We start from the raw sequence: 144,179 nt of genomic DNA on the forward strand, positions 1-144,179 counted from the left end.
TTTTTGTTTTCAAAAATTTTGAAAAAAATTCCTTGCTATAGCCTTACTTTTGATTTTTGATGATTTTAGTTTTTTGTCATTTTTTGTGCCTTACTGCTTTCTTAGCCCTGTGTAAGTATGTGCATTATATTTGCAGTAGATTCTAAGTTCTAATAATGGTCCAAACTCAATTTTTTTTTTTTTTTTTAATTTTTGAAAAAATATGCCTTGCTATAGCCTTACTTTTGATTTTGGGTGATTTTAGTTTTTTGTCATTTTTTGTGCCTTTCCACTTTCTTAGCCCTGTCTAAGTATGTGCATTATATTTGCAGTAGTTTCTAGGGTCCAATGATGGTCCTAACTCAATTTTTTTTTTTTCAAAATTTTTGAAAAAAAATGCCTTGCTATAGCCTTACTTTTGATTTTTGGTGATTTTAGTTTTTTGTCATTTTTTGTGCCTTTCCACTTTCTTAGCCCTGTCTAAGTATGTGCATTATATTTGCAGTAGTTTCTAGGGTCTAATGATGGTCCAAACTCAATTTTTTTTTTTTTTCAAATTTTTGAAAAAAATGCCTTGCTATAGCCTTACTTTTGATTTTGGGTAATTTTTGTTTTTTGTCATTTTTTGTGCATTACTGCTTTCTTTGCCCTGTATAAATTTGTGCATCATATTTGCAGTAGTTTTTAGGGTCTAATGATGGTCCTAACTCAATTTTTTTTTTTTTGAAATTTTTGAAAAAAATGCCTTGCTATAGCCTTACTTTTGATTTTGGGTGATTTTAGTTTTTTGTCATTTTTTGTGCTTTACTGCTTTCTTAGCCCTGTGTAAGTATGTGCATTATATTTGAAGTAGTTTCTAGGGTCTAATGATGGTCCTAACTAAAAAAAATTTTTTTCAAATTTTTGAAAAAAATGCTTTGCTATAGCCTTACTTTTGATTTTGGGTAATTTTTGTTTTTTGTCATTTTTTGTGCCTTCCTTTTTTCTTTGACCTGTATAAATTTGTGCATCATATTTGCAGTAGTTTTAGGGTCTAATGATGGTCCTAACTCAATTTTTTTTTTTTTTTCAAATTTTTGAAAAAAATGCCTTGCTATAGCCTTACTTTTGATTTTGGGTAATTTTAGTTTTTTGTCATTTTTTGTGCATTACTGCTTTCTTAGCCCTGTGTAAGTATGTGCATTATATTTGAAGTAGTTTCTAGGGTCTAATGATGGTCCTAACTAAAAAAATTTTTTTTCAAATTTTTGAAAAAAATGCTTTGCTATAGCCTTACTTTTGATTTTGGGTAATTTTTGTTTTTTGTCATTTTTTGTGCCTTCCTTTTTTTTTTGACCTGTATAAATTTGTGCATCATATTTGCAGTAGTTTTAGGGTCTAATGATGGTCCTAACTCAATTTTTTTTTTTTTTTCAAATTTTTGAAAAAAATGCTTTGCTATAGCCTTACTTTTGATTTTTGATGATTTTATTTTTTTGTAATTTTTTGTGCTTTACTGCTTTCTTAGCCCTGTGTAAGTATGTGCATTATATTTGCAGCAGTTTCTAGGGTCTAATGATGGTCCTAACTAATTTTTTTTTTTTTCAAATTTTTGAAAAAAATGCTTTGCTATAGCCTTACTTTTGATTTTGGGTGATTTTTGTTTTTTGTCATTTTTTGTGCCTTACTGCTTTCTTTGCCCTGTATAAATTTGTGCATCATATTTGCAGTAGTATTTAGGGTCTAATGATGGTCCTAACTCAATTTTTTTTTTTTCGAAATTTTTTGAAAAAAATGCCTTGCTTTTGAATTTTGATGATTTTATTTTTTTGTAATTTTTTGTGCTTTACTGCTTTCTTAGCCCTGTGTAAGTATGTGCATTGTATTTGCAGCAGTTTCTAGGGTCTAATGATGGTCCTAACTAAATTTTTTTTTTTTCAAATTTTTGAAAAAAATGCTTTGCTATAGCCTTACTTTGATTTTGGGTATTTTTTGTTTTTTGTCATTTTTTGTGCCTTACCGCTTTCTTTGCCGTGTATAAGTTTGTGCATCATATTTGCAGTAGTTTTTAGGGTCTTCTGATGGTCCTAACTCAATTTTTTTTTTTTTTTCAAATTTTTGAAAAAAATGCCTTGCTATAGCCTTACTTTTGATTTTTGATGATTTTAGTTTTTTGTCATTTTTTGTGCCTTTCCACTTTCTTAGCCCTGTCTAAGTATGTGCATTACATTTGCAGAAGTTTTTAGGGCCCAATGATGGTCCTAACTCAATTTTTTTTTTCGAAAATTTTTGAAAAAATATGCCTTGCTATTGCCTTTCTTTTGTTTTTTGATGATTTTAGTTTTTTGTAATTTTTTGTGCTTTACTGCTTTCTTAGCCCTGTTTAAGTATGTGCATTATATTTGAAGTAGTTTCTAGGGTCTAATGATGGTCCTAACTCAATTTTTTTTTTTTCAAATTTTTGAAAAAAATGCCTTGCTATAGCCTTACTTTTGATTTTTGATGATTTTAGTTTTTTGTCATTTTTTGTGCTTTACTGCTTTCTTTGCCCTGTATAAGTATGTGCATTATATTTGCAGCAGTTTCTAAGTTCTAATAATGGTCCACACTCAATTTTTTTTTTTTTCAAAATTTTTGAAATAATATGCCTTGCTATAGCCTTACTTTTGATTTTGGGTAATTTTTTTTTTTTTGTCATTTTTTGTGCATTACTGCGTTCTTTGCCCTATATAAATGTGTGCATCATATTTGCAGTAGTTCTTAGGGTCTAATGATGGTCCAAACTCAATTTTTTTTTTTTTTCGAAATTTTTGAAAAAAATGCCTTGCTATAGCCTTACTTTTGATTTTGGGTGATTTTTGTTTTTTGTCATTTTTTGTGCCTTACTGCTTTCTTTGCCCTGTATAAATTTGTGCATCATATTTGCAGTAGTTTTTAGGGTCTAATGATGGTCCTAACTCGATTTTTTTTTTTTCGAAATTTTTTGAAAAAAATGCCTTGCTATAGCCTTACTTGCGAATTTTGATGATTTTATTTTTTTGTAATTTTTTGTGCTTTTACTGCTTTCTTAGCCCTGTTTAAGTATGTGCATTATATTTGCAGTAGTTTTTAGGGTCTAATGATGGTCCTAACTAAATTTTTTTTTTTTGAAATTTTTGAAATTTGCTATAGCCTTACTTTTGATTTTGGGTGATACTTGTTTTTTGTCATTTTTTGTGCCTTACTGCTTTCTTTGCCCTGTTTAAGTATGTGCATTATATTTGCAGTAGTTTTTAGGGTCTAATGATGGTCCTAACTCAATTTTTTTTTTTTCGAAATTTTTTGAAAAAAATGCCTTGCTATAGCCTTACTTTTGAATTTTGATGATTTTATTTTTTTGTAATTTTTTGTGCTTTACTGCTTTCTTAGCCCTGTGTAAGTATGTGCATTATATTTGCAGCAGTTTCTAGGGTCTAATGATGGTCCTAACTCAATTTTTTTTTTTCAAAATTATTGAAAAAAATGCCTTGTTATAGCCTTACTTTTGATTTTGGGTGATTTTAGTTTTTTGTCATTTTTTGTGCTTTACTGCTTTCTTAGCCCTGTGTAAGTATGTGCATTATATTTGAAGTAGTTTTTAGGGTCTAATGATGGTCCTAACTTAATTTTTTTTTTTTTTTTAATTTTTGAAAAAATTGGCCTTGTTATAGCCTTACTTTTGATTTTGGGTGATTTTTGTTTTTTGTCAATTTTTGTGCCTTACTGCTTTCTTAGCCCTGTTTAAGTATGTGCATTATATTTGCAGTAGTTTTTAGGGTCTAATGATGGTCCAAACTCAATTTTTTTTTGTTTTCAAAAATTTTGAAAAAAATTCCTTGCTATAGCCTTACTTTTGATTTTTGATGATTTTAGTTTTTTGTCATTTTTTGTGCCTTACTGCTTTCTTAGCCCTGTGTAAGTATGTGCATTATATTTGCAGTAGATTCTAAGTTCTAATAATGGTCCAAACTCAATTTTTTTTTTTCTGAAATTTTTTAAAAAAAATATGCCTTGCTATAGCCTTACTTTTGATTTTGGGTGATTTTAGTTTTTTGTCATTTTTTGTGCCTTTCCACTTTCTTAGCCCTGTCTAAGTATGTGCATTATATTTGCAGTAGTTTCTAGGGTCCAATGATGGTCCTAACTCAATTTTTTTTTTTTTCGAAATTTTTGAAAAAAATGCCTTGCTATAGCCTTACTTTTGATTTTGGGTGATTTTAGTTTTTTGTCATTTTTTGTGCCTTTCCACTTTCTTAGCCCTGTCAAAGTATGTGCATTATATTTGCAGTAGTTTCTAGGGTCTAATGATGGTCCAAACTCAATTTTTTTTTTTTTTCAAAATTTTTGAAAAAATATGCCTTGCTATAGCCTTACTTTTGATTTTGGGTAATTTTTGTTTTTTGTCATTTTTTGTGCATTACTGCTTTCTTTGCCCTGTATAAATTTGTGCATCATATTTGCAGTAGTTTTTAGGGTCTAATGATGGTCCTAACTCAATTTTTTTTTTTTGAAATTTTTGAAAAAAATGCCTTGCTATAGCCTTACTTTTGATTTTGGGTGATTTTAGTTTTTTGTCATTTTTTGTGCTTTACTGCTTTCTTAGCCCTGTTTAAGTATGTGCATTATATTTGAAGTAGTTTTTATGGTCTAATGATGGTCCTAACTAAAAAAAATTTTTTTGAAATTTTTGAAAAAAATGCTTTGCTATAGCCTTACTTTTGATTTTGGGTAATTTTTGTTTTTTGTCATTTTTTGTGCCTTCCTTTTTTCTTTGACCTGTATAAATTTGTGCATCATATTTGCAGTAGTTTTAGGGTCTAATGATGGTCCTAACTCAATTTTTTTTTTTTTTTCAAATTTTTGAAAAAAATGCCTTGCTATAGCCTTACTTTTGATTTTGGGTAATTTTAGTTTTTTGTCATTTTTTGTGCATTACTGCTTTCTTAGCCCTGTGTAAGTATGTGCATTATATTTGAAGTAGTTTCTAGGGTCTAATGATGGTCCTAACTAAAAAAATTTTTTTTCAAATTTTTGAAAAAAATGCTTTGCTATAGCCTTACTTTTGATTTTGGGTAATTTTTGTTTTTTGTCATTTTTTGTGCCTTCCTTTTTTCTTTGACCTGTATAAATTTGTGCATCATATTTGCAGTAGTTTTAGGGTCTAATGATGGTCCTAACTCAGTTTTTTTTTTTTTTTCAAATTTTTGAAAAAAATGCTTTGCTATAGCCTTACTTTTGATTTTTGATGATTTTATTTTTTTGTAATTTTTTGTGCTTTACTGCTTTCTTAGCCCTGTGTAAGTATGTGCATTATATTTGCAGCAGTTTCTAGGGTCTAATGATGGTCCTAACTAATTTTTTTTTTTTTCAAATTTTTGAAAAAAATGCTTTGCTATAGCCTTACTTTTGATTTTGGGTGATTTTTGTTTTTTGTCATTTTTTGTGCCTTACTGCTTTCTTTGCCCTGTATAAATTTGTGCATCATATTTGCAGTAGTTTTTAGGGTCTAATGATGGTCCTAACTCAATTTTTTTTTTTTTCGAAATTTTTTGAAAAAAATGCCTTGCTTTTGAATTTTGATGATTTTATTTTTTTGTAATTTTTTGTGCTTTACTGCTTTCTTAGCCCTGTGTAAGTATGTGCATTGTATTTGCAGCAGTTTCTAGGGTCTAATGATGGTCCTAACTAAATTTTTTTTTTTTCAAATTTTTGAAAAAAATGCTTTGCTATAGCCTTACTTTTGATTTTGGGTATTTTTTGTTTTTTGTCATTTTTTGTGCCTTACCGCTTTCTTTGCCGTGTATAAGTTTGTGCATCATATTTGCAGTAGTTTTTAGGGTCTTCTGATGGTCCTAACTCAATTTTTTTTTTTTTTTCAAATTTTTGAAAAAAATGCCTTGCTATAGCCTTACTTTTGATTTTTGGTGATTTTAGTTTTTTGTCATTTTTTGTGCCTTTCCACTTTCTTAGCCCTGTCAAAGTATGTGCATTACATTTGCAGTAGTTTCTAGGGTCCAATGATGGTCCTAACTCAATTTTTTTTTTTTCAAAATTTTTGAAAAAATATGCCTTGCTATTGCCTTACTTTTGATTTTTGATGATTTTAGTTTTTTGTAATTTTTTGTGCTTTACTGCTTTCTTAGCCCTGTGTAAGTATGTGCATTATATTTGAAGTAGTTTCTAGGGTCTAATGATGGTCCTAACTCAATTTTTTTTTTTTCAAATTTTTGAAAAAAATGCCTTGCTATAGCCTTACTTTTGATTTTTGATGATTTTAGTTTTTTGTCATTTTTTGTGCTTTACTGCTTTCTTTGCCCTGTATAAGTATGTGCATTATATTTGCAGCAGTTTCTAAGTTCTAATAATGGTCCACACTCAATTTTTTTTTTTTTCAAAATTTTTGAAATAATATGCCTTGCTATAGCCTTACTTTTGATTTTGGGTAATTTTTTTTTTTTTGTCATTTTTTGTGCATTACTGCGTTCTTTGCCCTATATAAATGTGTGCATCATATTTGCAGTAGTTCTTAGGGTCTAATGATGGTCCAAACTCAATTTTTTTTTTTTTCGAAATTTTTGAAAAAAATGCCTTGCTATAGCCTTACTTTTGATTTTGGGTGATTTTTGTTTTTTGTCATTTTTTGTGCCTTACTGCTTTCTTTGCCCTGTATAAATTTGTGCATCATATTTGCAGTAGTTTTTAGGGTCTAATGATGGTCCTAACTCGATTTTTTTTTTTTCGAAATTTTTTGAAAAAAATGCCTTGCTATAGCCTTACTTGCGAATTTTGATGATTTTATTTTTTTGTAATTTTTTGTGCTTTACTGCTTTCTTAGCCCTGTGTAAGTATGTGCATTATATTTGCAGCAGTTTCTAGGGTCTAATGATGGTCCTAACTAAATTTTTTTTTTTTCAAATTTTTGAAAAAAATGCTTTGCTATAGCCTTACTTTTGATTTTGGGTGATTTTTGTTTTTTGTCATTTTTTGTGCCTTACTGCTTTCTTTGCCCTGTATAAATTTGTGCATCATATTTGCAGTAGTTTTTAGGGTCTAATGATGGTCCTAACTCAATTTTTTTTTTTTCGAAATTTTTTGAAAAAAATGCCTTGCTATAGCCTTACTTTTGAATTTTGATGATTTTATTTTTTTGTAATTTTTTGTGCTTTACTGCTTTCTTAGCCCTGTGTAAGTATGTGCATTATATTTGCAGCAGTTTCTAGGGTCTAATGATGGTCCTAACTCAATTTTTTTTTTTCAAAATTATTGAAAAAAATGCCTTGTTATAGCCTTACTTTTGATTTTGGGTGATTTTAGTTTTTTGTCATTTTTTGTGCTTTACTGCTTTCTTAGCCCTGTGTAAGTATGTGCATTATATTTGAAGTAGTTTTTAGGGTCTAATGATGGTCCAAACTCAATTTTTTTTTGTTTTCAAAAATTTTGAAAAAAATTCCTTGCTATAGCCTTACTTTTGATTTTTGATGATTTTAGTTTTTTGTAATTTTTTGTGCTTTACTGCTTTCTTAGCCCTGTGTAAGTATGTGCATTATATTTGAAGTAGTTTCTAGGGTCTAATGATGGTCCTAACTCAATTTTTTTTTTTTTTTTAATTTTTGAAAAAAATGCCTTGCTATAGCCTTACTTTTGATTTTTGAGGATTTTCGTTTTTTGTCATTTTTTGTGCCTTACTGCTTTCTTAACCCTGTGTAAGTATGTGCATTATATTTGCAGTAGTTTCTAAGTTCTAATAATGGTCCAAACTCAATTTTTTTTTTTTTTTTTAAATTTTTGAAAAAATATGCCTTGCTATAGCCTTACTTTTGATTTTGGGTAATTTTTTTTTTTTGTCATTTTTTGTGCATTACTGCGTTCTTTGCCCTATATAAATGTGTGCATCATATTTGCAGCAGTTTTTAGGGTCTAATGATGGTCCTAACTTAATTTTTTTTTTTTTTTTTAAATTCATGAAAAAATTGGCCTTGCTATAGCCTTACTTTTGATTTTGGGTGATTTTTGTTTTTTGTCATTTTTTGTGCCTTACTGCTTTCTTTGCCCTGTATAAATTTGTGCATCATATTTGCAGTAGTTTTTAGGGTCTAATGATGGTCCTAACTCAATTTTTTTTTTTTTGAAATTTTTGAAAAAAAAGCCTTGCTATAGCCTTACTTTTTATTTTGGGTGATTTTAGTCTTTTGTCATTTTTTGTGCTTTACTGCTTTCTTAGCCCTGTGTAAGTATGTGCATTATATTTGCAGTAGTTTTTAGGGAATAAATGATAGTCTTAACTCTTTTTTTGTTTTGTTTTTTTAATTTTGAAAAAAAAATCATTACAAAAGCCTTACCTCCGATTTTTATTGATTTATTGCAAAGTCAAATATGAGAAGTCAATTACAACAGCATGTGTAAGAAGGTGAGGATGAGATGTAAATAACTAAAGGAATGTATCGTCTCCTTGTTTTTCAGAACAAGGACAGCAGCAGGTCTGACAGAAACACTCTTGGTTCTCGATCCAGATCTTCCTCCAGAGAACAGGTCCATAAACGCAGCAGGTCTCCACTTCAACACAGGAGAGACAGAGACCAGAGCCGCTCCCCTCAGAGGACCAGGGACAGGGACAGGGACAGGAGGAGGCACAGATGAGGGTGGGCCTGGACCACCACCTTTATTTAGCTCATTTTAGGATCACCAGGTGCAGAAACAATCTAATAAAAGACATCATCATCAATGGTTTCTTCCTAAAATGTTTGAAAACTGGCATTTCGAAGATTTGTTTTTTATAATAAAATGTCACACTCAACCTGTGTTGTAGAGTTTCTTATCAGGCAAATTATCAATAATTAATTTATAGTTTATGTAGTTCAGTTTTTTTTGTTAGATCCTCATTGTGTAAAAGGTTCCATCTTTACTAACATTGTGTAAACAAAGTTTAATCTGTACTTAAAGTGGACACTGTATGTTGTAAAAAGTATAATTGCTATATATAACATATATATGAATATATATATATATATATATAGTAGAATCTGTGTCTTGTACAAAGTGGAAGTCGATGTAAAAAAAAGTTGCGACGCCACAAAAACATCCAGAATATTTTTTTATTTTTACAAATGATTCTTTCATTTCATTCACAGGAAACATTCTTCAGTTACATTTCTGTCTTGAAATATAGTAAAGCATAAAAACGAGAAAAAAAAACTTCAAAAATTTCAAAAAGAAGAAAAAATGAGTAGAACCTAAAAACCACTGCAATATTAATGCACATACTTAAAATGGGAGAAAAATGCAGTAAAGCACAAAAATTTACAAAATTCAAAATTCAATTAAAATCCAAGGTAAGGCTTTAGCAAGGCATATTTTTTCAAAAATTCCAAAAAAAAAAAAAATTGAGTTAAGACCATCATTAGACCCTAAAAACTATTGCAAATATAATGCACATACTTAAACAGTGCTCAGAAAGCAGTAAGGCACAAAAATGGACAAAAAACTAAAATCACCCAAAATCAAAAGTAAGGATATAACAAGGCCAATTTTTTCATGAATTTAAAAAAAAAAAAAAAAAAATTAAGTTAGGACCATCATTAGACCCTAAAAACTACTGCAAATATAATGCACATACTTAAACAGGGCTAAGAAAGCATTAAGGCACAAAAAATGACAAAAAACTAAAATCACCCAAAATCAAAAGTAAGGTTATAGCAAGGCATATTTTTTTTTTAAAAAAAATTTAAAAAAAAAAAAAATTGAGTTAGGACCATCATTAGACCCTAAAAACTACTGCAAATATAATGCACATACTTAAACAGGGCTAAGAAAGCATTAAGGCACAAAAAATGACAAAAAACAAAAATCACCCAAAATCAAAAGTAAGGCTATAACAAGGCATATTTTTTCAAAAATTTAAAAAAAAAAAAAAAATTGAGTTAGGACCATCATTAGACCCTAAAAACTACTGCAAATATAATACACATACTTAAAGAGGGCTAAGAAAGCAGTAAGGCACAAAAATGACAAAAAACTAAAATCACCCAAAATCAAAAGTAAGGCTATAACAAGGCATATTTTTTTTAAAAAAAAATTTTAAAAAAAAAAAGAAAAATTCATTTAGGACCATCATTAGACCCTAAAAACTACTGCAAATATAATGCACATAATTAAACAGGGCTAAAAAAGCAGTAAGGCACAAAAAATGACAAAAAACTAAAATCACCCAAAATCAAAAGTAAGGCATATTTTTTCAAAAATTTCAAAAAAAAAAAAAATTGAGTTAGGACCATCATTAGACCCTAAAAACTACTGCAAATATAATGCACATACTTAAACAGGGCTAAAAAAGCAGTAAGGCACAAAAAATGACAAAAAACTAAAATCACCCAAAATCAAAAGTAAGGCTATAGCAAGGCATATATTTTTCAAAAATTAAAAAAAAAAAAAAAAAAAAAAAAAAAAAAAAAAAAAAAAAATTGAGTTAGGACCATCATTAGACCCTAAAAACTACTGCAAATATAATGCACATACTTAAACAGGGCTAAGAAAGCAGTAAGGCACAAAAAATGACAAAAAACTAAAATCACCCAAAATCAAAAGTAAGGCTATATACAAGGCATATTTTTTCAAAAATTTCAAAAAAAAAAAAAATTGAGTTAGGACCATCATTAGACCCTAAAAACTACTGCAAATATAATGCACATACTTAAACAGGGCTAAAAAAGCAGTAAGGCACAAAAATTGACAAAAAACAAAAATCACCCAAAATCAAAAGTAAGGCTATAGCATGGCCAATTTTTTCAAAAATTAAAAAAAATAAATAAATAAATAAAATAAATTGAGTTAGGACCATCATTAGACCCTAAAAACTACTGCAAATATAATGCACATACTTAAACTGGGCTAAAAAAGCAGTAAGGCACAAAAAATGACAAAAAACTAAAATCACCCAAAATCAAAAGTAAGGCATATTTTTTCAAAAATTTAAAAAAAAAAAAAAAAAAAATTGAGTTAGGACCATCATTAGACCCTAAAAACTACTGCAAATATAATGCACATACTTAAACACGGCTAAGAAAGCTGTAAGGCACCAAAAATGACAAAAAACTAAAATCACCCAAAATCAAAAGTAAGGCTATAGCATGGCCAATTTTTTCAAAAATTAAAAAAAAAAAAAAAAAAAAAAATTGAGTTAGGACCATCATTAGAGCCTAAAAACTACTGCAAATATAATGCACATACTTAAACAGGGCTAAAAAAAACAGTAAGGCACAAAAATTGACAAAAAACGAAAATCACCCAAAATCAAAAGTAAGGCTATAACAAGGCCAATTTTTTCAAAAAATTAAAAAAAAAAAAAATTGAGTTAGGACCATCATTAGACCCTAAAAACGATTGCAAATATAATGCACATACTTAAACAGGGCTAAGAAAGCAGTAAGGCACAAAAATTGACAAAAAACTAAAATCACCCAAAATCAAAAGTAAGGCTATAACAAGGCATATTTTTTCAAAAATTAAAAAAAAAAAAAAATTGAGTTAGGACCATCATTAGACCCTAAAAACTACTGCAAATATAATGCACATACTTAAACAGGGCTAAAAAAGCAGTAAGGCACAAAAATTGACAAAAAACTAAAATCACCCAAAATCAAAAGTAAGGCTATAGCATGGCCAATTTTTTCAATAATTAAAAAAAATAAATAAATAAATAAAATAAATTGAGTTAGGACCATCATTAGACCCTAAAAACTACTGCAAATATAATGCACATACTTAAACTGGGCTAAAAAAGCAGTAAGGCACAAAAAATGACAAAAAACTAAAATCACCCAAAATCAAAAGTAAGGCATATTTTTTCAAAAATTTAAAAAAAAAAAAAAAAAAATTGAGTTAGGACCATCATTAGACCCTAAAAACTACTGCAAATATAATGCACATACTTAAACAGGGCTAAGAAAGCAATAAGGCACCAAAAATGACAAAAAACTAAAATCACCCAAAATCAAAAGTAAGGCTATAGCAAGGCATATTTTTTTTAAAAAAAAAAAAAAAAAAAAAAAAAAAAAATTGAGTTAGGACCATCATTAGAGCCTAAAAACTACTGCAAATATAATGCACATACTTAAACAGGGCTAAAAAAAGCAGAAAGGCACAAAAAATGACAAAAAACTAAAATCACCCAAAATCAAAAGTAAGGCATATTTTTTCAAAAATTTAAAAAAAAAAAAAAAAAAAATTGAGTTAGGACCATCATTAGACCCTAAAAACTACTGCAAATATAATGCACATACTTAAACACGGCTAAGAAAGCAGTAAGGCACCAAAAATGACAAAAAACTAAAATCACCCAAAATCAAAAGTAAGGCTATAGCATGGCCAATTTTTTCAAAAATTAAAAAAAAAAAATTGAGTTAGGACCATCATTAGAGCCTAAAAACTACTGCAAATATAATGCACATACTTAAACAGGGCTAAAAAAAACAGTAAGGCACAAAAATTGACAAAAAACGAAAATCACCCAAAATCAAAAGTAAGGCTATAGCAAGGCATATTTTTTCAAAAATTTCAAAAAAAAAAAAATTGAGTTAGGACCATCATTAGACCCTAAAAACTACTGCAAATATAATGCACATACTTAAACAGGGCTAAGAAAGCATTAAGGCACAAAAACTGACAAAAAACTAAAATCACCCAAAATAAAAAGTAAGGCTATAACAAGGCATATTTTTTCAAAAATTTAAAAAAAAAAAAAATTGAGTTAGGACCATCATTAGACCCTAAAAACTACTGCAAATATAATGCACATACTTAAACAGGGCTAAGAAAGCAGTAAGGCACCAAAAATGACAAAAAACTAAAATCACCCAAAATCAAAAGTAAGGCATATTTACAAGGCATATACAAGGCATATTTTTTCAAAAATTTCAAAAAAAAAAAAAATTGAGTTAGGACCATCATTAGACCCTAAAAACTACTGCAAATATAATGCACATACTTAAACAGGGCTAAAAAAGCAGTAAGGCACAAAAATTGACAAAAAACAAATCACCCAAAATAAAAAGTAAGGCTATAGCATGGCAAATTTTTTCAAAAATTAAAAAAAAAAATAAATTGAGTTAGGACCATCATTAGACCCTAAAAACTACTGCAAATATAATGCACATACTTAAACTGGGCTAAAAAAGCAGTAAGGCACAAAAAATGACAAAAAACTAAAATCACCCAAAATCAAAAGTAAGGCATATTTTTTCAAAAATTTAAAAAAAAAAAAAAAAAAAAATTGAGTTAGGACCATCATTAGACCCTAAAAACTACTGCAAATATAATGCACATACTTAAACACGGCTAAGAAAGCTGTAAGGCACCAAAAATGACAAAAAACTAAAATCACCCAAAATCAAAAGTAAGGCTATAGCAAGGCATATTTTTTCAAAAATTAAAAAAAAAAAAAAAAAAAAAAAATTGAGTTAGGACCATCATTAGAGCCTAAAAACTACTGCAAATATAATGCACATACTTAAACAGGGCTAAAAAAAAACAGTAAGGCACAAAAATTGACAAAAAACGAAAATCACCCAAAATCAAAAGTAAGGCTATAACAAGGCATATTTTTTCAAAAAATTAAAAAAAAAAAAAATTGAGTTAGGACCATCATTAGACCCTAAAAACGATTGCAAATATAATGCACATACTTAAACAGGGCTAAGAAAGCAGTAAGGCACAAAAATTGACAAAAAACTAAAATCACCCAAAATCAAAAGTAAGGCTATAACAAGGCATATTTTTTCAAAAATTAAAAAAAAAAAAAATTGAGTTAGGACCATCATTAGACCCTAAAAACTACTGCAAATATAATGCACATACTTAAACAGGGCTAAAAAAGCAGTAAGGCACAAAAATTGACAAAAAACTAAAATCACCCAAAATCAAAAGTAAGGCTATAGCATGGCCAATTTTTTCAATAATTAAAAAAAATAAATAAATAAATAAAATAAATTGAGTTAGGACCATCATTAGACCCTAAAAACTACTGCAAATATAATGCACATACTTAAACTGGGCTAAAAAAGCAGTAAGGCACAAAAAATGACAAAAAACTAAAATCACCCAAAATCAAAAGTAAGGCATATTTTTTCAAAAATTTAAAAAAAAAAAAAAAAAAAATTGAGTTAGGACCATCATTAGACCCTAAAAACTACTGCAAATATAATGCACATACTTAAACACGGCTAAGAAAGCTGTAAGGCACCAAAAATGACAAAAAACTAAAATCACCCAAAATCAAAAGTAAGGCTATAGCATGGCCAATTTTTTCAAAAATTAAAAAAAAAAAAAAAAAAAAAAAAAAAAATTGAGTTAGGACCATCATTAGAGCCTAAAAACTACTGCAAATATAATGCACATACTTAAACAGGGCTAAAAAAAACAGTAAGGCACAAAAAATGACAAAAAACTAAAATCACCCAAAATCAAAAGTAAGGCATATTTTTTCAAAAATTTAAAAAAAAAAAAAAAAAAAATTGAGTTAGGACCATCATTAGACCCTAAAAACTACTGCAAATATAATGCACATACTTAAACACGGCTAAGAAAGCTGTAAGGCACCAAAAATGACAAAAAACTAAAATCACCCAAAATCAAAAGTAAGGCTATAGCAAGGCAAATTTTTTCAAAAATTAAAAAAAAAAAATTGAGTTAGGACCATCATTAGACCCTAAAAACTACTGCAAATATAATGCACATACTTAAACAGGGCTAAAAAAAACAGTAAGGCACAAAAAATGACAAAAAACGAAAATCACCCAAAATCAAAAGTAAGGCTATAGCAAGGCATATTTTTTCAAAAATTTCAAAAAAAAAAAAATTGAGTTAGGACCATCATTAGACCCTAAAAACTACTGCAAATATAATGCACATACTTAAACAGGGCTAAGAAAGCATTAAGGCACAAAAAATGACAAAAAACTAAAATCACCCAAAATAAAAAGTAAGGCTATAACAAGGCATATTTTTTCAAAAATTTAAAAAAAAAAAAAATTGAGTTAGGACCATCATTAGACCCTAAAAACTACTGCAAATATAATGCACATACTTAAACAGGGCTAAGAAAGCAGTAAGGCACAAAAAATGACAAAAAACAAAAATCACCCAAAATCAAAAGTAAGGCTACAGCAAGGCCAATTTTTTCATGAATTTAAAAAAAAAAAAAAAAATTAAGTTAGGACCATCATTAGACCCTAAAAACTACTGCAAATATAATACACATACCTAAACTGGGCTAAGAAAGCAGTAAGGCACAAAAATTGACAAAAAACTAAAATCACCCAAAATTAAAAGTAAGGCTATAACAAGGCATATTTTTTCAAAAATTTCAAAAAAAAAAAAATTGAGTTAGGACCATCATTAGACCCTAAAAACTACTGCAAATATAATGCACATACTTAAACAGGGCTAAGAAAGCAGTAAGGCACAAAAACTGACAAAAAACAAAAATCACCCAAAATCAAAAGTAAGGCTATAACAAGGCCAATTTTTTCAAAAAAAAAAAAAAAAAAAAAAAATTGAGTTAGGACCATCATTAGACCCTAAAAACTACTGCAAATATAATGCACATACTTAAACAGGGCTAAAAAAACAGTAAGGCACAAAAATTGACAAAAAACAAAAATCACCCAAAATCAAAAGTAAGGCTATAGCAAGGCATATTTTTTCAAAAATTTCAAAAAAAAAAAAAATTGAGTTAGGACCATCATTAGACCCTAAAAACTACTGCAAATATAATACACATACTTAAACAGGGCTAAGAAAGCAGTAAGGCACAAAAAATGACAAAAAACAAAAATCACCCAAAATCAAAAGTAAGGCTATAACAAGGCCAATTTTTTCAAAAAAAAAAAAAAAAAAAAAAATTGAGTTAGGACCATCATTAGACCCTAAAAACTACTGCAAATATAATGCACATACTTAAACAGGGCTAAAAAAACAGTAAGGCACAAAAATTGACAAAAAACGAAAATCACCCAAAATCAAAAGTAAGGCTATAGCAAGGCCAATTTTTTCAAAAATTAAAAAAAAAAAAAAAAATTAAGTTAGGACCATCATTAGACCCTAAAAACTACTGCAAATATATTACACATACCTAAACTGGGCTAAGAAAGCAGTAAGGCACAAAAATTGACAAAAAACTAAAATCACCCAAAATCAAAAGTAAGGCTATAGCATGGCCAAATTTTCAAAAATTAAAAAATTTCAAAAAAAAAAAAAATTGAGTTAGGACCATCATTAGACCCTAAAAACTACTGCAAATATAATGCACATACTTAAACAGGGCTAAAAAAAAACAGTAAGGCACAAAAATTGACAAAAAACGAAAATCACCCAAAATCAAAAGTAAGGCTATAGCAAGGCATATTTTTTCAAAAATTTCAAAAAAAAAAAAATTGAGTTAGGACCATCATTAGACCCTAAAAACTACTGCAAATATAATGCACATACTTAAACAGGGCTAAGAAAGCATTAAGGCACAAAAACTGACAAAAAACTAAAATCACCCAAAATAAAAAGTAAGGCTATAACAAGGCATATTTTTTCAAAAATTTAAAAAAAAAAAAAAATTGAGTTAGGACCATCATTAGACCCTAAAAACTACTGCAAATATAATGCACATACTTAAACAGGGCTAAGAAAGCAGTAAGGCACAAAAAATGACAAAAAACAAAAATCACCCAAAATCAAAAGTAAGGCTATAGCAAGGCCAATTTTTTCATAAATTTAAAAAAAAAAAAAAAAAAAAAATTGAGTTAGGACCATCATTAGACCCTAAAAACTACTGCAAATATAATACACATACCTAAACTGGGCTAAGAAAGCAGTAAGGCACAAAAATTGACAAAAAACTAAAATCACCCAAAATCAAAAGTAAGGCTATAACAAGGCATATTTTTTCAAAAATTTCAAAAAAAAAAAAATTGAGTTAGGACCATCATTAGACCCTAAAAACTACTGCAAATATAATGCACATACTTAAACAGGGCTAAGAAAGCAGTAAGGCACAAAAATTGACAAAAAACAAAAATCACCCAAAATCAAAAGTAAGGCTATAACAAGGCCAATTTTTTCAAAAATTAAAAAAAAAAAAAAAAATTAAGTTAGGACCATCATTAGACCCTAAAAACTACTGCAAATATAATACACATACCTAAACTGGGCTAAGAAAGCAGTAAGGCACAAAAATTGACAAAAAACTAAAATCACCCAAAATTAAAAGTAAGGCTATAACAAGGCATATTTTTTCAAAAATTTCAAAAAAAAAAAAATTGAGTTAGGACCATCATTAGACCCTAAAAACTACTGCAAATATAATGCACATACTTAAACAGGGCTAAAAAAGCAGTAAGGCACAAAAAATGACAAAAAACTAAAATCACCCAAAATCAAAAGTAAGGCTATAGCATGGCCAAATTTTTCAAAAATTAAAAAATTTCAAAAAAAAAAAAAAATTGAGTTAGGACCATCATTAGACCCTAAAAACTACTGCAAATATAATACACATACTTAAACAGGGCTAAGAAAGCATTAAGGCACAAAAACTGACAAAAAACAAAAATCACCCAAAATCAAAAGTAAGGCTATAACAAGGCCAATTTTTTCAAAAATTAAAAAAAAAAAAAAAAATTGAGTTAGGACCATCATTAGACCCTAAAAACTACTGCAAATATAATGCACATACTTAAACATGGCTAAGAAAGCAGTAAGGCACAAAAATTGAGAAAAAAACTAAAATCACCCAAAATCAAAAGTAAGGCTATAACAAGGCATATTTTTTCAAAAATTTCAAAAAAAAAAAAATTGAGTTAGGACCATCATTAGACCCTAAAAACTACTGCAAATATAATGCACATACTTAAATAGGGCTAAGAAAACAGTAAGGCACAAAAATTGACAAAAAACTAAAATCACCCAAAATCAAAAGTAAGGCATATTTTTTCAAAAATTAAAAAAAAAAAAAAATTGAGTTAGGACCATCATTAGACCCAAAAACACTACTGCAAATTGAATGCACATACTTAAAATGGGCTAAAAATGCAGTAAGGCACAAACATTTACAAAATTCAAAAATCAATAAAAATTCGAGGTAAGGCTTTAGTAAGGCATGTTTTTCGAAAATTAAAAAAAAAAAAATAATAATTGACTTAAGACCATCATTAGACCCTAAAAACTACTGCAAATATAATACACATACTTAAACAGGGCTAAAGAAGCAGTATGGCACAAAAAATGACAAATTTCGAAAAATCACCCAAAATTGGAGGTAAGGCTTCAGTAAGGCATATTTTTTCCGAACTTCAAAAAAAAAGAAAAAATTAGTTAAGACCAACATTAGACCCTAAAAACTACTGCAAATATAATGCACATACTTAAACATGGCTAAGAAAGCAGTAAGGCACAAAAATTGAGAAAAAAACTAAAATCACCCAAAATCAAAAGTAAGGCTATAACAAGGCATATTTTTTCAAAAATTTCAACAAAAAAAAAAATTGAGTTAGGACCATCATTAGACCCTAAAAACTACTGCAAATATAATGCACATACTTAAATAGGGCTAAGAAAACAGTAAGGCACAAAAATTGACAAAAAACTAAAATCACCCAAAATCAAAAGTAAGGCATATTTTTTCAAAAATTAAAAAAAAAAAAAAATTGAGTTAGGACCATCATTAGACCCAAAAACACTACTGCAAATTGAATGCACATACTTAAAATGGGCTAAAAATGCAGTAAGGCACAAACATTTACAAAATTCAAAAATCAATAAAAATTCGAGGTAAGGCTTTAGTAAGGCATGTTTTTCGAAAATTAAAAAAAAAAAATAATAATTGACTTAAGACCATCATTAGACCCTAAAAACTACTGCAAATATAATGCACATACTTAAACAGGGCTAAAGAAGCAGTATGGCACAAAAAATGACAAATTTCGAAAAATCACCCAAAATTGGAGGTAAGGCTTCAGTAAGGCATATTTTTTCCGAACTTCAAAAAAAAAGAAAAAATTAGTTAAGACCAACATTAGACCCTAAAAACCACTGCAAATATAATGCACATACTTAAAATGGGCAAAAAATGCAGTAAGGCACAAAATATTACAAACTAAAAAAATCAATAAAAATCGGGCTTTAGTATGGCTTTTTTTTTTTTATTTAAAAAAAAAAAAAAATTAGATAAGACCATCATTAGACACTAAAAACTACACAAAAAATGACAAGTTTCGAAAAAATCACCAAAATCAGAGGTAAGGCTTTCGTAAGGCATATTTTTCAAAAAAAAAAAAAAATTAAAACCATCATTGGACGCTAAAAACTACTGCAAATATAATGCACAGACTTAAAAGTAAAAAATTCATATGGCAAAAACGAAGGTAAGGCTATAATATTAATACTAAATACTAAATAATAATTTATGATCAAAAATTTGCCTTACCATAGCCTTACCTCTGATTTTGGGTGATTTTTATTTTTTATTTTTGGTGCCATACTTCTTTCTTTGCCCATTTTAAGTATGTGATTTATATTTCAGTAGTTTTTAGGCTCTAATGATAGCATTATCTCATTTTTATGCCTTAACTTTACCTCCGTTTTTCAGCGTTTGAAATCTTTTTGCCCTATTGGTTATAAATAAACTGGACTGGAGGAGGAACACTGACTCCCTCTACAGGAAGGACCAAAGATAAGGTCCTTCAACATCTGTAGAAAAATGCTGAGGATGTTTAATGAGTCACTGGTGGAACACTGGGGGAACAGACTGAGGGTCACAGACACCTACAGACTCTACAGACTCATCCACAAGGTCAGTGACATTGTGGGGATTAAACTGGACTCTCAGAGAGGAGGAGCCTGTTCAAGGTGAAGGCCATCTTGGACAATGAGTCCCACCCACTTCATGATGTGCTGGTCAGTCACAGAAGAACCTTCAGCACGTTTAGAACCTTCAGCACCTTTAGAACATTTAGAACCTTCAGCACCAGGCTGATCCAACCACGGTGCTCCACAGAACGTCACAGGAAATCATTCCTGCCTGTGAAGATCAAACTGTATAATTCATCTCTGTAAACTCACAGCTTGATTGTTAATAACTATACATATCTAAATCATATTGGTATATATTTGTAAATATCTATCACATTTGTATATAATTTGTATTATTATCTATCTTACTTTATTTTTTACTACTGTAGTGTATCTGATCCTTATTTTTAACAGTCTTTTACTTATACACTTATTTAACATCTTTCTTTTTTTTTTGTCATGTTCAACATTTTGTTCTTTTATTTGTGATTTTTTCTTAAGTGGCTGTAACAAAAAAAAAAATTCCCCCTGGAATTAATAAAGGAATTCTGATTCTAGGAAGACAAAAAAGCAAAAATAATGTAATTATAATCCACAGATGAGGGTGGGCCTGGACCACCACCTTTATTTAGCTCATTTTAGGATCATCAGGTGCAGAAACAATCTAATAAAAGACATCATCATCAATGGTTTGAAAACTGGCATTTCAAAGATTTGTGTTTTATAATAAAATGTTACACTCAACCTGTGTTGTAGAGTTTCTTATCAGGCAATTTATCAATAATTAATTTATAGTTTATGTATTTACCTTTTTGTTAGATCCTCATTGTGTAAAAGGTTCCATATATCTTATATGTAGTAATAACTGCGTTTCATACCAGGTGGAAGTAGATGTAAAAAGAATTGCGTTGTTGTGACGCCACAAAAACATCCAGAATATTTTTTATTTTTACAAATAACTTATCTGTTACAAAGATATTCGTCCCATCTAAAAACCAGAAAGACTTCAGAGATCCAAATGATTTGTTTCCACTTAATAAAACACGATGTAACTGCCTCTTCACACCGAGATAAAAACTGTTCCTTTGGGTTTTTTTTAACAGAAACATTTCACAAAAAGTGCCTCAGAGGTTTATAATGGGTTTAAACAATACTAACGTTCTTTAAATGGCACTTACATACAACAAAAGTAAGGATATCATTAGAAATCTAAGGCACAAATGTGGAAAGAAAAGAACAAAAAAAGGTAACTAGTCAATGATTAAGGTAACTTAATAAGTAAACTTTAGAAACACCCTCTTCAATAAAAGCTGTGGAGGATGAGCAGAGCCAAATAAAAACAGGAGTATACAAAGAAGGCCACCATGTGCTTTGCTTCCAACACAGACACATTCAAACATTTGTATAAAAAGGCACGACAGCCACAAATATTTCTACAGAATAGAAACACTTCAAAGATGAGGCTACGGTGGGCGTGTCCCTGTGGCAGATGGGCGGCGCCCATAACGAGACAGGAAGTGTTTGAGCTCAGAGGAAAACTCCAGTTCCCAAGATTCATTTGTTCAAGCTTTGACTGAGTGTTTAAATCATTTAACGTTGTACAAAACAAGAACTCTGTAGAAAAAACACCATAAAGAACTAGTCCTAGAAAGCTTCAGTCCTGCACGACTGTCGCCCCAGGACTGACCTTTGACCCCCCCCCCCCCCCCACCACTGCAGAGATGGAATCAGAGAACGTTCCAGAAGAGCTTCAGACATTCATCAACCACAGGCTTTGATCAGATTAGATTTAAAATATTGTACCTTTGAACAGAAAAGATGTATTTTGGTACCTTTAAATCAGTGGTTCTCAACCTTTTTAGCCCACGACCCCCAAAATAAAGGTCCCAGAGAGCGGGGACCCCCACTGTAGCTGAACATGAACATTGAAGAACAGTCATGTGGAGACAGGACCATCTATAAGGGGGAATAAAGGGGAGATTTTTGGGGTCCATCCATAAAGTCAGTAAAATGATGGTCCATTGTTCTATGAATCTGTGATAACCACATTTATTTATTCATCTGAATAATATCCACTGTTGTCCAGGAACGTTTATTGTTATTATTATAGTCATCTTAAAGATGGAAATCATGGTTTTAATCACTAATAAAATGGTTCAAAGTGACCAAAAATGGTGGAAAAGGAGGTGAAATGAGATTTTAAAAACCACAGAAATTGGTTAAAAGTTGTAAATTAGTGGATAAAAACAGACAGAAAAAGTGGTAAAATACGGTTTCAAAGTGTCAATATTCAAGGTTCCTACAATTTCTCACAATGATTTTTAAAACCTTTTAATATTTTACCAAATTTCCACGACTTAGTTCTGAAGCGTTAAGATCTTTTTAATCATACACCAGCTTTAGTATGCAGCATGTTCACTGTGAGATAACATTAACATTTCCATATTTTAAACATTAAAATAAAATAGGCTATTTTTCCAAAACAATTAAAATATTCCATTAATTTTCAAGACTGAATTTTTATTTTTTTTCAAATTCCATAACTTTAAAAATTGAATAACCGTGGGGGCCCTGTTTATAGGAACAATGAGTTTAAACTGGTAAATAAAACATATTTATTTTAAAGCTAATCATGAAATCTGGTGAAAAGATGTTAAAAGAGACAATAATGGGTCAACATGTGACATTAGGTGTAAAAGTGGTAGAAAAGGTTTATAAGTGCTGAACATGTCTGGAAAGTAGAAAAAATGTGTAGAAAAGTCATTAAAATGTGATGTAGAAGTGTCAGAAATGGGAGAAATGTAGAAAAAATACATTAAAAGGAGCAAAAATATGGCAAAAAAAAGTGATGAAAATATGTTAAAATATGGTGAGTTTGGTGGAGCTGCAGAAAAAGGGTAAAAATAAGCAAAAATGGGCTGAAATTGTTAAAAAAATATATATTTTTTTAGTTTCTTGAAGGCATCTGGTGGTGACCCCCTCCCAGTGTCTTGCACCTCAAATGGGGTCCTGGCCCTAAGGTTGAGAACCCCTGTATTAGAGAACCCTAAGACAAGCGTGTCCTTCTGGAGCTCCTCAAACGTTAAAGCTTGATTCCAGTTGTCAGATTAGACGACAGTGAGTCAGCAGAATTTTTCTTTCTTCCCACAATGTCCCGAAAATAAATGGAACCCTGAGAGAGAACCTCCATCATCTCCATGTGGTACTAAGGACACGTAGAAACACAACAAGGCTGAGTGTAGCTCTCAGAGCTGAGACCTCCAGGTCCATGAAGCTCCAGGAAGTGACATCATCAGAGTGAGGGAAAGCTTCTAAAGTTATGTAGAGTGAAAAGCTCAAAGCATGCAACATGTTTCAGGTGTTTTTTCCTGCGATGCCGAGGTTGAAAAACATCCTTTAAAGTTCAGAACACGTCCATGAGTTCACCTCTAGGTGGAGCACACGGGCAGGAATTAACCACCAACGAAGAAGAGACAACATCTTTGTATGGAAGATCACCTCTGACCCCTGCCTCTGTGAGGTATGAGGGGGCGGAGCCTTCAGTGGACAGCATGACCACGCCCTGCTGAGACAAACACTAGAGCTTCTTCTTCTTCTTCTGTGTTCCACAGAGTCAGAGCTGGAGGCTCAGAAGTGTCGTGGGAACTCACACTGTTCACAGCGGTTGAGGGCGGGGTGGTTGAGGAACGTACACGCTGTACAGTTCCACTCTGAGCCCTCGTCTTCCTCCTGATCTGGACTCGCACGCACAGCCTTAGAACCAGGGTCTGAGGACCACACACACACATCATGATCATGATTAAAATCCCATTAGTTGTGCAGCCATATTCTCACTTTTTTTCACAATGATTTTTCAAAAGTTTTTCAAAATATTTTACTAAATTTCCATGACTTAGTTCTGAAGCGCTAGCATCTTTTTTTGCGTATACATTTCCTGGTTTTTAGCGTATGTTAGCTGAAGTGATCGTAGTCATAACTAGTGTGAATTTGTGAGAACTTGTGATTCCAGCTCAACGATGCTGTCGATATGAATCACTTTCACTTTGAGATAATGCTGAACATCTTTGGGGTTTAACATGTGTTAAACATTAATATATAATAAGCTATATTTCCAAAACTGTTCAAATATTCCATGACTTTTTAAGAAATCGGGTTTTTCAAATTCCATAACTTTTCCAGGACTTTCATGACCGTGGGGTCCCTGTATAACATCAGTAATGTTTCAGTTTCACAAAAATATATTCAAACATAAATCACAATTTAAAAATATATAACAAGACTGAAACAGGCAGAAGAAAAAATGATTATAAACATAAATAATTACATTCAAGTTCTCAAACAATAATAATAATAATACACACAGAAGAAATGCAAGCATTCAACAAAATACATTTGAGTTGCCTTTTTTCAAATAATGCATATCTACGCACACACGCGCACACACGCACACACAATATTTAACAATGAACACTTTATACTCTTACAAACATTTCTACTGCTTCACATAACTCTAAAATATATTGTGACAATTTCTTTTTGAAAACAGTGTGTCACTCATTTTTATTTCTTTATCAACATTATTCCCTAATTGAATCCTTAGAACAGACAGACTAACCCTTTGTTTGACTTCTAATCCTGCTTTTGGTAGGTGACTGGTTTGGTTTGTTGGTCTTCTTTAGCAGAATGGATGTAACAGACGTCTTTTTGTTTAGTCTAATTCAGTTTATTAAAAGTGTACCTGTAGTATGAATGTATATAACAAAAAATGTGTTTATTTTATTACCAAAAAACATAATATGTGCACCTTTTTATAAAAAACACAAAATAAAAGGACCTTTTAGACCAAATTTATACCTTGAAGCAAAAACTATAAAGAGTCACCAATTTGAACAGGATATGACACACATTGATTGATCGTCATGGCCTGTGGCTTCAAATAACTGGTGCATTGTGGGAGGTAGAGGCGTAACAGGAAGTGTAATTTTTCACAATTAACCTAAAGGACAGAGCTGTTGTTAGCAGCAGAAACGAGCCATGGCTGAGTAGTTAGGTGTTAGAAGTGCACAAATATGGTTAGAAACTGTGAAGAAAACTGCGTGAAAGGATATAATAATAATAATAATGTATCAATTTTATAAAGCGCTTTTTTGGACACTCAAAGTCGCCTTACAGAATTAAGGCATTATTCTTTCACTCCACACTTAGTGGTGGTAAGCTACTATTGTAGCCACAGCTGCCCTGGGGCAGACTGACAGAAGCGAGGCTGCCAAAGTCACCATAAACCCCTCCCTCACACACTACATTTATACTAGGCAATGTGGGTAAAGTGCCTTGCCCAAGGACACTGACGGATACCACTGAGGTGACTGTCTCCCACTGTGGCACCTGGAATTCTCAGTGGTCTCCATCATCTACTAAGACCTGCTTATCTTCAGAGATCTAACGGGATCAGGCAATGACAGGCTGGTATGGTCACGTGTTCATTGATTGGATGCTCCACTACCTCTGAGGATCAGCACCTGACATGTGTCATATTCTGTCTAAAATGGCGACTCCCCATAGTTTATGTTCCAAGGTATAAAATTGTTCTAAAAAAAAGTCATTTTAATATGTTTTTTATATAAAATGATGCACATATTTTATTTATTAGTAATACATTAAACACGTCTTTTGTTACATACATTTCCACTACAGGTACACTTTAAGTTTGACTCACAGAATGCATTAAAAGCTTAAAAAACCAAAGGAATAAGGATGAAAAAGTCGGTTAGTGGAGAAACCGTACCTTTGGGTTTGGGGGGAACAGGACCCAGGAATCCAATGTTGTCGTAGAAGTTGTGGATGGCACTGGGATTAAAGTGTGGTCCTGCACACAGAGTCACAGCATGAGGAAGCACTTATAACCCAATCATTACTAAATCATTTCACACAGCGACAGATCCTACCTCTGGTTTGAAGGAGATCTATTTCTTTACTGAGACAGTCGATGTCGATCTGCAGTGACCTGTTTTTGCATCGTAACTGCTTCATTTCATCAATCTGACAGAAGAAAAAAACACGCTGCTTTTCACCAATGACAAAGAAAAGATCCTTGTGTTACAGCTAGTTATTAGTAAATAAACATCTTTAGATTATTAACATAACCCCACTTCTGTGAGTAATATGTCTCACTATATATTCCCATCTACAGCCTTCAGAAACATTTTTCACAATCTGCCAATCCTGTTTGGCTGGTGAAATGTGTCCGCCCACCAGGGACACTCCCACCTCCTATAAGAGGAGGCGGCGGACGGGCACACATAATTCAAAATAAGCCCCTCTTCTCACTTGTTTAAGCAAGATGGGACATCTCACTCATTACTCATAGAACCGGGGTTATGTAAATAACCAAAAGTTCTATTTCATAACATATCGTGGGATGTCTCACTATGGGATATCGTAGCTCCCGCATTGTAGACATGATTATCGAGCAAAGGCCAGCCTGCAGGGCAAAAGTCTGTACATAATAGGACAGCAAAACCGCCTGTGCCATCCAGCATGAAAAAGCAGACAAACGTGAGAGGTGAGGTCCAACTCACCGCCTCACATATGTCCTGAACAGACACTCTCTGAACAAAGCCCAGGATGTGGCGAGACCAAGAGTGGAGTGTGTACACAGACCCTGACTCGCATAAACCAAAGCAATGGCCTCCACAACCCAGTGTGTCAGGCGTTGCTTAGTGACAGGCTTCCCCTTACGGGGATTAGCCCAGGAAACGAACAACTGATCGCTACTCCTGAGCAGTGTTTGTTTTTCAGTAACGGTGTAATCTAACTAATTACTTTTTATGCCGTTACAACGTTGTTGTCGTTACTGAACGTTAAATGTGGTGTATTCCATGCATTGATTGAATAAACTGTTACCCGAAAGCATCCCCGGCTTCTTACACAGTTGTAGTGAGGAGGTGGGTTAAAAACAAGGTGAGCAATTATGATTGGCTAACGCGGCATCATATTCCATGGTAGCCAATCAGAGCTAGTGTTTTTACTCACGTGCCAACGCGCGAGCTGCGCATGCACCATAGAGTAATTCAGTTACTAACTCAGTTACTTTTTGGAACAAGTAGTGAGTAACTATAACTAATGACTTTTTTAAAGTAACGTTCCCAACACTGTTCCTGAGGCTCCTCGTCATGTCCATGTGTGCGTACCACACGAACCGGACACAGCACATGAAGCTGCTTCCCACCTTGTGAGGCAGAAAAGGCCAACAGGTCAATGAGAGAACTTGAGTCCACCATCGCCACAAAGGCCGAAGGTGGTGGACTTCAAAATCATCCTCACATCGCCCGGGAAGAGCTGTAACAAAACAGCCTTCAGAGAGGAAAACTTCAGGCTCGCCTCCTCCAGCGGTTGAAAAAGAGGACGTTTAAGTCCCTCCAGAACCACAGCCAAATCCCACGGTGGTACAAGTGGTCTGGACACAGGGAGGAGCCTGTGCGCTCCCTTCATAAACCGGAAAATCAGTGGATGCTGGCTCACCACAAAATAAACATTGACAGTGGAAAAGGTTTTGTGCTTGATAATCAGGTCCTGCAGGAATCACTCCCACTGGGCACTGAAAAGGAACGAGACTCCTCTAGAAAAACTGTGTGCTGATGCAGGCAGGGAGAACAGGTGGATAGCTCAATGTTGTGACGGCTAGCAGGTGTACTAGCCGGAATGCGGGCCAACGTGTGCCAAAGCGGCGAAGGACGTCGAAGACAGCGTTGGACTCGAATACCGTGGTGTGGTGTCGAGTGTGGACACCGGCCATCCACTGGAGTGTGAACGTCCGCGAGGAGGACCAACATGCAACATACCGCCGGTGGCGTCAAGGGCAGCGCTGGGCTCGAGACGACAGCTGGAGTGCTGGCGTCAGGAAGCTCTTGATCGTGGTATGGTGTCAAGCATGGAGCTGGGCAGTCCACTGGAGTGTGAGCACCCACGAGGTGGGCCAACGTGCGCCGGACCGTCAGGAACGTTGGGGACAGCGTTGGAGCCGAGTCGTCGGCTGGTGTGCTAACGCACGGAGGTTCGAGACCGTCGAGTGGTGTCGAATGGGGACAGTGCCGAACTAGAGGAGGCAAGATAAGCGCTGGCTTCGTCTTGACCTGGTGTGGTCCACAAAGCAAGTGCGTCCGTTCTATCAGCGACGAGGCTAGAAGAAGATCCGTCTGTGGACAGTTAAGCTGGTAGAAGATGCAGGATATGCTTGAAAGTGAGAAGAGGTGTTTGACTGATGTGTGCCTGTCCGTCGTCCCCTATAATAGGAAGTGGAGGTGTTCCTGGCAGACGGACAAGTTTCACCAGCCAATCAGGATAGGCAGATTAAGAAATGCTTTGAGGGCTGCAGATGGGAGTGAATAGTGAGACATCTTATGAAATACTATGAAATACAGTGTTACAGCTTGTTTTTAGTTAATAAAGTATAAATGTCTTACAGAAGGAATCTGTGAGGCTGAGTTGGATCTGTCCCGACGTCTCCTGGCCAGGTCGTTCTCCATCTCATTCACTTCTTCTTTTAGTTTCTCCAGCTTTTTTTTCTTCATCTCCAACTCGTGCCACAGCCTCTCCATACGGGCCTTCTGATGCTCCAGCAACGCTGCAACACACACGCGAAAGTGAAAGTCTACACTACAGTTGTTAGAGAATATAAGTGGTGTTTTAATTTGAAAAACAATTATAATTATTTAAGCTCTATAAGCTTGCTGCCCTTTCCTGTACTCCATATCTATTTCTGTGATATAATTGGCATTATTGTTTTGTATATTTATATATATTCCATATTATATTACTGGTGTTTTTCTGTTTTTATTAGTTTTTTTCTATTCTATTTCTTTTACACTATTATTCTTTAAGTGCTTAATGGGGAACGTTATTTATTATGCAGATTAAGACAAATAAATATCCTTGTTTTATGTTTTGTTTTCTTGTTTAAGTTTGCAAAATAGTAAAACAAAAAAAGAAAGAAAGAAAATAGAAAATTTAAATTTAATCAGTAGTTTTATATTTTATTATTCAAGACATTTCAGGCAACCCTGACTCTACTGTAAGCACAACTAATCACTCATCAGAGAATCCACAGGAAGAAGAACTTTAAATACTTTTCTCCTCATCAAATGCTCCTGTGCATGAACTTTAGTTCTAAAATAGTTACAGGTAAAACTACATTGGTGCCAAAGTCTATTTAAATAAATAAATGTCTGATTTAATGTCATTCAGTTAGTTAATATTAGTACATAATGTGTTTGTTGTTTATCTTTGGCTGTCAGTAGAATGTGAATAATTGAGATTATCCATCAACCCTTTTCATTAAACTGTACATGCTTTTAGTAAATGAAACCATCATTATAATCTTCATCATCATAATTTATTTAAAAAATAAGCAAATTTGATAAAAAAACATTGATGATTGTTTAAAAAGAAAAAGAAGAAACCATCCAAAATGATAGTTTTCACACTAAGGGGCAGATTCACTAAAGGTTTAGGGGTATTAAAACGTGTGCAAATGTCACTCCACGCACTAATAAGGGGTACACACCCCAGGGAATCAGGACTACACGTCTTCAGCGCGTCACAATGCGCCCACAATCCATACAGTGCGTTTCCCTCTGATGAATATGTAAAGTAGGCGGATCTCACAAAGGGCGCAAAAAAAATGGGAGGAGGAAATGCAAATAAATTAATACAGTTGGCGCGATGCAATTCATAAATTCTGGAACTGTTTGCGGTGATTGTTTCAGCACCGGAAAATAGTACGACTGACAAGCAGGTGCAAACACACACACAGAGATCAGCTGCAGTAAATGTTGACACAAAACACAGCGGAGATGGAACAAAAAGGCTCCAGTTAAGCTTTGTAGTATAAGAAAATAGTCAATATTTAACAGCCACTGAATGAGAAAATAAAGTGTGAGTAAAGTGTGTGAGAGAGAGAGAAAGAGCTGGATGCTGAAACGATTCCTCAAGTTATTCGAGTAATTCCATTACTAAAAAGCGTTGAGGAAAAATTCTCTGACTTGATGTTTTGTTTAAGCCATTTCCCGCGCACAGCACTAATTGTAAAATGGAGACAGAAACCAACCGAGGCGAGCGACAGGGAGAGCAAAGAAAACAACGTAGACTGTTGAAAGTGTGGGACCATTATAAACTAAATCGGATGAAAAAAAAACAGTACAAAGCATGTACTGCAAAACAGAATTAGCTTTCCATAACAGGACTTCTTCAATGCTACCGCACCGGAGCCGAAAGCATCTGCTGTAAGCGTCGAGCCTGCCAAGCCGACACAACAGGTAGGTCCAATGTTAATGTCACATTCACAAAAGTATTTCATTTAGATGAGTGATTGCTAGTGTAGACATAAAGAACATACACGTAGCTGAATAATGGCTGATTAACAGGGGAAATAGTTGTAGCGGCTACATGGTGAGGCATTATGTGAAAAAGTGTATTAGTGAAGTGTTGTTACAGTTACTTTACGCTTCATTCACATTATTATGATTGTGCCGCACGCACAAAAATATACCAAATGAGTCTAATAAAACAAAAAACGAAACAATATTTATACAAAAAATACACAAAACAACAACAAAAGCAGAAAAATATACAAAATGGGTTCAAAAACACACAATATGACTCCAAAAAACATACATTATAGAAAAATACACCAAACGACAACAAAAATATGAAAATGAGTTAAAAAAAAAACACAAAACAAAATATTTAAACAAAAAATACACAAAACGACAACAGAAATGCACTAAACTACACCAATAACATACAAAAATACACAAAATGACTCCAGAATCACTACAATGGCAACAAAAAACAAATTATACAAAAAAATGCACAAAAAGACAACAGAAAGATACAAAAATACACATAATGACTGCAAAAAACTTTACAGAAAAATACACAACAAATCAACAAAAATATTCGAATTAGTAAAAACAACAAACAAACTAAACAATATTTATTAAAAAATGCTAAATAAATGCTAAATATGGACAAATATGTGTGTCCGCTGCAGTGCAGAGGGTCGCTGTGCGTGGACCTCCATGGATATGACCATGGATCGATGTTGCTTCAGACACATAGCTCCAGTGAGCTCGTGTTTTTCTCTCCTTGTTTTGACCGTCAAACTCTTGTATTGCAATATCAGGCCAGAATCAGCTGATCAGATGCGCAATTTACGCAGTGATGGAACAATGTTCACATCGGAGTGTGCGTGCAGACTATTCAGGAGCTCAGACTTGCTGGATGATGTTTTAAGAGCAAAATTACAGACCTGATGGAGCACACACATTAAATTTGGGGGAAAAACAACACCACCGGTTATTTATCGATGAATTATTAATAGCAACTTTTTCCTTTGTTCTGTGCTTTATATCTTCTCTTAACTTCAGCTGCTGCTCTCCAACTTTTCCCCACAGCATTCACTCTGACTGATTATATTCAAGGTATCTGAGTGTTAAAAATATATTTAATATTGGTCAAAGCAAAGACAGAACACCTAGCTTGTCCATGTGTAGTCTCATTATAGTGCAGGACAGGCACACTCAGAGCAGACCTGAGAAGTGATCAACCGATTCATCGGCCGGCCGATTTAATCGGACGATTTTTGCGTGTTTTACATGCATCGGCCGATGCACACTGCTGCGTTCACCGATTCACTTTATATACAGCACGGCTGCTCCGTGTTGCTGGAGACAGAGGCTGCAAGAGTACAGAGTCCCTCCCCCAACTAACAGAGCATAAGGAAGCTCTTCAACCCCAATGGCAAGTTTTAAACTTTCAGAGCATATTTTAACTGTTTAACTTAGCGTTGTTCCACGTGTTGTCGTAGCAGTGGTATTTAACGAGCAGCTGGCTGGAGGTTTGGTGTGTGTGTATTTCTTTCCCTCACTCTCTGCTTCTCACTCAACGCTGAAATGAAACTTTGAGAATCAGTTTACTACTTGTTTGAAAACTTATTCCTGTTAATGTTGATGCAATTTAGGACAGAAACAGTTTCTTAATGCGCATCTGACATCACACTATTTTCCTCTGCAAATATATGTTCTGGGATTGTGTTGGAATGGACTATTATTCATGGTTTCTTTTTGTGTTTAATACTATAATTATATATCTTTATACTCAATAAACCTGTTAATAAAATATATCTTCAGTCAGACCAACTTTTGTCAAAGCTATTTTCAGGACAAGGACAAACAGTTCTCTTTCATAATATTTCACTATTTTTTACTTGTTCAACATCCCCTTTTTTGATCATTTGTTAAATATTTTTTACTTGGTGTCGTTATACCTTACCTTTGTTCATTTCAATAAATGTTCATTTTTTTTTTTTTAAATTGAGACTTGTACCATTTATCATCATCATTGTGTCATTTTTATGATTCAAATGTAGTATCGGCTCCAAATATCAGCTCAAGAAAATCAACAGTTCGTATCTGTCATTGGCTAAGGCTGATGGAAAAAAAAATCGGTATCTGCCCTAAAAAACCCATATCGGTCGATCCCTAGACCTGAGCAACATATATCGCATTTTATATTTTTACAATATAGAAAATTACAATATCGCCAATATCGATATGTTTTCATTTTATAGCTTATTTTATATTATAATACTCGTTTTAAGAGTCACTGCATTCACTAATTCTTAGAACATTAAAGCTCAGTTAAATGATCACTGGGTGCATCCTAACCCAGACCTTCATCTCAACATCCACACTACAGAATGTTTACAGAATAGCTGTTTGTTATTACACAAAAGGACAACAAATATACACCAAATGACTCATAAAACAATGTATACAGATAAATACACAAAAGGACAACAAAAATACAAAAAAAGGCAAGAAAAACACAAATTTTGGCAATATAGAAAACAACAGTTTCGCTTATATCAATACTGTTCTAAAGCAGTTCTCAACCTTGGGGTCAGGACCCCATTTGAAGTCGCAAGACACCAAGAGCGTCGCCAGATGCTTTTAAGAAACTAACAATATTTTTTTGAACAACTTGAGCCAATTTTTGCTTATTTTTACTCTTTTTCTGCAACTACACCAAACTAGCCATATTTTAATCTATTTTCATCACTGATTTGGTCCCATTGACTCCCATTACAACCACATATTTTGGATAAAATGTTATCCTGACATCAGAGTGATTTTCCCATAAATACCTAATAAATCTAAGCCTCTACCTTCAAAATACAAAATGCACTTTATTTTTGGATGAAAAAATTGTGCATAACTTTTTATAACAAAAATTTTTTTTAAAAAATATAATGAAAAACTAAGTTTACGGTTAGGTCTAAAGTTGTTGAAAAGGTCTGATGTGGAAAAAGCTCATAGCTCAAAATATTGTGTGTTTGGTGTTGTTGTGAGGCACATTGAGTTGTCTTGTACATGAAAAATGTTGTATAAATAAAGTTGACTTGACAATATGCTCTAAAACTCAGATCTTAATATTTTTTCTCAAAATGGTGATATAAGATATAAATCTCAATAATTTCAATTTGAAGTCTTACAAGAAAGACAATTCAGGTTAAAATTGCTGATACAAAATGCCACACAGACACATTTATTAAGAAACTGCTGCACAATATGCGCCACGTGTTTTTTCTCCTTTAAAGTAACAGCACTTGTCAGTGAGTAGTGGAAAATCTAGGGTAGAACGCACTCAGTAATCCATCTAACTGTGCTTTTCATGTTGTTCTGAGAAGTAGAAAGAAACGACTCCTAAAACAGGTATTTAGATTTTCTATATGGCCAAATTAGAAAACTCGATATATCGCCCTGCACTAGTTCCCATCAATTATTGACCAAATCAAGGCTGTAATAACTTTATACCAACTGTTCCACTTTGCGCCTTACTATTTTTTTTTTTTTAAATGCATATTTTGTGTTTTTCTTATTGAAAAAAATATGATATTTTTATAACAGAAAGGGCATAAAAACATTAAAATAATGAAAACTTTATATCTATGGTTAGGTCTGAAGTTGTTGAAAAGATCTGATGTGAACCAAGTTCAGATGAACTAAAGCCAGGCCCGTGGAACGTCTCCGCGCAAAATAGCAGGTGCCACGTTCCCGAGAATTCAGTCAAATGACTCAGTTCCACAGAGTGAAAAAAGGTCTAAGGTCTCCGAGAGGCTCTAGACATCCGCTCATAGAATATTCATGTCAAATTACAGCTCGATTCAACGAGCATTAACGGAGGGGTAGTCATTTGAAAAATGGGGCCCCAGACATGCGGGGTCCGTGGCACATGTGGGGTAATGGGCCCTATTCATATATTGGTGTGTGTCGATGGTTCGGTACCATCAACTGTCGCAATATTTGACTCACAAATAAATGAGAAAACGACTTTAATGGAAATTGCCAAAAAAAAAGGGGGTGGGCCCCTGGGCACCTAATGGAATTGTGGGAGGCATAATCGGAATCTACGTTGAATTACCTTTGAAACAATGTGTTTCCATAAACATAACAGGGTAATGGACCCCATTTATATATTGGTATGTCAATGATCTGGTACCACCAACCGTCACAATATTTGACTCAGAAAGTAAATGAGAAATAGAATCATTTTTTTTCTTCTTTTAATCGGGCTACGAGCGTCGATGCGTACACATCCATAGAACATAGCCACCAAATTTCAGTCCGATCCATTCAGTAGTGATTAGTGATTTTAACTTGTGTAGCCCGGCCTAAAAATAGGGAGAAAAAATGATATATGACAGTAAGGATACTGTTTTGGTGCCTAAGCTCAAAGTGTAGGTTTTTTTTTTAATTATTCTTTTTATTTTTTTTTTAAAGGTGCTTCAAGGGTTTAACATTTCTTCATGTGTTTGTCAGAGGTTAGCATTAGCATTAGCATCACTCACCTTGGGTATACGCTGCGTCATCAGAGCCCATGCTGAGTCTGCGGGGCTCACTCGTCCTCTCCTTCTGCGCTGACAGGGGGTCCGACAGGTGAACCGGTTCTGGTTCCACAAAGTGATGGTCAGGGGGGAGAGTCAGGAGATTGTTGGGCTCAAAGGTGGGAGACACCACCCCGGGGGACACCGCTGGGGGTTTGTTGGGAGAGACTGTGATTTTAAAGGTGTATTTGGTGTTGGGCTGGGTCACCACCACACGGGGAGAGGACGCCGTACCCCCTCCGACAGGAGCCCGACACTTGGGTGGATGATGGTGGATGTAGGCGGGGCCCATGCTCACTTGACCCCCCATGTTTCTGGTCACTGAGGAGGCCTGTAGTGGAGGGTTTGCTGAGATGTAGACGGTGGGGGGGTTCCTACCCCCACCCTCGTCACTGGAGGCATTGGCAGAAATGTAAAACTTGGACCGGGAGCCGGCCGGGGCCCCCATGGCCTCCTCAGGCAGAGCAGCAGCAGCAGAGGGGGGGCTGGCAGAGATGTAAACCGTGGGTTGACTGCGGCTTAAACCTGGTCCCCCGATGGACAATGGGGTGGTGGGGGCCGTGGACACCCCCGTTAATGTGGAGGACGCTGGGCAGGAGGAGGACGTGGAGGCAGAGCGGGGGCCACTGGTGGTCCTCAGTAAAGCTGTGCTAGAATTACTCCTCTGAGGAGATTCAAGCTTGATTTCAATCTGGTTCTTGCGGGGACCCGTGGAGATGTTCTGGATGTTGTACTGACTGATGGTGGACAGAGCCCCGGGGAGGATCGAGGGGGAGGAGGAGGGGCATGAGGGCGACGCTTGGCTACCCGTAGGAGGAAGAGAAGGGGCCTGGGGGTTGGTGGGGGAGCTGATAGGCATGTAGACGTGGGACGTCTGGTGCTGTGAGGTATGTGAGGAGTGCTGAGGACTGGACCAGGACCCAGGGTGTGAGATCTGATAGATCTGCTGCTGAGGCTGGTTGGTGGGGCTGTACTGGGCCCGGCCCCCCTGCTGCTGGTTCTGTCGGGGGGAGGACTGGCTAAGGTAGGGTCTGATGTAGATGGAGTTACCCTGTGGACTACTGAGGCCTGACTGGGGGCCCCCATGTATGTGCAGTGATGTGGGCGTGTTGCGGCCCGTCTGGATGTTGGGGGCCAACGTCACAGTGATGGGGTTGAAGCGGGGGGTCTGCTGGCCCCCCACACTGGTTCCTTTCACACACAGAGGGTACAGTCCAAGGTGCTGGGGGGGCTGTGGTTTACCTGTGGGCTCCATCACACCAAATACATTAAACGTGGGGGGCACCTGTACTGGGGCGGAGTGCGGCTCCTGCTGAAAGAACCCACTGCTGGGGGCCACGGCCGTCTGTAGGGGCCCGTCGCTCAGGCTGTGGGCCAGGATTCGGCTGCCATTCATTCTCAGGCCATCCCGAACAGGGGCCACGTGCACGTTCTGGGTCTGCAGGCCGAGGGTCAGCTGGGTCATGTGATTACGGAGCCTGGTGAGGCTGGGGTCATCAGAGAAACTAGGGGTCCCTTCTTCACTGTACAGATAGCCTGGACTGACCTGGGACAAGTACTCACAGCACGCGTCTAGATTGTTGTTGTTCTGGAGATTAAAAACAAATAAAAATGTAAAGATAAGGTCCTTAAAGGACCCTCCACTCTTTTTACAAGTTTGGCCTAAAACAATGTTTCCCAACCTTTTCCAGGTCGTGACCCCATTTATATATCACATTTCTGGTGACCCCAGAGATTCTTCTTTCTCTAAAATTAGTTATTTTATCATATTTAATATACTGTGTTACAAATACAGAGTAGTAAGGATTAGTGCACAAAGTGACAATATCCACCAGCTCATATATGTTTATTCTGCATTTTATTTGGTCTATAGCTCTTTGAGCTTTCTGCCTATTTTAGATCATTTAGTAGCTTTTTCAGTCAAAATGACAACTTGTGCTGATTTTGGTTGCTCTAAATAATCAGGAAAAGTTAAAGAAGTTGATGTAAACCTCTTGTTTACAGAAAGAGAATAAAAACAGTTGTGATCTGAAAATAAATCTGTGACGGCAGGGGAGGACTGTTCCCACTCTGTGGTTTGTTAGTAGACAACGAAGCAGAGAAGAAGAGCTCTCCTAAGGGACATTTACTCTCCCTTAAACAGTGTGCTGACACGCTCTGGTGGCTGAAGTTAGAGATTAATCACGGACAAATGATCTAAAAAGCTACTAAATGATGTAAAAAGCTGCTAAATTATCTAAACAAAAAGGCTGAATGCTTCACTCCAATAGAAAACAATGGCAGCGGGGTCATGTGACATCAATCACTTGATTTCAAGATGGAGGAACACAGGCTCTCACACTGTAAAGTAGTCCTAATATGGTGAATAATAATGTGTTTTGTTAGACAGATCTACTAATAAGTACAAATTAAATATTTTAGATTAAACTTGTAAAAATAGTGGAGGACCCCTTCAAGCTGAAGAAATCCCTAAACTCTTGCTCCTACATCATCCAGATGTTTCTGTACGTGAGGAGTTTTCTCACCTGCAGAACACACTGAGAGACCACACCCTCTGGGACTTCAGGGAACTTCTGGCGCAGGTCATGCAAAACCTGTGTGTCAATCTGGTGGCTTCCCTGGGCCATTCGTAAGACGCCAAGTCAGGACTGCGGGTTTTGTTCCAAACAGTAGGACATCAGTGGTTGCAGCAAACCACCTTCATGTTCAACATCCTCTGAAATCAAAAAGGAAAACATGACTTTAAAAAAGCTTGCACACTTTTCCATCAGTCTAGGGCAGACGACCTGACATTTTATGACAAGCACGCACCATGTGACCCTTTGGTTCCTCTATAAGAGAAGATAAACAAATAAAAATATGTCAGATATTACAAGGTGAATGCTTTTATTTTGAAAGAAGCTGCTGCATCAGAGAAAGTGTTTCCTGATGTCACTGTGTTAACTAACCGACTCTAAAAATGTCATCCCAGGTCAAAAAGGAAAGACTGAAGCATGACCACAAGCTTTATTAGTCAATACTATTGGATATTAATTGATCACTTAAAAAAGAACAGAAACAGGTTATAAAAGTAGCTGTAAATTCTGAAGGTCTACCACACACATGGTTCTTTTTTTAGGCTTCTAAGACTTTTTATTGCCATTTGAAATTAAATTTAGCACCAACTTCACAGTAAACACAATTTGGGGGAAAAAAAAACGGCACATCAATTACATAAGGTTAGAGTACATTTTTTCTAGTGTCTAGTGCAGAAGTGCAACTGGCGACCCCCCAAAGTAAACACAAAAATACACAAAATTACAATAAAATACACAAAAAAAGCCAGACTAAAATAATCAAAATCATTCCAAAAACACACAAGATGACTACAAAAATAAGTAGAAATCTATAAAACAACAACAAAAATACAAAAGCCATTAAGAAAAATCTTCATTGGGCAGGCAATGTTCGTTAAATTTACATTTCCCCGTGTTGTTGAAAGTTGCTACAAATGCTCATCTGCACAGAGATCCTCTGCAACCACGTTAGGGCTGGGCGATATATCAAGATTTAAGATATGAGTTTTCCATTTTGATGATATAGAAAATTATGACATCGCCTATATCAATGTAGCTTGTTTTGATTTAAAATACCCGTTTTAGGAGTTGCTGATTTTGCTATTTCTCAGAACAACATGAAAAGCACAGTCTGATGGATTGTTGTGCGTCCTAATCCAGACCTTCATCTATAAAAGCCACACTACAGAACTCACTCACATGTGCTGTCCCTTAGAGAAAAAGCAAATATTGCCACATATTGTGCAACTGTTTGTTAATAAATGTGCATCTGTGGTATTTTGCATCAGCAAATTTAACCCAGAATTGTTCTTTGGTCAGACTTTATTTTAAATAAAATTATCAAGATTTATATCGCAAATTGATTTTTTGAGAAAAATATAGAGATGAGTTTTGGTCCATATCGCCCAGCCCTAAACCACATCACTGTTTTGTAGTTGGTTCTGTTACAATAAATTATTATTATTGTTTTTTTTTAAACAAGTAACTACTTATTATGAAACGTGAGACTAATTACAATCACAACATCATGCATATGTGTTAATATTTAAGACTTTGAAACATTGATTTAAGACATTAAAACAACAATTAAGGCCTTATTTTTAGATTCATGAATTTCATGCCTTTTAAGACTTTTTAAGGATCCGTGGGAACCCGTGAAACAGGTGAACTCCTCACTTCACACACGTTTCTCCATAAATGACAGCAGAGATGGTTAAACGTCCACTGGGGGCTACCAGCCTGGGTCTGCTGAGGTCGGCTCAAAGTGGAGCTTTTCATCTCCAGCCACATTCAGCCTCGGTGTTTCGTGCTGCAGAGCACGCATCGCCCCGCAGCTCCACAGCCCCCAGAACCAGAACCATAAGCAGACATTATCCGTTCCCTGGTGCTCCAGAACCCACCGATCCTTGGTTTAGAGCCACAGACATCCAGCAGAGAGGAGAGGACCTCTGTGGAGGACTGATCTACGGTGCTACTGGGTTAGTTAGCATCGTTAGCTCCCACTACTCAAAGTTTTCCATCTCTAAGTTTTCCAGCTAAACGGTGGAGCAGAGCGTAGGGAGGCGGACCGGGACCAGCTCTTTTCCTCATTCTGAACCTGCCATTAACGAGCTTTTTTTTTCACTAACTCAAGCCATGTTTGTGTAAAGAAGCCTACCTTCTATTCTCCGCTGCCGCCGCCTCACCCCGGGCCGCCTTGAACACCCGAGACCACCGCCGGAGCTCCGCAGGGTCGCGGGGCAGGAGGAGAGACGCCGGAAGGCTGTGGCTAACGCGGGTAGGCCCACCAATAGACACCGAGGTCCGGGGCCTGGCGGGTCCCGGGACACCGTCAGTAATGAGTGCAGGGCCTGGGCCCTGGGCCGATGACAGTGGCTAGGGGAAACGTAGTGACAGCTCCTGGTCGGGCCCCCACCCCTCAGCGGCCCCTCGCTATGCTAGCGTCGCTCACTACCAGCAGATACGGATCAAAATACCATAGCAAACACAACATGGCGGCTGCACTGGGGCCAACTATCGCGAGAACAGAGAGTTCCTGCGATACGAGAAAACACGCACACATGCTAGAGGTAGATTTGTGTCTTTATTATTCAATAAAAACAAAAACAAAAAACAAACACGATTCAATAGAAAGAAAATTCCATTAAAAAAAAAAAAAAAAAAAAAATTATGTATATATATATATATATATATATATATATATATGATTGAAACGTTTTATTTTTTTTTATTGAATAATAGACACAAATGTACAACTCATAATAAGGCCCAAATACAAAAAAGATGACATCAATAAAAAAAACAACAAAAAACTTTTCCAATTAAAAAAAAAACAATTATTTGAGTCTCAAATATTTTTTTTTTTTGCATTTTATCGTTACATTTTGGCAAATGTACCCATAAAATTAGGAAAAGAAAAAAAATCGTCAACTACTATTTTTTTAATGACTGACCCCAAGGATAATAGGAGGGTTAAATGATGACTTGCCATGTCTACAGTAGATTGGACGCCCTACATGTAGAGCTGCAGTTATCCCATTCAGGGATGTTTGGCATGTTTTTTTGTCATTTGTTGCACACACATCATTTGTTCCAACATGCAGTGAACTGTGAGTAGCTGAACATCAACAACACTGATAGTAACCTAAGTGTATCTTAGAGCACACACTACACTACACACATCCTACATTCCTCTGCAGCGTTAGCAGTGACAGCCGAGCTGATCTGCTGATCCAGCAGATCTGTCACAAGTCCTGAGGCTGCTTCCATGTTTCAGCTTGTTTTCTTCTGTCTCTATTTATCACACCAGCAGCTCTTCATCAGGCTGACACATTTGGTTAAAGCTAGTGTCTCTCTTTGTTTTTGGTTGACACTTGGTGTCGGGTTCTGTTTGGTTCCAGTTGTCATCAGTCCTTGTGGTTCTCTCTTTATTTATTCTGTGTAGTTTCTATTCTAGTTCATGTTTCATGTCTTAACTCTGGTCTTCCTGCTGTTGTCTCTTCCTGCCAGTGATGTCAGGATGTTTAGGTTGTGAGTGATTAGCTCCCTCATATAGAAAACTCCAAACACCCACTGGCCGATTTTTTTGCCGGTTTTGTCGTTGCGCATCACATATACAGAATCTGTGGCCGGGGGCCCCTGTGTGTGGTAGTGGTTCAGGCCTGCCTGCGTCATGGGTCCTGGGTGGACCTTTGGCCTCCAATAGCGGCTTGTGTGAAAGTCCTTAACAGATCTAGAACTGAACCACTAGCTCTCCTGCCATTTAGGTACTGGTGGAGAGCCAGTTTGGCAACTGAAGTCCCATCAATGGCTCATGCACCTTCTACCAGGTCCTCACCTCCGTAGAGAGAACGTGTACGATGATGACTGCTTCCACAGCTGTGTGTAGCTCCTCCCTCAGTGATAAAGGTTGTATGTTAGGAGATAATTAAATATCACCTTTCTCACCAACTTCCTGCTTCCACTCAGCGTCACAATGGACAGCGCTGTTGTTAGCAGCAGAAACGAGCCATGGCTGAGTAGTTAGATATTGGAAGTACAAAAATATGGTGAGAAACTGTGATGAAAACTGTGTGAAAGGATACGTGTTCATTGATTGGATGATGATCAGCACCTGAACCAACAGGTAAGTTCTCCTGACAGAGTTAATCATTTAGACACAAGGAAATAAGAGGGAACAATGTGATGGGGGTGTGGTTAGTGCCATGACACCCCCATAGTATCCCCTGTAAGTAGAAACCTAGTAGTGGTGAACACGTACGTTTACGAGATGCATTTAACCACTTTCTGTGAAGGAATTCTGTCCATTAGCTTAGCTTATTAGCTTAGCCCACAGATCCCTCTCATACCACCCAATGTGGTGTGAATGTAAACGTTTTCAGTGTGTATCCCGTACAGATGTTATGGAGCGTCTGGATAACTCTGACTTAGTGTCGTTATTTGGCTCAGAGACGATAAATGTTTTTGTTGTTGTTATAGCAACCATTGGCTTTGCAGTCCACCATTGTTCAGAAACTGTAGACCAACAATGGAACACTGTTGCCGAGCAACAGCTAATAGGAATCAACCAAAGTGTGTCATATCCTGTTCAAAATAGCATCTCTCCATAGTTTATGACCCAATGTATAAAGTCCTTATAAAAAGTTCCTTTAATGTCTTTGTTTTATAATAATGTGCACATATTTTGTTTATTGGTAACACATTAAACACATTTTGTGTTATATACATTTTCACTACAGGTTCCTTTAACTTTTCGTCTCTTCTGTGAGAACCTCATGTTCCATCAACCCAAACCCTCAGAACTCATCCAGTAAAGTGACTCCTGGTGTGTCATGTATTACAGGCCACATGAAACATTTTGATTTCATTTGAGATGTTTATTGCTCTTAAGCTTGAATAAAGACGAGTGAAGGTACTCCATTACTCCACCTTATTCCACTTAAAATATGAACTCATGTCCACACAGTGTCCACAGAGTTTACAGGAGAAATATTAGAGAAGGTTCATTAAAGTATAAATGCTCTGACTATGTGACCATCTTTAGTATTAATGTTGCTTATACATGACATTTAAAAACAAAAATAAATAGCATTTTATAAGCAAGATGTAAATAAGCATCTACTAAAATGTAAAGTCTTAATTTAACCAACGATTGTTTCATTTTCAACCCATCGCTCACAGAGCTGAGCTGAAGACCAGACTGTTTCATCTTTAGAATCTGTGTGTGTGTGTGTGTGTGTGTGTGTGTGTGTGTGTGTGTGTGTGTGTGTGACGTCACTATAAAATAAATACCTTTGTATTTAGAGACTTTACAGAGTTTAAAGAGTTTACAGTGAAACACATCAGAGACACAAGAGGAGATAGAATTAAACCTTTTAGATTGATTCAGTGCACAAGTAAAAAAAAAAAAGATCAGCAACATGCATTAAAACACACACGCACGCACAAACTCTCGCACAAACTCTCGCACACACACACAATGGTGCGTGGTTTCTGTGGGCTAATATTAGCTGCTAATGTTAGCTGCTAATGTTTGCTGCTAACTCGATACACACTTGTCGCTACACGCTCTTCTAATTGTCAGCTTTACAAAGAGTTTGTGTAAAAAGGTGAAGAAGTGACGGAGCGTTCTGATTGGCTCACAGGTAGGAAACGTCCCAGCATGCACTGGGCTCAGTTAGTGATTCTGTAGAACAAGCTGCACTGATGATGTTTCTTTCTCTTCCTTGTGGAACATGTTCATGACAAAAAAAATCAATGCAACTGCACAACTACTTCCTGTGCTGATGTTCTACTTCCTGTGGTGATGTTTCTACTTCCTGTGGAGATGTTTCTACTTCCTGTGGTGATGTTCTACTTCCTGTGGTGATGTTCTACTTCCTGTAGTGACGTTCTATTCCTGCTCCGTCTGTTTGGAATGACTGGATGGAGGAGGAGCCTCAGTAACGGTGGGTTTGGTGGGAGTACTGGGAGCTCTGGGAGGAGGAGGAGTATCCCATGGAGCTTTGGGGCTGGGTGGAGCCTTGGACGTTGCTATGGTAACCGAGGCGGGAGCTGGAGTGCTGAAGGAGAGAAGAAAACATTTAGAAGATCACCTCATCTCTGCTTCATGGATTCATTTATGTTCTCTGCCCTTTTAGTTGAATGTATTACCAATAAACAACATATGTGCACCTTTATTTATTTATATATATATTTAAAAAAAAAAACACATTAAAAATACTTTTTAGAACGATTTTATACTTTGAAGCACAAACTATGAAGAGAATATGACGCACATTGGATGATTGTCACGGCCTGTGGCTTTAAATAACTGGTGCATTGTGGGAGGTAGAGGCATAACAGGAAGTGTAGTTTTTCAGCAGCCGTGTGTAACTCCTCCCTCAGTGATAAAGGATGTATGTTAGGTGAGGATTAAATATCACCTTTCTCACCAACTTTCTGCTAACAATAGAGCTGTTGTTAGCAGCAGAAACGAGCCATGGCTGAGTAGTTAGATGTTGGAAGTGCACAAATATGGTTAGAAACTGTGATGAAAGGACATGTGTTCATTGATTGGATGATGATCAGCACCTGAACCAACAGGTACGTTCTCCTGACAGAGTTCATCATTTAGACACAAGGAAATAAGAGGGAACAATGTGGTGGGGGTGTGGTTAGTGCCATGACACCCCCATAGTATCCTCTGTAAGTAGAAACGTAGTAGTGATCTGAACACGTACGTTTACAAGCTGCATTCTGTTTATTAGCCCATTAGCTTAGCCCACAGGTCCCTCTCATACCACACAATGTGGTGTGAACGTAAACGTTTTCAGTGTGTATCCCGTACAGATGTTATGGAGCCAACGTCTGGCTCAGAGATGCTAAACAAATGTTTCTGTTGTTGTTATAGCAACCACTGGCTTTACACTGTTGCCTAGCAACAGCTGACATGAATCAACAAAAGTGTGTCATATCCATTCCAAAATGGCGTTTCTCCATAGTTTATGTCCCAAGGTATAAAATCATTGTAAAGAGTCCTTTTAATGTGTTGTTTTATTTAAAAAACTGCATATATTTTGTTCATTAGTAATACATTAAACACATTTTTTGTTATATACATTTGCACTACAGGTACACTTTAAATACATGTGTTTGTGGTGTTTTTAAGCAAAAAAAGAAGTTGTTTCTTTTAATTTCTATTTTAAATGTGGTTAAAACTATGATTCTGACACCGTTCAAAGGAGAACGTGAACATTATCCCAGAGGAACATTTCAAAGGAAAGACAAAGTAACTCTTCATAAATGATGAATGTTTTACTTCAGGGATCCTCAGTAGATGAGTCAGTGAACTCTGTGTTGTTGTATTACTGTGTACCACAGGGTGGCGCTGTGCATCCCTTCATCTGATCCACTGACTGGTAGAAAGTTAAAGAACAGGTGATTTTCTCTGTGTGTGTGTGTGTGTGTGTGATGAACATGTCTCATTTAAGACACAATAATAACTTTATAAAACAATGATAGAAAGGATATTAAAAGCCGAACCAGGAGCGGCGGTGGAGGAGAGCTTTAATCAGGCCACAAATAGACCCGACCCAGCCTGAGCCCAACAGAACACGAGCCAATGTCTCTTTAATGAGCAAAAAAACTAAGTTCTTAGAAAGCACTGTGAGCTTTTCACACAACAAGATGTGGCTTCAGCTTTTTTATCCACCAGTGGAACATGAACATTTAAGGTTCCATAACATGTTTTTTTTCTTCAAACATCTCCAAAAACAGTTTTCCAGAGTTTTAGCCTCTGAAAAGTCACTTTCTGACCAATTCTACACAAACTTATGCATATTCATGAGTGGGCGTGTCTATAGACAGTACACTGACTTCCCTGAATGTATCGCTCTGTTACGAGGGGGATCAGTAATAATAATAATAATAATAATAATGCATTTTATTTCTACACAAATCTCAGAGTGCTAAAGTAATCACCAAAGTAAATTTATTTTTGCTATCCACACACAGTTGTGATTGTTTTCTGCCAAAAAACTGCACATTACAGTAAAACACATGGCTATTTAAGCTGCTATTGAGTGTGAGGTGACGCACGGTGACGTAGGTAAATCGAGGAAGTGTACAGCCCTCCTGCTGCAGCTGTGTCACTGTAGCTGGAGGGAGGGGCTGCTGACTCGGCTCTACAGACAGTGAGTTGTTAACTATGGGCGAGGGTTAGGACCTCACAGACCTCTTGATGTCACATCATTTACATTGATTTTGAATGTAATCTAGTCACTTCAGTCACGTTCGGTGTGAACGCACCTTCAGTGTGTGCCACCCCGCAGAAGAGAGGGGCGGGGAAGGGGGAGGTCTGCGCAACTCCAGGGACACACCCCCCAAAATGGAGCGCTCTGAAACAGCTGTTTTATACAGGGTCATAAACCTTTTCTGTTGCTTGATTCATGTTATGTTTTGACCAAACCCCAGCACAGATATGTCATTTAGACCACAGGGAACTGTTTTAAAAGGTGAAAAATGGGTGTAATATGTTCCCTGTAAGTACAGTAACAAAGTATTAGTACTTTGTCACCTCTGCCAACCACGTTCATCCCAACATGAACAACTGGACGCCCTTCATCGACTGGTTTTATTAGCGACATTAATAACCTTAGAGAGCTTTAAATGGACCGGTGCTACCTGGTACTCTGACTGTAGTACTCCTGGTCCTGAAGAGGCCCCAGAGGGTCCAAGGCGAGGTTTCTTATTGGGGGGCACTTGGTCCTGACCGTGTTGCAGCCCCCCACCAGTGGTGGCCCCTGTGGCGATGGCATTTCCGTTGGTTTGAGCTGCGTTCTGCTGGGATGGGGCCTGCTGGGCCCCCGTCTGCTGCTGGTTCTGGGTCTGCGCTGCTGTTTGTTGGTGTTGCTGCATCTGATTCTGCAAAGGAACACAAGCTGTCATAAATAAAGCATGTCTGAGAGGCTTTAGTTGTTTGTAATTGTTCACAGGGTCTCAGTCTCTTTGTTTTCAGCCCCCTATTGTCCACGTTTAGAAACATTTCAGTTCCTAGCTCATGTTTTGTTAGATCTACATTGTGTAGAATCCAGACATAAAGTGATATTCTGATTGATCAAAGCAAATCACACACTTTTCTCTTTTTAAACAGGAGAATTCACTACATATCCCCCCTTCGACACACCCACATTCTACCATTAATGGTCAAAGGAGCTCATGAATGGTTTTTGCCTCTAAACAAACTGCTGACCAATGGGATTGTATAACGGAGGATACAATATCATACACTCGTCACTGCAGGAAAGACAAGGAAAAATAATTTCAGAATAAGCAACGATTCAAAGATCTTTAATGTTGCTCATGTACAGGATGAAATGATGAACCCGAGTCATCTGTGAAGGCCTTTTATAAATATTAGTACCGTCAAGCTCTGTAATTAATTCATCTAATCTCTAAAAATTTGCTGAGAAAAGCCCTCAATTTGAGGAATTTTTATTTAAATTAATAACATTATTAAAATATTGATATATAACAAAGTGTCTTTATAAAGTCATTTATTCTTTTTAACATTTCTATTCCTCTGTATGTGAGACCATAAAGGGCTTTAACACCTTTAGTTTAGACCATCAGAGGAAATATTCATGTGTACTATAAATAATAGAAATCATAAATGAAATAAAACATCAGGTCCATATGTAGTGATATAAGTTAGCACATTATAAACAGTAAGAACACTTTACTGACAAATACAGATACATTATTGAACAGATACATTAATACAATTTATAAAGTAGCATAAATATTACATACAAGATTGGTAATACACTATAGGTGATATAGTGTATTACCTTATTTCTGAATCCTAGTCCCCCCTTTGTCCAATTACAACATTTGGCTTAGAAAACTATTTAAAAATCTATAGATCATAATAATGAAATGAATGAGTGATAACACACATTTTAAATAATCTCATTTTATAAAATAAGTGAAATAAACAGTATTTGACCCCAAAGACATTATTTTTTTACTCAAATTAGTTTTTCATCATGTTTGAACTGAGATATTTTTTCTACAGCATTTTAGTTTAACTAGATTTATATTTCACAAAGTGAAATTATCGAAATACAGTTCTTTTTAAGTTTGTATTGTTTTAACTAAAAAAATAAAATAAAATAATTAAAACATAATATTATATATATATATATATACATATATAATATAATTCGTAAATCTATTTTAAATTTTCCGAAATTTCAGTCGACCCCAAATGGGGTCCTGACCCCAAGGTTGAAAAATACTTTATTTATATATTTTTTGTCATCTCATGCCTGGGGTGGGACCAACACTTTATTTGTTAATTTTCCTCTCTCTCTAGTACCCCCTGTAGTGCCATCGCGTACCCTTAGGGGTACACATACCCCCATTTGAGAAACACTGATATAAAACATATGACAGTATAGTACCGTAATACACATACCATAACCAATGTGGTGAAATGCATAAATAAAGAAACAAAATGATTATAAACAACTGTTCATAGAATTATTAGTATTATTATTATTATTAATAAAAATAAGCAGCTTATTTTTACAGAGGGTTTTTAGATTTCCATTAATGTTTGTTTTTCTTCTTTCTGTGGCTGAGGTGTTTTGTGTGGAGAAACCTTTACTGTATTAGTTGTAGATTTGTAATTTTTGACATTGAGTAAATGCAAATGAATCGACTAAATTAAGGCGTTAGTTTTGACAGCATTAAAAATGATACATTTGAATGTGTTCTTTATCACTATTGTCTGATCCCGACTCTGTTACTGGAGCACAGCGTGGAGACGTTTCTGTGGGAGTGGATTTTACCTTCTCTGGTTTCTCCTCTGGTTCGTCTTCATTAAGAAACTCTCTCTTCGGGTACGGAATCTGACATCCAGCAAACACACTGCAGAAGATCAGGGAAAAAAACACACTTTACAGCAGGGGTGTCTAACATACGGCTCGTGGGCCGGAACTGCCCCACCAGACTGTCCAATCTGGCCCATGTGAGAAACTATCTCATTAGGTTTAATGTCCAGCTTTAGTCACAACTTCTGAAACAATATTTGGAAAAAGCTGCAGCAACATCAGGCGTTTTAGTTCGTAACAATCACAGAAAGTGTTAGTGAAATTCTAAAGGTGCTGAGAAAAAGGAAAAGGTCATGTTACCAATTTATTTATAGAAAACATTTTTATATATAATACAATATAAAAGGAATAGAAATTTTCCATTAATTCCATGTAACTTTAGAGAATAAATACAACATCAGGATATAAATCTACCTATATTATGATATAAAATCTTCTCCTTATCACACAGCACTAATTGATTAACATACCACCTTCCTTTGGCTGTTCTCACACTATATTATTGGTTTGGGTCAATAAACTAGAAGCTGGAGTACAACACATGGCTACTGTAGCATCTATTCTGATGATGAGATAAAGGAAATGAGAAAAACGAAAATACAACTAAAGCTTGGCTCCTAAAAATGAAAGAAATGTATTAATTATGGATGTGAATCAAGCATTAAAATGGTTAAACTTTTGTTACTGCCCCCTGCTGGCTGCTCAGGAGGTGTAAAACATTTCTCTATGATATTTTAACACCCCTGGTTGACCTGTTCCTGGTTTTTTTTCACGGTGCGTCACACGTCTGATACTCACTCAGTGGTCGGTAACGGCTCTTCCAGGAAGTACGGGTCCTGCAGCGCCTGCTCTGATGTGATTCTTTTGTTGGGGTCCATCGTCAGTAACCTCTGAAGCTACAAGTACAAACCAACTCTGAGATGTTCAGTGCATTTACATTTTTCAGTAGAACATGGTATACTATACATTACAAAAATGGAGTATTAAAGTAGTACATAGATATATCGTGTTAGATGGCTAAGCTGGTACCTCCTTAAAGGTAAATGCACAAACAAATTTCAAAAAATCCCAAGTCACACCATTAAACTAACCAAAAATGAATCATTGTATATTAACAATATACAGTCATTCTGATCAAAGTGTTTTGAATAGGAATCAAATAAACACGTTGACGCCTGCAGACGGCGCTCTAAGTTTAGTGTGAATGTCTACGTACCAAGAGGAACACCTTGCTGTCAGGCTTCACTTTATGCTTCTCCATGTACTTGATTAAGCTGCTGTTTGCGTACCTGTAGAATAAACAGAAAACGTCTTCACCTGTGGTTATTTGACTACATTGTGACAGCAGGTACTCACGTGGTCCTCCTGAAGTCCTTCTGTAACGTGGGGTACTCTGGCATCTTCCTAATGTCCTCCCAGTCTTTATCTGACGTTTACAAACAGATAAATGTTGTTTTACAGGAAGAGATGAAGATGTTTTATTCAGTCAATTATTGTTACAATTACTCAACATCAAAGCAATCTAAAAAAGTGCTTCTCAAAGTGTGGGGTGCGCCCCCTGGTGGGGAATGGAGGTATGACAGGTGGGGCTTGACAAACAGGAGGACATCTTAAATGCATTAACATTAAACTAAACTCCGACACACAATAAATGATTAGACTGCATTAGATGTGAAATGGGAACTAAATGTAATGATTTATGTCAGCATTTACTTCACATGGAGCGGAACAATAAATAAAAAAGAGTTGACTTAAAAAATGTATTTCCTTTTTTGTTTTCTTAATCTTTTTGGCACTGCTTCCATCACCACCATGGTGTTCTGAACCCCATACAAAATCTATGACTACTGTCTAGATCAGTTATTCTCAACTGGTGGGTCGGGACCCAAAAGTGGGTCGCGGACCTGTACTGGGTGGGTCGGAAACAGCTGGTCAAAATAAATAAATACTTAATGTCTCTCATAATGGACTTGTCTTTTATTTTGAAACACACTTTTCTTTTGACAGGCACATGTTGCACAGGAAAATATATGGATTTATGTTTAAAAAAAACTTTATATACAGTATAAGCTAGTTTTTAGATGCTAGCTTTGGTTGGTCAAATTCTAAAAAAAAAAAAAAAGGTGGGTCACGAATGAATGACCGTGGCAAAATGTGGGTCCCAGGGTGAGACCAGTTGAGAACCCCTGGTCTAGATGAAGGTGAGAGACACCAGACCCAACAATGCAGATGACCTGAAGGCTTCTATCAAAGCAACCTGGGCTTCCATTAGGCCTGAGCAGTACCACAGGTTGATCACCACCAGGCCACGCCCCATTGATGCAGTTATTCATGCTAAAGGAGGTCCAACCAAATACTGAGATCATAGACATTAACAGACTTTTCAGAAACCTTACATTTTTGTTTGAAATAGAATTTATTATTGATTTATTTAAATCATTTCTGAGACACTGAATGTTGGGTTTTCATTATCTGTAAGACATAATCATTAAAGTTTCACGAAATAAAGACTTAAAATATTTCACTCATATATTGTTTGACTTTCTGAAATGAGATGAACCTGTATATGAAACATAGTAATATTTATTAACTACGTATGTGTAAAATATAGAACTGTAACATGGTAATTAATTATCTATTACGTGATTACAATAATAATTGATACTAACCCTGTTAGTTCATTTCATACGTGCACTGAATTTCTTTTTCTGTTTTCTTAATCTTTTTGTCACAGATTGTAAACAATGTTTCTTTATTTCCTGTATTTTTGACCACTGCAGTTTTATTAGTTTAACTTTTGATTCATCATGAAATATGATGTTACTTGTTCCCTGTTGCAATGAGCACAGGTGGGGCTTGAAAGTTCACCTTCGTTCAAAGTGAGAAACGCCCAAAAATGTTTGAGAAAAACTGCTCTAAATGAAAGTTCTCCATCCCAGCAGCAGGGGGCAGTAGACAGCACTAAAGAGCTGTTATGAGTGACACAGGCTGGAAGATCATTAGATATGTATTGCTTCATATGAAACAGGTGAGTACACACAGAGTACACACACTGAGTACACACCTGCAGGGAAACCCATGACGCTGAATATCCGGTCTAGCTGGTCGTGGTGGAAGGGGTTACTGGTTTTGATGTCCTCCTGACGACAGTGGAAGATGGGCTCTGATGTCAGTAGCTCAGCAAAGATGCAGCCAATCGCCCAAATATCTGATGTGTGTACACACACACACACACACGCACACACACAAACACACACCACTAATAAACGTGTCACTGTCACTGAACGAGGCTCTGAAATGTGAACCTTTGCGTTGCTTTGAATGTCCTTATGACTCCTTTATGGGCGTGGCCAATGCTCAGATAGAACATTGTGATAACACACATTTTAAAGACTCTAATTTAGTAAATAAGTAGAATTAAACAGTATTTAGTTCCTCCTGAATAGATGTATTTCTAAAGTTTCTCTCATGTCTGCTCGTCTCCTGCCTGGTGTGGAACCAACACTGACTCTTGTATTTTCAGTTCATGTTCTAATTAAGATCAGTTTTGTGTATTTTGTTATCATTTGTCTGGTTTTTTTTATTTTTCAGTATATTTTGTGCGTTTTTGTGTGTTGTTGGTATTATTTAAATGAATCTCTTTGTGTGTGTGTGTGTGTGTGTGTGTGTGTGTATTTTGTAGTGATCTTGTGTGTTTTTCTCTCATTTAATGTGTCTTTGTTGTCATATTGTGTGTTGCTGGTAATGGTAAATATTTTTTCTCTCTTAGTGTGAGTGTTTTTGGTATCATTTTGTTGTTGTTTGACTGTTGTTTTTATTATTTTGTATATTTTTCTCTATATTATATATATTTTGTGGCTGTGTGGGGATGGGGGGTGGTACATGGCTGGTGTCTGATTGGATGAAGCAGTTAGCAGCTAGCCAGGTTTAATCCTGACCGTTGATCAACGTCTGATTCTCTTTAAGCCTCCGTCATGTTCAAAGCTGATTGTGTTAGGCCAGTTCAGTCAAAGCATCACCCATTCATTCATTCATTAGTCAGTCACTGGTCAGACCTGTTCTTATGTCATGTTCACATGTATCCAGTGACTCGTTGTATCCTGAGGTGATCAAAGCACTGAGAACTGTTGCTCAGTCACTGCTGATTGGATACAACAATAAAAGAAACACAGTCTGAATGTAGAGAGTGTGTTTTAGCAGAGATAAATAACGTGTCTGTGCTGTGTCTGTCACACAGACATATAGCACAGACACAGCACCATCAGAGATAAAATAATCACTAGACGGTTTAGCAGATCGTCGTCATGTTTTAATCTTTCACTATCTAATATCGTCAGATGTCACCCCCCCTATAGGGTCTGGGGGGTACGTACATTTATAGAGTTTAAAGAATGATATTAAAACATGGCAGTCAGCGTTAGGGCTGGGTGATATGCCTGAAATATGTATCACGATAACTGTTTCATATCAGTCGATATCAATAATTGTTGATTTTTTTAATCTATTTAAAATAAGGGCCAGAAGAAAAAAAGCCAAACTTAAATACTTTTATATTAAATGTAATCTTTAACATTTAAAAGAGGTCAACAAAACTATAGAAATAAACTAAAAAACCTCAATTGAAAAAATAAACTGTTAAATGTACAAATATAGACATTAAATAAATGCTTAATCAATCAAAATGTGCAACACATTTGATAAATAATCAGTGTACACCTGAGGTAGAACTAATATCACTGACCAACAGCAGGATATGTATTAATATACAGTATAACTGTGTTTTTACTGTTTAATATAAACCACTGCTGCTGAATCTACTTTGTTTTATATCTGATAATGAGTTACATAAAGTTATAGCTGATAAATATCTCTGATTACCTATAATTAAACCAAATCACACTTTATGATTTAATCATTAGTAACTGAGATCAGAACTAACAGGATATTGTGGTGTAATAATCACAATAGTTACATTAGAGTCTAATGGGACCATCTTTGTCTGTGAACACATGAAATATAATGATTTCACAGGATGTAAATCTGACCATCAGTAAATCAGAGGCTCTTTGTGGTTTGATGACAGTAAGACGTGTATTTTTTACTTGGTCTCTCCGGTGGTTAGCGTTAGCTCTTAGCCCAGTCTGATGTGTCAGTGGGTTAGCTTAGCTTAGCATGCTATAGTGGAGTGTATCTCACTCTGTGTGTTTGTGTGAACGCTGAGTGGATCAGGAGGAGGATCTTAAACTTTGTTGGGTGTGTCTGGTCTTTAACCAAACCCCGGTACGTCCACGTGAAACATGAAACTACTAATGCACACGTACACGGCTACTTTGGAGCAGTTCAAGCTGTTCCTCTGCCTACATCCCCCAGAATGCCTTGCGGTTCTGAGTTGCCGGTTGTTTCCGGGTTGACGGAGTTCAGTGAAATTATCCATCGCACGTATTTTCTATATTTTCATCTCTATCGCGATATATCGTTATCGATTTATCGCCCAGGCTCAACCAGCGTGGTGGGTCTTGAACACAGAACCCACAGTCAGCGTCAGGGACGGAGCTTTTCTTTCCGCTGTGACTCAGACTCACCGATAGCTTTGGTGTAATGTCGGGCGCCGAGCAGCAGCTCTGGGGCCCTGTACCAGAAGGTGACAACCACAGGGTCCAGGTCTGCCAGTGGTTTCAGGGGAGAGTTGAAGAGTCGAGCAAAACCCATGTCAGCTAAAAGAAGTATGAAAAGATGTTAATTATAACCCAACAACACATATCCTCAATCAATCTTTATTTCAATCAATCTTTATTTGTATAGCGCCAAATCATAACCAATGGTATCTCAAGGCACTTTACAGTAGAGCAGTCTTAAGGACGGACTCTTCATTTTATGGATACACACATATGCATATATATACGTATATACACATACATATGTATCCCACATCCACATGAATTCATCATGGCGGCAAGGAAAACCTTCTGTTAAGCAGCAGGAACCTTGTGTGGATCCCATTCCTATGATGAACAGCCATCCACGTTATGCTGTGTTGGGTGTGTGCAGAGGAAAGGGTGGAGACATCCTAGTGCTTACTGTTTATGTTTAGCACTACAGATGCCTTTGAGTAAGCATCTGATACACAACTGATCAGGGTTGGGATCAATAGTAATTATAATTGTAATTGGATAAAAACCTGTTGCTGTTGCAATCATAATTGAATTGTAATTCACAATGTAATTAAAGGTAAACCTGGTGAACCATGTTACAGTTCTACGTCTGACAAATACCTGTCACTTCTCTTCAGGATCATTTTAACATTAAAAAAACATTTAAATCTATGGATTTAGTGACAATAAAAAGGCTCAGACGCCCACAACAACAATATTAATACCAATATAATCATTGATTAGGAAGTCTAACAAGGTAATCAATAGATAAACTAATTACATCATAGATAATATTTATTAGTGTATTTTACAGCTGATTTAAGACATGGGTCAAAGTGACCCGTTAGCTTTCTGTTAGCATCTCTAATGCTAACGCAAGAGGAAGGAGGAGCTTATTAATTAAAGGCTCAGCAATTGTGATTAAATTAATTTAAACTTTAGAAAGTAATTGACTTTCAGGGGAAAACTATAATGCCAGTCACTGTAATTATAATTGAGTTGTAATTGAACATGGATAATTGAAGACGTAATTGTAATTGAAAAACGTAAGGCAAGACAAATGTATTTGTATAGAACATTTCATACACAAGACAACTTATTGTGCTTTACATGATCAATAAGAACATTTAAATCATCAGCAAAAACATTTAAAAACATCAACTGTGGTAAAGTTTATCTAAGTGTTGTATGTGGGTATATATGTTGATATATAAAACTATTTACACTTTTATTTTCCTTATTATATTACTGTTGAAACCTTCATGTAAAAGTCATTGATTGAACCTCAGATAAATATTTTCTGTTTTTCCAGGTTTACTTAATTTAATTTAACTGTTTTTTTTATTTCTCTCTGAGTTTTGTTTGAAGAAAAAAGACTTTTAAAGATCACAAGAAACTATTTACATTATGATTTTATCTGTAATTTGTTGTATGCCACCCTTTGTAAACTTTGTGTGTTCAAACAAAAATACAGAAAAATAAAGAATTAAAGTCAGTATAAAACAAATTCAGACATTTTCTTCTAAACACATTAAATATGTCATGAATGTTTTCTTTAAAACACGTAAAAAGCCATTTAACCATTTATAATGTAATTGTAGAGCTAGGTTTCACAACCTGTGTTTCATATGTCTGTGTTCAGGATTTAATGGGCGGGTCACGTTATGTAACGTAGCCATCGTTAGCATCATTAACCCGACCCTGCTGCTGAAGCACACCAAACTTCTGCGGCCTCCAGTGGGCGCAATTCGGCCTCTAGCCAAAAACAAACCACATATTGAGACTCAGGGAAATAAAACGCGTCAACTGATGCCACATTTACCATGAATAAGCACTTTTTTTTGCGCTACGATTGTGTGTTTCGCCCGTTCTGACTCTACCCGGGAGGGATGCACATGTTGGGACTCGGGCGGAGCAGACCTTTCTGCTGACACCTCGTTTGGCACTTTTGGAAAACCAATGGGAGAAGCTGCTTTCACACTGCTCTCTCCCATAGACACAGTACAAGGAGGCGGTGCCCTTCCCGCGCATGGGCGTGGTTCCAGCGCCTCTAACTGACACGCTCCATGATTTTGAAACTTAATTTCATATACATAGCCATTTTTTTTTCATCTTTCAAATGTGTCTCAGTGGTTAATAACACGTGTTTCTGTGGCGTGACAAACTCATAACACACATTTATTTCTGCTTTACACAAACTTTAAAAAACAACTGGGTCCGTCTCAACTTTATTCAAAGTCAAACTTCTCTTAAAGTAAAAAATAATGTCTAGCCTTTCAGCATCAGATACGAGTGTAACGTGTTTTTAACAAACAGCCCTGGAGCATTAAATAGCGTTGACACTAAAGTCAGTCCTGGAATAACATCCCAGAGCTATAACTGGAGCTCTGGGTTTAAAATAGACTGCAGCGCTGTAGCTGTGGGTGTTATGTAACAGTGCTGATCACAGAGCATCATTCACGTCATGGGTCCTATCATCAGTCTTACCTATTTTGACTCGTCCTCGCTCGGGTCCTTCACCCATTACCAGGATGTTGGCTGGTTTCTGTGGTAACAGAGAGATACACTCAATATGTCTGATGATGATCCATGTCTATGTGTCTCATAGACTGTGTAAAAGTACTAGTGTTCAGTACTCAGGTAAAAGTATAGATACATAAATAATAAATAAAGTATTGAAGTTGCTCCTTTACTTGAGTAAAAGTAAAAAAGTACATGATACTAAATGTACTTAAGTAAGAAAATTAAAAAATGCCCCTACAATAATAAGACAGGGTTTATAAACCAGAAAATTACATATTTTTTATTTTATTAATAACTTGTAGAAAACTGGTGCATGGAAATAAATGAAACATGTTACCTTTGAACATCTGGAGAATTTAACACTCATAATAAATAACATTTGTAAATGAAATGTTTTATGAAAAAAAAAAATATGCAAATGCTCATTTAAACCCAGAATAGCTTCTAGTTTAATATTTTTGTTGGTTTGCGTAACGTTTTACGTTATGACGTCATCTCTGAAGGTCTTAAATTATATATATATATATATATATATAACACGGTTATTAGCAGGGTTGGGGTCAATTACATTTTTAAATTACAAGTACATCTTCAATTATCCATGTTCAATTACAACTCAATTATGATTACGTTGAGCAGCATTTTTTTTCCCCCAATTACAATTATTATTTTTCCCCTAGTAATCACATTCTTAATTACTAAAGTTTAATTACAATTAATTACCAGTTCTGAGCCTTTAAAAACACACTTAAAAATATGATCTAATTAGTTTTTAGACTGTTGGTTGACTTGTTAGGTATGAATGTAGATTTTCATCTTTATTATTCATTAAAAAAAAAGAAAAAAGTTTTGATCAAAAGAAAAATCAATTCCATAAAAAAAAGTTCAATTAATCAAGGATTAATAATTTCAATCAATGAGAAAATATTCATCTTTTTTGTAATTGGGCCATATTATGGGTAGTACAGTTGTGTCTTTATTATTCAATCAAACAAATAAAACATTAAAATAAAAGAAAAAAAATGTTTTGTGTATTTTGTCTTTGATTGAAAAGTTGTTTTTTTTTATTGAATTGACTTTTCTTTTTACTTATACTTGAGTATTTTATGTACGACTTACTTGTACTTCTACTTGAGTACATATATCAGTACTCTTTACACCTCTGCACACACACACACACACACACACACACACACACACACACACACACACACACACACACACACACACACACACACACACACACACACACACACACACACACACACACACACACACACACACACACACACACACACACACACACACACACACACACGTTTCTGTTTGAAGCCCAATATTTGTGTCCGTTTAAGGAGGTTGGTGGACACAGAAGGGGCCGTGTGTGCACTGCTCATGTGAACAAATCTTTTCTTTATATTTAATCAAAATACAGGAAAATACAGTATATATCCATGATTCTTACCAGGGGGCAAAAGAAAAAAAAAAAGAAAAAGAAATATATAGACTGTCTCAAGATTCGCGCCAACCACAATATGTGTAACATATACAATAATGCAAAAATGATTAGTAATATAATTAATAATGTTGACTACAAAAAATGTGGGTCAACGAGTCGTTAAACTTTAATCTTTCTGCTTGATTTTTTGCTGCAGTACCATATATGAACTGCTGGGGGCAGTGTCGCTGCACCAGTTATATTGTGAAGAAAAAGTGCGTAACAAAAGAAAAACCAACCTAGAGTCTCAAAAGTTTGGGACCACTTCACTGAAAACGTACACTCCACATGTGATATAAAACGAACATCTGTGACATGAAACTAACAATAATATGTTTGAATCAAAGAGGCAGAAAACCATTTAATATTTTTTCAAAATAATTTGTGAAAACTGTATTGAAAACTTTTGGCCACTTTTGGTGCAAACTCTGCGTATGCCATGACCATGAATCATTATATGAACAGCAGACCAGAACTACACAAAAACCAACACTAAAATGCAATTTTTAACGTTAAGATGGCCATAATATTGTAAAACATCTGGTAGATGCACTATTTAAGATGCGTTCTTGCATTTAGCATCAACATGACTATAGAGTGAAACATTAGGATCCTCCTATATCAGGGTCTTGACATAATGTAAAAAATATTCAATTCCATGGATGATAAAATATGTCATTATTTGTAGTGGAGGTAATAAAACCAGCTGAGTCAGCAGAGCTCATAAGTCAACACTGCCATAGAATGTTATGTAACCCACGAGGGAGGCCTGCAGAGCTCCATTAGCGTGGTGGGGGGTGGGGAGGTGGGGGTGGGGCACCATGCAGTGCTGCAATGCTGAGCACATGCCTGTTCCTACAGCGACTTATGTAATGTGTAAGTGAGACCCTGATGACTACTCCCCGTGTATAGAGGCAAACAACCAGCAGCTATTCAGTCTGTCATCTATCCATCATCACATCATATACAGTACAGTATGTCTGGGCAACAACCCTTTAGTTTCAGGGTATTTATATCCAAATAAGGTCAATGTATAAGCCACACCTGAAATATATCCAAAAAACTGAAAAACAAGAGAAAATATCTCAACAAAATGATATCTATCGATCCATCTACCCATCTATCTATATATATAGATCTATTTATCATCTATCTATAATCTATCCATCTACCCATCTATCTATATAGATCTATTTATCATCTATCTATAATTTATCTATATATCTATCCATCTATTTATCCGTCTAAATATCTATCTATCTAATCTATCCATCTATCATTCTATCTATCTGTCTATGTATCTATCGATCTATGTTGCTGTCATAATATGTCATTAGCATTAATAAGTGTTTCAGAAAGGTTTTGTAAAACCTGAGGTTAAACATTAGAGCAAAGCTGGAGATCATCTCAGTTCATAAAGTCACATATTAATTGTTGAGTTACTGTAATTTGTGAACATCTTTAAAGTGAACCTGTAGAAAAATGTAAATAACAAAAATGTGTTTAATGTGTTACCAATAAACAAAATATGTGAAACTTTTTATTAAAAAAACAAAACAAAATAAAACAACACATTAAAATAACTTTTTAGAACAATTTTATATCTTGGTCATAAACTATGAAGAGTTTCCATTTTGAACAGGATGTGACACACTTTGGTTTGTTCCTGTTAGCTGTTGCTAACAACGACACCAAGTCGTTATTTGGAGCCAACATTATCCAGACGTTAACTCCATAACATCTGTACGGGATACACACTGAAAACGTTTACGTTCACATCACATTGAGTGGTACGTGAGGGACCTGTGGGCTAAGCTAATGGGCTAAGCTAATGAACAGAATGCAGCTTGTAAAACTATTTGTTCAGATCACTACTACGTTTCTACTTACAGAGGATACTATGGGGGTGTCATGGCATTAACCACACCCCCACCACATTGTTCCCTCTTATTTCCTTGTGTCTAAATGATGAACTCTGTCAGGAGAACTTACCGTCCAATCAATGAACACATGTCCTTTCATCACAGTTTCTAGCCATATTTGTGCACTTCCAACACCTAACTACTCAGCCATGACTCGTTTTTCAGCTGCTAACAACAGCGCTGTGCGTTAGGCTAATTCTGATGCTGAGTGGGTGCAGAGAGCCGCACAGGAAGTAGGACGTTGGTGAGAAAGGTGATATTTAATCCTCTCCTAACATACAACCTTTATCACTGAGGGAGGAGTTACACACGGCTGCTGAAAAACTACACTTCCTGTTACGCCTCTACCTCCCACAATGCACCACACAGATCAACGAAAGTATGTCATAACCTGTCCAAAATGGCGGCTCTCCATAGTTTATGCCTGAAGGTATAAAATATTTCTAAAAAGTTATTTTATTTAGTTTTTTAAAGGTGCACATATTTTGTTTATTGGTAATACAATAAACACATTTTTTGTTATATACATTTTCATTCATTTCAGGTTCCTTTTAGAGTATTTCACCATAGGAACTTTTATTGAAACGAAAGTTGTTTTTATCTTGATATTCAAAATGAATATTCTCCTGAACAACAAACACCTGAAAGGTTAAAACACAAACATATAATCTGCAGTACATCGTAGAATGGGCTCAGCTGGTGGTGCACTCACTGCTGTGTTTAAATTACTCATGTCACATCTACATCCTGCAGCTTTAAATCATGTGATTCCTGCCTTTGGTCATTGAGGACTGTTAGAGATTAGAGACGAGCACATAATCCATGAAGAGATCTCTGGCTTCAATCAGCTGTTCAGCTGTGTAATCTTAGTCATTCATCCTTTACAATGGACCCCATATGGAACATTTCAACCAATGAGGGGGTGAACGTGATGAATGACATCTACCAGGAAAAAAAAAAAAACACAAAACAAACCTTTTCTTTTCAGCTACAACAAAGAAGACCACATAATTGTATTGTAGTTTTGCTATAACATACTGTTTCACTTTGGTCAGCTGAGCAGGAGATAGAAGACGTACTTTGGCCAATCAGAGCCAGCGGTTAATGTTCTACCTCCATCTAGTTACGTCATTAGTGAAGCTCTGTGTCCTGGTGCAGGGCTCCATGAAGCCTGTGTACTTTGATGATGTCCGTGTGTGTAATATGTCCGTATGTGTGTACCAATGACGTCACCAGCGCGTCATCACTACAGGATGAGCATGCTCAGAACGACAAGATCGAGGAATTATTCCATTATTATTCCATTGGATTTGTGAAAAAAATAAACATTATTTATAAGTACTCTAATGCTAATGAGTGATGAAGTGTTCTAAACCAAAGAGAATGAGTTCACACTAGGGACAGACCAATAGGGATTTTTTAGGGCCGATACCAATGTTTTACTCATCAGTCTTAACCGATTGACCGATACGGACTGCTGATTTTCTTGAGCCGATACTGTATTTGGAGCTGATTCTACTTTTGCTCCCTCAATTTACACCATAAAAATGACACAATGATGATAACAAATGGTATGAATCTCAATTTTTTTAAAAAAGGAACATTTATTGAAATGAACAAAGGTGAGGTATAACAACACTGTAAATAATATGGATCGGCGAACGCAGCAGCCCGCATCGGCCGATGCCGAGGAGGAGGAAGAAGAAGACGGAGACAGAGGACTAAATTACTGTTTGGTTCCACAGATGTACACAGAGGCATGTGCACAGGTCTTGCAGTAAACAGTCACAACCCAGCAGTAAAAACCTCATTTTTTTCTAAAAAAATGACAAAATATTTACGTTTGTTTTAGTGACAAGCACCGATTTTATTAACAAACAACTGTTAATGTCAACATCAGAGTAAAACACGGCTAACAAGCGAATGTCAAACACAAATATCTATTTATATGATCCATGTATCAAAGAAAAGAATAATCCATGTTATTGTTTCAACTGCTGCTGCAGCGCTGATCTCAGAAAAAGAAGAACGCTGCGCGCAAAGATCCCTATGACTGAACCCGACCACCTCTAGTCACAGCATCAGCTGATGCACGCTTGGCTGATGATGACTGCAGTTACTCAGACAGCCGTCAGGTCACTATGGAGTCTGAGTTCTAGATCCTACTCTATGCTTCTTCAAGTTTAATTCAGAACAGTCATTTTCATTTAGAATGAGGTGTTTACGGGGTGATTTTTAATCTTTTTAAAGAGGATTTAATTTCTTATTCTGAATTAAAGGAGAATTAAAGCTGTCATGTAAACGTAGCTGAGGTGTGGTGAACAAGGACCTACAAACTTCAGAGAGATTCCACTGACGACAGCCTGTGGCGGTGGATAAACAAAGGCACACGCCTCTGACCATGACCTTGACTAAATAATGGCAAATTGGAAATGAGTAAGAGAGAAAGTGACATGTGAGCCAACCAGACAGTCACGAGAACCCAGCTCACTGAGAACTCAACTACTGCCAGATTATTGAAGACGAGTGTAAAAAGTAGAAGATGTTGCTAAATCATCTCCACTCTAAACCAAAGTGTCCTCAGAAAGCAGACAGGAAACTGGAGGCGCAAAACTAAACTGGAATTCACCAGTTTGGAAATTAAATGAAACCCAACATAACACAGAAAACAACAGCAAAAGTACACACAATGATAACAAAGACACACCAAACAGCCACTTAAACATAAAATGACTATAAAAACAACAACATATACAAAATGACTTCAAAAATACACAAAGTGTCAACAATAACACAAGAAATATAACAAAGCACAGATAATAACTAAAAAAAAGAACAAAAAGGCGACAAAAATTTGCCATATTGACAAGAAAACAGACAAAAGAAATTCAAAAACACACAAAATGTCTAAAAACTCTAAAAACACAAAGAGAACTCACACAAAAACAAAACTAGGGTTGGGCTCAATTACAATTACGTTTTCAATTAACTGTGTTCAATTACAATTCAGTTACGATTACAGTGACCAAATTATTATTATTTTTCTAAAAGTCAATTACAATTACATTTTCAATTACTAAAGTTAAATTCCAATTAATCACAATTACTGAGTATGAAATAAACTGCCAAGCGTAAGCTTCATCTTGTGTTAGCTTACCGTTAGCATCTCTTATGATAACGGGTCAGTTTTGACCCGTGTCTTAAATCAAAATAAATCTAATTTGTTTTTTTATCCCAAGTTTTCTGTTAAATTAAATTATAATTGACATATCTTAGTTAATTTTCATTCCAATTCCAATTACAAAATCAATTATCTAAACTCAATTACAATTCAATTATAATTACAACACCAACAGATTCTTAAAATCATAATTACACCATAAATGTAGTTAATTATCAGTCGTGATTGTACAATTATAATTGACCCCAACCTGGACAAACCCTTTGTTCTTTCCTGTATTAATGCTCAGATTGGTCATTATTCTAAATGCTAACATGAATGTTGATAATGTGGCCCTTGGATCTGATTCAGTCACATGTTTGTGGCCCCGCTGTGATAGAGTTGCCCATCCCTGTCATCAAGGTTTACATGATTTCTGAACTTTAATATGTTTTATTTAGTATGTTTAGTTCATGTTTGTTGACGCTCTTAAATACGTTTAATGCAGATTAAAGCATTGATGATTGAACCACTGACAGCGTCAGACTGTGAGATTAAAGATGAATAAATCACTCACCAAATCTCTGTGTAACACCCAGTTAGCATGAAGGTAATGGATCCCGTCCAGGATCTGGTAGAGCAGAGACTTCACCATTCCTCGAGGCAGCTGCATCGGCTTCTTATTGGCTTTGGACGCTCGATGGAATTTAATGATGTGCTAGAAAATATCAATGTTTAGTTACAGTTACAGTTACCTTTTAGTGACTGCAGAGTGGAGCTGCATGGTTATGGCCAAAATGATAATCACAATTTTTTTTATCAATATTGTAATCACAATTATTAATCACAATCCTTTTTTTTTTATCATATTTTGTTAAAAAAAAAAAAAAACTGTTTTTATTACACTACTTTTAAACAAACAACAAGTGTACAGTTTACAGTGGAAAATGAAACTTTAAAAAATAATTACAATGAAAAATAAATATTAAAAAAATTAACCCAATGCACCAAAGGCTAAGCTTTAAATAAGAATTACAATAAAACAAATTAAACGAGTTCTTTGTCTTACATTCATCCATCTCTCTTTTTATTACCGCTGTCGACACTAATCTGGTGAGAACTACCACCCAGTAGAGACAGCGTTCAGTTTAGAGAGGCAGAGGAATATTCTTATTTATTTATCTTATAATACAGGATATTTACATGAAAATACTAATACGGGAAGATGACGAGAAAGAGAGGTAAAATACATTAGTTTCCCGACCAAAACGAGAGACTTGACAGGTTTGGTATAGACGGAGACTCACCCAAAGGTCATGTTCAGCGTAGTCAAAGAGGAGCCAAACTTTTCTGTCACTGTGGGAGAGGAAAACTTTCTGCAGAGCGATCACGTTTGGGTGTTTCAGCTCTCGCAACAACTGCAAAACAAATAAAAATATAGAAGTTTGGTGTAAAATGCAATCAATAATCAATACAGTTTAAGCACAAAAAAAACCACACAAAAACCCCCTGAAGCGTTTCCTGGAGGAGTTTGTTTAATAACATGGATCAATATGTAAAAGTTTTAGTTTCTTATGTTTCCTCGTCCTTTATTCCTTTCCTCAGATGCTCTAAACCAGTGTTTTTCAACCTTGGCATCGGGACCACGTGTGGGGTAGCCTGAAATGTCTAGTAATTGATAAAAATGAAAATAATCACTGATTAAAAATGACGTTTTTATGTTTTAATGGTCAAACATGAATTTATTCATTATTTAAAATGATTTTGCACAGTTAAAAAAACAAATACATAATTCAAAGAATTTTTATTTGTCATCATGTGAGTGAACATGTACTAGAGCTGGGCAATATATTGGGTTTTCTATTTTGGCAATATAGAAAATTACAATATCGCCTTTTGATATATATATATATATATATATATATATATATATATATATATATATATATATATATATATATATATATATATATATATATATATATATATATATAAAGTGTCACATATTGTGCAGCTATTTGTCAATAAATGTGTCTGTGTAGCATTTAGCATCACCAAATTTAACCCTGAATTGTTTTTCTGGTCAGACTTTATTTGAATTCAAAATATTGAAATTTATATCGTATATCGCCATTTTGAGGAAAAATATTGAGATATGAGTTTTGTTCCATATCGCCCAGCCCTAACATGTACATAACAAAATAATGTCCTTGAGTTCCCGTTAAGGACTTAAGAAATAAATAGAGTAAAAAGATAATTGTATAAAAGTAAATAAAAATAAATAGAATAGCATAAACAAAATACAAATATACAAAACAATAGTTACAATAATATCACAGATACAGATACAAAATATGTAATAAACCGACAATGTCCAAGCAATAAGTGACAAATATCAGTCCCAACAGGATCTACACTTTACATTTCTTTGATTTTGTGACCAATTTCTACTTTATTAGGGAAATATTATGTCATAATTTGAAAAAGAATTGCAGGGTTTTGTAAAAATGATGAGTTTTTCAACAGTTTAACATTAAAAATGATGTGATATAAGCATCGGGAGTGCTGAGTGTCATTTACACAATGATTTATGTTTTCTCTGTAATTAATACTTTCTCCTTCAGGCTGAATTGGATGCTCCAAAGGGCCGGATTTGGCCCCCGGGCCATGAGTTTGACACGTGACTGTGTGTAACTTTCTACGCAACAAAAATCTAATCTTGTGCAACATAAGTTACAGTTTAAATGTGAAATGATGAATAACTGTTGGATTCCTGGGATGATTGATTCTACGTTCTGCAGGATGAACCTCAGACCAGAACGTGATGTGTTTCTAGTTTTATTGGACCAGTGAAGAGCAGGTCACCTCCAACGGGCCACAGACAGAGGCTTTATCCAGTCTCTACCACTGTATTAAACTCCATTCCTGTCTCAGGTCTAAATTGGTCTGTGTTATGTAATCGCCACAGGCCGTTAGCTTGTATGGTCATAAACAGCAGTACATTTCAAACAACTCCCATAGTAACGTCAAGCATCAAGAAAGAAAGAAAACACTACTCGTCAAAGCTGTCAAACCGTGTCATGAGCTCAGTTGTTCTGTAACTTTTATCAGTTCACACATAACTACGTTTTCCTGTGTCCTCATTGGTTCCCTGCAGTCCTGCATGAAAAGTGTCTCTGCATTATTTGTTGCATTTTTTAAAACAAGTTCTGATGAACTACGGCCAGACTCGCAGAACGTCTCCGCACTGAATAGCACGTACCATGTTCCCATGAATTCAGTCAAAGGACTCGGTTCCACCGAGTAAAACAAATCAAATTGTGCAACATAAAATAGTAATCTCCGTTGAATTGCCTTTGAAACGATATATCGCACGACTATGTTCCGATAGATTTAGAAATGACCGGAAAAGGGGGTGGACCCCCCTCCTTTCAAAAAGGTCTCTTGACATCCGCTCATAGAATATTCATGTCAAATTACAGCCTGATTCCACCAGCATTAACGGAGGAGTAGTCATTTGAAAAATGGCTCCCCCTGGTGCCCGTGACACATACAAAGTAATGAGCCCCATTCATATCATGGTATGTGTCAATGATTCAGTATCACCAACTGTTGTAATATTTGACTCACAAATAAATGAGAAAACGACTTTAAATGGAAATTGCCAAAAAAAAATGAGGGTGGGCTCCTCGAGGCATAATCACAATGTACGTTGAATTACCTTTGAAATGATATATCACACGACTATGTTCCCATAAATGTGGAAATTACCGGAAATGGGCCTCAAATCGAAAAATGGGGCCCCGAGCGTCGATGGGTACACATCCATAGATTATAGCTACCATATTTCAGCTCGATCCATTCACCAATAACAGAGGAGTAGTGATTTTAACTAGTGTACACAAGAAGAAGAAGAACAAAGTGAGGGCGTTTTGAGTCCGGTAGCCCCGCCTAAAAAACTTTATTGGTTTATTTTGAAAAAGCATCAGTAACGTTTTTAAATGTTCATCCATCTAAAACATGAACTAATACTGTATGACCACAACCACATAAGGTGAAAAATGAGAAGTCATAGTGTGAGGAACAGGGATGGACCCAATTATTTATAATCGCGTAATTGATAGTTAATTACATTTATGATGTAATTCTAATTGAAAAAAATGCTACTGTTGTAATTGAAATGTAATTGAGTTACAAGAATTGACTTTGTTATTGTAACTGTCATGGAATGACGTGCTCATTTGATCCATAAAACTCACATTAACACATTTTCAGAGAACCTCCATTGGTCTACTGACTACACTTCCTGTTCACTTCAAAATAAGAGCCCTATTTACAAAATAGCTGAAAAACTAATGGAAGATTAATTAATTTTAAAATAAAAGATGCTTGATTTTTTAACTTGAAGCCGTTCCCGGGACCATTTTACATTCAGCTCCCAATGCATCATGGGACGTTTGAGTATGACAAGCGTGTTCACCATGCATACTTAAAAATGTCCCCATATAGTATACATCCTGGTATTTCTCACATACTCAATATTTACTATCTAATGTGAACACACTACATACTCATTTAGACGTCACACTTAGTATGAGTAGTATGTTAGTATGAGTAGTACGTTAGTATGAGTGGTACGCTAGTATGAGTGGTACGTTAGTATGAGTAGTATGTTAGTATGAGTAGTACGTTAGTATGAGTGGTACGCTAGTATGAGTGGTACGTTAGTATGAGTGGTACGTTAGTATGAGTAGTACGTTAGTATGAGTAGTACGTTAGTATGAGTGGTACGTTAGTATGAGTAGTACGCTAGTATGAGTGGTACGCTAGTATGAGTGGTACGTTAGTATGAGTGGTACGTTAGTATGAGTGGTACGTTAGTATGAGTGGTACGTTAGTATGAGTAGTACGCTAGTATGAGTGGTACGCTAGTATGAGTGGTACGTTAGTATGAGTGGTACGTTAGTATGAGTGGTACGTTAGTATGAGTGGTACGTTAGTATGAGTGGTACGTTAGTATGAGTGGTACGTTAGTATGAGTGGTACGTTAGTATGAGTGGTACGTTAGTATGAGTAGTACGCTAGTATGAGTGGTACGCTAGTATGAGTGGTACGTTAGTATGAGTAGTACGCTAGTATGAGTGGTACGCTAGTATGAGTGGTACGATAGTATGAGTGGTACGTTAGTATGAGTGGGACGTTAGTATGAGTGGGACGTTAGTATGAGTGGTACGTTAGTATGAGTGGGACGTTAGTATGAGTGGTACGTTAGTATGAGTGGGACGTTAGTATGAGTGGGACGTTAGTATGAGTGGGACGAGTAATATTTTAGTATGAGTAGTACGTTAGTGTTAGTAGTACGTTAGTACGACATTTACAACACAGATAAAATGACCATAAAAATACACAAGGACAGAAAATTACACAAAATGAATCGAAAAATAATTCTAAGGACACTCATAAAAACAAAAGAAATAGATAAAAATATGAAGAAATAACACATAACCACTACAAAAGTACACAAGGACAGAAAAATACAAATAACTCTAAATATCAACATGAGCTCATTTGATCCATAAAACTCACGTAGACACATTTCACACATTTTCAGAGACCCTCCATAGGTCTACTTCCTGTTAACTTCAAAATAAGAGCCCTATTTACAAAAAAGTTAAAAACTAATAAAAGACTTCCCACAGTGAGGGTGCTTAGCACATTCTCTCAGCCACATCAGCATAACGATGTTCTTATAGTAGGTTTAACGTGTTAATTCTATGAAGACAAATATATACTGTATATATATAATGCGAGTATCCCAACTGGACATTCCTACAATGATGAGGAAATGTTTTTTGTGAAAGACTGTTTTTACACTTATTATGAGAAGAAATATTGATATGAAAGAGTTAATTGTGTGTCCTCAAAGGAACTCACAGCGATTTCCCTGCAGGCGGACATGGAGATTCCAGTGCCTTCGATTTGTTTCAGTGCGTACTCCTTCTCATCTTTCCTGTGGAAATAGAAAAAAAGATAAATATTGTATGACTACATTGTAAAATACATCCAGTAACAAAGTTGGTAGATCTTCTAGAATCTGCACTGAGACGTGCTATAATGTATGATTGATTAATGCTCCAATAGCTTTGACCTTCAGAGAAACAGATCTCATTGAACTGAATGGAAGTGTAAATATGTCTGAATTATGAGAAGTTTATAAATAAAACATTTAAAAACCCATCATAGTCATTTTAGAATGGACTCTTTTCAATACCATTGAACATCATACAAGTATCATTGTTTGCATTTTGAGTATTATCGCATTGTCATTTTTATTTTTATTTTCAGGTAAACGCCTCATTTTTAGGAGCATTAGGGAATTTTGTGCAAAAATATAAAGAAAATTGCAGTGTTTTGGAAAAATTGAGAGTTCTTTCAACACATAAAGTGATATGAGTGGTTAGCACGTCTGTGTCATTGTGACTTTCTCCTGCGGGCCACATTAAAGGGCCAGATTTGGTCCCTGTGCCTTAACTTTGACACCAGGACATGAACTGACATCAGTGACCTTTTCTTATCTGTAGTTCTTAATACACCAGGGGCTCTCAACCTTGGGGTCAAGACCCCATTTGGGGTCACGAGACACTAGTGAGGCAGTCGCCAGATGTCTTAAAAAAAACTAAGAATATTTTCTGAACAATTTGAGCCCATTTTTGCTTATTTTTACCCTTTTTCTGCAACTACACCAAACACCATATTTTCACCAATTTTAATCACTTTTGCTTCTTTAAATGTATTTTTGCTACATTTCTCCCATTTCTGACACATCTACATCACATTTCAATGTCTTTTCTGCACATTTTTCTACTTTCAGACATGTTCAACACTTATAAACCTTTTCTACCACTTTTACACATAATATCACATATATTGACCCATTATTGTCACTTTTAACCTCTTTTCACTAGATTTTTGTCAATTTAACCACATTCACCATTGGTCATGCCCATTACTTGCCAGTTTAAACTAATTGTTCCAATATTGACACTTTAAACCATTTTTTTTTTTACCACTTTTTCTGTCTGTTTTTGTCCACTGTAATTTGCAACTTTAAACCAATTTCTGTGGTTTTTAAAATCTCATTTCACCTCCTTTTCCACTATTTTTGGTCACTTTGAACCATTTTATTAGTGATTAAAACCATGATTTCCATCTTTAAGATGACTATAATAATAATAATAATAATAATAAACGTTCCTGGATAACAGTGGATATTATTCAGATGAATAAATAAATGTGGTTATCACAGATTCATAGAACAATGGACCATCATTTTACTGACTTTATGGATGGACCCCAAAAATCTCCCCTTTATTCCCCCTTATAGATGGTCCTGTCTCCACATGACTGTTCTTCAGTGTTCATGTTCAGCTACAGTGGGGGTCCCCGCTCTCTGGAACCTTATTTTGGGGGTCGCAGAGAGACCCCCCCCTCCACCCGCACCCCTTACTGCTGCATCCACACGTGTCACATGATCACTAAAGGGTCAACGGTGTGTCTAAAAATAAGTTTGAGCTTTGGCCGATGGTAACACACACTAGTGTGTGTGTGTGTGTGTGTGTGTGTGTGTGTGTGTGTGTGTGTGTGTGAGGGGGCGTCAGTGAGCGTGTGTGAGAGCGTTAGATGAAAACACAAACATTGAGGCATGGCTGCTGCTGTTGTTACGGCTGTTACCGTGTCTGTAGCACAGCGGGGGGAGGCTCAGTCACTAACAGAACAGCGTGTCCGAGCGGCTCTTACCCGTCCTTGCGCGTGGCTTTATAAACGTGTCCGTAGGTGCCTCGACCCACTTTACAACCTTCGTATTCGAACAGATCTTCTACTCTCTCTCTCTCGGCCGCCAGCTTTGTTTTGAAGTCGTAATCCATTCTACGCCATGTGCGCGTCCTCATTAATAGCAGAACTACATATTAATTATTACATGCATTAATTTAATCATCTGCTTGGTTTTATTCCCCCACCATTTCCTTGTTTGGGATTTTGGTCTGCTCCGCTTAATGTTCACTGGCTCGTTGACGTTTCTAATTGACGCGCAGGGGCTGCTGGGACACGTAGTTTTTTAGGAAGTGTCCGCTCTCCTGATTGGACGGAGAGCAGAGCTCGAGGAAACTACAGCCCGCGTTTCTCAATGCGGTTCGTTGCACTTCGTGGATTTTTTTTAACGCACTCAAAAATAGAAGTTTAAATTTCCATTTAGTGAGTAAAAACACGTGCTGAAGATACTAATATCAATACTAGTTGGAGTATTACTATTCCTTATGGCCAAATGATTTTTACTTTGACATAGTTAGATACACATCTCTTTATAAGACAATGTTACAATATATATGTTCATATCCATCCTTTATTATTATTATTATTATTATTATTATTATTATTATTATTATTATTATTATTATTGTCCTAAAGTCTGATCGTGATCTGTTTCACACAAATCACGTGACAAAACCCCGCCTGTGCCGAGTTATAATTGACGGGTGTCTTGACTAATCACAATGGTCCAAACTACAGCCGTGTAATCTGATTGGCACAAAGGCATAGTGACGTACACACCGTAGCCATATAAAAACACTTGTCGCCGTTCATTCGGTGCTCTACACAGTATGGCCGGCGATATTAGCTAGCACTCGCTAACAGTATTCTCTGCTAAAGGGAAGACGGTAACTCAAGAAAACTAACACTTGGATTGCTTAAAGGACTGTACCTGAATAAATAATAACCACAAGAAGAAAGGATTAATTCAGCCGTGAACGTTCTTAGTGACGTTTGCTATTTTTTGTTGTTGGTTGTCTGTCGTCTCATGATGGAAGATCACGGTGCACACTTCTTCGAGGGTACCGAGAAGCTGCTGGAGGTGTGGTTCTCTCGGCAGGATGAGACCAAAGGTACCGGGGACCTCCGGACCATCCCAAGGTGTGTGTCATCGTGTCCGTTGCCCTCCGTGAAGCCTCCGGCCTCGTGTTTGTGGATGTCCCCCCGCGGTCTTTCACAATCACAACTTTATGTGGTTTAGATATGTACGGATATATTAGACTTTGTCAATTCGGGATTTGTTTTTAGCGAAGCAGGAATGACATTAGGATCGATGTTTGAGCTGCTGTTAAAGTCAACCCCGTCATTCAAAAATGGCCACCTCCCCCTTTAACACAGCGACTTTCTACGCTGAGTCATTCATTCTTAATTACTCTCATAACCCACCACTAACGGCTGCTCCGTGTCTTTGCTAAACTACTGACTTTAGATTCGTTTTTCACGACGTATTTGGGCTGCATGTGTGTTAGACCGGTTGAACTTTTCACCCGTTTTTTAATCAGTTGGCTAATGAAGCTAGCCTGTAGCCTGACATGCGCGGAGATAGCCGTGTCTCCACCAACGTCTGTGTCATCAAATGTACATTTACAGCTTATCCGTGATTAACGTGCACATCTGGACGTGCACACGCCAACACTAGGACAAAATAAATACCATGATTTGTCTGGTGATCTTTGTGAAGCGTGTAAATAAAATAAAGAAGAGGAAGGTTCAGTTCCGGTGGAGTGTTTTTAGGTGTGAAGTGTATAAATGTGGTCTGGTTTTCAATCTGCGTCACTTAGTCAAAGGCCTTGTGGTTGTGTCGGGAGCATGGGGGTGCGTGTGGGCACCGCGTGCTGTGACACGCGCTCCCGGACACGGTTCCTTCCATTGGTTAGCATTAGCCATTAGCTCTATATGTGGGTACATGGGGATCACTGAGCCCTAAACAAACTGGAAAGAAGACAAAACTTCTCTGTGTGTGTACGTGTGTCCGTCCTTCAGTCTCATGTTTCCATACATGCTGTCACTCTTGACTACACCAGTAGTGAGTAGTTTCTCAAATGGTGGTACGTGTACGCGATGGCACTACAGTGGGTACTTGAGAGAGAGAGGGGAAAATTAAAAATATGGGCGTTTGTTTATTTTTGGTTAAAAATTGTAATCATACGAAAAATGACCAGCAACACACAAAACATCAGACACACTAAATATGAGAAAAATTCACAAGATCACTACAAAATACACAAGAATAAAAGAGAAACTTACAAAGCGACACCAAAAAACAGAGAATTCTAATAATACCACGAAAACACAAAATGACAATGGAAACACGCACAAAATATACTAAATAATAACAAAACGCACAAAATGAGAAAAATTCTTTATTAGAACAAACTGAAAATAGAAAAGTCAATCTTGGTCTGACATCAGGAGAAAGATTAACTGAAATTATTAAAAAACTATAAAAGATAATTTATTCAGGAGGCACTAAATACTGTTTCATTCACTTATTTACAAAATGAGTTTAAAATGTGTTATCCTTCATTCCATCATTATGATCTATAGTTGTTTTTTCACAAAATGTTGTAGTTGGACATTTGGAGGGAATTAGATTCAAAAGTTAGAGAAAGTGGGAACTTTAGCTTTGAGCAGTTTGAGAACCACTGCTCTAATCAATATCATTTTTTTAGTAATTGTGTTTTTGGTGTCATTTTGTGTTGTCTGGTTTTTTATTATTATATTTTTCTCTTATTTTGTGTGTTGGTATTATTGTGTGTTTGGTTATTTGGAGGATGGCATTTTCAAACCATGCTTTTATCACATGACTGCATTCATTTTAAATCTCAAATTGTTCAAAGAACTCAATTGTCCTGAAATTATTTATTTTAATTTTCCAAAATTAAATAAAAATGATTCACAAAAAGAGAAAATCCTGCAGGGACTTATATCTGTCACTGATTGTTAAAATCTTCTTGTTTTCCAACCTAAAATCCGTGGCCCACTTCAGATCAAACTACTTTATTTTTGGCCCCTGATCTAAAAGGAGTTTGACACCAATGGTGGCTTTGCTTCATTCACAAGTGATTAATATCCTTATAATGGTATGATCAGGTTTTCCTCTCCCTCCCTATCCACTATATCAGGGTTTTCAACCATGGGGTCACCTGCAGAAAAGAAATGGGTCGACTAAAATATCTACTAATAATAGGGTGACCATAATTTGATTTCTAAAAAAACACTTGGTCGACCTCTGCTTACTCAAAGTACTCAACGTGTTCCTGAATCTACTTTGTAACGGCAAAAATACAATAGAGCAAAGATTTAAAATCAATGGTGACTGAACTTAATCATCTTTATTATACATTAGAACAATCTGTCCTTGGAAAAATCTCATAAACCTTCTTAAAATCTCTCAATCATTGAAACAATGAGAAACATCTCCTAGAAACTATAACAAAAGACCTGAAGGCTAACAACATTAAATATACACTTCAATAAATAACTGACCATAACTTTTTATAGGATAAGTTTCTCTGTGTCTCCATGGAGGCTTTTTTTAATCATCAGGAGGATTTTTCCTCTGACAGTTTATTTTTATTTTTTAAATCCACTGGTATTTGGTCTTTTTAAAACTTCTTTCTGCTGCATGTCTGACGATATTGTGACGATTCCGTCACTTGAGTAAGATTAATGACATGATTAAGGGGGGGGGGGGGGGGGGGGGGTGAAATGATTTGACGACGAGCACAATTTTCTGGGTGCTGATTTTAATATTCAATTCTGCTTCGCAGTATTGATCATTTATTTTTTATTGTGTTTTTCACATTTTGGACGGCGACCACTGGGAAATGTACAAACACGAGGAAGAGTTGCAGCAGCTGGAATTTTAGCAAACAAACCAACAACCGTGATTAAACCTGCACGATTTAAATCTGAAGTATGGACATACTTTTGATCGACTTCATGGCAGACAGATTTAACACATGACCAAAGCTGTATTAAACTCTGCTCCGGACAAGTAACAAACGTTACTGCTCATCTGGTCCATCACCGTCCGGACATAAGGCTAGAGCAAGAGAAGACATCTAGCAGCAGACCAACGGACCCTCGATGGATATTGCATAAACTCATCCCGGTAATGAAGCCAGTCATGGTGTCTACGTGTGTTATGTCATATGAGGCGGATCCAACCCTGTCTATCACAGCTACGCTACACACACCTCCTCCAAGCTACACATGCACGCCAAAAGATTGACCATCAGCATTTCTAAAAGTTCAAATTTACCGGTTTTTGACGAGACAAAATGCACGGTGTGCACGTCAGCTACAGCTTGTGAAATGAAACGCTGACAGACGTCAGAATGACGTCTACACTGGTTCAACTATTTTACCACCGTGTCCAACGTAAAGCCACAATTTGATCCACTACAGAGTTTAAATAAGTGAAATATTGATGATTATTTATGACTAATGTGCACTGATCATTTCTGAATGTAAGATAATAAAATCAGGCTTTCCACACAAACGTTTTGTTGTTAATATGAGGGGGAAAAAGAGAGATTTCAACTGTGGCTCAGACAGAAAAGAGGCTGATGTTCACACTTTAATACATTATGACCATACCAGCCTGTCATTGGCCGATCCCGTTAGATCTGGTCCTGGTTAGTAGATGGATGGGAGACCACTGAGCATTCCAGGTGCCACAGTGGGGGACAGTCACTGCTGTGGTATCTGTCATTGTGTCCTTGGGCAAGGCACTTCACCCACATTGTCTAGTATGACTGTAGTGCATGAGTGGGAGGTGGGAGGGGCCGATGGCGCACTTTGGCAGCCTCGCCTCCGTCAGGCTGTGGCGTTTATAGTAGTTTACCACCACTAAATGTGGAGTGAAAGAATAATTCTGTAAAGCAACTTTGTGTCCAAAAAAGCGCTATATAAAATTGATGCATTATTATTGTGACTTATTTTTAGGAGCAGTTTACTACATATATAATGTGTACCAGCATGTTGACCAGTTCCTACACTAAAACACACTCCAAAGCTCTAGCTTGATGAACACTAAAAGTTTCAGTTAACTAACGTCAAAAAAATTATGAACAAGTTATTTTTTTGTACGTTTACCTTTTTTCTGATGATTTTATTTATTTCAGTATATATAATAAATCACTGAATGAATAATGATTAATCAGTGAATGACTGAATGTGATGTACATTGTTTTATGGAACTGTGACATATTTCTAGAAGTTTAGGCATGAAGGGACAGAAAGCTCAAATAGCTTTAATCATTTTTATCTTTCAAATTAAAACACCACATACATTCTAATTGTATTCTAAACTTTCACTTTATCCAATATAAATCTATTGTCACTTTGTATTTGTAATACAGTATAACAAACGTGATAGACTCTCATTCTAAAAAAAGTCTAACGTCACCAGAAATGTGTGATTATTGAAAATGAGATCACGACAAGAAAAAGATTGGAAGCCACTGCACTGTTGTATGTGATGAGCCTACACACACACACAGTAAATACAATGTTTTATACGCTTCAATATTTGGGTTACAAAGAAGATCAGAAGTCAAATCTACGGAAGCTGACGAGGGCCAATTCACAATATACATACAGGTGCTGGTCATATAATTAGAATATCATGAAAAAGTTGATTTATTTCAGTAATTCTATTCAAGAAGTGAAACTTGTATATTATATTCATTCATTACACAAACACTGGTTTATTTATTTTAATGTTGATTATAACTGACAACTAGTAAAAATCCCAAATTCAGTGTCTCAGAAAATTAGAATATTACTTAAAACAGATTTGTAGAATGGTACATGGACTTAATTTTATATAGAGCTTTATCACCATTGAAACAGTCTCAAAGCACTTTACATATCAGCTCATTCACCCAATCACTCTCACATTCACACACCAGTGGGACAGGACTGACATGCAAGGCACTAGTCGACCACTGGGAGCAACTCCGTGTTCAGTGTCTTGCCCAAGGACACTTCGACACATAGTCAGGTACTGGGATCGAACCCCCAACCTCTCGATCAGAAGACGACCCACTACCACCTGAGCCACGGTCGCCCATTGGTAGAAATGTTGTCCAACTGAAAAGCATGAAGATGAAAAGTATGATCATGTACTCAATACTTAGTTGGTTTTGTCTGAATTACTGCAGCAGTGGGCGTGGCATGGAGTGGATCAGTCTGTGGTACTGATCAGGTGCTATGAGAGCCCAGGTTGATCTGATAGTGACCTTCAGCTCTTCTGCATTGTTGGGTCTGGTCTCTCACATCTTCTTCTTCACAATACCTCATAGATGTTCTATGTGGTGAAGGTCAGGCCAGTTTGATGACCAATCAAGAACAGGGATACCATGGTCCTTAAACCATGTACTGGTAGCTTTAGCACTGTGTGCAGGTGTTAGGTCCTGTTAGAAAATGAAATGTGCATCTCCATAAAGTTGGTCAGCAGCAGGAAGCATGAAGTGCTCTAAAACTTCCTGGTAGACGTCTGCGTTGACCTTGGACCTAAGGAAACACAGTGGACCAACACCAGCACATGACATGGCACCTCAAACCATCGCTGACTGTGGAAACTTTACACTCCACCTCAAGCAACGTGGATTCTGTTTCTCTCCTCTGTTCCTCCAGACTCTGGGACCTTGATCTCCAAAGGACATATTAAATTTCTTTTAAATTTGATAATTATAACTGACAACTCATGAAAACCCCAAGTTGAGTATCTCAGAAAATTAGAATCCCATTCAAAAATGTGGGTCAGCTGGAGTCAGAGCTTCAAGAACCACCACGTACAGACGTATGTGAGACATGGTTTCAGCTGTCACGTTGCTTGTGTCAAGACACTCTTGAACCAGAGACAGCGTCAGAAGCGTCTCGTCTGGGCTAAAGACAAAAAGGACTGGACTGCTGCTGAGTGGTCCAAAGTGATGTTCTCTGATCAAAGGACATTTAGCATGTCATTAATTCATATTGCCATGCTTCCTCTGCTCTCAATAAAGAAATAAGTGCATCTGTTGTCCAAGAAATTTTTTTTTTTTTTTTTTTTTAAACAAAAAAAAACAGAAAAATTATTCAGACAAACTTGAATTTTTGAATTCTGTAAAGTGAATGCAGTATGCTTCCATTCTAATCGGCTTCCTTAAGGGGTGGTGGAACAAAATCAACTATCGTGATCAAATTGACTATATGAATCAATTTTTCAATATCCAAAGATTAACAACATTTTTCAAATGGAAAAACAAAACCAGGGGACTCATTAATATGGATATTTTAATGACAGTCAACAGAATAAAAGATGCTGTGAGGTGTTCCTTATGAGTAGCAGTTGATTGGTGTCAAATTTAAGGTCAATAATCATTGAGAATGGGTTTGTAATGGAATGGAGACTTGAATAATGTAGTGATTAAGTAGCTCAACTAGTCATTCTTCAATGTTAGGATGAACCTTCTACATGTTTCTGCTTTATAAAGTCTCCAACACTGTGTTTCATTACCCATGGAAATGTGAAATATCTCAATAAAAACACTTGATTATGAAACGTTGCAAAAGATCAATGGAAACACTTTTTACACAAATACACGTCACAGAACGTGACGTACCTGGTCACATGACCACTTCTCTGAGAAAACATGACGTGGTACGTTTGGACAGAATGAGATCCATATATTTATTAGTATTAGACTTAATGATAATTAGTGCCACATTAGACGTGAAACAACCTTTGAATACAGAATGTTCTAATGAGGTGTGGCGCGTCCATCTTCCTACAGAAAAGTCTCACAGGATGAGATTTCAGAGTCACCAGGCTCCGCCCCCCAAAACAACCTTCAGTGGAAAAGCATTCTAAGACACATTATGCTTTGTTGACATTTAGAAATATTGCTTTTATTTTGTGTAAATCTGTAATGGAACCCCAGCTAGTGAAGCAGAGTATCAGTGTGTAGCAGGATGGAGAGGTAATCAGTGCCAGAAGATAAAGCCCAGTGGACCTGGGCCAAGTCCCAAATTAGCCCCTGATACAGAGGGACATTAGTCCCTGAAGGCCTGGAGGATCCACTTTTCTCCAGTTCTGTAATGTTCAAAAGCAGCGTTTGGTGTTTTTCAAAGCTTGTTTATCTCTTAAAATGTAGTTTTTCCTGCTCCAAGCCTGTAACATCTGCTGTAAAGTGTCATGGTGGTGAGTGTGGACTGTGTCTTTCTGAAGAATATCATCACATGCTGAGCGTCCAGGAATAGACTGAACATGTCGCTGAAATAGGAGCTGATTCTGGTTGTCTCTCCCTTTGCTCCATAGAGCCTCAACAACTCTAATATAATCAATTATACAACAGTTAGTGATTTGATTGGACGACAGACATGAATCAGGACTCCTTACGGATCATATCACTCCACTGTACAGCTGATCTAAATACCGTTAATTACCGTTACCACCACAGAACACTTACTACGTTCACAGTAAAGAAAATTATAGGGCTGCATGATTATGGCCAAAATGATATGATAATATTGTACTAATTATTTATCATGTTTGGGAAAAAATCTGTTTCTTTTGCACTACTTAAAAAAACAAACTATATATAAACAGTTTACAGTGCAAAATTAAACTTTAAATAAAAATTACACCAAAAAAAAGAAATTAACTCAATAATTAAAAATGTACCAAGAGTTAAATGAATAAATACACTATTTCATCACATGCAACTCACTGACCAATGGTTAACAAGTGTTTGATTAGATATGCAGCTGAACACACATTTAAATGTAAATATTGCTAACGATCAGGTTGGTTTAATGGTGGAAACCAAAATCATGATCACTATTAAAATGTGATTAATTGTGCAACCCTATGTCAAAAATAAGTGTACTTTAAAACGTTGTGTAAGGTCCAATCATCTGTGTGCGTGAAATAAGCTCATGTATTTATAATAAATCTAACGACCTTGGCTTTTGTCTTGTGACAGGTTTGAGTGGGACAAACTCTTGGAGAATGTGCACTGTTTGATCATCAGTGTGACAAAGACTGACAAGCAGGAAGCTTATATACTCAGGTGTGTGTGTGTGTGTGTGTGTGTGTGTGTGTGTGTGTGTGTGTGTGTGACACCAGCCCTACGCTAAAGAACAAATAGTGATATATTAAAAATAAATGTGTGTGTTGTCTGTCCTCAGTGAGAGTAGCATGTTTGTCTCCAAGAGACGTTTCATTTTGAAGACATGTGGAACCACCCTCTTACTGCAAGCACTGGTGCCTCTGCTGGAACTTGCCAGGGAGTACTGCGGCTTTGATGCTATTGAAGTAAGACGCCCCCGCCTCAAATTAACAATGTTCTGGATCTGTCGGTTTTAAACTCATACCAATTTATCACTTCCTGCAGAACTTCTTCTACTCCCGCAAAAACTTTATGAAGCCAACCCATCAAGAGTTCCCTCATCGAAACTTCCAAGAGGAAGTGGACTTTCTCAGCCAGATTTTCCCAAGTACGTATGATGAATATTTGATGGTATCTGGTGCGTCAGCGCTCCCTGTGGAAATGCTTTTTATAGCCGTGAGACACCCGCAGGATCCCAGTGCATTCCATGCTTCACGTTGTGTGTTTTGTGTCCATCATGTGATTCTGCAGATTTGTGTAACGTAAATAAACGTGCCTTTTTGTTTCAGATGGTGCAGCCTACTGTATGGGACGTTTGAACTCTGACTGCTGGTGAGTGTGAGAAAAACTCCAGGAAACATTCAAATGTATGAATCCCACATTTCCTTTTAACACCTCAACGTGCACAGGCCTCCTCCCTGTCCACGCCCACATTTAAATATGCAAATTATTTTAACATGAGACAACACCAGGATTCTCCTCAGAAGGGTCAACGACAGCCTTTATTACATTATATTATATTTATTCATCAGGCGCAAAGAAAGGATGAGACCTATAGCAGCATGAAGGACAGACATGATCAGAGTGTTGTTGTTTTGAATTAACATGTTATTTTAAATTAACATGTTATTTTGAATTAACATGACTCAAGTAAAAGTAAAAAATTCTTCTCCAAGTATTCAGTTCAAACTTCTGGTGTTTATAACAGTTCCAATATTACTGCAGGTCCTACAAAATCCCTCATTGAAATTTGAAAAGCACGTCTTAGAATCAGTTTGAATAAAATGTTATTTCTCGTCTCTACAGTGTTTGTATTTATTAATGGAGGATTTATACCAAGCATGAGTATCTCTAACCATCACTAGTTCAACAAATAACTTTAGGCTTTAACGTAAGGCTGGAAAAAAAAAAAGAACTCCAGCATGACTTAACAAAATTTGGTTGTCAGAGTACGTTTATAAATGATAAACGTACTCACGTTCCCCCTGAGAACCCTGTATGTTCTATACGTGAACAGCTGCAGAATGGTACATGTGTGCGTACTCCACCTCTGATGGTGTCATGGAGCTCCACACAGTTCATTAAATGAACAGAACATGTTTTTGGCTTAGACAATATGAGCCTCATGGACAGTGTTTCTCATATGGGGGTACGATGGCACTACAGGGGGTACGAGTGGAAAATTAACAAATAATGTCAGTCTAAATGATTAAAAACTATCACTAAATCAGTGTTTTTTAACTTTGGGGTCATGAACCCATGTGGGGTCACCTGGAGTTAAACACATTTTCACCTTGTTGAATATAAATAGTTCAACTAAAATACAGTTTAAAAAGAATTTATCTGAGCTCAAACTGGATCAATTTAATGAAATAAATTCTTGATTTAAAAAAAAAAGATCTAAAAAAGTTGTGAACCACTACATACTGTTTATTATCACTAATTTATTCCATTATTATGATCTATAGATGTTTTAAAATAGTTTTCTAAGCAAAGTGTTGTCGTCGGACAGAGGTGAGGGGCCTAGGTTGAGAAATAAGAGAAGTTTGAGAAGCACTGTTCTAAGCTGTAGCACCATGTGACAGGTACCTGTTTACCCTGGACCTACCAGAGTACTGGGAGAACAAGCAGGCTGATCAGACACTGGAAGTTCTGATGAGTGACCTCGATCCAGCCATAATGGACCAGTTCTACATTAAAGACGGTGTTTCTGCAAGTGATGTCACTCGTGTAAGACGTTAAACGTATTGATTGGTTCCTGATAGTAATCGTTAATGTTCTAAGTACGTCAGCTTACATCTGAACCATGTGACCACCGTGTTCTCAGATGAGTGGAATTTGTGACCTGATACCAGGTTCTGTGATTGATGCCACGATGTTCAACCCGTGTGGATACTCCATGAACGGGATGAAGACTGATGTGAGTGTCACTCTGGGGTGTGGGGGTTCTCCACACCAGGGCTTTGATGGTGCTTGTGCTGGTTGTGCTGCAGGGAACCTACTGGACCATTCACATCACCCCAGAGCCAGAGTTCTCCTATGTCAGTTTTGAAACCAACCTCTCCCAGACGTCCTATGATGACCTTGTTAGAAAGATAGTGGACGTGTTCAAGCCAGGGAAGTTTGTGACCACTCTGTTTGTCAACCAGGTAAACACAAGTTAGTTTGTTTTTATACTTTACTGTATTTTTCATTAAACAAAGACATCTGTCATCAAAAGTACACTTTTATTTTTTATAACACAAAACACTGAATAAAAAGAGACATACATAAAAGAAAAAGTTCCTTTTTGTCACATCTTTTGATGAAATTATGTATTTGTGTATTCAATTATCCATATTTAATTACATTAACTGAAATTATAATTATTATTTTTCCCCTGACAGTAAATTACAATTACTTTCTAAATTACTAAAGTTAATTTACAATTAATCACAATTACTGAGCCTTTAATAAATAACCCTTATTAAATGTAACCTTTCTCTTGTGTTAGCTTTCTGTTAGCATCTCTAATGCTAATGGGTCAGTTTGAGTAGCTGAATTAAATGGTACTCAAAGTTACTTTAGTTTATTGTTGGTAATAAATCTTGGTACGGGTCCCTTACATACAGTAAACATCTGGTGTTGAAACTTAAAAAGGAAGAAAACAAATCTTATTTATTTTCCACAGTCGTCTGTATAAAATAAAAGCTTTGTCAAAATGTACAATTACTTTGAATATAAAATACCAATGAATTCAGTTCAAAATAAATAATCAGGCTTTCAGTGTAGATACATTTATTAAATATATATAATAACTATTGTGTGTTTTTGCAGAGATCCAAATGTCGCAGCGTGTTTTCCTCGGCTCAGAAACTGGAGGGCTACAAACGCGTGGACCGTCAACTCGCTCAGTTCAACGACTACAACTTTGTTTTTACAAGTTACTCCAGGATGTGTCAGCAGAACCAGCCCAGCTGAGGGCGGAGCATGGTGGGCGGGGCTCCTCGCTTGCATCGTAGCTGTGATTTCCATCTCTTGCATGCAAAGCTCTTCTTCTGTCTCCATATTTCTCGCTGCCTCTTGCTGTGACCTTGAAATGCATGTAGAGGAATTAAAACACGCCCCCACAGCCAGTGTCTTCCCTCCAGGCTCCGCCCACACCCGACCAGGGCCCTGACATGCTCAGTCCGCCTCCCTCCTTAGATCTGCTGTGTGCTAGCATGCTAACATGTTAGCATTCTGAATGTATAAGAAACCAAACCTTTGATGTTTATATCTTGCACTATTTGGATTGGAGACCACACTGCTGTAGCACTGGAGGGAAGGGAAGGAGGCGTGGCTATGCTGGGCAGGGTTGGGCTCAATTATATTTTCAATTATCCATGTGTAATTACGATTACAGTGACCAGCATTTTTTCTAATTACAATTATTTTTTTTACCCTCAGAAAGACAATTACATTCTCAATTACTATTAATCACAATTAACAGCTCATAAATCATCTGTAAAATACACTGAAAAATAATGTCTATCATCTCATTTCTATTGGTTACTGTGAAAATATTAGTATTAATATCAGTGTACCCCTTGATTTATTTATGTTTTTAAACGGTAAAATGAAGCTTGATATGAAACATACTTTAATAATAATACTTATACTGTATATAGAAGTATAGCATTGTTCCACAGTTTAGCGTTAAATTCTAATTGACTTTATGGAATTCTCATGTCATTGACAATTACAAAGTCAATTATCTCAACTCAATTACAATTTAATTACGATTTCCACAGCAACAGTTAAAATTATAATTACGCCATAATTGCAATTACAATAATTCCATGTAATAATTGACCCCAACCCTGATGCTGGGCTTTAAAACTATTGATCATTGACAATCAATGGCCTGTTCTTTATCCAATCATTTAGAATCAGGTGTAGACGCTACACACACACTAACCCTAACACTACAGTGGGCTCTATCTACACATTTATTTTAAAATTACTGTTTATAAACAAAATATTAAATCAAACTTAGCTCAACACTTGGTTTTAGATGATTTCAGTGTGAATGTAATGATATTAAATCACAATAAATAACCATTAGCTCAGCCGTGATTGGTTAAAGATGAGGTGAGTTTGAACGTATGAATGAAATAGAGCGTTTTCATAGTTGCTCAGCATAGCAGTTTCCTTTAGACCCCCCCCCCCCCCCCCCCAATACAGGAACAATAGGGGGCGTGTGAGCATGTCAGCTGACCCTGGATCATTCTACACAGAACCACAACGTTAGCTGCTATCTTATTAAATTTACCCACAAATTACACTCACCAGCAGTTTGGTTTTGTTAAGCTTAACGTCATTGGTCTTTTAGGGGGGGGGGGGGGGGGGACACATAATGGTGCATGTGACTCCTAGTGCAGTGTAGCTCTGTGTTTCACACTTAAATAAATTAAACCATTTCAAACAGAATTAAATTCACCAACATGAGCTGGTTTCACTAAAGTGGGATTAGTAAATCCAGGGTAACAGGATGAAGTTTAGCCAAATTCAAGCTCATGTTTTATTGCAACCTGATTTATATTTTATATTTAGGATAAATGTGTCCATGAAGTAGATCACTTAATTTATTGATCAGAAACATGAGTTAAAATGGTGTTTCTCAAATGGGGGTACGTGTACCCCTACAGGGGGCACTGGAGAAAGTGGGAAATAAACTGACTGAAATGATAAAAACTATAGAAATAAATCTATTCCACTAAATCAGGTGTTTTTCAACATTGGGATCAAATTTCTGAAAAATATAGATTTTTAAAAATTTGTAATCTTTATTTTATTAAAACAATCTTTACTGTATTTCTATACTCTATTTAAATTAAAATGCAGTGAAAATAAATATCAGCTCAAATATGATGGAAAACTTATACTAGAAAAAAATGTCTTTGGGGTCGTTAGAAATACTTAATATTAAAAATCAAGGTTAAAATTATATTTACACGTTTCTTTTTAACCTCGGGGTCATGGGTCACATCTAATGTTTAACTGAATAAATTAAATACTGATTAAAAATGTATTTATAATGTTTTGATTGTTTTTCAAATTAAAACGACACATAAATCTAGTTTAAATGTGTTGACGTTGTGCATTAATCCTGTCTATTCTGTAACACATTACAAACAAACATAATTAAAAACTATAATTATAGACAAAACTAATGATCGATATCAAGATGAACCAAAGTTTGAAACCACTGCATTAAAAAATAGTGTTTCATATTTATGAGTAGTTACTGTTACATCATAACTACATCATTACTTTGAGCTGAAATTATTACATTTGTAAACTAAAGATTCTAAGATAATAAGTGATCTTTAGTTACAACCAATTTATCATAGAATTTTCATTTTCAAGTACATTATCTAAAAATTACAATTTAATTACGATTACGACAGCAACAGATTTTTAAAATTATGAATTATAATTACTTGATTACAGTTATAATTGAGCTTGACTCTGGGATGAGTGGAAAATGTTCTTTATTTTGCTGAAGGTGATTTATTTGATTGTTTTTAGTAATATCACGTGACTAGTGGTTAGAGTCTGTCCTCTGGACCAATCAGAGTGAGTTTATTCAAATAAACACCAGCTCTGAGCATAAAAACATCTTTGGAACACAACGTGATGTTACGCTCGTTTCCTCTACTTTTCCTTTGTTCCTTTGATGTTTCATCTTTTTTTTCCCAGGCTGTTAATCCAACATTTGACCTTTCACCTCAGAGACCACGTGAATCTAACCTCATCCCTGATTGGTGGAATCGGTCGTGTTACATCTCTGAGCAGCCTGCTCATTGGCTTACTGCTGACTCATTAGCATGCTAACCGTTAGCGCCTGCTAACTGATGCTATTCTACTTTGATGAAACCGCTGCTTCCGTTATATCCAGGATAAAATAATCCTGACTCAATCCCCTTATCCAGGTTTTTGTGAAATAGCCCTGGTTGTCCTTTATTATTACTATTTTTATTTTATTTTTTACCAGAGCCAATGTGAGCTATTCATGGTTAGATACATCTGAACTCTTTGATTTTTCTACAGTAACGTCAGAAAACAGTTTTGCAGTCGAATGGTTACATTTGATACGAAACTGATCTTTTGTATTTCTGCTGCCGACCAATCGTTTTCCCACAGCTTCCACATGTTTGCTTTGTTGTAATAATAATAATTCTAATAATAATAAAATGACTGACTTTTTCTGAGGTGCTCAATGTTCCAACATTTCATTTCTCCACTTTTAGTTTGTCAGAAGTGAAAGATGTCAGAGAATGTACTGAAGGAAACACTTTGCTTCTCTAATTCTTTCTTTAAACGGTCAACATGTGCTGAGTATACGTGTGCTTTGATCTTAATGCATCAATAAAACTATTATACCTGTGAAACTCTCTCACCTTTTATTCAAACATGTTTATCACAGCAGGGCCACAAACATGTGATGCTTTTTTCCTTGTTTTGATCAAAGTCATTCACAAACAGCTGCTAAAATAACAACTGTTAGGACACGTCTCAAACCTATGGTGCAGGGTCCAAATCCGGCCCTTTAGAGCAGATATAGGCAACTGGTGGACTGGGGGCCACATGCGGCAGTCAGTCTAATTTTATGTGGCCTCCAAAGTAAACGTACAAAATGAGAGAAAAATACACAAACAAAAGCAAGAATACATTAAAAAAAATACAAAGAATTATAACTTTGCAGAAAAATACAGTAAAAGGCGAGAAAAACACAGAAAATACTACAAAAATGAACAAAACGACAACAGTAATGCTCAAAATTACTCAGAAAAATAAACAAAATTACAGAAAATGACTCAGAAAAGCCACAGTACTAACAAACAAGCAAAACAACAACACAAATACACAAAAATAACTGAAAAAATAAATACATTCTATAGGAAAAACTACAGAAATGCACAAAATGCTTCACAACAAGCAAAACAACAACAATATGTGGGAGAATCACCAAACAACCAGTAAATCAGCTTCTTCCACGCTCGACAAACTGTAAATATTAATTAGAACCATAAATTCTGGAATTGTTCAAAAATAAGTGATTACTGGAAAAAACATAAATACAGAAATAATAACAATGTTGGGATATAACATACAGTTTAATGTCAATTTACTGTAATTTTCCAGTGGAACATGTACTCATGGTTGTGGTCAACAATAACTGTAATCATGTAATTGATAATTACAATTATGGTGTAATTATAATTTTAAAAATCTGTTGCTGTTGTAATCCTAATTAAAATGTAATTGAGTTCAGATAATTGACTTTGCAATTGTAATTACCATGACAATTCTATAAAAATTGTCAATTTTAATTTAACACACAACTGTTGAACCATGTTACAGTTTTATGTTCAGTTCTACACATATGTAATTAATTATTAAAATATGTTTCATATCAAGCTTTCACACATTTTAACAATCACATTTTTTAACCTTAACCTACACTGACACAAAAGAGGCTCAGACGCCCACACCAAAAATAATAGAACCAATATTTTCATTGTTGTGATAAAGCGCTATATAAAATAAATTGTTTGAAGCTCCTGAAATGACATTAATTTGTCATCCTTGTAAAGGTCAGACACTTTCGCTGCTCCCTCATCAGCCCAAAATTTAAATCCAGGATCTGTCCTGCCTGGTCATGACTATAAAGTGGTGTAAAATAAGAGCAAGAACACCGTACCAGACCAATATGGTGTTCCTCAGGAAGGGGTTCCTCGTTTGTTTGATCAGCTTTTTCCATCTGCAGAGACATTATAAAGGTTTAAAGGAATTGTAATTGACTGGGATTCCATAATAACCCACGATGGGGGTTCGTTCGTAACAAAATAGAACATGTCGGCTCTAATCTGAGCTGCCCATATACAGTAGTACCACATCAGATTTGGTAATAGCAGTCCACCTCTATCATAAGGCAAATACAACAAGGAAAGCTTAAGTCTTGGACGTTTGCTGTTCCAAATTAAATTGAAAAGGTTTTTTTTAACATTTGAAAAAAGGAGGGTTGAGGAGAGAGAAGTAACAGGTACAGAAAGTTAGGCAAAACTGTCATTTTTAAAATGTTTATGAAGTGATTCATTAAATGGTGATAGAAACATAACAAAAAAACAAGACAACACTGACTACAGATGAGAATACACAAAAAAGGACGGTTCAGAACAACTCAAGAATGTTTGACCAGAGAGACATGTAAACCCATGTAAATTTGCGATGGTAAAACAGGGGACGGGACCCAGATAAGCAAACTGCTTCTCTCGTCTCAAAAAAAAAAAAAAATGTAAAAAAAAAAAGTGAATGTAGCCATGTCGGAAATAAACTGAATAAATAAAATAAATAAAATAAATAAAATAAATATTGATTTGGGATGATTTTGAGATAAAATGTAAGACTGGGTGCTATGCAAAGATTTATAATAAAGTAAAAAAAATAAATAAAAAATATCCATTTCGAAACAACAAAACATTTATTTGTGAAATATTTACAATTATGGAACTCTATGTTTTGTTGTTTTCTAATAATAAAAATTCTGGTCATTTCAAAATGTTCAATTCAGCATCTTCCTTAAAAATAAACATCAATTTTTGATTCATAATTTAATTATAATAAAATATTATATACACAAATGTAGATATGCTAAATGTACCCTTCATGGTCTGCTTTAAAATTGGAATTTTTATTGTTTCAGAGATTTATTCAGAGATTACATTTATTGAATTTTTTTTTAAAAATACCCCTTGTACAATGTTTTTATTTTATTTCATATTTTCATTTTGTTGGCTTTTTCAACCTGGACACGACAAAAAAAACAAAAAAAAAAGTTGAAGATGACGTCACTACGCGGCGCCATTTTGCTTGGGTCTTTACTCAGTTAGGTAGAAATAAATTATTAAAGTGATCATAAATCACTGATTTGTTAAAATATATTAACGTCAGTGGTTCTGTACTCTCTGTAGTCCACAAACTCCAGTGTTTTTTTGTCACTGTAATCTAATGATGGTTGAACTGGACATCAGTATCCATGGAGACTAAACATGACCAATGTGTTTCTGCTCCACATTCATGAGAGAAATGAATAAAAAATATCAAAAACAGTTTATGGATCTGTTCTCTTACTTCTGTTATTTGGAGAACATTGACCTGGTTAATGTATGTAAGCTGACAGTACATGTTTTTATTGCACCAACAATAAATAAAGACTACAGTGTATAAACTACTGAGAGGTTTGATGTGATTAAATAATAGAATTATTCCCACTGATTCTACCAAAATGATGGACAAACTAAAGGTTTGGACCTAAAACCAAAAGTGAAGGTGAAGTCATTAGACAGGAGGAGAAACTGGTCAAAATGATTCTTCATCAAACTGAAAACAACAGAACATAAAGTCAACTGATGGTGATGACTCTCTGATAGTAAACGCCCCCTATATAGACTCTGAGCTACTGATTAGAGTCAGCTGATGGAGAACATCACAGATGTAGCCAATAACTCCTGATTGGTCCTCAGAAAACCTTTACCAATCTGTTCACAACAATGTGTGGAATTAAACCTGATCCTCTAGACATTCTGTAGTGTACACACCACTAGTGTCTGGTTTTTTACTAATAATAACTTCTTGTAATAATAATAATAACACATTTTATTTCTCAGGCACCAGACGCATGTTGGGCTTAGAGGGGAGATGTTGGATGTCTACTACGTAGCAGTGGAAGTTGAGTCCATGTTTCCTGAAAATATTGCCTTGTGGGAGTAGATAGATGGTGAAGAGAAGGGGCCCCAGGACAGAACCCTGGGGCCCCAGAACTCACTCAAAAAGTTACTTAAAAAGGTTTGATTCAAACTCAGTTGATTACAATGGATTAGTTGCCTGTGGGCGGGGCCTAGTGGTCCACACACCAAATACAACCCAGTGATACACTAAGAAGATTCACTTAAAACAAGGCCAAATGTATTTGTATAAAGTATTTCATACACAAGGCAACTCAGTGTGATTTACATGATGAAAAAGTACAACAGAAAACATTCAACAGCTTAAAATCAATAAGAACATTTCAAATAATCAGTAAAATCATTTAAAACCATCAACAAACACATGACATCAACAGTTTTAAAGAAGTTTGAGGGTTTTGTGTCAAGGCAACACGTTGATGATTCAGCTGCTGAACAGTTTCCTCTATTGTTTTTGGGTTCACTGTAATAAACTCTAACATTGTAGTTGACTCCTCCCTCAGTGGTTGAAGCTGTTTTGCTGCTTTGTTCTGATGTTTGACCTTATTGATTGTATTTTTTCATTGAAATATACAGAAAATTCATTGCATTTTCCAGTTGACAGTAATTCATCTGATCTGATCTGATCTGGGGGGGTTGTGAAGAAATGAAATAATAAAAATTCAGGGGATGTTCCAATTAAAAACTGCCACTCGGAACTCAGAACCATGACTTCCTTGTACAAGTGGAATGCAGCACATTTTGTTGGAAATCCCTAACGACTCATCTCATGTTCCATTGGGTCAGAATGGTTGACCCAGGCCCAATACGACAAACACTGATACTATAGTAAACATAGAAAGGACCCAGAAACTACATTTCTAACTCTCAATGCTATAGGGACCTTTGGTAGCCATACTGTATATTTGATATATATTTGATATGGGTTACATCTCCATCCTGAGGGTCCAGCTGTGTTCATGACAATCTTGTGTTTGCAACATGCAAAGTTAGGAGAACAGGACGTGAAAAGGACTTTTTGTAGAACAGAACTGTATCATAAGCTTTGCTAATATTACTGCTAACACAGAGAAGAAGGTGAAGAGGATCAAACGTAAAAAATGACCATCTGACAAAAGGAGTCACTGACATAACCATAACGTGACCTACAGTACATGGCTATTCTGTTACAGATGATGTGACATTTTGGAAATATATGATACTGAGTGACAATAAATCATGTTTTAAATACAGAAATGTGTTGTCTGCCAAAAAAAAATAAAAAAATAGAGATTTACATAATCATTTAAATGATTGAACTAATGTATGGACATATAATAAACATTAGGTCAAAGATACACTTTACCACAACCAAAGTTTTTCACAAGTTTGGAAAAAAGTTTGTAACGTAATATGTCAGATAAATTGATCAAGTTCAGCAATGCTTTGACCAATCAGAATGTTTGACACAGCGTTGTAAAGCTCAGAACTTGTAGAAATTGGTGATATCAAACACTATGGGAGTGGCTTTAGCCCTGGCCAATCAGAGCTGGGTAATGGAGGGGACGGCCATTTTATGTACGAGCGTTATGCAGATTTCTCGACAGTGAAATGGCAGCGTTTATCTGATGACACAACTTTAACTTATCAAAATACTTTATGCACATTGGAGCAACAACAAACTATTGTATTTTCTGGTTTTGTGGCGTTGTTTTTGTACGTAACATACCTGACCTGTAAATCAGTGGATTCAGCTCAGCCTGTAGTTTCACGTAGACTCTTCTTAGAGAACTCTGTGTTCTATTTCATAATATTTCGTGTGATGTCTCACTATGGGATGTAACCTCTGTCTGCATTCCTCAGAAGCATTTATTTCAATCTGCCAATCTTGATTGGCCGATGAAGCGCGTCCGTCCACTAGGGGGTCACCCACCTCCTATAAAAGGAGGACACGGACAGACGCCATTTGTCCACAGGTGGATTTTCTTTATTCCAATCGATGGACGCTGACAGGAATAGCTCCTGCTCTAGACCACAACAGGTGGAGAAGTAGGTAAAACACAGAGCTTACCTTGCTTTGATTGGTAAGTCCTGTAATTCACTGAGGCCCAAAGGTAGTGAACCTCGGGGCCTCAGCTCCAGCTAACGGCTCCTTTCAACGCTGTTGCTCCAGCACACGTTGGTCCCCAGGGGCTTTTTGACTCCGGTGTTATCCCCGCTGCACGCTTCTTGCCGCAAGGCACAGTTTTCCACCTCCGTCCTGACGCTGTGGGCCCTGAGTGGCTCAATCTATCAGCCGTAGGATTATCACAGAGTGTGATCTCCACGAGTGCTTGCAGCCCCTCCACTAAGTCTCTTTATAACCATAGGTGGAGGCTTTTTGATGGGTGGGGCTTCCAGATGAACCACTTTCCTTTTCAGTGCCCGGTGGGAGTGATTTGTCATTTCTGCAGGACCTGATTGACCAAACCAAAGCCTTTTCCACCGTGAAAGTGTATTTGGCGGCGATTGCCGTCTGTCACGTTGGCTTTGGGGATAATTCAGCCAGTCAGCACCCGCTGACCTGCTGGTTTATGAAGGGAGCACGTAGGCTCCACCCCGTGTCCAGACCACTGGTACCATCGTGGGATCTGGTGGTGGTTTTGGAGGGACTTTTCCCTGGTGATGCAAGGATCATCCTGAGACCCAACCCTGCCTTTGTGCCAAAGGTTGTGGGCTCGTGTTCTCCCATTGACCTTTTGGCCTTTTTTGCCTCACAGGGTGAGCAGCAGCAGCCGAATGTGTTTGTGTGATTCACACTTATATGGATATGACGAGGAGCCTCAGGAGGAGTGATCAGCTGTTTGTCTCCTGGACCAATCCCCGTAAGGGGAAGCCTGTTACTAAGCAACTCCGTGCTTTGGCTTACTCATGTCAGGGTTTGCAGCAGTCTACGGGTCACACACACTCTTCTCGGGGTCTTGCCACATCCTGGGCTTTGTTCAGGGGAGTGTCTGTTCAGGACAGCGAGTTGGACCTCACCCCTCACCTTTATCCGCTTTTACATGCTGGACGTTTCCACACCGTGTGTGGCACGGGTGGTTTTACTGTCCTGATGTGACACCGCTCGATAAGCATGTTGGGGCTGAAGAGGTTAAAAAAACAGGGATAAACTAAACACATGAACCACAAATAGCAAATTATTAATGAAATCAATGTAAGCATCATAAATCAGACTGTTGGCCATTATTAACAACTATAATACAGTCTGACAGAACATTCTAAACATTGCTGTTGATGAGGATCAGAAACTTTTCACTACACGGACCATTATTTACCAACAACTGCTGCTTCTTCACACATGAAAAGTACAATATGAACATTACAGTTGTCAATAGATTATCAATCATTAATTTCAATAGTAGAAGCCTGGATGTTAATTTCAATAACACCAAAAAATATCCAAACCACTTTAAATAATTAATGAATCCTGACAAAGGACTGGGTTTCCATCTAGACATGAACTCAAGTGCATTGAGAGAAACAACAAGAGTGTGAGTGGCTGTAAACATGGATAAAAATATGAACTAGAAGGTGTAGAATGTATGTTGACAACTTATTAAAATGTTTATCATAATCTGTAATGAAAAGAACAAAAATATATTGATTAGCTTAAAATATAAAGCACCAGGTTCAGTTTTAACGTGAACTTAGAATTAGCAGGTAGTAGAAACTAGAAAGTAGGCAGGATTAATTAAGTTTAAGCTTATTCTTACCCATTTAAAATATGTTCTTTTCAAACTTTTGATTTGTATGACCTTTAAAATAAACTTTCATTCATTCACTCATAGTTTATCCTAATGTAAAACAAATGAATACTATCACCTCATTGCTTTCTTTTTTAGGATACAATAAAATTAAGAGTCACATTATTCATTTTGAATGAATTCAAATGTTCTTCTGCTCAGATCCGTGTTTACGTTAAAAGATGTCACAGCGGTGAAAAAATGGAAAGTAGAATACAATCATAATAAATCAAAATTCATAAAGACTGAGTAGATTACATTAAGACTGAAAACAAAACATCACTATTGTTTAAAATGATTTGACATTTGAGGAACGTCACCTGCTCAACATTCCTGTGAACGCAGCCTAAGGCCTGAAATAAAGCGTAGTAACCACGTTTTCTGACCTGCTGTGAGTGTTTCTAACAGTAACAATGTAATTAATATCTTATATATATAAAAGAAATAAAACAATATGTCAGAGGTTTTGTTTTATAACCAAGTATGTTTTATTTTTACACTTTAACAGAAATCACAACATTGAACTATTTACAAACATCAGATATTTAAGTTTGAACATCTAATGAGATCCTCAGCGTTCACGCCACTGCTTTGAGGCTCCGCCCACTCCTCAGATGAGGAAGATGATGTCATCAGCCACCATTACCTGGTTGTCGTCCTGCATGCGGGTCAGCGCAGCTCGTACCTCGGCCTCTAGGAACTGCTGCTGACGCTCCGTGTTGATGGCGTCCATTAGCGACGCCATCTTGACGGACTGAGCATGTGCAGACTGGAAGACGGCAAACAGCGACGACTTGAACTCCTTCAGCCTGAGGACAGGACCACACACACTTTAGTTACACACACACACACACACACATCAGGGAGGACGTCAAACACCTCTCAGCAGAGAGCTCCGCCCCCTCAGGCTCCATTGGCTCGTCGGCTTGCTGCGTCTTGGCTGGTTTCGGGGTCCCAGCCTGAACTACACACACACACACACACACACACACACAACATTTGAACTTTAATGACCATTTATTCTGAACCTTCTAAAATTATTACAGTAGCTCCGCCCACTGCAGGATCAGCACCAACCAATGAAAAAAGGGATTTCCTCTGCTTTGATGATTGAATGGATATTATTATAGATTATTGATTTCTGAGCTTTAATCTACATTTATTTCACTGTTTTATACTATATAGTATTAGGGACACATTAAAATAAAATTAAAATCTGGGCACTACAAGATTACGGTTGTAATATTTTTGATTCAAGTCATAATTTTATGAGAATAAAGTCTTTTTTTGATTAAAGTCGTAATATTTCGAGATTATAGTCGTAATATTTCGAGATTATAGTCGTAATATTTTGAGATTAAGGTCGTCATTTTGAGAATAAAGTTCTATAGTGATAATATTTTTCAATTAAAGTCATAATTTTATGAGAATAGTCAAATTCTTTTGAGATTAAAGTTGTAATATTTTGAGATTAAAATCATAATTTCAAGATCAAAGTGGTAATTCTCAAAATATTATGACTTTAATCTTGAAATATAACAACTTCATTCTTATAAAATTACAATATTAATCTTGTAGTGTTCAGATATCTTTATTTTAATGTGACATTAATATGCAGTCTTAATAATAATTAAATATTTAATACTTACTCTCTGGAACCTCCTGATCTTCACTGAAGTCGTAGGGACTGTAGGTCTCATCACCCTGGGAGCCATGGCGCCCCCTGCAGGACAGAAAGCAAAGATTAGTAACTAAATAAGTAAACTTTATTTAAACATTTTAAATAGACATTTAAACCACAAAGTGTTTCACAAAGATTAAAGACACATTCATAAACAAGAAATGTAAATTCATGTGGGCAGCTCTGACTGTCTGTGAGACTAGAATCATTTCGTAACAAAGTAACACATAAATAATGGGTTTCTAAGCTGCTACATGACCTACTGTACATGGCTAATTTTTGTTCAGATTGAAGTAGGACCGTTAGTGGTTAAACATGATATGAAACATATGATACAGAGTGACAATAAATACAGAACTCTGTAGTCCACAGGAGATTTACATCAAATATGAAGCCAATTCTCATCATCAAAGGCTATAAAAGCAGAAATAATTGAACTAATGTATGGACATCAACTGCAGCAAGTTTGGTGATAATAATAAACATTAGACTAAAGATTCACGTTTTTGTAAATAAAAGTTCAGGCTGAAGCCCACTTTACCACAACTGTGCCAACGTTTTCCACACATTTGTAAACAAGTGTGTAACTGTAATATGTCAGTCAAATTAATTCCAATCATTGTTAATGTAGGTGTTGAAATGAACACATTTTTATTCAGGTTTCTGCTGTGCCATGCGTAATGCTAATTATGGTTCCACTCTTTGGTGGCGTTACGCATGTGTGTTATTCAGCAATGCTTTGACCAATTGTTGTAAAACTCAACCTGTAGAAATTGGTGATATCAAACAATATGGGAGGGGCTTTAGCCATGGCCAATCAGAGCCAGTAGTACGGTACAGACTAATGGTTTCAAAGCTTCTTCTTGTTGTGGTTTCAACAATTTATCCAGGTGTTTTAAAAACTTCTCCGTGTCGGCCGCCATCTTTGTTTTGATACTGCTTTGTGCACAGGATATGACATTTGTTCCTGTTCGGCTCTCATTGGCTCGATCGGTCATGACATCATCTTTTCAACGCATGCGTGAAACACGGCCTAGTTTACAGTAGTTTACGTTACTATTTAAAAGGTTGAAACTCTGCAATTTAAAAATAATTACAAATTTATGTTTTGAGTGAATTCCGATTTATTTTGGTTTTTGAGTTTATGATCTTTGATATTTGCACTATTTGTTTTGTATAAATTAATATTTATTGCACATTTTGTTTGCATTATTAAGGGAGAAACACACCATTTCAAACTCAACAGTCTGTGTTATTCAGCACTGATTTTATATTGAAATAAGACTGTTGTGTTAAAATAAAGTTACATTTGTGTTTTATTTATTACATATACACATAAATTACAGTAGGTTTAGTTTGTTTCCTATACCAGCGGTTAAAAATTGTCTAGTAAATCTGTTATTGATTTCGTCGACTAAAATTGCTTTTTCTGATTTTGTGGCGTTGTTTTGGTACGTAACATACCTGACCTGTATATCAGTGGATTCAGCTCAGCCTGTAGTTTCATGTAGACTCTAGACTATATAGATCTGTGTTTATTTTGTGACTCACAGCAATGGGAAAATGCTGAGTTTACTGAGTTGTGGACTTTTCCCTCTTTGAACATAATGTCCTGGTGTGTGTGCTGTGAATGTGTGTTAGCTACAGTTGTAGCTTCTATAGTTTCTTATGACTACAGTGAGGAATAGAATGTGTGATTTCATTCCTTCTTTACAACATTTACACCCGTGAGAGTCACAGAGAATGGAGCTGCCCCCGCCGGTGGGTCCGTTGGGTTTGAAGAGGTTAAAAGAATCTTAAGAGTCTAAAGAACGAAGGAAGAGAGGAAAGTCGTTCTACAGCTTCAGGCTGATCTCCATGTTTGAGGAACCATCAGGAGGTTCATTCACCTCTTCCTCTGGGATCTTTGAGAACGCTGCGTCGACGCCTCCTCATCCTCTTCCTCCTCTGACCCAGAGCCAGGCTCCGCCCTCGATCGTTTCTTCACTTTCTCCAGAACCTGCACACACGAGGGTTGGGGTTAATTACAATTACATTCCATGTTCAATTACAACTCATTTGTGATTACAGTGACCAAAATTTAAATTATTATTTTTTCCCTGAAAGTTAATTACAAATACATTCTTAATTACTAAATGTCAATTACAATTAATCTCAATTACTGATCCTTTAATAACATTAAATGTAACCTTCCTCTTGTGTTAGCTTCCTGTTAGCATCTCTAATGCTACGACACGCTCAATATTTACCTTTAAACAATTTTCTTTGGTAGAATGTTTTTTTTATTTTATTAAAAATAAAAACACCAATGTACTGACCATAATATGGCCCAAATACAAAAAAGATGACTTCAATAAATAAAAAAAAGTGTTAAAATGCAATTATTTGGGTTTCACATATTTTTGTTGCATTTGAACATTTTATTCGTTGATTGAAAATTATGGAAGGTCGTTTATGAGAAAACAGTGAAAATGTGAAACAACAAAAACCATGGGTTTATACATTAGATATTACACTAGAAGAGGAAATGTACATCTAATCTGCTGTTCACATTAAAAATGCATTTTATTTATTTATTGTTTACATTGAAAACGCAGGTCGTATAATTTTTTTATATATATATATATAAAATTCACATCAGATTTTTTCTCACGTTGATAATGCTCGTCTGGTTTTATGAGCTTCAACATAAAAAATTTGATGTGAATTTTAAAGGTAAAGAAAAAAAAATTATACGAGTGAGATATCTAATGTATAAACCCATAGCTCGATATTATTAATTATTTAATATGATTTTACAGTTGTTAGTGGTGAAGAATAACAAGCATAGGCTTCTTTCTGTCCCTTGTTGAATGAATCAAATGATTTATTTATTAATTTTCTTTTTTGTTTGTTTGAAATAAATAAAAACTTTTGATTGAAGTGATTTTTCTTTTTTGATTGAATAATAAAGACACTAATGTACCTCCATACAATTACAAATAGTTAAAATAAAATAGTATAAATAATATCTGAGCTGGTGCAATTTGTCACTAATTCTGTATTTGTAACAACGTCACAAACACGATCAAAACAATAATTATAGAAAAAGAAAAAAGTCTTTGGGGTCGTCAGAAAATTACAGTGAGACGTACAGTGAGGCGTTCACTGACCTTTTTAAAGTAGGCGAACTGAACGAGCTCCACCGCCACCTCTGAGTCCTCCAGCTCCACAGCTTTACTCATACGGGCCTTAGCGTGGGCCGTGGACAGACGGATCAGCGTCTCCAGACTACGAGCCGTCACTGGGGACGTCTGAGGAGGAAACGGACGCCATCAGGTAACCATGGTGATCATGATAATCTTCATCATCATCAGCTCACCCTGGCGATGTCACTGCCCAGCTGCTCCTGGCTCCGGAGGCGTGAGTACTCCTCTGCGATGTGATTGGCTGCCTCCTCGGTCAGCACGGGGGTCACGCCCTTAGCGATGTGGATGTACTTCCTCATGAACTCTTTACTCACGATCTTATCCCTGGGACGCAGGACGCACAGCGTTACACGTACACAGAGTGTTAACATTGTGATTGTTACACAACGGGTAAGGAAGCGCGTTTCAAAGCAGAAGGTCCGCAGTTTTTGGACGTCCAGACGACTGCGTCGACGACATTAAATTCTAAATCAATATAAATGACGCAACGTCAAGTGGCCGTCGCTGTGTGTAGAGCTGAGGCTGCAGCGGTGACGGCTGTACACTTCCTCTACTTACTGGGGCCAAATGAAAGTGGAATACTTCATGAATAAACCTTTTAAATCATAATTATATATTTATTGTGAACTCATCCTTTAGAAACTCTAAGTTGATCATTTATGTATGATAAGTGCTGTACACTGTACACGTCAGTAACCCATGGTTTACATACTCAGGGTTGATTGACCCACTTCATACCAGCTGTAATGGAACCAGATACCCAGAGTTTGTTGAACCTCCTTTCTGGAACAGGAATGTGCTGATAACGTGATCTTATGTTAGAGCAGCTCTTACTTCTTCCTTTTGCTCCCGTGCAGCAGGTTGTTGTGTTTCTCGTAGATCTGCAGCTCCTCGTGTTCCTCTGCTAAAGTGTCAGGGTCTTCAGTGGCCAGAACGTCTACGGTTCCTCCCAGAGCCATGGCTGAAACACACACACACACACACACGTCTGAACTGGTTCACATGCTGCAGTGAGTCTAGAACTGGTTCTAGTCCTGGTTCTGACCTGCCCCCTCCTGCTCGTGTGGGTCTCGGTACCGGTGCATTCTCAGCACGTGCTCAGAGATCTCTCGGTCCTGCTCGGCGTCCATCTGGTCCAGCATGATGAAGAGTAGGTCAAAACGGGACAGCAAGGAATCCTGGAGGCCGATGTTCTCCATGGGGGTTTTATACTGGTCGTACTGTGGAGAACAGGGAGCAGCTGTAACACGTGGACGTGTGGAGCGGGCTGTGGGTGGGGGTTCTGTAAGTGACTGTGACGATTCCGTGTGGGTGTGACACTCACCCTGCCGTAGACCGGGTTGGCCGCTGCCAGCACGGAGCAGCGGGCGTTGAGGCGGGCATGGATCCCGGCCTTAGCGATGGTGACCCGGCCCTGCTCCATCACCTCGTGGATGGCCGTGCGGTCCATGTCCGACATTTTATCAAACTCATCGATGCACACGACGCCACGGTCGGCCAGAACCATGGCGCCCGCCTCCAGACGCCGCTCGCCTTCATGGTCACAGATAGACCAGAGTTACAGACGTGTTACAGACGCTCACAGCCTCCAATCACACTCTCACCTGTTTCCTGGTCGGTGGTGACGGCGGCGGTCAGACCCACACCAGATGAGCCCCGCCCAGTGGTGGGGATGGCTCTGGGCGCCGTGTGCAGCACGTAACGTAGCAGCTGAGACTTGGCCACTGACGGGTCACCTGGGAACCAGAGGATGAGGAGCATCAGACACAAAGCACAGACGGCGCTACAGACGGCGCCACCAGGGCCGTACCAATGAGCAGGATGTTGATGTCTCCTCTGATGCGTGAGCCGTTCTCCAGAACCTTCTCCACGCCGCCCAGCAGCATGCACAGGATGGCCTTCTTTATGTACTCATGGCCGTGGATGCTAGGAGCGAGGGAGCGAGCTAGCTGGTCAAACACGTCCTGAGGGAGAATAACGACATTTAAAGTCACGTTTACATCATGAATCATGTTTAATGTAAAGACATTTATTCACCTCCTATTATCCATGGGGTCAATTTCACACATTTCAACATTTATCATTCAAAAAATGCTTCGATATTTTACACTTTTTTCTAATATGGATACAAGTTATTAACCATAAAATTATCATGATGATTTTTTTCCACTGTGTTGAACCAGGGCCGTCCCTCCATACATAATAAATAAATACATAAACGCATGATAAAAGATATCCAGGAAGTTTACTATTATTTGGTTCAAAGTATAAAGTCATCTTAAAGATTTAGAAATAAAATGTGTTAAAACTAAAAGTGACCAAAAACTGTAGAAAATTTGGTAAAATTGGTTAAAAGTTGCAAATTAAAGTTGCCAAAAACAAACAAGAAAAGTGGTAAAAAGGGTCAATATCAGAAACATTTGTGACTGGCAAAATATGGAGCAAAAATACATCAAAAGGAGCAAAAATATGGTAATAAAAAGTGATGAAAATAGGTTAAAATGTTTAAACATTCTTACGATGGATCGACTCCGACTGAAGTTCCTGATTTTGGCCACGTCGTCAGCAGAGAAGTTGGGGGACACTTCTTTACTCATTTGTTTGACGTTGCAGGCGATCATGATGGTCCTGGTGGGAGACGAGAGGAAGGAGCTACGTTAGCCGCAGTAAGCTAACCAACAAACCCAGCTCTGTGTGGTCACCTGACCTGAAGGTTCCCGAGGTGAAGCCTCCTTTCTTCCCAGGCAGACAGCGGTACGTGCCCACCACCTGGACCCTGTCTCCAGGTTTGACCACGTCCACCAGGTCGTTGTCCAGGATGATGTCCACGGAGCGTGGCAGCTGACCAGCAGGAGCTTTCTCTGGCATCTCCTGAACCGTGATGGTCTGATGGTCCTTGTAGATGGACAGACCAAACTCTGTCTCCAGGGGGTTGTTCTCCTCATCCTGTCACAACACAAACAGCTGGAGTTAGTCACGATGGAAGACAGGGGGTGGAGCCACAATCATGTGACAATAATGACCAATCAGAGCATTAACACAGGAAACTACAAAACAACGATGTGGTTTCTGGACTCATTTTGTGTTTCTTTGAATAATTTTGTGTCTTCTTTCGACTCATTTTGTGTGTTATTGGTGTTTTTTTTGTGCGTTTGACTCACTTTGTGTTTTTCGACTCGTGGAGGTGATGTTTTAGTGGTGTTTTGTTTATTTCTATCTGTAAACAGTGTAACTTAAACTAATGGATGTACTTTGATGATATTTGAAGAAAATAACAAGCTCTTACTTTGGTGGGGTAGATGGCGCTGGAGGGGAAGGCGTCTAAGGAAGTCAGGTCCGTGTACTTCCTCTCCATCGTCTTCTTGGTGGCGGGACAATAGTGAACGCTGCGTACCACTTTGGGCCGGACCAGAGAACCTGTGTGTGTGATGGGTTAAAGGTCACTAACGTGCACACGCTGCTCCGTGCATCCTTCTACAGTAACACTCACACTTGGTGATGATCCCCTCCACACACACCATGCTGCCCAGGAGTCTGGAGGTCAGGGTTCGGGGGGAGACGTGTTTGGAACCAAAGCTTCCCTCCAGGCCCACGAAGAACTCCTCGTACTGCTTAGCGTAGGTGGCGTCCACCGAGGCCACCAGGTCCTTCAGAGCTCGCTGGAACGCCAGGAGCTCCTCGAAGGAGTTGTTCATCAGCCTGATGGAACATTCGCACCATCAGGACATCTCAGTGGTTTAGGTTCAACACTTTAAAACAACATTTACAGAAACACGTGTACGTAACACCATTAATAATAATAATACAGTGTCGCTGTCAGAAATACAATAATGAGACTCTACGTAGAGTCTTTACTTCCTATAACCTTACTTTACAGCTCGGTGTATCGTCCCTCCCTATAGCCTTACTTTACAGCTCGGTGTATCGTCCCTCCCTATAGCCTTACTTTACAGCTCGGTGTATCGTCCCTCCCTATAGCCTTACTTTACAGCTCGGTGTATCGTCCCTCCCTATAACCTTACTTTACAGCTCGGTGTATCGTCCCTCCCTATAGCCTTACTTTACAGCTCGGTGTATCGTCCCTCCCTATAGCCTTACTTTACAGCTCGGTGTATCGTCCCTCCCTATAGCCTTACTTTACAGCTCGGTGTATCGTCCCTCCCTATAACCTTACTTTACAGCTCGGTGTATCGTCCCTCCCTATAGCCTTACTTTACAGCTCGGTGTATCGTCCCTCCCTATAGCCTTACTTTACAGCTCGGTGTATCGTCCCTCCCTATAACCTTACTTTACAGCTCGGTGTATCGTCCCTCCCTATAACCTTACTTTACAGCTCGGTGTATCGTCCCTCCCTATAGCCTTACTTTACAGCTCGGTGTATCGTCCCTCCCTATAGCCTTACTTTGCAGCCCGGGCGTCGTTGCGCCTCCTCAGGTCGTTGATGTTCACTATGAGTCGGGCTTTGTTCTCACTGATCATGTCCCGTACTTTGCTCTGGTAGATGCCCTGGTCCTGCTGCAGAGAAACAAACCACACGGATCATAAATAGAGGATCTGAGGAGAAACTATTGTCTCAACAAACACTTTACACGCTTTAAAAACATCAGTTTTCCCTTAAAATAACTTTGTACTTATAGTATGACTTACGTCGTCGTCCAGAAAGTCCAGGTAGTCCCTCTGAGCCTCCCTCATCTCCCGGTCATCCACCACATCAGTAGACATCGTTCTTTGCTGCTTTTTTCAGCTCAAATCAGAGAAAAATGACACAGAGTCAAACACTGTTCCTGCTGCACACAAGTCCCGCCACTGAAAGGTTTTCGCGCCACAGCGTGCTCGTTACACGTTGAACGTAAACCCTGATTGGCCAGCGTCAAGATGTCGTCCAATAGGATATTTTCTAACCTCTCATAGCCCCGCCTACATACAAATTCCCGCGAAAAGGGAACCGGAAAAGGAAAAGGAAAAGGCGGGGCTGAAGAAAAGAGAAGGAGCTGCGATATCATGTTTATCCAGCAGGTGGAGACAAAACTTTACTTTATTTTTATATATTTAATGACTTTATGATCATGTTTGTGATACAGTGTTATATATATATATGATATTTTCATTAGATTTATATTTGAGGAAGTGAAAGTATAGAATACAGTTGCATGTAGTGTTTTAATTTGAAAAATAATAACAAAAAACATAATTTTAATCACTTTTTTTATCATTTACTAGACATTCTCATTTTACGTTGAGGCGGTGGAGGATGCTGAATGTAACTAATAAAGTAACTTTTAATCTAAATGAGTAACTTTTAGAAACAAATAATCAGTAAGTTACTTTTTAAAGGAGTAATCAGATTACTTTATGAAGCTGTTCACAGACAGAAACAAAGCAGCTGTAATAATATTAACCTGTTTGTTGTGGCGATGGAGGGGCGTGTCCAGTGTTTAAGCCCCGCCCACACCTGCATTCATCCGACAGGTGAAGGTTGGAGTCCGCAGAGAGAGGAGCTGCTCCACCTGACAGGTGAGTGTTAGCATCACCTGAGACACGCACGAGCCTGTGCGCGTGCACAGCGCTGTGGGGACGCAGGTGGATTACTTTGATCACGTGATAGGATCTGTTCTGAGGGTCACATGATCGAAATTCATGTCACTATTTAGAATGATGATCAACCTGACTCAGCAAAAAACAAACAGTGTTATTATTGTCTTTATTTATGTTGTTTTGGGTTTTTTTTGTCTTTTTTGTATATATTTTTATTTTATTTTTTGTGTTTGTGTATTTTGCTGTTATTTTATGTGTTTTTGGAGTCATTGTGTATAATCTATTGTCCTTTTTGTGATTCTTGTCATTTTATTTGTTTTAGTGATTTTTTTGCTGTCATTTTGTGTGTTTTTGTTGTCATATTTATGTTGTTTTGGGTATTTTTTCCATTTGTCTTGTATTTGACGTGTTTTTGTTGTTTATTTTGTGTATTTTGCTGTTATTTTGTGTTCTTTATTCATGTCTTTATGGGTATTTTTTTTTGTCCATTTTGTATATATTTTTCTCTCATTTTATGTGTTTTGTTATTCTTTGTATTTTGCTGTCATTTTGTGTATTTTATTTGTCCTTTCATGCATTTACAGTGGAGGCTGCATCACTGTGATATACATACACACACACATATATATATATATATATATATATATATATATATATATATATATATATATATATATATATATACTGTTATATATATGTGTGTGTGTATATATATATATATATATATATATATATATATATATATATATATATATATATATATATATACACATATCAGATGTAACCCATGGGAACCAGTTGGAAACAGCACCAAGCTTTGTGTGTGTGTGTGTGTGTGTGTGTGTGTGTGTGTGTGTGTTCATTGACTGTAGTGAAGCTACAGGTTATTCTACATACCTGTTCCTCTGTCTGTCCTCACTCTGTATGTTTGTGTTCTTCATCACTGAGGAAGAGTGTGAGCTGACGTCAGCACTAACAGATCAGACTCAATAATCAACAAACCGGATGTGACGCCTCCAGAGTTCAGACAAACATCAGCTCCTGTAAAACAAGTCTTATTTCATCCTCACATGATACTAAATAAATACTTTACATTCGTTAACACTTCACAGAATATGAAGCTTTCAGATTAAACCTAAAAATAAATCAACAAAACCAAAGCGAACAGTCGACACCTATATTATAAAAATGTTTCGGCCTTAAAGTGGTTCCTGTTTTATTTTTATTGTATCTTACATTAATTATTACTAAATTAATCTGTCAAAAAATACTATTTAAAAAACATGAATTGTATTAGGTATTTAATATTTATATGTGTTTATTTTTGTAACTAATATATAAAAAGTGCTACAATGATAAATTATGAATATTCTAATTTTCCAGTAAATATTCTTTCTTTAATTGAACCAAAACCAGTCCAAAGGTTCATTTAGCATCAGTGATTGACGGACGCAGGACATTCTATTATTTAATCACTAATATTATTCAGGTTCTGAGGGAGAAATAATATCCAATCACGTGAAACCATTCACAATTAATTTTGAACTGATTAATCAGTTGCTAACGTTAGCTGATGGTCTTCATTTTAAAAGCACGACTCAGAAGTTAAATCTGCAAAGTTGGATGAAGAAAGTTGCAGAAAAACAGTAAAAATAAGCAAAAATTGGCTCAAAATGTTCAGAACATATTTCTAGTATAAAAGCATCTGGCGGCTCCTTCCTAGTGTCTCGCAACCCCAAATGATATCCTGGGCCCCAAGGTTGAGAACACTTGGATTAAAGCTGCAGTATGTAGAATTGTGAGACTGGTATGGAATCAACCTCCAGCTGTGGAGCTCTGAGAGACTAGAGACAAACATAGAGACAGACACTCCATGTCCAGACTGCAGATCAGTGCTTCTCAAAGTGTGGAGCACGCCCCCTGGTGGGTAATAGAGGTATGACACGTGGGGTGTTACAAACTTTTAATATTCATACTAAATGCCTTCTTTCTGAGATCAATAACTCTAAACAAATGTCTACACACAAAGAAAGTAAAAATGTAGCAGAAATAAGTTATGGTGCAGGAACTAAATGTAACTAAAGTGTAAAAATAATGATTTAAAATGACTGAAAAAATGTATTTCCTTTTGGTTTTCAGAAGCTTTTTGTCACAGATTGTAAACAATGTTTCTTTATTTCCTGTATTTTTGACGACTGCACTTTTACATTTGTTTTTACTTCAGGTGATTAGTTTAATTAGTGTTTGATTTTTGATTAATTATGAAATATGACATCACTGGAGTCATTTTGTGTCATCTGTTTTTGTGATTTTGTGTGTTTTTGAAGTCATTTATGTGTATTTTCTTTGTCCTTTTATACATTTCTTTTTTTTTGGGGGGGCACAAAACAAGACGGAGGGCTGCATATGGCTCCATCTCTGGTCTGAACGATCCTTTAGTTCTATAAAATTAAAAATGTGTTATTAGTCAGGATTATTTGGGGGAACAGGAGCTTTAAGAACCAGTGCTGTAAATGAACTGAGCATGTTCTCTCCACCATGGATATGCTTCTCTAGGTTTATACTTGATTTACTGTCTATTCCCATTCTGACATCAGGACGTGGGGTGGACGGGGCGGGGTCCACCCTACGTACCGGGTCAGAGGAACCTCCATGAGTCTGTTGCTCTTCCTGTTTCCTCTTTGCTGTGTAACCGTTGTGTCTAACGCTGTATTTTTAATATCAACTAATAAGTCTTTTCACTCTCTGGAACTGCACATGTGACCTGGGGGGTCAAAGGTCAGAGCGATATAAACATAAAGTTAATTCACTCTGTTGATGTTTCCAACCTAACAGCGTTTATAATGTTATTCCAGAGATCGTTAGTGTTTATATTATTAATATTACACATATTCAGACTGGAGGAGGGACCAGGGTTTTCTGATGATGTCAGCACTTTTAAAAACTGATGGAGCAGCTCAGCAGCAGTATAGAAGCAAGGCAGTCCTCTTGTTTCCACACAGGTGACCCCTGGTGAATGAAAACACAGACTACCTGGGTCTCCAGTGAGAGGAATTCAGACTCTACCCAGGAATGATTCTCATATGTGAGCTTTTATAAAAACCAACGTTAGAAACAGAATTAAAGCAACAAACCTCCTCTGTTTCCATTCCTTCTACAAGCTTTTAACTTATGATTGGTATGTATTTACTGTATTTACCTTTAGTTTGTTTCAGATCAAAAAACATGAATTATCAAGAAGGGTCTAGCTACAAACCACGCCCCCTACAAAATAAGCCCTATTGATCCAACACCTGGACATGAACCTCAACCGCCACCGCCTCCACTTCCTGGTTAAATTCAAGGTTACATTGAAAAATTGCTTGAGTAGGCGTGGTTTGTAGGGGGCGTCGCTTGTACTGTACCCGTGGTTGCAGTTGAGTATTATTGGAATTTTCAGTTTGTGAGCAGCATTAGCTTTAGCAATGTGAACTTTAGCAATGTTAGCTTTAGCAATGTTAGCTGTAGCAGCATTAGCTTTAGCTTTAGCAACGTTAGCTTCAGTAGCATTAGCTGTAGCAGCTATAGGCATTCCTACCTTGGAGACTGATGCCACGTTTCCACAAAAAATCTTTGAAGGAATCAACGCTCCAAAAATAATGTAAATCTCTGTCAGACGTGGAGAATTTATACCTCTTGACCTTTGACCTCTTGCGCGAGAACAGAGTGAAAAGTTTTTTAAAAACTTGACTTAAACTTTGGACAAACGATGCTCTTCATATCTGATGCTGTTTCTTTCCCATTGTTCCCACAGTGTCCACCATGGCCCACGTCCTGCAGCGCCTCAGCCCCCTGACCCTGACCATGACCCTGGGCGTGAGCAGCGCTGGAGTCCTGACCCACGTCCTTCCCTCCAGGCTCCCCTCCCCCCGCCCCACGGTCACAGCCTCTCAGGTTCCTAAACTCTTCAGGGAGCCCTACATCCACTCCGGGTACCGGCCCGTGCACCAGGACTGGCGCTGCTACTTCCTCAGCCTGTTCCAGCGCCACAACGAGTCCCTGAACGTGTGGACCCACCTGTTGGCGGCGCCGGTCCTGCTGGTGCGCTGCTGGGCCCTGGTGGGGGCCACGGGCTACACTTTAGAAGCAGCGTCTCTCCCTCTGAGCTTGTTCCTGATCTCGTCCTTCACCTACCTGTGCCTCAGCGTCCTCGCTCACCTGCTGCAGTCGCACTCCGAACACGCCCACTATTTCTTCTTCTTCATGGACTACGTGGGCGTGGCTGTGTACCAGTACGGCTGCTCTATCGCTCATTACTTCTACACATCAGAGCAGACGTGGAGGGAGAGGGTGGGGCTTATGTTTCTACCCGCCGCTGCGTTCCTCGGGTGGTTGTCGTGCGCCGGATGCTGCTTCGCTAAGTACAGGTATAAACGTCCGTACCCTATGAGGCGAAAGATCTGCCAGCTGATCCCCACCAGCATGGCCTACCTGGTGGACATCAGCCCCGTGGCCCACCGCCTACTCACCAGCCCCTGGACAGGGTGGGCCGGGGGGGACTCGCTGCCCTACCACGCCCTCCAGATGGCGTCCTTCCTGCTGTGCGCGCTCTTCTTCTCCTGCCCCATCCCAGAGCGCTACTTCCCAGGCTGCTGTGACTTCGTGGGCCACGGGCACCAGATCTTCCACGTCTTCCTGTCCCTGTGCACCTTGTTCCAGCTCGAGGCGCTGTCCCGCGACTTTGTCAGGCGGAGGGATACGTTGGTGGAGCGGTTTGGAAAGAGGCAGCTGTGGTGGGCGTGCGTGTCCTTCCCCCTGCTGTGTGTGTGCTGCGTCGTGACCGCTCTCGTTACAATGAAGTACATGAACGAGAAACTCAAAACCAAAAAACAAAGAGACAAATAAGTGTTTATCACAAACATGTGACGAGGATAGAATTAATATAGATGGTTCTCAACCTAAGGGTCCCAGAGGGCGGGGACCCCCACTGTAGCGGAGGGCGGTTGAACACAGACCTCAACATGAGTCAGCAAAATGATGGTCCATTGTTTTATGAATCTGTGAGAACCACATGTATGTATTTATTCATCTGAATCAGTGAACAATCATGACGTAATTATAATTACAATCGTATTTGATAAAATCTGTTGCTGTTGTATTCGTAATTAAATTGTAATTGAGTTCAGATAATTGACTTTGTAATTGTAATTGCCATGAAAATTCTATAAAAATTGTCAATTTTAATTTAATGCAAAACTGTTGAACCATGTTACAGTTCTATGTACAGTTCTACACATATGTAGTTAATAATTATTAAAATATGTTTCATATCAAGCTTTAACACATTTTACCATTTAAAAATAATATAAATCTATGGGTACAGTGACACACCATAAATATTAATATCAATATATTCATTGATTATGAATCCTAACAAGGTAATCAATAGATGAGAAACTAATTAGATAATATTTATTAGTGTATTTTACAGCTGATTATAGACATTTAGAAATGCTAACAGAAAGCTAGCACAAGAGGAAGGTTATGATTTATGGGCTTTTTAATTTCGGCTTAGTAATCGCCATTTATTGTAATTGAATTTTAGTAATTGAGGACGTAATTGTAATTGATTCCGGGGGGGGAAATGTTTGTAATTTCAATTGTAATTGGAATGTTGGTCAACGTAATTGTAATTGAGTTGTAATTGAACAGCAACTCACTGATGAAAACTATAAAATAAATGTATTCAGGAGGCACTAAATACTATTTTATTTATAAAGTTAGAATCTTTCAAATGTATGTTATTATTCATTCTATCATTATGATCTATAGATGTTTTTTCACAGAATGTTTTAGTCAAAAAAAGGGATGAAATGAATTCAAAGGTTAGAGAAAGTGGGACTAGAACCTAAACGTGTTCTGTTTGTAGATTAACGGTTAAACCACTCTTTTCTGAAATGAGCTAAAGTCTTGGTTATTTTAAACTTGTTGGTGGAGTTTCTCGTCTGGTAAATCCTTCAGTGGAGCCACACCTTTCATCAACAGGACATAAATTAGCTCAGGACAGGTTTTCTTGAAGATTCAACAATAAAAACGTATTTTAAAGTATTCTGTGTAAAAGCTGAGTCACTCCACCCTGTGAGTCTACATTTTCTTATTCCACTATTCACTGTTTTTGGCTCATTTTTGTCACATTTCACTGTGTTTTTACCATGTTTTGACCCCATTTTTACTCATTGTCTGTCACAGACTTCATTACCAAAATGTGATGGTTTAAATCAGAGGTAGACAACCTTTATCACAGCAAGGCCACAAAAACATGTGTTTGATCTGAGGGTCACATGATCAACATTCATGTCAGCATTAGAATAATGAGTGATCTGAGCATTAATACAGGAAAAAACAAATAGTTTTTATTGTTATTTTGTGTGTTTTTCTCTCATTCTCTGTGTGTTTGTTGTTGTCTTGCTGATTGTGAGGCATTTTGTGTATTTCTGTAATTCTTTTGTGTGTTTTTCCTGTAAAATATATGTTTTTTAGAGTCATATTGTGTATTTGTGTTGTCCATGTCTTTGTTTGTTAGGAATGTGGGTTTGCATGATTTTTTTGTGGTTTTCTTGTCTTTTGATGTGCTTTTGTTGTCATTTTCTGTAATTTTGTATATTTTTCTGAGTAATCTTGTGTATTACTGTTTTTTCATTTTTGTAGTTTTGTTTTTTATTTGGTATTTTACTGTAATTCTTTGTGTTTTTTAATGTATTCTTGCTCTTATTTTGTATTTTTGTCATTTTGTACGTTGCCTTTGTCTGGTTTATAAGTTAGAAATCCATCACACTGGTGTGTCTTTGTGTGTCGTATGAATGTAACTGATGCAGAGTTACAGACACTTGATAGTTACACAAAGGTAGGTGTGGCCAAGTAAAGCCTCTGCTCTGTTGTTTATGTAAAAATCACAAGTATCTGAGAATCGTTTGTTCCAGTGCTGGCACAACATCACATTTCTATAAATATGCAGCTTTCTGTGATAAAAGTGGCTTATCTCTGTGTTTGAGAATATCTGTATACGCCCCACCTGAGAGGGCGCGCCCCACACTTTGGGAACCGAGCTACACACCCTCGACAACAAAACACATCACAGATTGATTACAGTCACTTCTACACAAAAGCTGTAATCACGTGTGAAACTAGTTTTTGGATGATTCTAGAACACTGCAGTAGTAGAGTGAGTAAAAAGCTGTGGGTTAGAACCATAGATCAATGATGACTAGAGCTGCTCTGAACCAATGATGGTGTAAACATACATGTCAGAACACTTTAATAATCCAGAGAGAATGACTTTAGTTACAGTGGCTCCAGTACAAACTTTAATAAGGAAACACTAACAAAATATACATACAGGATTAAAAAGAAAATAAAGACACAAAAATCAGGGTTCTCTCCAGCTAGTTGAGATTAGGGGCCCCTACGGTGTGATGTCGGCCCCTACGGTGTGATGTTGGCCCCTACGGTGTGATGTCGGCCCCTACGGTGTGATGTTGGCCCCTACGGTGTGATGTTGGCCCCTACGGTGTGATGTTGGCCCCTACGGTGTGATGTCGGCCCCTACGGTGTGATGTTGGCCCCTACGGTGTGATGTCGGCCCCTACGCTGGTTAAAACAAAGCGTAGGGGCTGAAGAGGAAATAGGTGGTATGTAATGGCAAAGAGTAGCTTAAATGGGCAAAATGTGGCAAACAATAGTGTAAAAGGGCAAAAATGTGGAACAAAAAGAGGCAAAATGTAGAGAAAAAGGAAACAAGTGATATTATTGGATGAAAAGTAGAAAAAATGGTTTAAAAAAGGACAAAAATTAGATAAAAGTGTCAAAAAGACAATGACAATGGATTTTTTTTCTAAATAGGAAAAAAGTTGTATTTATTGGTAAAAGGAGGTTAAAATCTGAAAAAAGTGTCAAAACATTTAGAAAAGAGGCAAAAATGGGACAAAGGACAATAAAAATATAAATAAAATGAAATAAAAAATAGTCAAAATAAATAAAAAGAAGTTAAAAAATATGTCCCCATTTTAAGGTTTTCTGGGGAAATAATAATTAAAATTAAGACATTAAGAGCCACATGTTGAGAATCACTGACTATGTGATGTCGCTAATAATGTAGCTCAGTGTTTCTCAAATGGGGGTATGTGTACCCCTAGGGGTACGCGATGGCACTACAGGGGATACTAGAGAGAGACAGAGTGGAGAATTAATAAAATAAAGTGACCTGAAGTCATAAAAACTATAGAAATAAATCTATTCAGGCGCAACTAAATCAGAGTTTTTCCACCTTGGGGGCGTGGCCCCATGTGGGGTCGCCTGGAGTTTAAATTATGTTGCCTGATATTTCGGAAAAATTTAAATAGGTTTTTGAAATGTTTGAATAATTTTTTATTTATTTATTTAAAAACAAAACAAACAATCTTCACAGTATTTACAGAAGAGGATTAGGACCATGGGAAAAAAACACAAAAACTGGACTGGAACAAAAGTTAAGACCAAAAAAAATGAATATGAAAAATAAGATTACAATTGTGATTGTTTTTTTTCTTTCACTACTGGCTCTGTTTTCTTATCCTCTCCCGTACTGTGTTTCTATACTTTCACTTTGTGAAATATAAATCTAGTTTAACTAAAATGCAATAAAAAAAAAATAGAAAAAAAAAAAAAAATAGAAAAAAACTGAGCTCAAATTTGATGGAAAAACAAATTCTAGAAAAAACATTTCTGGGTCACCAGAAATTTTTGAAATATAAATGGGGTCACAATCTAAAAAAGGTTGGGAACCACTGCACTAAATACTGTTTATTTCCACTTATTTACAAAATTAGGTCAGTGTTCATATTTACTGTTGTAATAAAGTGGGAGGTTCAGTAGATTTTTCATGGATGGTTAAATGGTTTGTTATGAAATATGTGGAGTGATAATTATTGTGTTTTCATATATTTAAACTAATAAAGTGGGAAAAAGTGACGCACCAGCACAAAGTTATAACACTTACGTTTACATGGGAGCTTTAATTCCTCTTTAATTCAGAATAAAAGTTAAATCCTCTTTAAACTGACCTTGTAAACACTAAATTCCTAATGTAAATATAATTCTGAATTAAACACACATAATGGTCAGACATTGATAGGCTCTGGCTCCGCCCCTAGTGGACAATTTCTGAAATAATTTATAAACAATATCATTGTAGTCAAACAAATCTGACTTTTCACACCTATGAACCAAGCAGCAGCCATGTTGAAAGTCTCAGGTTAATCTAAGCCTGATCTGCAGAGATATTTGAGGAACACACAGACACACACAGACACACACAGACACACACAGACACAGAGATTCCTTGCTTTAGATAAATGATGAAATTAATTCCATAATAGTTTTCTAAACAAAGGGGGAGGGACTTAGATTGAGAAATAATATAAGGTGGTACTGGAGCCTAAAAGCTTTGAGAACCTATAATGAGCTGGTCTGGATAGATGAGACCTGTATGAGTCAGTGGTGAGGAACCTGAACACACCACAGAGATGAAATACAGGAGAGTTGGTTGATGAGTTCCTCCTCCCACAGATACCAACCTGGGCCCCTCCCTCGTCCTGAACGCAGTTATTCTACAGAGCACTCAGTGTCTGACTGACAGTGTCAGTGCTCTACTACAGACAGCAGACGCAGTGAGTTCACCTTCTCATTAACACTAATCATCTCATTTTGTGTGTTTCTTGCTTTTTACAGTGATGTTTCCTCCACAGAGATGAGGATTATGGGTCCACCAAAAGGCGTTGTAGAGGAGCTTGGTTTGGATTCACCAAACGGCCTTGTCTTCATCGCTGCCTTACTCATTGTTGGCATCATTCTGGTCGCCCTCTGCATGGGACACAAGAGGTGAGACATTTTTGGATATTTCTATGTTTTCCAGTCATACAATGTATCGTATAAAGCAGCGGTCTGCAACCTTTACTTTACATTTTGTCTAATCTCACCTTGGTTTAAATCCTACTGGAGCCAAAAAAAAGGGAGCCATTACAAAAGAGTCAAAGAGCCACATGAGGCTCCAGAGCCACAGGCTGCAGGCCCCTGGTATTAGACTATTGGTTCCCAAACTGGGGTACGTGGACCCCTAGGTGTACTTCAACACCTCTCAGGAGATATACAGAAACATTTGCCAGTTTATTTTTTTTAGATATTATAGTTTTTTTTTTTTAATTATATGACACACTTTTCCTCATCTATCAATAATAATTTGTGGCACAACTCTTTAAAATACACCAAAAGGTAAAGTTCAAATTCTAAAAAGACCTAAATTCAAAATTAATGTTGGACGAGACACAGGAAGTGTTTAAACGGGCCTCCTGACACAAATAAAAAAAATACTGGTATAGACTGGATGTAGCTGCTCTGCTAAACTATCATATAAATGTAGATAATTAGGTAAGCTAAGACTTATTTTACTATACTTACACTACGTGTAACCAATCAATCTCTGCTGATACCAAATGTAACAAGTCAACAAGTGGTGGTTGGTCCTTTGTGCCCTGGAATGTGTTTGTTGTAATTCATCACGACCGAACCCTCAGAGCGACGACTCGTCAAACTGGTGGTTTTAGAGGAAGGGAGTTGCCTTTGTCGAGTGGATGATGAAGAGATTAGTAATCAATTATATCTCTAGGGATGAGCTGCTTGAGTCACGTCACTAGTGCTGTCAAGAGATTTAAAAAATGGTGTGATTAACTAATTATGCTCTGTAAATAATTAATTTCATTCATCTATTTTTCAATCGCACCTAAAAATTTCTGAGAAACACCCTCAACTTGAGTTAATTTCATTTAAATTATTGTGGCAGATCAAAAGACAGGAATATAACAAAGTGTCTTTATGAAGTCATTTATTGTTTGTTTTCAACAAACTAGAACAGATGCAAACGTAAACATTTACATTCCTCTGTATTTGAAACTAGTCCCAAAGGCTGCGTGTCATATTAATTTGTACTTTATTAATCTGCAATTAATAGAAAATACACATGAAATAAAACAACAGGACATTAATTTTGACACTGAACCCTGTCATCTTGTCCAGTTTTTGGCAACACGGCGTGCTTGGAGCATATAGCAGTTAGCACTGTTAGAGTATCTGCATTAGTTGTCCATGCTAGCTGCTACATGTTTAGCATTGAGGTGCGAGCTGCTATATGTTTAACATTGAGGTTCTAGCTGCTACATGTTTAACACTGAGGTGCTAGCTGCTACATGTTTAACATTGAGGTGCTAGCTGCTACATGTTTAGCATTGAGGTGGTAGCTCCGGTGGTCGGCAAACTTTTTCTTGCTCGATTTGCACACAACTAGGCTTGTATTTTTCCATCCGGTGTTTTTATTTAAGCCAAAATTAACGCAAACAAAGTTGAGAACCTCGGCAGTCTCCCATATTTTTATTGCAGGCTATACTTCAGTTCTTTGGGTATACCGGGAACTCTGGAAATGAGAAAGGTTCCGCGCTGTTTGGAGTGCTAAAATATTTTTTTCTGTAATCAATTCATCACAATTAACGTGTTAAAGTGACAGCCCTACACGTCACAGATCTTTAATCATTGAGATCATTAACACACTGATGGGGACAATAAGATCTCTGAAGGTGTTTCCGCAGACGTTCATTGACACGCCCGTTGGGGACGTCATCCCAAACATACCAGTGATGGTGACACAGCAGCTTTAATAACACATTCTTCACAGTGTTGTTCTGTGCATTCCACTGGTGTTAAAACTCAAAGGAATGAGAGCCAGACAGGAACCGCCGACGCACAATGGTGCCAATGTGCCAAAGTCTTTAGAAACGTTTACCTCTTCAAGACGAAATGTGTGATTGTGTATTCAAGTGAAGTGATGCTTTGAGATGACTTTTGTTGTAAATTAGCGTTATATAAACAAAGTTGAATTGAATTCAAAGATAAAACTAAAAAAACACAGAACACGTCTCAAACCCTCCAAACAGAAGTCCTGAAAACAAGAGTCCGAGCGCGCACAGTATTTTGGTCATTAATGCAATGTCCAGAACAAGGAATAAGTCACATTAAATGGTACATGTAGTGAGTTTTAATCATACAGGCTGAATAACGCAGTGCTAATGCTAACCTATCATCATCCAGCGCTGGGTCACGTTTCTGAACAACGGTGGACTGTAAAGCCAATGGTTGCTATAACAACAATAGTTTAGCGTCTCTGAGCCAAATAACGACACTAAGTCAGAGTTATCAGACGTTAACTCCATAACATCGGTACGGGATACACACTGAAAACGTTTACGTTCACACCACATTGGGTGGTATGAGAGGGATCTGTGGGCTTAGCTAATGGGCTAAGCTAATGGGCTGATAAACAGAATGCAGCTTGTAAATGTACATTTTCAGATCAGATCTGCTTACAGAGGATACTATGGGGGTGTCATGGCACTAACCACACCCCCACCACATTGTTCCCTCTTATTTCCTTGTGTCTCAATGATGAACTCTGTCAGGAGAACTTACCTGTTGGTTCAGGTGCTGATCATCATCCAATCAATGAACACTGTTAGCCTCTACCTCCCACAATGCACCATTACTTTAAAGTACAAAACAAAAGTGTGTCATTTTCTGACCAAAATGGAGACTCTCCATAGTTTATGTCCAAGGTATAAAAATCATTCTTTTTTTTTTTTAATAAAAATGTGCACATATTTGTTTATTGATAACACATTAAACACATTATTTGTTATATACATTTACACTCCAGGCACACTTTAAGCTAGCTGATGCTAATGTTGAGTTAAATCACACTTACTGTAAACGAGTCTGTACCCAAGTACGACGAGATCCAAAGTCTTTTTTACAACAGCTTCTAATCTTTCTTCTTTAGATTTTTTTTTAAATGCTTGGATATAGCACATTATTTTGAAATTCCATTTGGAGTCTTCAGGGCTATTCCTGTGAAAAGTTCACAAACACTAGTGGAACCTGCACTATTAGCCAAAGTTGGTAGAAATAACTGTTAAAATACATCAAAGAGTAACTTCTGATGCTATTTCTAAAGTGCAAACCTTTAGAAAATCTGAACAAAGTTGTGACATAAATTAAAAGTGCATTAATAAACAGCTGTCTAGTAACTTTTATATGTATCCTTGTTTACAGGAGCACGACTAATGCCTATGACGTGAGCGGATCAAAGGTACTCCTACCCTCCATTCATCCAACATCTCTACACACGTCTATTATTATTGATGAGTCATTATTAGCGACTAACCATGAGTTCACTGTTGTGTTGTGTTGTGTTGTGTTGTGTTGTGTTGTGTTGTGTTGTGTTGTGTTGTGTTGTTGTGTTGTGTTGTGTTGTGTTGTGTTGTGTTGTTGTGTTGTGTTGTGTGTTGTGTTGTGTTGTGTTGTGTTGTGTTGTGTTGTGTTGTGTTGTGTTGTGTTGTGTTGTGTTGTGTTGTGTTGTGTTGTGTTGCAGACTGATGAGGGAGCCAATGGGAGCAATGCTACAAAGACGGCGGGAACATCCAGTAAGCCTTTTGTCACATTTAAAGACATTTCATTTATTCAGACAACTTTTTTTCAGGAAATTCACTTTGATCTCTTGGCATGTTTTTGACTGTCAACTGTCAGTCCTCCTCAGAGGTGTCTGAATAAATGAAACCTTAACTACTGTATATGAACACGTGCAGGTGAACATTGTGTCGTTTTGAAATTGCAGACACTGATTATTCGTGGAGGAGCCACAATGAGATGCCTCCGAATTCCCTGAACAGGCCCAAAGCACAAACCCATTGAACGGCCACGCCCCCTCAACATTTAATAAAAAACAATAAAACCCAGGCTTCATACGTTCAAACCAAAGAAACATCAGGGTCAACATCTTTTCCCACACATGACCTTTCCTGAAATGGACGAAAAAAAAACAATGAACAGGAAGTGTCTGTCACCAACTCACCTTTAACGTAACTGACTCTCTTTTATAATTTTTTACACAAAACAATGTCTGTACTGACTCCATTACTAATGTAAACCTATGGATGGAAGAGTTTATCTGAGAAAGACTTTTTCATCATGAATCGTCTTCTCAGTCTGAAATCTATACGTTCTTCTTCTTCTTTTTTGTAACAGAATAAACAGAATGTGTGCAATCATCTCGTATGCTTTTATTTTGAAAGAGTGGAGAATTTGTTATTACAAAGTGTGGAAATTTGGGACTGCGTGAATATATTTCATAACAGATTTTTCTGGTGAAATGATATTTCCCAGCAGATATGTGAAAAATATGTTTACATGGGTGTTTTTGAGTAAATGCTGAATGTAATCTAATGGATCCAAACTGGTAAACCAATGGTTCCCACTCAAAATCAAGGAATCCAAGATGGCCGCCATCCTTATTGCCAAATTGGATATTTTGTCATAACTTTGGTTCTATTTGACAAAGAAACCTGATCTCAGTGGTGAATTGTAGGTTTTCAGGGTCAAGAAATTCAATAATATATATATAAATACCTTAAAATGTATTCAGAGTAGCTAGGATTAGTGTACAAAGTGACAATATATGCCAGCGTAGAAATTTTCATACTATACATACTTGTTTATTTTTCATTTTATTCCATTCTATTTTTTTTCATTTATTAATTTGTTCATTTTTATAGTTTTTATTTATTTAAATTTTTTCTTCCTTTTCTTTATACTGCATTTTATTCAAACTAGATTCATATTTGACAAAGTGGAAGTGTAGAGTAGTTTTTGAGGATTGTGTGTTGTTTTAATTTGAAAAACAAGAATATTTTGAAAAATATAAATATATATTTTCATTCAGTAATGACTTTTTATCAATTACTAAATATTTCAGGCGACTCTATTTAAAGTTCACGACCCCATGGTTGAAAAACACTGTCCTAAAGTGAACACTTTCATGTTTGTCAGGTGATTTATTCTCTCAGGTACAGGATACGCCTGTTTTAGCTAAAGTTCAATAATATTATACAGTTTGTAATGTCTCTGCTGTCCTTTATAAATAGTTCAGTGTTAGTGACAATTTAGTATAAAAGTGCTTATTGATAAAAGGTGAAACCAGCCGATGTCATTGGGTAAATCAGGTGTTTCTGTGCCTTTGTTCCTTTGTTCCTTTGATCCTTTGATACTGTCACATGGTTCACAGGCTGATTGTGATCACACAGGAGGAGTGGTTTCTGAATCAGAAGTAAAACAAAGGTCAGAGGAGCTCAAAGCAGAGTGGAGCTGCTATTTGTCATGTTATCATCAGTAGCTAATAATGCTCTCAACTCCTCAAATAAACCACGCCCAGGATGGTCCTCTAGTCTACACCACATACCTACACGTATTAGAGCTGGGCGATATAGAGTCGCTGCTTTCACTACTTCTCAGAATATGAAAATCAGAGTTAGATGGATTTATGAGTGAAACCTTCATCTACACCAGGTGTTCTCAACCTTGGGGTCAGGACCCCATTTGGGGTCGCAAGACGCTGGGAGGGGCTCATCAGAGGCCTTCAATAAGCTAAGAATATTTTTTGACACATTGAACCCTTTTATCCACTAATTTGCAACTTTTAACTAATTTCTGTGGTTTTTAAAATCTCATTTCACCTCCTTTTCCACCATTTTTGGTCACTTTGAGCCATTTTATTAGTGATTAAAACCAGGATTTCCATCTTTAAGATGACTATAATAATAATAATAAATGTTCCTGGATAACAGTGGATATTATTCAGATGAATAAATAAATGTGGTTATCACAGATTCATAGAACAATAGACCATCATTTTACTGACTTTATGGATGGACCCCAAAAATCTCTCCTTTATTCCCCCTTATAGATGGTCCTGTCTCCACATGACTGTTCTTCAATGTTCAACCACTCTTTCTGTTCAGAACTCTTATGAACAGAATTTCTAGACACAGCCAGGGCGTTGAGTGGGTGTGGTTTGGTGACCTCAGCATTAGGTCAAGCTCCGCTGGTTTACTCAGTGTCAGTAAACCTGTGACTCAGCAGACATTTTTCTCCCTGGAGGAAGTGGTTAAAACGCACCTAATTTATGAGCTAGATAAACATAGGCTCTGTGTAAAGCCTGTCTGACAACAATCTAATGAATACGACAAACCTGTATGTTCACATTTAGCTTTTTAACACTGAGCTGCTTATCTGATAGAGCAGTGTTACCTTAACAAAGGATTTATCCTAATTATTTATGTTACGTTAGCTCAGCTGCTACTCAGGAACATGTGAACCAGGGCTTTTATGTGAGGCTATTTTCCCTCTGGTTTAGTGGTGGACTGGGTCTAAATAGGTGGAGAACAAGAGGGCAAGAGGGGGCAGTGCCCCCTCAAATAAATGTCTTGCCTCCTCAAATCAAAATTTTAGAAGTAGCAGAAAAATCCGTTGAAAAGGGGACACAAAGACGATATAGTATCAGTTTCCTCTCATCTCTCTGTCTCTCCGCTGTGAGAGCACAAAGACACACCTCCCCGCGGCCTTTAGTATCCAATCACTGTTAGTATGCAAATGAGTGAAGACGTAGCCGGACAGTGTGGTGTCAGGTTTCAGCGGTAAGACTTTGAAGAAGTAGCTGCGTCTTCTCAGTCACAATTGCTTTGTTTCATTTAATCACAACAGTTTTTACAAAGTCATCTTAATTATGTTTCACTCCAACACAGAGAAAGTTAATGCTGTGTAATGCATCAGAGCTTTTAAAAAGGGTAGTGCTCCTGTGGAGGGGAGAGAAAGGAGATTTTTCAACTGTTCGGTTGCTAAAATATATATATTTGTGTTCTATATCAGTTGTGTTATATTATTTAGTTTGAGTAGTTTTTTTTTATTTATTTTTCATTAGACTACCTATTGATTATAGTGAGTGAAGTCTTACTTTAGGCCATTAAGTTAAGATATATGTTATGTTGTTGGTTGATAAAATCTGAATGTAGGATATTTTATTTATTTTATTTTTATCTTTTCAGTTTGAGAGATTGCCACCTTATATCAGACCAAACGTTCTAGGATCCGTCTGTGAAACTCCCTTTGACTGATTCTTTGATAATGTCTATGCTCCATAAAAAGGAGGTAAGAACCTGCAGATCCCAGTGACCCTGAAAAAGGAACAAGTGGGTCAGAAAATGAATGATGGATCAGGGGGTTGTTGTCATTTTTTGTTTTAATCTGGGAGGGGGGTTCTCTTTCTGGGGGGGTCAGTGCTCAGACCCTGAAATCCCTGCTGACTGGATGTCTGCTGGGGTGGGGGGGTGGGGGGCAGACAGACAACACTAATCCAGACACGCACACAACAAACAATAAATGCATTCCTGTTTGATCTGTGTGTACAGTATGCATGTGATGTGGGTTCATTTACTGTGTTTATTCATTAGTGTCAGCAGTAGATACTGTATATATATATATATATATATATATACATAAATGAAAATATAAAAAGTTGTACATATAAATAAATTACTAATAAACTACTACTACATATAAATAAATACTACTAGAGCAAATGCTTCTGACACGCCACCTATGAGGACATTATGTTTCCTAATTTTTTTGTTATTACCATCACCAAGTGTGAAGCAAAGCATAGAGCGGTATTAGATGATGTTATCTGTCTGTGTGTTAGCAAAATAACTTTAAAAGTTACCAATGGATTTGGACGACATTTTCAGGAAAATTGATAAATGGAACAAGGATCAGGTGATTAAACTTTGGTAATGTTCTGGCAATATATTAATCCCATTCATTTTCCCATCCACACTGTGGAACTTCTTGTTGATGATGTCATAGGTTCTCAGAACAGATGATGTCATCAGTGTTTCAATGAGAAAAAGAAAAACTAAAATATAACTGACCCTCACAGAGCATGATTTGTAACAAGGTTGCAATATAATAACTATTTTACAGTTAATCTCATTGTTATTTCACATGTTAAAGGTATGTTTTGATGATCAATGAATCTATTAGTGTAAGTAAAATCAATGTCGGACTACAACATGGGTGGAAATCACAATAAGGGTAGAAATGAGCTGCTTTTCCAGTTTTTATTTATTTATTTTTCTGTTATGTTTGTGTATTTTTGTTTGTCTCGGGTTTTTGAGTAATTTTGTGTATTTTTCAATTTGATGTGAATTTTGGGTAAATTAAACCAAGGGCCGAATGAGGGCCCCGTACCGCTGGTTGACTATATGTGTTTTACACAGTGTAATTATGTTTTGTCGTATATTTCTTGCACACAGTAATAATAATTGCTCTATGATGATGATGATGTCCAGCTGTCACCCCCCCGGCATTGGTCCGTTGATCAGACACCCGTAGGCACCCCCCCCCCCCCCCCCCCCCCCCCCCTGCAGAGCCGGGCCGGGCCGTGTCTGCAGGCAGCGGGACAGCAGCCGGTGGCCTGGGACCGGACCGGACCAGAGCTTTACAACCAACAACAACCAGTAGGTCTGTGTTTATTCTGATGGACTTGTTTGTGTTTGGGTTGTGGGTGAAAATCCCTGAAGGTAGCAGCGTTATGGAGCAGAGCGGGGGGGCATTGGATGGATGAGGATGGATGAGGATGGATGGTGATGTTAAACAATGAGAGTAAACTACAGGCTTTTTACAGCCTGTTTAAATTCATTTATTTATTTATTTTACAGCGTGTTTATAAACATTGCATCGCAGCCACCGATGACGCATTAATGCATTCGAACACCAATGTGTCTCATATCTGTGCATATTTATGTGTAACGTTTCCTCTAAAGGTGGATTTAATTGTATTTTAACTTAAACATCGTATTTATTCGTGTATATTTAGTTATTTTTTATCTGTTCTGGCAGCATGTGATTAAAAACCTAAAAACATATTATCGATCTTTAACCGCTCAGTGTGTGGTTTAAAGGCTGAACTGGTTTCTGGGTTTGTTTCTGTGTAAATCCAGGTTTATTTCGGTGTTTTAATGCGTTTCTGTGTAAATTCGCTCTTATTTTGGTCTTATTTTGGCAGTAGTTTGAGTTCCGGTTCGCTGAGCTCGTGCCTGAACACGTTGTCAGGAAGAGGGTGTGTCCTTTTGGAAGAGAGCCCAGCCAATCAGCGCGCAGTCCCGCCCACCCCCCCGAGCCGCTTGTTTACTACTCCAGGCCAGCGCTGATTGGCTGAACGGTGGGAAAAATCAGAGCTTTGTGCTGCGTTTGTGTGAGCAGGAAAAAATGGGAAAATTGATGATTCTCAATAATTACAGAAAGTTATTTTTGAATAATATGTTCAGACAACTTTATTCTCAGGAAATTTACTTTGATCTCCTAACATGTTTGGACTGTCAACTGCCAGTCTCCTTCAGAGGCGTGTGCGGATCGCAGATGAACAGAAGAGGAATGTTTATATGCTTTTTGAAAATGAAATAATCTATTTTTCAAAGTAACCACGAGCCATTAAAAATAGATTGAACACATTTTGATTTATTTATTATTGAACATGTAAAAACTAAAACAATACAATATAAAATAAAAATTAATTTCCAAAATAAGTCAAAAATACAAAGTACGAAGATTTCAATAAAACATTTACACATTCAAAAAAGCAGTAGATGAAGGCTGACTTATTTAATCCTCTTTTACCACCAATTTATCTATGAGCTAACTTATATATAAATACACACATATATATATACATTATACATAAACAGTCAATGTAGATACAGTAATATTATATATTACCCATATACAAGTTATAATTATAATATAAGTTACCTATATACATATGAACACAATGATAATTATATTAATTTCTTTTCAAGAAAATTATTTTGAGACAGTCCAGCTAGAGTGAGTTCATAATATATCTAGGGCTGCACAATTAATAGAATTTTAATTGTGATCACAATTTTGGTTGAAATGATTAAATTAATCTGATCATGGGCAATATTTACATTTAAAATATGTGCTCTGCTGCATATTGTTTTTAGAATCATTATATATCTAATCAGACACTTTCTCAACCATTTGGTGGATTTATGTGATCTGTAATTGTTTCCAATGAGTTGCATTTTATGAAAATACTTTGTAATAGTGTATTTATTTAGTTAAGCCTTGGTACATTTTAAATCATTGGGTTAATTAATTTTTTTTGCTATAATTTTAATTTAAAGCTTCATTTTTCACTGTAAACTGTTCATATATATTATTTTTTTGTAAGTAGTGGAAAATAAATACAGATTTATCCCCTAACATGATAAAAAAACAATTGTTATTTTAATTGTAATTATGACATTGATCAAAATAATCGTGCAGCTCTATCCATATCTCAGAAATTCTTCATCTAATCAATTTTTTTTTTACAGAGTATCTTAATTTGTTTTTAGATGGAAGTACTTGGGGATGTCCTGTAAATACTGTATATACTCTACTGTACGAGAGCACATGTTTAAAAACAAAGCTGCAGGGACGTCAACAGTCGTTTTTTATTGTTGGACAACTTTGTTTAGTTGAAACCTGTGTTTGCTGTTGGCTGCAGACAGGTGGGCGTGGCCCCGAGTCTCTCCAGCGTGCAGCAGCACCATGGCAGCTATGGGACCAGAGGACAGAACCAGAACCATACCAGGACTACCAGGACGACAGGCCTGTGTCTCCACAACACAGAGCAGTAACAACCAGTCCACTGTGGTGAGCAGAGACGCCAAACACATCAATCAGTTTTAGTCCCTGAAAAAAGAAAATCAAAGTCATGAAATTCAAAAACATGTTTCTAAACTCCAAATGTTGGTTTGAATTAAATTAATCTTTGTGTAAAGCAGGTGTTTTCAACTTTAAGGTCGGGGTCATGAGACACTGGGAGGGGGTCGCAAGATACTAAGAATATTTTTCAATTTCAGCCCATTTCTGCTTATTTTTACCTATTTTTACCTATTTTCATCACTTTTTATTGTCATATTTTTGCTCCTTTTAATGTATTTTTGCTACATTTCTATGACTTTTCTACACATGTTTCCACTTTCCAGACATGTTCAGCACTTTTATACTCTTTCTACCATTTTATCACCTAATATGTTGATCAATTATTGTCACTTTTAACCTCTTTTCACCAGATTTCATGATATTTTTTGCCAACTTAAACTAATTGTTCTATTATTGACATTTTGAAACTGGTTATAGTCAATTTAATTTTTCAGTTACAATTTCATTTTTAATGATCCATGTTCAATTACAGTTAAATTACAATATGTTTTTATCCTCAGAAAGTCAATTACAATTACATTCTGAATTCCTGAAGTTCGATTACAATTAATCACAATTACTGAGCCTGAAATACAGTAATTCATTTAATAAAAGTTAACCTTCTTCTTGTGTTAGCTTTCTGTTAGCATCTCTAATGCTAACAAGTCCTACATCAGCTGTAAAATACACTAAAAACAAATATCTATCATTAATTTATTTCTTATCTATTGATTACCTTGCTAGGCTTCCTAATCAATGAAAATATAGGTTTTAATATTTTTGGTGTGAGCGTCTGAGCCTTTTTTGCGTCACTATACCTGATTTAGATTTTTCTAAAATGTGGTAAATCTTGATATGAAACATATTTTAATAATTATTAGCTACATATGTGTAGAACTGTACATAGAACTGTAACATGGTTCTACAGTTTAGCGTTGTTTCTCCACGTCTCCAAAGTGCTTGTGCACCAGGTTCATAGTTCATGTCCCGCTACGTTTATTTTCATAAATCACAAACTTTGCGTGGAAAGCGTTGTTCACACCGTTTTGTGCGTGAGCAGCAATTATGAATGTCTTTCTGCTAAAAGCCACATATTACAAAGGTTCTACATGAAGGGACCAATAATGTTGGACATCATGATGTCACTTCCTGCCTCTTTGTCCAGGTTAATGGACCACTGTTAGCAGAGAGCAGGCATCACAGAAGCAAACCTCCATGTTGGAGCAGGGTTGCACCCACAACCCAACCTGGCAACATTACAGGAGATGGAGAAGCTTTGAGCAGGTGGAGAACATACAGACACAGAGGGATGTGATGTATGTGAACGTTAGGGGTTCTAATCCCACCAAACCTTCTGTCTGTAGCTTCCTCAGCCCAGAGTCTGTGGAGATGGACGAGATCATGGCAGCTATGGTTCTCACCACCCTGTCCTGTAGCCCTTTGGTCCATAACACCCCACAGACCGACCCAGGACCAGGACCAGGTCTGTCCCATCTCACTCACACACACACACACACACACACACACACACACACACACACACACACACACACACACACACACACACACACACACACACACACACACACACACACAGGAGGCTAAACATTTTCTGATGACCCCAAAGTTTATTAATAAAACATACTTTAATCAATAATCTCTTCTTAATCCATTAGTAGACATTTCAAGCGCCCCATTTAAATTCCAGGCGACCCCAAATAGGATCACTATCCCTGTGTTGAAAACCACTGGTCTAATGTGAAATACGATGATGGTTGAGGTTAATTTTGTGTTTATATTCATATTAGAAAAAAAAACTATCTGCAAGGCAGGAACTAGAATGTGTGATTTTATTTTTTAAAATGTCCTACGAGTAAATCATTTTGCTTTAATATTAAACTCTACTCACTAGTTTTTGTTAGTACACTCAATATCTCACTAGTACTACTAGTAAAATGTTAGTACTCTACTAGTACTACCAGTAAAATGTTAGTAGTCTACTAGTACTACTAGTAAAGTGTTTGTACTCTACTAGTACTACCAGTAAAATGTTAGTAGTCTACTAGTACTACTAGTAAAGTGTTTGTACTCTACTAGTACTACCAGTAAAATGTTAGTAGTCTACTAGTACTACTAGTAAAGTGTTTGTACTCTACTAGTACTACTAGTAAAGTGTTTGTAGTCTACTAGTACTACTAGTAAAATGTTAGTAGTCTACTAGTACTACTAGTAAAGTGTTTGTACTCTACTAGTACTACCAGTAAAATGTTAGTAGTCTACTAGTACTACTAGTAAAATGTTTGTACTCTACTAGTACTACCAGTAAAATGTTAGTAGTCTACTAGTACTACTAGTAAAGTGTTTGTACTCTACTAGTACTACTAGTAAAGTGTTTGTAGTCTACTAGTACTACTAGTAAAATGTTAGTAGTCTACTAGTACTACTAGTAAAGTGTTTGTACTCTACTAGTACTACCAGTAAAATGTTAGTAGTCTACTAGTACTACTAGTAAAATGTTAGTAGTCTACTAGTACTACTAGTAAAATGTTAGTAGTCTACTAGTACTACTAGTAAAATGTTAGTAGTCTACTAGTACTACTAGTAAAGTGTTTGTACTCTACTAGTACTACTAGTAAAATGTTAGTAGTCTACTAGTACTACTAGTAAAGTGTTTGTACTCTACTAGTACTACTAGTAAAATGTTAGTAGTCTACTAGTACTACCAGTAAAATGTTAGTAGTCTACTAGTACTACTAGTAAAGTGTTTGTACTCTACTAGTACTACTAGTAAAATGTTAGTACTCTACTAGTACTACCAGTAAAATGTTAGTAGTCTACTAGTACTACTAGTAAAATGTTAGTAGTCTACTAGTACTACCAGTAAAATGTTAGTAGTCTACTAGTACTACCAGTAAAATGTTAGTAGTCTACTAGTACTACTAGTAAACCCAAAAGCTTCACTTGTACTACTAGTAGAGCTAATGTAAATTAAAAAGGAGGGATTAGAACCAAATCCAGCTCTCTGATTGATTGGAATGTGTAGCAAGCCCAAATTTACTGCCCCCGCCCCCTTATTAGCATATAAGGCTAACGGGTGACACCTTTTGCTTCACTAGTAAAGTGTTCTCCTGCTCTGAGTATGTACTCTAAATGTGAGTACTAGTAGAGCTTCACTAGGGTTTTTATCACTAATCAGAGCAGATCTTTTATAGATCTGATCCAGGATTTTGTAAAACACTTTTTCTATGATTGAATTCTTTTCTGAGCTGTGACGATGCTCTACTCGTCCCTAGGTGGCGCTGCCTCCACCGTGGACATGGAGTGTGGTAACGGTGAGCTCTCAGACAGCGGCAGCAGCGGCTACTGGAGCTGGGACCATGGCAACGTAAGCCCCGCCCCCTCGCCGTCTGTCACTGAGATGGACAGCAGCCCTGACGAAGGCCTGCACATGGAGCTGGAGCAGGGGGAGGAGCTTCCTGTGAAAAAGCCAAAGGTGCGTCTCTGATGTTTGAAAGATGCAGACGCCTCCAGGGCCCTGACTCTGCAGTTCACTGCCCTTCACAGAGCTCCTTCAGAGGGGTGTACAGATGCCTGTGGCCCAGCTGTGGGAAGGTGCTCACATCCTCCGTGGGAATAAAGAGACACATCAGAGTTCTGCATCTGGGGTGAGCAGCTGTACCCACGTCATAGTACAGACATCAAACACCTTCATTTAGTCTTTATTAGTTGGTCTGTTAAAGTTATCCTCCACTGTTAGAAATGTGGCCTAAAAGCTTCTAATTAAAATTAAATTTAATGTTCTAATCTAACATTATTATGAATCATATTCATTTCATTTCCTTTAAAAATAGGACTATTTCACAGTTTTAGAGCCTGTGTTCCTCCATCTTTGTAATCATGTGACTGATGATGTCACACGGCTCCACTGCCTGTAAACATCCCATTGTTTTCTATTGGAGTGAAACATTCAGCCTGATTTATAGATCATTTAGTAGATTTGTAGGTCTTTTAGTGGCTTTTTACATCATTTAACAGCTTTTTACATCATTTAACAGCTTGTGCTGCTTTTTGATGCTCTAAAAATACAGGAAAATATGTCGATGTAAACCTCTTATGTTTACAGATAGAGGATAAACACAGTTGAGAACCAATAAAAATCTGTGACCACAGGGGGCGACAGTTCCAACTACTGAGGTTTGGTAGTAGACAATGAAGCAGAGAAGAAGAGCTTTCCTAAGGGACCTTTATTCTCCCTTAAACAGTGCACTGACACGCTTTGGTGGCTGAAGTTAGAGTAAATCACAGATTGTTGAATGACTTTCATTCAAAAGTTCTTTTTTTCTCAGAGTTTGTGTTCAAATAATGGGCATGAAAAATGGTGAATGTGGTTAAATTGGCAAAAATAAGGTTAAAAGTGACAATAATGGTCAACATATGTGACATTAGGTGTAAAAGTGGTGGAAAGGATTTATAAGTGCTGAACATTAGGGATGTCCCGATACAACTTTTTCACTTCTGATGATACCGAGTATTGGCCGATACTGAAATTGATACGATATCAACACAAATCATTCATACTTTTATGACTTATTTTGTAATGTGGAATGTTAGAAAAGGCTTGATCATGTGATGTTACTCAGAGAACAATAGTCAACAATTGGTTACATACATTTTAACCATCAACATAATATCTGTAGAGTGGAAAAAAATGTGTAGTCATTAAAGTCATTAAAATGTGATGTAAAAGTGTCAGAAATGAGTAATGTAGCAAAAATGCTTTAAAAAGAGCAAAAATATGGCAATAAAAAATTATGAAAATAGGTTAAAATATGGTGAGTTTGGTGTAGTTGCAGAAAAAGGGTAAAAATAAGCAAATTGTTTTTAAAATATTCTTAGTTTCTTGAAGGCATCTAGCGACCCCCTCCCAGTGTTTTCTGCTCTTTAGAACATTCTACGACATTAAATAAACAACAGAGAATCAAATGTTAGACTCTAGTCTACGTGGTGCCTTCAAGGACCGTTGGAGTTAATAAAACCTGTTCTACGTCCCACAGCAGTAGCTCAGACCATTCTCAGAGAGAGGAGGACTTCTACTACACTAAGATCTGCTCAGAGACCACAGACGCTGCCCAGCAGGCTCCGCCCCTGGCCACGCCCACTCCTGTTCCTCTGAGCTCGGAGAGCCACATCCCCCCAGCCCACAGACACAGGTCCAGGTCCAACTCCAGCTCCGGACCAGGCCAGAGCAGACCCAGTCCTCTCAGCCAATCAGCTCCCAGCAGCTTCTGGCAGATCCGCTCAGAGCATCTGTACCAGGTGAGTTTATTTAATTTATTTATTTTACCAGGTGAGTTTATTTATTTTATTTATTTTACCAGGTGAGTTTATTTATTTTATTTATTTTACCAGGTGGGTTTATTTATAAACTATAATATATAGTAGACAGTATATATACTATAATATATAGTAGACAGTATATAATATATAGTAGACAGTATATATACTATAATATATAGTAGACAGTATATAATATATAGTAGACAGTATATATACTATAATATATAGTAGACAGTATATATACTATAATATATAGTAGACAGTATATAATATATAGTAGACAGTGTACATACTATAATATATAGTAGACAGTATATAATATATAGTAGACAGTGTACATACTATAATATATAGTAGACAGTATATACTATAATAGACAGTATATACTCATTGAGTTTGTAGATGTGGGGTATTAAGAACACAGTATGGGGTTAAATACGAGTCACAGGTGAGACTAGTGAGGCTGATGAGCTCAGGAGCAACAGAAGGGGAGGGGCTATGACAGTATTCAAGTTTTTAAAGAACTTTTTTTTAAACTCAAGTTATTTTAATGTCTTGAAAATGTTAGTTTTACATTAACAGTGCAATTTCAGGTAAAATCAGAACTTGTCCAATGCATTTCTGAACCTCCAGTCAGGTTTTATTATCTGCGTACAGTCCTTCCAAATTACCTGACTGCTTATGTTAAAGCTTCTGTGTGTGTGTGTGTGACTGTTGACTTAAACAGGGTAAACATAAAACAGCATTTACCAACATTTAATTATTTATTTGAGCACATTTAAAAACAAACCTGTTTAAATAAAGATGGAGAATCACTCAATGTGCTCTGTTTCTTGGTTGCTGCGTAGTTTTAAAGGTAGGCCGACCCCCCCACCCCCTTCCCTCGCCCTCCAACGAGCCAATGAGATTCAACGTTGTTTATGCATGACAAAGCTGCACATTTCACTGGTGACCTGCGTTTACCCTGTGCTGCAAAGCCTGTAAATAGAAGCTTTGTGACAGTGAGAGAGTAAACCATGGGCGGGTCTAGGCTCTCACCAACCAGAGAGAGAGGAAAGAAGTACCACATGAACAGTTAAATGCAGTGGCTATCTGTACGCAGCGCCCCTATTTGGCGAGTTTACGTCACACGATAGGTCAGTCATTGGCCAGTTTAGGTTGCATGACTAAGACCAAACCTTACTCTAACCATAAAAAATTGTTGCGATATTGGGTTATAACCTAAGACGCTACGTACGTGTACCAATAGACACTTTCATAGTTTAACTGCACAGAAGTTAGAAATAACTTTGTATTGTTTCTCCTATTCATTCATGTATTTCCTGCATTTTTTAACACAACTGTGGAAAAAAAACTAGTGAGCCATGATTGTTCCGAGGTTTGGATTCTAGCATAAAGAAGAGGGTTATTTCTGTTTATTGATAATGTAATATGTTGGGACAAAGGTACATTTTCTGCTCAGGTTCAGAAAGGATATTTGCTATGTCTTTTCAGGAAACGCTTGAAAGCTAAAGCTCTAGCCTAGAAACTAGTAAGATTCAAAGATCTATCCTAGAAACTAGCGAGAGTCAAAGATCTAGCCTAGAAAATAGCGAGTCAAAGATCTAGCCTAGAAACTAAGGAGAGTCAAAGATCTAGCCTAGAAACTAAAGAGAGTCAAAGATCTAGCCTAGAAAATAGCGAGTCAAAGATCTAGCTTAAAAACTTGCAAGAGTCGAAGAGATAGCCTAGAAACTAGGGAGAGTTAAAGATTTTGCCTGGAAAGTAGCGAGAGTAAAAAAATCTAGCATGGAAACTAGAGAAAGTGAAAGATCTAGCCAAGAAACTAGCAAGAGCCAAAGATCTAGCCTAGAAAATAGCGAGAGTCAAAGATCTAGCCTAGAAACTAGCAAGAGTGAAAAATCTAGCCTGGAAACTAGAGAAAGTGAAAGATCTAGCCTAGAAACTAGCAAGAGTAAAAGATCTAGCCTAGAAACTAGCAAGGGTGAAACATCTAGCCTGGAAACTAGCGAGAGTCAAAGATCTAGCTTAGAAACTTGCAAGAGTCAAAGAGATAGCCAAGAAACTAGGGAGAGTCAAAGATCTACCCTAGAAACTTGCGAGAGTCGAAGATCTTGGCTAGAAAATAGCAAGTTAAAGATTTAGCCTGGAAACTAGCGACAGTCAAATATTTTTTACTTTAAATTTCCTATCCAGGAAATTTGGGGTTAAAAACAGCTTGGGGTGGGGGGACCACCTCCGTCTGGTGGTCCTGCTTGGCTGCTTCATTCTGTTATTCTGTATGAAGGTGGAGGACAGGAGTAGCACCAGAAACCAATCATTTTATTCTCCCTCTGAGAAGAATAAAAATTAGCAAAGTACAAAAGAAAGCTTTCAACACTGGATGAAATGAACAGAACTTAGGAGACAGGCATTATAACAGCAACCATTGTGGTTTAAACACTCAGCTAAAGAGTGAAGGAGGCTTGATTAGGAATGAAGAACACCTGAGTGGAAACAGGGGGGCTAATCACTCACAGCCCAAACACACTTATAATCACTGGGAGCAGAAAGACAAGAGTTACCAAAGCATGAATTAAATATGAACCAGAAGTGAAACTACAAAGTAGTAAATAAACTAGGACTCACAGACGAAAGTGAAACTAAAATAACTTTAATAAAACAGACTCTGAAAATTATTTCTGTTAAAACTATTGGACATAAAATGTTTCATCAGATAAATCCATAGAACAGGCTTCATTGATCAATACATTAAAAATCCAAGATGTAAAAGGTTGAAATTTTCACTTGAAGGTTTGTTTCATCTCCTCTGTAAACACCGCCACATTATTATTATTATTATTATTATTATTATTATTATTATTATTATTATATCATGTTACATTAGTAACAAATCCAACTACTTTTGCTCCTTTTAATTTACAGGTTTTAAATGTATTTCTGCATGTTGTAACATCATTTATGGTTTTCCACGTCACTAATAAAACTATATTATGTGTTTAAATGAGGCCATTTTTCTTTTCCATGTTTCCTCCAGGCCTGTAGTCCTGTCCAGATATCTGTGGCCCCCAGAAGCCCCGTCAGCCATGGATGGAGCCCCTCCCCCACCACCTCTGCGTCTGCCATCACCAACATCCCCGTGGGTTTTCTTTCCCACGTATTTAATCTGTATTACACAGAACACACGTGAAAGGTATGGAGGACGAGGAGTGCCACAATTAAATAAATACAGCATTCATTAACTCATTAAAAATGTCAATACTTATTAAATGAATCTTCACGCTTTCCAATCATGTCAGGGATCGATTTAGTTTGACTTGATGTGCAGGAAACCAATCAAGTGTTAGGACACGCCCCCACAGACTCTGACAAGCGAGTTTAACAAATAAAATGAATTCATAAAGTGATGCAACACCAGACCATGAGATAAATAAAAAAATAGTCAAATATTTATACTTCATACTTTTCAGAATGAAATAAAATGTAAAATTGATTTAATTAATTATTGAGATTTTAATTATTGAATAAACAGTATATTTTTCTTATTTATTGTGGCACTTCTCGTCCTCCATAGAAAGGAAGTTGATGGACAGTAAAAATTACAGCAGTTGTGTTTTTCATACGTGTGCACTGTATGAGCTCTGATGAATCCAGTGCTCTTTTCTCACGGTACTAAACTGTGTGGTTTCTCCTCAGACGGTGAAGCCTCGCTGCAGGTCCGTCAGCATTGGTGAACAGTGGCTCCAACAGAACAGGCTTCAGCCAATCAGTGCTCACTGCTCCTTCAGGTGACACGCCCACATTCTCCTCTCTGTTTGTGTTAAACTGTTATAGTTTGACAGATATGTAAAAAATATGTTTCACTTCTAGAAGAAAGCATGAGAATGTGAACATGGGTGTTTTTGAGTAAATATTGAATCCATTTTTAATGGATCTACACTGGAACACCAACGCTTCCCACTCAAAATCAAGAAATCCAAGATGGCCGCCATTGCCAATTTGGATATTTTGTCATAACTTTGGTTCCATGTGACATAGAAACATGATATCAGTGGAGCATTATATGTCTTCAGGTTCAAGGAATTAATTCCTATTTCATAAAATAGTGTAAATTGTGATCGGAGCAAGATCCAAGATGGCCGCCATTCCTATTACGAATTTCAATCTTATCATAACTTTGGTTCTGTTAGACGTAGAAACATGATCTTTGTGGCAAAATGTAGGTTTTTGGGGACAAAGATAGTTTGAAATACTGTAAATTTCATCCAGAGCCAGATATAAGATGAGCAACACAACACTTTACACATGGAAATAGTGAAATTGTGATTTATTTTGCAGCCACAACTGTATGACAACAATGACTTTTAAAAGGTGAATAAATTGATTCAAATCCACATCAAAACATTAATTAATATCTATTTTCGTTTATTTCTCAGGAAGATTATATCCATTGTGATCCTGGTGCATCAGCATTAATCTGATGATGTGTTTATTTTTGCAGCACATGTCAACATGAACAATGATTAAAGTCAAACTTCTGATGTAAATATCTGATTAATATTTAAATGAAGTCACAATTTCACCCTTTTCATGTGTAAAGTGTTGTGTTGCTCATCTTATATCTTGCTCTGGATTCAATTTACAGTATTTTAAACTATTTCATGACAATCCTTGTTCCCGTAAACCTACATTTTGCCACAAAGATTATGTTTCAAGTTCTAAAAGAACCGAAGTTATGGTAAGATTGAAATTCACAATATGGATGGCGTACGGTTATTTAATATATATCATTGAATTCCTTGACCCGGAAAAACCTATAATTCACCTCTAAGATCATGTTTCAACAGATTTTTGAAATTACAATTGAAATTATTAAGTATGCGATTACAATTATAATTGACCCCAACCCTGTTTTTTTTCTGCAGGCTTTTATTTTGAAAGGGAGAGTGCACCAACTTACCACAAATGTGATAATTCTGAGCCTGTATCACCTGTGACGTTAGAAACTTACAGATGTTTGGTTTGTTTGTTTTACAGGAAGGGTCGTGGGGAAGCAAAGAAGTGCCGTAAAGTGTACGGAGTGGAGCGTAAGGATCAGTGGTGCACCGCCTGTCGCTGGAAAAAGGCCTGCCAGCGTTTCCCAGACTAGACGACACACATGTATGGACGAGTAATGTCAGACGTTGATCATGAAGTTTTCCATCTGGTTTTGTTTGGTTTTTTCTCTCTTTAAGGAATGCAAACTAATGTTTCCGTATCTTTGTGATGTAATCCTGACAACTGAAGCCTGCCATGGTGCTAGCTGCTGACTGTCGTGCTCAAACTTCCAATATTCTCTTCCATGTTCCTGTAGCTCCACTCTACTATAGTCTGCTATGCAGTTTGCTCGGCTGTATTTTTCTATCCCAGTAGCTCCACAGTGGATATGATGTTTGTTATCTGGTGGTCTTTGAGTTGCGTACGAGTATTTTATACCTTTTTTAAGTGGTCTCCTTGGATTTCTTTTGTATCTTCATGTTTCCTGCACTTTGTCGGAAAACACAAGAATAAGCTACGCTCGGTTCACGTGGACCAGGTTTTCCTTCCTGCCCGTGTGTCGGCACATGACCAGTGTTAAAGGGTTAAACTGGTGACTAACGGCTGCATTAGAACGGTTAGTTTGGAAAAGCAATAAAAAAAGAGGAAATATATTGTTGTACACATTAAAAAAAGCACTGAGAATTTGACAGACTCGTGTTTTCTTTTGTTATCGTCTACACAATGGATATCAATGTATTGTCTGTGCATTGTGAACAAAGGCACACACACACACACACACACACACACACACACTTCACTATTAAGATGCAAAAGGAGCGACTGGAGGAACTCATCCTGAAACAAACCCTAAAGACGAAGCTTTGTTCTGGATGAATACAGATTGTTGCTTCCCTCTCTTTTTAAATAACTTAATACCAGAGGTATAAATAATACTGATATATCTACTCAAGTAGAAATAAACTGTACTCAAGTACAAATAAGTCATACATAAGTCTGGTCTGGTTGCCTGGAATAAAGCAATCTTAGGTCTGTTTCTGTTTAAACTTTGTGCGTAAATGAAAACGTAACTAATTGTTTTGTTTTAATAACACAACAAATGAAACGTTATTCTGTCCAACACTGTGTCGTAATCCTCGGAACATTTCTATACATGTTTTCTAAACATTAACAGTGAATGTTTCTTATAATTACCCAAGTTTGACGCAGAAATCCATTTTCTTTGGTAGTCAAAGTTTACATTTCATGATGATGCTGTTGCTTTTCTTATATTTAAATGCAATAATGTCAGAAAGATGGAGACTGAGACCTTGATCGATCGATTGATCGAACTGCTTTATATCCTACTGAAGGTCTTTATGAGGACATCTAGAAGGTTCCATAGGAGATCAATTATTTACACAGATCGCACCCTAAACTTGGTGATTTTCACTTGACAAATCCTGATGATTAGTTTGGAGAAGCGTCATTCTGCTGTGTGAACACTAGAGGGCACTGTTGTTCCTTCTCTTTTAAAAACGAATACTTTCTATTTCACTCAAATCTCTGACAAAATAAGAAAACCATGATTATTATTATCATTATTATTAGTATTCAGAAGCACAATGAATCATTTTTATTTGGACAGCATTCAGACAGCTATGTTGGTGGAAAGCATCATCGCTAATGCTAATGCTAACCTCTGACACTATAACTCACCTGTCTGAGTTCATCCTGAGCAGTAAATTAGACTCTTACACTTTAATCAATCTGTCCTGCTTTTAATCCACATTCATTCATATATGTCTGTTTCTACGGAAGAGGATTAGGGACAATTTTAATGGAGAAAATAATTTTGAACAAACCAAGAATAAAGTGTTGAGATTAAAGATGAAATATAATGTCAAGATTAAAGTAGAAGCTATGTTATATCTTCCACTTTTTCCATGATATTGTATTTTGAGTATTTTTGGCAAATTGGCAATATGAATGGTGGCCATCTTGGATTTCTTATTTGGTGGGAACGTTGGTTTTCCAGCGTGGATCCCATTAAAAATGGATTCATTCTCAAAAACACCCATGTACACGTTTTCATGCTTTCTTCCAGAAGTGAAACATCTAAGTCATCTTACATATCTGCTGGGCTATTCATTTTGTCTTTTCAACTTTAATCTTGACATCATACTTCAATATTATTCAAGAAATTTCAACCTAAATCACAACATTTTGATGTTGACCATCAAAATTGGCCCTAATTCACTTTTGTACTGTTCCATGTTTAGGGAAGTTTACTGAGATAAATACTCAGCTGTGTACGGTCGGGTTAGTCCTAAAAACAAGAACAGAGTTGTTAACGTAAGTGAACGTGTGTGTGTGTGTGTTTCCTGTGGTTTGCAGAAAGCATCCAAAGCAGGAGCCCAGGCCCATCCGTGCATGAGCGTGCACGATGCGTCCAGCCACTGCAGTAAAGGAGATCTCCACTCACATGTAGCCTCTCTTTATTACACACACACACACAAAAATATATTCCATTGCACTTCTCTAAATCTTTTATTTCACAGAATGGCAGAATGTAAATATGGAATAGGACATCAAAGACTTTGAACACACACAGAGCGGTGCAGTGAGGGGGTGGAGTCTGTCCTTTGATCACCATGGCGACATCACAGTTCAAACACTGACATCTTACAGTTGGTTTTGCCTCCAGACCCGAGACACGGGGCCGGTGGAGATCCTGCCGCTGCGGCTGCTCCTCATGCCCAGGTACTGCCTCAGCAGCTGGTTCACACGCTTCTGACTGTTCCACTTTCGGGCAGATTTACGGACACCTATGAAGCCGCCGTACCGCTTCTGCAGGGGCCTGATGGGGGAGCTGATCAGCTTCCTGTAGCTATGGCGGCCTCTCTGGAAACCGCCAAAGCGTTTGGACAAGGTGGCGCCCTCTGAGCTGTGGGGGCCCTCGTCAGCCCCCGGGCCCTCGGCCTCTGCATCTCTCTGCTCCCTGTCCTCCCTCTGGTCCCTGTCCTCCCCGAGCAGTTTGAAGGCCTCTCCGTCCTCTTCTGAGGATTCCAGCAGCGATGAGTCATCATACTGGAGGCTTCGTGGCTCAAACGTTGTCTCATCGGGGTCCGCGTCCTGGAAACGCTGGGCGGCTGCAGAACGTAGCAGTTCACTGGCCGAGCTCAGGTCCAGGGAGGCCACTTCCAGCTCCTCTGCCCTCCTCTTGGACACCGCAGGGCTGTTGGAGAGCTTCACGGCACGTCTGCACAGCTCCCATGTGAGCGAGGATGAGATCTCAGCCTCACACTCCAACAAACACACCTACAGAGGAACAGAACCATAGATCATGAGCCAAGGAACAAATAGACATCAAAGCACAGCCCTTAGCAGTCAGTCATATATTCCTATAGTTTAAAAACCACAGAATTTGGTTGAAAGTTGCAAAAAGTGGGCAAAAATGGACAGAAAAAGTGGAAAAAGGGTTCAAAGTGTCAATAGGGGCTTAAAGGTGGCAGAAATGGGCAGTTGGGGTGATGTAATTTTAAAAAATAGTAACAATTAGTTTAAACTGGCAAATACCGGGCATGACAAATGATGAATGTGGATAAATTGGCAAAAAATAATCATGAAATATGGTGAAAAGAGGTTAAAAGTGACAATAATGGGTCAACATATGTGAGTCTGTAAGGCTGTGAAATGCATTGGACTTTAAAGCTGAGCTACATGTTCTAAAGTTATGGTTCTAAAGGTTGTGATGATGGTTTGCTAACGTTCCTTAATGAGTGAATAAACACAATACAAACATGTCAGAGAACGTCACTAGAACCAATCCATCACCCTGTTGGCTTTTATCATCATCAATAATCCACAGGCCATAGAATTCTCAGGTTTCTGAGCTGCTGCTGACTCAGCACTTACTGGACCCCAGCCGCCCCCCACCCACCCTCACCCCCCCCCTCCCGTGTCACAGAAGTTAATGAGCTTTAGTTGCTGCTGTGTTCAGCGTAGATGGAAAATATCAGGACACCAAATGAGACGTCCATCATTTGGCAAACATGTCATCGACAGGAAGTGATTGACATGTCAGAATTAGAGTCCCTTAGTGACAAAGTTGGGGGGAGGGGGGTCTGCAGTGTGAGAACTTTCATCTCATGGTGGGGGGTGGGAGTCGGGGGCTTTAGTGGAACTTTGAAACACGTCACTGATGTGTGGAGTTATTTTGATGATTTACTGTTTCATTATGAGGGAACATGGCCGTCTGACAGCTCACCTCCATCTAATGGAGCACAGCAGATATGGATGAGAGGAACTTTACTTTCACACACATGGATCAGCCAGAACATTAGGACCACCCACTCAAACGCTGACATTAAGACCCCGTTTACACGTTTTCAAGTAAAAACACCAAAGTTTTGCATTGTTCTGTCTTTTTACACGGCAACGGCGTTTTGGTGCTTGAAAACGGAACTTTTCAAAAGCGGGCTCCACTTTTGAAAAAGCTTCCCTCTCTGTCTCCATGGTAACAGGGAACAGGGCCATGTTCAGAACCTCAGAGTGAGAAACACTGCCGGTGTGAATTTAACTGAACTTCTCCTACAAAGTGTTGATTTACTTCATCATCACTTGGATCAGTGGAGACATATTTCATTCTGACCAATCACAGAGCTGCATTAGAGCTAAAGATATTTGGCTTAATTTCTATCTTTTTAACGCAGACTATGCACGATAAATGAACGTGAGGTGATGTTTGGATTAGAGCGAGAAACATTCACTAATGTTTGTTGAGGAGGTGAATGGATGAATGTCTTCTGGTGTATGAATAAATTATGTTAAAAAATACATAAACGACTGGTTGTGTGTCACATATGTGTGTAGTGTGTGTAGCAGTTGTAAATCTCTATGTAGCGTCTGTAGATTAGCTTGAAGCTGTTATTCATGTTTGCATTTAGACGTAGAACCAGTGACTAGTAAATAAAGCTGAGTTATTAAAGAGCAGAGCAGTGCTTAGATGAGAAATATGGAACAATGGGTTGGAAGAAGAGGTTAAAAAAAAAGGCAAAAACCAAACTAGGCCCTTGTAGAGAGGGGCGGAGTTTTGGATCATGAAAAAAACTCTTCAGCAAACATTGCGACAAAAACCAACAAACGTCATTCAATTCAATACAACAGTTCGTTAGCACATGGATGGGTCTTAGGATGGTAGTTTGCAGGGTGGCCACAGGATGGCGCTGCCCTTACAGCTCGCCTCCTGCTGCCTCTGCAGGGAGGGAGGAGGGGAGGGGGCCAGAGGAGACGGTGAAGAAACAGGTTGTGTGTGTAAATATGGGAGTGAAGTGTTCAGTGTTGTTTGAGATAAGCCTGTTTACTGAGACTCTGCTATAGACTCTCATAGTTCTCCAGCCGATGACGTGGGAAGGCGTTGCCGTAGAGATGACCTCGAGAGTTTGTTAGCCGAGCCAGACCGCAGGTGTTCATGGAAAGTAAGGAAAAGGTCAGAGCGTCGAGTCAACATCCATCCATGGAGAGTGTGGAGAAAAACAGACCTTGACAGGCTGTTCTCATCGTTGAGATGAACTCTCAAAGATGAGTCCTTCAGAGAGTTCTGAGAGCTCGCCTAGCATCATTATAAATGTGCGCTGTGCATGGATGTGAATAGAGTCAGGATTAAAGAGAGATAGTGTTTATTCTGGTTCAGGTCGTATTCTGTGGGCTCAGGTCAAACTGTGGAGGTCTGATTAAAGTTCTACTCTGGCACTGATCAGAGGAAGTGTCTGAGCAAAACCACACCTCCATCTATTGGCCTGGCATGTTTACGACATGACTTTACAAGCACATGTGTAGAGACACTTCTTCAGATGTAGTAGCTAAGGTCTTTGTCAGTGCCCAATCCTTTTCACGTGCCTCATCGTTTCAGATCCATTCAACGCACGCGTAAAACGCGTCAACATCTGGTCGGCCTATTTTACGGCAATAAAATGTGACGTAGTTTACGTACATGCGTTGAAAGTATCTGAGGAATTGGGCACTGACGTCACCAGTCTCCTGGTGAATGCAGGAAGCGAATCGGAAAGTGAGGTTGGTGAGATGGAAAGAAGACAAACATTAGAATCCAGTTCCAAAAAAAAGAAAAAGGAAGCAAAGTGTCACGGTCCGGTGTGGGTGTGGACCCAAATGCAAGGAGAGACGGAGGCAGGATAGAGGAATAACGTTCGTGGAACCAGTCCATGTTTACTCCTCAAACAAACTTATTCAAAATCCAAACTCAAAAACAGGGGAACAGGACTAGACACAACTGCACACGAAGGGAGCCAACGAACCTGACAACATCACACAACGAACCAGCAACCACACTGTGACCAAGCACTCAGTTAAATAGTGAGGGAAGCTTGATTGGGAATGGCCCACACCTGAGTGAAAACATGAGGGAGCTAATCAATCACCAAGCACACAGACATCACTGGGGGGTGGAGCCACAAGCAGGAATCCCTGAAACACAGACAAGAGTTAAGCACAAACCAAATCAACAAAGACAGAATAACTAAACTAACCAACAGAACATGACACAAAGTTTGTTTTTCGTGAACCAGGGTCAGATTCCCAGGATAAAATATGTAGCAGTATAAAGTGTTTTATAAGCTCGTAGAGGAGGAAGTTCTCATCCCATCACTTATCGCCAAACTGATGCAGTTGGAGAAATACAACGTGGTGTGTTTGTGTGCATCACTCTTTGGAATTTAACTGAATTTATCCAACCGTGTGTGTGTGTGTGTGTGTGTGTGTGTGTGTGTGTGTGCATTCATCTATTGCTTCTTCAGCTTCATTAATCTGTGTTTAGTTCCACTTTAAATCCTCAGCCCTTCAACTTCAGCTGGAGTTGATGAAACAAATGAATCCCATTTATTCTTCAGATGTCGTTCAAATGAGATAAACTACACAGTGATATCAGTAAAACCTCTGGTGTCAAAGGATGAGAGGAAAGAGAGTTCCACCATCAACCTATCAGTGGAAATTAATTATCCTTTGTAAATGAAATGAGCTCAGCAGGGATTCAGCGTCAGATCAATGAAGCAATCTCAGTGAGTTTATGAGCCTGTGCGTGTGTGTGTGTGTGTGTGTGTGTGTGTGTGTGTGTGTGTGTGTTTATGCTAGTTTTCAGACGTGATGAACACTTTAACACTTTTAACCACGTTGTTAATTTTTAAGTCTATTTTCACACACTGTTGGGTTACAAAGATGCACATTATTATTTTATCACGACTCCAAGGTTATGGCTTTATTTCACTTTGTTGACTTTCTCAGTGGAGTTTACATGTTCTCACTTTCTGCACACTTTTAAAAACGTGAAAATTGTTTTGTGTCGATTTGTTGCTTTAAAGGATCCTCCATTGTTTTTACAAATGTGTCTTAAAATCTTCTAAATGTCCTTATTAGTAGATCTATGTCTAACAAATCACATTATTATGCACCTTATTTGTTTTATTGCTTTTTATAAAAATAGGACTATTTTACAGTTTTAGAGCCTGTGTTCCTCCATTTTGAAATCATGTGACTGATGATGTCACAGGGCCCCACTGCCTGTAAACATCCCATTGTTTTCTATTGGAGTGAAACATTCAGCCTGATTTATAGATTATTTAGTAGATTTTTCAGTCACAATAACAATGTGTGCTGCTTTTGGTTGATCTAGGAAAAGCAAAACATGTCGATGTAAACCTCTTTAGTCACAGAAAAAGGATAAAAACAGTTGTGACTGTGAATATATTTCCTATAATAACAGAAAAACAAGGCACATTTTAAAAATGTATTTTATTCTATCTCATTCATTCAGAAAAAGCTAAAGTTTTTTTTGCTTCAGTGAATAAAATAAGTTTTATATATATATATATATATATATATATATATATATATATATATATATATGTAATATATTTGTACATTTGTATTATTATTATATGATTTTATGTTTTTCTACTGTAATGTGTGCACTTGTATTTAATCCCTATTGAATTAACAATCTTATACTTAATTATTAGGTTTTCATTTCTCTTTCTTTCTTTATTTATTTACTGTTTAATCTATTTCATTTCTAAAATTTCTCGAGCCTCTGTAACACATTTTAATTTTCCCCCTGGAGTAATAAAGTATATCTGATAAATGCTACGTTGTGTTTCACATGGTTTAAACTTCCAGTGTGAGAGGAAAAGGCTCGTCTGGCTCTAGACAGCAGAACATTAGACACAGCGGGTTAGAAAGTGTGAGTCAGAGAACAATCGATGGGTTTGAAGGGTCTGTCACTACTGGGACACGTTCATCCATTCTACAGGACGCAAGAAGAAGTGCTTTTTCAACAGCTTGTCACCAATGTTTGATGAAGTAGATCAGAATCCTTTAAATTCAACTCAACCAATGTTCTCCTCCAGCTGACTCCAATAGATCCACAGAAAAACTGATGGAACTAATGCACAAAGTCCACTGAGTGGGACTAAAACATAATTACTACTCACAAAATAATCATACTGACTAGAAACAAAACAGAACTAGTGCAGCTCACCACACGAAAATCTAACAACGAGCCATGACAAAGTAACTATGGACAGAGTTGGGGTCAATTACATTCTTTCAATTATCCATGTTCAATTACAACTCAATTACAAAGAAGGTAGAGAAAAAAACGTACACTATTATATCAAGAATTTTTGCAACACAACTGTTTAAAACTGATACTTTTAGCACAGGGGGCGGGGCCACAAACATGTGACTGTATCTGATCTGAGGGTCACATGATCAACATTCATATCAGCATTAGAATAAAGATATATATATGATAAGAGCATTAACAGAAAATAATTATAGGGCTACTGTATATGTTTTTGTTGCCGTTTTGAATATTTTTGCAGATAATTTTGGTATTTTTCTTTTTTTTTATGTGTGTGCATTTTGTTGTTTTTCAGTTTTTTGGAGTAATTTTCTGAGTTTTGTGTGTTT

General features: G+C 37.0%; 7 protein-coding genes across 9 annotated transcripts in view; 3 read left to right on the forward strand and 4 right to left on the reverse strand.

Annotated features, from left to right (window-relative positions):
• Positions 1–22,716: 22,716 nt before the first annotated feature.
• On the reverse strand, positions 22,717–39,811 carry tab2 (TGF-beta activated kinase 1 (MAP3K7) binding protein 2). Its single transcript, XM_028439500.1, has 7 exons — positions 39,461–39,811; positions 37,273–37,463; positions 34,712–36,335; positions 28,266–28,426; positions 25,749–25,842; positions 25,589–25,669; positions 22,717–23,570 (listed from the first exon to the last, which is right to left on the reverse strand). Exons 2-7 carry the CDS (start codon positions 37,372–37,374, stop codon positions 23,431–23,433), a joined length of 2,202 nt encoding a protein of 733 aa, XP_028295301.1. The 5' UTR covers positions 37,375–37,463; positions 39,461–39,811; the 3' UTR covers positions 22,717–23,430.
• A 2,466-nt stretch (positions 39,812–42,277) lies between these two features.
• cdk19 (cyclin dependent kinase 19) lies at positions 42,278–71,002 on the reverse strand. Its single transcript, XM_028439511.1, has 13 exons — positions 70,731–71,002; positions 68,868–68,943; positions 64,241–64,351; positions 63,511–63,651; positions 56,318–56,375; positions 53,762–53,893; positions 51,244–51,387; positions 49,536–49,605; positions 49,396–49,468; positions 48,978–49,075; positions 48,138–48,216; positions 45,967–46,206; positions 42,278–43,364 (listed from the first exon to the last, which is right to left on the reverse strand). Exons 1-13 carry the CDS (start codon positions 70,880–70,882, stop codon positions 43,242–43,244), a joined length of 1,497 nt encoding a protein of 498 aa, XP_028295312.1. The 5' UTR covers positions 70,883–71,002; the 3' UTR covers positions 42,278–43,241.
• Positions 71,003–71,576: 574 nt separating this feature from the next.
• On the forward strand, positions 71,577–83,642 carry amd1 (adenosylmethionine decarboxylase 1). Its single transcript, XM_028440246.1, has 9 exons — positions 71,577–71,903; positions 79,781–79,867; positions 79,986–80,112; positions 80,192–80,294; positions 80,476–80,518; positions 81,772–81,916; positions 82,014–82,106; positions 82,180–82,335; positions 83,003–83,642. Exons 1-9 carry the CDS (start codon positions 71,791–71,793, stop codon positions 83,144–83,146), a joined length of 1,011 nt encoding a protein of 336 aa, XP_028296047.1. The 5' UTR covers positions 71,577–71,790; the 3' UTR covers positions 83,147–83,642.
• Positions 83,643–94,300: 10,658 nt separating this feature from the next.
• LOC114457935 (DNA replication licensing factor MCM3-like) lies at positions 94,301–105,043 on the reverse strand. 2 transcript variants are annotated; one of them, XM_028440092.1, is made up of 19 exons: positions 105,024–105,043; positions 103,991–104,204; positions 103,239–103,322; positions 102,994–103,106; positions 102,082–102,290; positions 101,878–102,008; positions 101,299–101,537; positions 101,111–101,219; positions 100,402–100,555; positions 100,196–100,327; positions 99,916–100,124; positions 99,637–99,811; positions 99,426–99,552; positions 98,765–98,915; positions 98,556–98,696; positions 97,293–97,402; positions 95,372–95,445; positions 94,602–94,686; positions 94,301–94,531 (listed from the first exon to the last, which is right to left on the reverse strand). In XM_028440092.1, the coding sequence occupies exons 3-19, from the start codon at positions 103,311–103,313 to the stop codon at positions 94,333–94,335; spliced, it is 2,433 nt and encodes an 810-aa protein (XP_028295893.1). In that variant the 5' UTR covers positions 103,314–103,322; positions 103,991–104,204; positions 105,024–105,043; the 3' UTR covers positions 94,301–94,332. The 2 variants fall into 2 exon arrangements, with proteins under 2 accessions (XP_028295893.1, XP_028295892.1); XM_028440091.1 differs by lacking the exons at positions 103,991–104,204; positions 105,024–105,043 and having other exon boundaries at positions 103,239–103,405.
• On the forward strand, positions 104,089–109,221 carry LOC114457936 (membrane progestin receptor beta-like). 2 transcript variants are annotated; one of them, XM_028440094.1, is made up of 2 exons: positions 104,089–104,105; positions 107,920–109,221. In XM_028440094.1, exon 2 carries the CDS (start codon positions 107,928–107,930, stop codon positions 109,008–109,010), a length of 1,083 nt encoding a protein of 360 aa, XP_028295895.1. In that variant the 5' UTR covers positions 104,089–104,105; positions 107,920–107,927; the 3' UTR covers positions 109,011–109,221. The 2 variants fall into 2 exon arrangements, with proteins under 2 accessions (XP_028295895.1, XP_028295894.1); XM_028440093.1 differs by lacking the exon at positions 104,089–104,105 and adding an exon at positions 106,549–107,211.
• Positions 109,222–122,490: 13,269 nt separating this feature from the next.
• On the forward strand, positions 122,491–135,852 carry LOC114457628 (zinc finger protein 395-like). Its single transcript, XM_028439617.1, has 10 exons — positions 122,491–122,587; positions 124,642–124,790; positions 126,007–126,125; positions 126,206–126,324; positions 128,135–128,334; positions 128,406–128,506; positions 129,896–130,157; positions 133,216–133,317; positions 133,875–133,966; positions 135,216–135,852. Exons 2-10 carry the CDS (start codon positions 124,686–124,688, stop codon positions 135,325–135,327), a joined length of 1,212 nt encoding a protein of 403 aa, XP_028295418.1. The 5' UTR covers positions 122,491–122,587; positions 124,642–124,685; the 3' UTR covers positions 135,328–135,852.
• A 1,839-nt stretch (positions 135,853–137,691) lies between these two features.
• The window catches only part of LOC114457629 (proenkephalin-A-like), a 7,823-nt gene continuing 1,335 nt past the window's right edge, over positions 137,692–144,179 (reverse strand). The window contains exon 2 of the mRNA XM_028439618.1: positions 137,692–138,515. Coding sequence (XP_028295419.1) covers positions 137,880–138,515 — 636 coding nt within the window. The 3' untranslated portion in view covers positions 137,692–137,879. The remainder of the gene's footprint in view (positions 138,516–144,179) is intronic.

Source organism: Gouania willdenowi, chromosome 24, assembly GCF_900634775.1.
Source record: "Gouania willdenowi chromosome 24, fGouWil2.1, whole genome shotgun sequence".
Lineage (NCBI taxonomy): Eukaryota > Metazoa > Chordata > Actinopteri > Blenniiformes > Gobiesocidae > Gouania > Gouania willdenowi.

What these genes read in the sequence shown, in the direction of transcription:
- tab2 (XM_028439500.1), bottom strand. Translation starts at nt 37,374, where the DNA reads ATGGCCCAGGGAAGCCACCAGATTGACACACAGGTTTTGCATGACCTG. An exon ending in CAGCCTCACAGATTCCTTCT is followed by an intron (nt 25,843 to 28,265) that starts GTAAGACATTTA and finishes TTCTTCTGTCAG; the next exon opens with ATTGATGAAATGAAGCAGTT. An exon ending in AGATCTCCTTCAAACCAGAG is followed by an intron (nt 25,670 to 25,748) that starts GTAGGATCTGTC and finishes CTCTGTGTGCAG; the next exon opens with GACCACACTTTAATCCCAGT.
- cdk19 (XM_028439511.1), bottom strand. Translation starts at nt 70,882, where the DNA reads ATGAGGACGCGCACATGGCGTAGAATGGATTACGACTTCAAAACAAAG. An exon ending in CAGAGGAGAAACCAGAGAAG is followed by an intron (nt 46,207 to 48,137) that starts GTAAAATCCACT and finishes GTTCCTTTGCAG; the next exon opens with AATCAGATGCAGCAACACCA. An exon ending in TACTACAGTCAGAGTACCAG is followed by an intron (nt 43,365 to 45,966) that starts GTAGCACCGGTC and finishes TCTCTCCTTCAG; the next exon opens with CACTCCAGCTCCCGCCTCGG.
- amd1 (XM_028440246.1), top strand. Translation starts at nt 71,791, where the DNA reads ATGATGGAAGATCACGGTGCACACTTCTTCGAGGGTACCGAGAAGCTG. An exon ending in CAGGAAGCTTATATACTCAG is followed by an intron (nt 79,868 to 79,985) that starts GTGTGTGTGTGT and finishes GTCTGTCCTCAG; the next exon opens with TGAGAGTAGCATGTTTGTCT. An exon ending in CGTTTGAACTCTGACTGCTG is followed by an intron (nt 80,519 to 81,771) that starts GTGAGTGTGAGA and finishes ACCATGTGACAG; the next exon opens with GTACCTGTTTACCCTGGACC.
- LOC114457935 (XM_028440092.1), bottom strand. Translation starts at nt 103,313, where the DNA reads ATGTCTACTGATGTGGTGGATGACCGGGAGATGAGGGAGGCTCAGAGG. An exon ending in TGGACTTTCTGGACGACGAC is followed by an intron (nt 103,107 to 103,238) that starts GTAAGTCATACT and finishes GTTTCTCTGCAG; the next exon opens with CAGGACCAGGGCATCTACCA. An exon ending in GCGCCATCTACCCCACCAAA is followed by an intron (nt 101,538 to 101,877) that starts GTAAGAGCTTGT and finishes GTGTTGTGACAG; the next exon opens with GATGAGGAGAACAACCCCCT.
- LOC114457628 (XM_028439617.1), top strand. Translation starts at nt 124,686, where the DNA reads ATGGCAGCTATGGGACCAGAGGACAGAACCAGAACCATACCAGGACTA. An exon ending in TTCCTGTGAAAAAGCCAAAG is followed by an intron (nt 128,335 to 128,405) that starts GTGCGTCTCTGA and finishes TGCCCTTCACAG; the next exon opens with AGCTCCTTCAGAGGGGTGTA. An exon ending in CTGCCATCACCAACATCCCC is followed by an intron (nt 133,318 to 133,874) that starts GTGGGTTTTCTT and finishes GTTTCTCCTCAG; the next exon opens with ACGGTGAAGCCTCGCTGCAG.